This window comes from Dermacentor albipictus, chromosome 9 (assembly GCF_038994185.2).
Source record: "Dermacentor albipictus isolate Rhodes 1998 colony chromosome 9, USDA_Dalb.pri_finalv2, whole genome shotgun sequence".
Taxonomy (NCBI): domain Eukaryota; kingdom Metazoa; phylum Arthropoda; class Arachnida; order Ixodida; family Ixodidae; genus Dermacentor; species Dermacentor albipictus.
In genome coordinates, this window is record NC_091829.1 from 48004492 (window position 1) to 48134165 (window position 129674).

The 129674-nt window shown below is 48.2% G+C and overlaps 4 protein-coding genes across 6 annotated transcripts in view; 1 reads left to right on the forward strand and 3 right to left on the reverse strand.

Annotated features, from left to right (window-relative positions):
• Positions 1 to 41050, forward strand: part of LOC135916192 (probable maltase-glucoamylase 2) — a 91550-nt gene extending 50500 nt beyond the window's left edge. The window contains exons 24-32 of the mRNA XM_065449475.2: positions 21237 to 22374; positions 25889 to 26120; positions 27109 to 27271; positions 29664 to 29767; positions 30722 to 30866; positions 33421 to 33615; positions 34936 to 35067; positions 37988 to 38189; positions 40882 to 41050. Of these exons, the coding sequence (XP_065305547.2) occupies positions 21237 to 22374; positions 25889 to 26120; positions 27109 to 27271; positions 29664 to 29767; positions 30722 to 30866; positions 33421 to 33615; positions 34936 to 35067; positions 37988 to 38189; positions 40882 to 40982 (2412 nt within the window). The 3' untranslated portion in view covers positions 40983 to 41050. The remainder of the gene's footprint in view (positions 1 to 21236; positions 22375 to 25888; positions 26121 to 27108; positions 27272 to 29663; positions 29768 to 30721; positions 30867 to 33420; positions 33616 to 34935; positions 35068 to 37987; positions 38190 to 40881) is intronic.
• Positions 41051 to 52800: 11750 nt separating this feature from the next.
• Positions 52801 to 68665, reverse strand: LOC135916196 (uncharacterized). Of its 3 annotated transcripts, XM_070525660.1 has the most exons (7): positions 68209 to 68665; positions 63432 to 63911; positions 61957 to 62877; positions 61748 to 61878; positions 60161 to 60372; positions 56560 to 56912; positions 52801 to 53696 (listed from the first exon to the last, which is right to left on the reverse strand). In XM_070525660.1, the coding sequence occupies exons 1-7, from the start codon at positions 68437 to 68439 to the stop codon at positions 53394 to 53396; spliced, it is 2631 nt and encodes an 876-aa protein (XP_070381761.1). In that variant the 5' UTR covers positions 68440 to 68665; the 3' UTR covers positions 52801 to 53393. The 3 variants fall into 3 exon arrangements, with proteins under 3 accessions (XP_070381761.1, XP_065305550.2, XP_070381762.1); XM_065449478.2 differs by having other exon boundaries at positions 61748 to 62877; positions 68209 to 68664; XM_070525661.1 differs by lacking the exon at positions 68209 to 68665 and adding an exon at positions 66888 to 66980 and having other exon boundaries at positions 61748 to 62877.
• A 7730-nt stretch (positions 68666 to 76395) lies between these two features.
• On the reverse strand, positions 76396 to 109278 carry LOC135916195 (endothelin-converting enzyme 1-like). The gene is made up of 6 exons (XM_065449477.2): positions 108104 to 109278; positions 98549 to 99028; positions 96818 to 97950; positions 95861 to 96072; positions 87402 to 87754; positions 76396 to 76843 (listed from the first exon to the last, which is right to left on the reverse strand). The coding sequence occupies exons 1-6, from the start codon at positions 108371 to 108373 to the stop codon at positions 76538 to 76540; spliced, it is 2754 nt and encodes a 917-aa protein (XP_065305549.2). The 5' UTR covers positions 108374 to 109278; the 3' UTR covers positions 76396 to 76537.
• A 1713-nt stretch (positions 109279 to 110991) lies between these two features.
• LOC135916171 (uncharacterized) lies at positions 110992 to 118621 on the reverse strand. Its single transcript, XM_065449435.1, has 4 exons — positions 118614 to 118621; positions 112641 to 112890; positions 111839 to 111996; positions 110992 to 111106 (listed from the first exon to the last, which is right to left on the reverse strand). Exons 1-3 carry the CDS (start codon positions 118619 to 118621, stop codon positions 111844 to 111846), a joined length of 411 nt encoding a protein of 136 aa, XP_065305507.1. The 3' UTR covers positions 110992 to 111106; positions 111839 to 111843.
• Between the last annotated feature and the right edge of the window lie 11053 nt (positions 118622 to 129674).

The following is a 129674-nucleotide window of genomic DNA, read 5'->3' on the forward strand; positions in this document are numbered from 1 at the left end:
TAATACCTTGAACATAAGAATGCCAAGGTTGTATTTAACAAGAGCTGTTACGCTCAGAATATTTTTTGCTCGTAATAACTCATTCGTGCTGGTGTCACTTGAGGAGTTGCCTAATGTCACTTGCAGTGACATTAGGCAACTGTTATAAGCGTTGTCTCATGATACAATGTTGTATTTTGTATATTAGTGAACAACGTCGTTATAAAGCGAGATGAGAGTTGAGTCAAGACGCGTGAACGAACTTTAATATGAGCACGTATTTCGCATGCCAGTTTCTGTTTTATGTTAGAAACGTCACGATAAAATTTAAGGTGACAAAACTAAATAAATATAATGATCAATTGCTGAGGTCGAGCGACGATTGATGGAAGTGAAGTGAACGTGTTTGGGTGATTGTTGATGCAAAGTAAAAATTATAAATTTGCCGTTATGATTAATTTGGCAGCAGATTTGGTTCACACCATGTCGGCACTTTCCCAATGTCTTCGTTCAGGTTATTCCTCCTTTCACGTGCACTTAGTTTAAAGCAATGTCCGCCATTAGGTGACGCCTAGTATTTCATTCGTAGTGCAGGCAAACGTATTCTTCGCTGTAGGAGGCACTGGGAATACACGTTGACGGCAGGAATACGATCATCGACATTAGAACGCTTCGTTACGCCAGTCATTTCGTTGTAGAGAAGCTATTGCAGATGAGTTTGGCTCATAGTAGTATTTACTGGACGGGTGGGGGGGGGGGAGGAGGGGCACAGGCGGTCACTAGTTACCTCACTGTCTCAAGTGGAGCAACAAGGTAGGCCAAGTCATTCCCCCCCCCCCCCCCCAGCCATAAGATCGAAAGCGGTCACTTTCGGCTGCAAAATGGGAAATACAACAAAACAACTGAGCCAACATTTTCTTTCTATTTAGACTTGACAAGTAAGTAAGCCTTTTCTTTATTACGTATTCCCTGCTTGGGCACCGAGGATTGTCTTTCGTTTCTTGCGGCGACCCGCTGTGGCGGACAACGCGCGGGAGGCGCCATAACACGCTCGCATTTGAAGCCTCATTTGAAAACACAAAATTAAGGGCGAGGGGTGGGGTCAAGACAAACTATTATAATCAGCCACGCCCAATGATTGCGTGCCTTACGGCTTTGAAATCGTCGGATTATCAAATACCTGAGCTTTCGGATCTCTGTCGTGAGATAGTCTACAGAGCGTTGAAGTCTCAGTCTCTTACAACCACACAAAAAAAAAAAAACGAATAAAGCCACTTGCAAGTCTGACTATCGACTTTGGCTGTGTAACCTTGTCGAAAATGCGGAAGCCATTACAATACCATTACAACAGAGACTAGCATTTTTTGCAACAGCATGTGTTCCTTGTGACGCTGTTTGTATAGTTCATGTTTAGGATGTTTGTGCAAAAGAGTTACACTAGCACATCCCTTGGCAGGAGCTATAACGGCAGAGATTTCATATTTTGAACAAGCGAAGGCCATATTTTGAGTGATGCGTACCAAAAGTTACGATTGTGTTGGTTAATTTTGTGCTTAGAAAATTGCTAAATTGCTAAAAGACTCGATTTTGCCCAATCTCTTGTACATTGTGCAAGACATTTAGTTGCTTTTTCCTGATTTCCTCGTTAAATTGTGTGAGGCACGATGTTTATATTTCGTTAAATGTGGAAAACAGGTCCCGAGTGACGAGCTGTCAATGTTTCATCTGTGTACCTGCATTACAGTCTTTGCAGAAAGTTAATTATTTAAGAATTTCAGGGTGTCATACTGCCGTTTTTTGAAATGTTTGCCAGACTTCTAAAACAACTGCACGAGACACGAGCTTCAAATTCTGTAAAAATAAGCATAATTTTAAGCGTAATGCGCTGCGAAACTTTAACGCTCCGGCCCTAAATATAAACATTGCAAATAAATACTGAACCTTCATTCTATCCTTATATTCGTGTGCCATACGAAGTTCCCAGTTTGTTTTTCCGGCGCCCTCGGTGAACTAATCAAGGCACTTTGTTTATAATTGGTGAAAATTCGGGGCCCGGTACAGGCAACGTGTAGGCGTGTTTTAAATTGATGCGTTAATGCGCCTTTTACAATAACCTAAGCATGCAAATGTTCCATAGTGTTGTTACTCTGTTTTACGGGCGATGTGAGACTTCGACAGCTTACCTCGCATACTTCCAATTCCAATAGAGGTAAATATATATATATATATATATATATATATATATATATATATATATATATATATATATATATATATATATATATATATATATATATATATATATAGAAACGAAGGTGCACACTTACGAAAATTGCATCTTTAATTTAATGTTTTTAAAAACATTAAACATTAAAGATGCAATTTTCGTAAGTGTGCACCTTCGTTTCTAAATCTACCTATGCACCGGACCTACAGAACTTCTCATTGAATTATATATATGATATATACACACGTCTTACTCCTCGCCCGTGTCTCGTGTCCCTCGTAGCTAATGTCGTCCGCCATGTTATGCGTTCTCGTTACCCGTGTTATAACTTCTGCAACAAAAAATTTACTTCTCTTTCGCCGCTTAAAGCAGACAAACCACATTCACGTATTTTCTGACACCACAATCGTCTGACTGATATTATCTATTTCATAGCAAGTGATGTAACCGGTAAGTATATCCCGACTCGCACCGTTATATCCCGACTCTCACCGTTGCTCGAAAACCGCCTGAATGTCACTTGAGCCCTAGGGTCCAGACCGAGAGCACGAAAAATCTACTTTCGCTGTCTAAATTGAGTGTGCATAAATTGGCGCTATCATGTGCTTCCTGCACCGAGACTCACTTAGGCGGTGGTGAGCGATAGACATCTCTTGAAAATAACGTTTTTCGCAACCTTCTATTTATCCAGAGTTGTTACTTACCTACCCACTAGTGAAACAAGTCCTCCGTCGATATTTTACAAACTGTATCGCAGGACGCATTCCTTGACATCGTTCGAGAACTATAGTTTGGTTTCGTTCGATGCATATTCTCCTTGGTTACCCTATGGCTCATTTTCACTAGGAAGTGCTATGAACGCTACGTTCTCCACGATACGTGGTCATATGTCATTACTTTGTTTCCTCATTTCGTCATTTTAATTGTAACACGGTCCCTCGCGTGTCACCACTTCGACTGTTTTACCTCTATCTTCACCTCCATTCGCCCTCATATCTTCTCTTATTCAGTAGCGTTGTGCAGTCTCGGGATTAAAAGCAATAATAGAGTATGTTAGCTCACAGTGATATATTATAGATAACCTTAACATGTGCCGCCTCTCGCGGAACGGTAGTATACATCCAAAAAGATCGAAGTTCAATAGCATACTGCAATTGCCTACCGTGCTTGAACAGCGAATGAAATTACGGATGCAGTGAAGAATTGAACGCATCACCAATGCTAATGCTGTGGAACCATCTGCTACGCGGTAATCAAAACACTTTTCCGGCTCGGTACCGCCGCCTCAGACCTACTAGCGTCAGGAAAAGTAGCTAATCTCAATAACAAGGACAACACATTGCTGATACTTTGTCCTCAGCATGAGATGAGACTAAGTGGTGGCTGATTTTAGCATTTATTTCATGCTGCCACGATAAAAAGCAAGTAGAAATGACGAATTCAGATATAAGGGGCCTGTGTGGGTACCGCCATATTGTTGTGCAATCACGGTAATCGAAGATGGCCGCCTCTAGTGCGTCCTAGGGACTTTTAGCTTGTCCGCCATTCCGGCAAACAGCGGTGGTTTGGGCGGATTGCCGGATGGGAGGCAAACCGCCCATGCTTGCCGGAGTACCGGACGCACTAAAATTCTCTATTCCGTCTCCTAAAAAGCCCAACAGCGGAACTACCGGTTATGGGGGCGAACGGCTAGGACACTAAAGACAATACGCGCGTTTTGGACTTAGCGCTTTGTCTCTGATGTGAATATCAAAAATAAATAAGTGCACAGGTTCCAATGTATCGTAAAACATTGTAAGAAATGCGATGTGCATCGCATACGCCATGAGCACCAGTGCGCCTGCCAAAGCCGAAATCACGTGGCCCGACCCCCGCGCGGTACTGGTTTAATCCCGTTTCATGGGTCTTGTCAGTCCTGTGGCGCGGTTCTTTCATTCTATGGCGCGGTATTCTGCGGGTTCTGCGATTTACCTCAGCGTATATGTATACATTGCGTCTGACATACGTCGTTCGTTGTATGTGTCATACGGGGCGCGTAAGATCGGCGGAACCAGGGCTACGAGGCCTCTGGTGTATTGAAGAGCATCGTCGCGAGCCGTGTGTGTACTTTATGTGAAAGCCACGCTGCGGAGAGAGTTTCCCCCTAAGTGCGAGTTAGTCCGGATGGGTCTATGCTTCTACCATCCGAGGTCGAGCGTGGTTTCGGCTGGCAGTGCTTTAGGGACGTTTGCGAATCTACCAGCGTCAGTGTCGTGTTGCGAACAGGCATTGCCAGCGAAGCTAGAAAATGCTTCCGAGTGGATGCTGCCCTAGCTGCTGCGCAGTTAAGTGCAGAACAACTACACCACCTTCACTTTATAAACAAAATTGCTGATGACACTGCCCTGTTTACCTTTCACCGCATATGTGCATCCAGTGTAATGTTTCCTGGTAAAGGTTTGAGATGGGTTGCATAATTTAGTTCCCTAAAGTCATCTTCGTATTACAGGAGTAATACGCGGTGAAGCATACGGAATATATTGTGGTGAAACATAACAAAAGTGGAAGGGATCCACTTCTCAATGTATTACGAGCTCAAAAATGTGCAGAAACAGTCGACAATAATTACAAATGTAAGCGAATAGCCCGAACAAACGAGTGAGCGAGCGTTTTCCTTATTCAGTCCGACCACAAATCGTTGCCTTTGATATATACAAAGCAGCTTCTCAATAGGAGCATTATCTCGTGGTTAATTAAGCAGCTCTACGCACTTTTTATGGCTACAAAGCTTTTGATTTAATTCAAGCATAATTCATGTACAATCACTATCCTAACCACTGTAATTTTTTTTCTTCTTTTTACTGGCTGCTTTTTACCACGCGAAAGAGTACTTGTCGGCGTTGCGGTCTCTTAAAGGTGCAAGGCCGACGAAACCAGGGCTCAAATCGCCACCGCTTTGTCCAAAATAGCGCTTAAGGCTTGTCAGTACACTTATTAGGCGTCTCGGCACTTGTGCTGAGAGACGAGATGGCGGGTGTGCGCTTTTACAATTATAAAACACATACTATGTTCCGTGACAGTGGCTTTCACGCTTGATATGCTTCACCGCAGTACATTAAGTACACTTCACCGCGAAGCACATTTGTGCTGCGGCGAAGCTGACTTTAAAAAAACGAATTATGCAGCGTTTCTTAGACTCTTGCGAACTCTACATCCGATAAAAGAACCCGTTTTGATTTCTTCCATCAGTAGAAGCTTTCAAACTTCGAAATTCAATCGATGCGCAGGATCCCCTGGCGCGGGCGCTCCAAGTGTGCGATGTGACCACGATACGGCAACTCAAACGCTACCGCCAAGACCTTAAGTCAGCGCAAAGCTCTTTTTTTTGTGTCCTTCATTAGAAAGAAGCAATGCAAGGAGTCTTAGCAGTAATTACTGTGTTCGTAGCATATCAGTTTTTTTTATAATGAACCGGAACTTCCGCTATTTCGGTTTTTAGGAGACGGAATGAAGCGCCGCTACCGCCACGGTAACAACAGCTGCATGCGCTCAGGGCGTCTCGCGGTATATCCTATCACGGTATCCTATCATGGATCATGCGATCTTAAAGGTGTCTCTTGCCACAAGCAACGTGAGAGTGGCCACTCTGTCGAGTGTATAGGGATACGTAGCTGAAAAAACTGCGCAACCTTTTACACGGACGAAGGCAGAGTAGACACACACCATCGCTATTGTGTGTGTCTACTCTGCCTCCGTCCGTGGAGTAAGTTACGCTGGTTTTTCCACTGCGCGTAAGCAACACTGGAAAGTACTCAAAACTCAGTTATTCTTCATACTATGCAAACTTTATTCCGTGCAAGGTAACCGGTTCGATCTCCAGCCGCGGCGGCCGCATCTCGATAAGGGCGGAATGCAGAAACGCTCCTGTAGCGTGTAGCGTGGTTGGACGTCAAAGAATTTGTGGTGGTGAAAATAATGCGGAGTCCACCACTACGGCTTTCCACTTGGTCAAGTCGTAGTTCTGGCATGCAAAAACCTTATAACTGATTTTAAAGTCTCTATTTCATTCACGCTTACAGTGGAGGACACGTAAGTACTGCCACTGACGAGACCGCTTGTTGCGAGCATGTGTAACAAGGGTGCACAGCGCCCGATTCCGCTCAGTAGTGTTAAAAATGCGAAATTTAGTGTGTATCACACTGTCTTTTGCAATAGCACTTTCTTGTCGTTGAGCAGGATCAATCGCAAATTTATTTCTAATTGTTGAACGTTTCGTTATTATTTGAAAGAGGGTCTCGGCCTGCTTGTTCTCTTCATGAACGAGCTCTTTCTTTTCTGTTTTTGAAAAATAAAAAACTGGGGATCCACCAGTTGCCTTCACTCGAGACGCTCACGTATACGTGACGCCTGCGGCAGAAAGGATGTTCCACACTCGTGGAGCCGACGTGTGCGGAAATATTAAACTATTATAGAGGGCAGAGAATCAAATATCCTCCGCCACACACACTACTTACATAACAGGAAGCAGCCGACTGGAGAAGGCTACAAACCGGAACTTTCTATAATCTACACATAATAAGTAAAATGTACCCGACACAATACAGAAACTCCTGCCATGGTGCGGAGAAATACCAACTCTTTACCACATAACATGGGAATGTAAGCATAACTACACATTCCATAAACATAAAAACCCGAGTGCGGAGCAATGGGAGAGCCTGCTCACCAGCAGCGAGCTCACCGCCCAAAGGGCAATGGTGCAGCACGCGTGCGAAGTGGCCAGGCTCAGTGGAGCCCTTGAATAGGGGCACACCCGTGCTGAAGAGCCAGGCAGCAAGCGCAAGACGGTTCACCGCTAAACCCCTTGATAGAATCAATAAAGTTTTTCTCTCTCTCTCTCCACACTCGCCGCCAATGTTTGTGAGTGGTGACGCTGGCTAACACTGTCAGGGTTCGTTCCAGTAGGTAAGCATAAATGCACTTCAAAGTGGATAGGAAAATGGCGCCGCGGTAGCTCAATTGTAAAGGGCATGGTACTCGCAAAGCGAAGATACTGGTTCGCGGCCCACCTGCGGCCAGTTGTCTTTTCATCCACTTTCACTTCCGTTTACTAACACTTTCTTTTGTTCAATTAAGAACTGCATATAATTTCCATTATGTTGTTCTTGGTGTCATTGTTTGTTGGTTTCTTATGACTATGCTATGACTTATCATATGACTTATCATATATGATATGATATGACAGAGAGAGAGGTAGCCTAATTCTAACGCTTGAGCTAAATTAATCACTGAGGCGGCCGCTACTTCTATAAGAAATCAAATTTCTCGATTGTAATTAACATAATATGCTAGTTAACTTTCGAATACATTTAGGCACATATTTAAATTTACTAATTGTAGCTGGTCAGCTTGCAAAGCGTATCCTATTGGACCGAACACTAGGGCAAACACCAGTTTCGAGATATTAATTTTCGAAGTGCCGGAAGGAATGCACTGGCGCTCCAGTTACCTTTGCGCTTCAATGCATGAAACAGTGTATTCTTTTAAAAAAAGTAAGTGGAACAAGAGTGAATTTTGCCACAAGTTTGACGGCGCATATCTCGAAGACAGTGCCATCCTCAAAATTCGTTCCAAGTCGATATGCCCTGGGAACTCACTAGCTACAATTAGTAGATTGGAACATGTGCCGTAAATAAGTTATTGCAAAGTTATTTAGCCTAATCATGTTTACCAAATCAGGGAGGGGGGAGGGGCGATTATTCTATAAGTGTCCACTTAGTGGAGATGCAAATTTAGTCTGCTGCTGAAGTTCTGATTGGCTGGGCTGGCGTACGCGTCAGAAGTAGACAGGCGCTGCCAGCCAATCGGCACTTAGCAGCAGACGACATGGACATGCCCACTAGGTAGACACTTATCGAATACGTCCCCCCCCCTCCACTAGAATTTTGATTTCTTGTGTAGAATGGCAACCTCATCGAGTAAATTAGCCCGCCGGTTAGGACTGTGCTATCACAGCCCATTAAAAAAAAATTAGTTCAGCTAAAAGTGCCCACACACGCACACTGCTCCAAACCACCGTCAGCTGCACTTCGCTCTTCGAAGAGGCGGGAAGTTTCGAGTGATCTCCTGAAGAATACTTTGCAATGTGGTGAACGCGGTGTTTAAATCGTGCATCCGAAATTTCAACGAGGTGCGACATAATGAGAACGCATTTCTCTCGCAGTTACAACTAAATCGCCACTGAAGTTTTTTTTATTTATCTGCTTGTTCACTCGTTCAGGGATAACGTGTTCTACATCACGCTCCTCGTCACCTGCTGCCTTCTCTTGCTCGTGCTTCTGTTAATGAGCAGCCTCTACGTGGTCACCAATATACTCGGTAATGATCCATCATTGCCCACGGTGCGGAATCTTGTAAACTTGCTAGACTGCAGTTGTTTGCAGCACGTGCGACAATGATTTATAGCGAAGATTTCCTCATGGTCACTCCATAACTATGAAGAGCGTCTCTTACTGAATAGCTCAAGACATGACAGCTCATTGTCCCAGTTATCATGCACCGAGTTAAAAAAAAGAAAAGAAATATAACTAAGGACATGTTGTTTAAGTCTTGTTGAGAAAACGTCTGTAGTCTGTTTGTCGCTAACGTCCAATTCAATTAAAGTAATTGCATATGCTTTCAAATTGTTTCTCTAATTGTCAAGATGTCGATGACGCCGTTGTAGAGAGTTGTAAGACACTGCCAAACTGAGGCGTTTAAATCAAGGTGCACATCGCGTTTACATTTTTACATCGCGAAACTTTCATACACGCGGTGGCTCCAGATTTCGGTCTATAGGTATACCGGTAGTGTCCAAATCATAACTTGTCGAGACAGCTAGCTTCCTCAGAGTTGAAGCCGGTCTCGTAGGCTATGGTTCTGCATACTGCTGATGTCGGAAGCGAGAGCACTATCTGGGAAAATGTTGTGACTGTCATATTCTGTACATCAGCTGATCACCTATTGTAAAAAAAAAAAACCTATTTGGCAGTGTCTTCTTTAGCCAAATGACGTCGCTGTGCCCGACCCTGTTTCGAGAGGGTTTCGAACGAGCTGCGTGAGAATGCTCGTTTTTTGATCACGACGGCTGAACATTCCTGATTTCCTTTTTTAGCGCGCTTTCGAGTTGAGGAGTGATTACGAATACGGCGAGACTGAATGACGCACGTTACAGTCCGGCGTCCTATAACGCTGTACCTTTTTACGCGCTGTGAATGACTTATACGTCCTACCCTGGCACGCGCTTGCAGATGACGACGACGACGACGACGGCGACGATGTGGTCTACCGTACAGTAGAGTTTGCGACAGATGGCCCAGTTGCTCCAAAGACCACCGCACTGGTGAGCTTATATCGCTTGTAACAGGCGTTAGTGACCATGCCATCGGAAATTTCGGAGTGCAAAATATGCAGTTTTATAGTGCGTCTCGCGAACTCTGCGTGCGCAAGATGGAGTGTGAGATGTAACAGTACGCAAGTGCACATTGTATGAAGATGCAAATCCGTGTGCGTTAGAGGCCGTGTAAGATGCAACTACACATAACTGCACTGTTTTCAGATGCAGTTCCGTGCGTGTTTGTGTGCGTGTGTGCGTGCGTGTGATGCAACTTCAGGCCGTGGTACAGCGTGCAAATACAGATCTACGTGTGTGTGAGATGCAACTGCAGGCAACTACAGTGTTTACAGGTGCAGATCCGTGTGTGTGAGATACAATGTGACATAGAACTGCAAGCAGCTGCAGAATGCATGCATATGCTGATCCATGTGTGTATGTGTGATATGTAACTGTCTGCAACTGAAGTATGTCTATAGCTACAGATCAGTGTGTGCGTGTGAGATGCAGCGACAAGCAAGTGCACAGTGTGCAAATACAGATCCTTGTGTGTGTGAGATGCAACGGTACGCAAGCACAAAGTGTGTGCACATGCAGATCCGCATGTGTGGGATTCAATTGTAGGCAACTGCAATGTGTGCAGATTAAGATCCGCGTGTGTGGGATGCAACTGCTGGCAAATGCAGTATGTAAAGATTCAGATCCGTGTGTGTGAAATCCAACGGTACGCAAGTGCACAGTGTTTGCAGATGCAGATTCATAGGCGTAACATGTGACTCCAGGAAACCCGCAGTGTGTACAGACTGTGTACAGATTCGTGTGTGTGAGATGCGACTGCACGCAACCGCAGTGTGTGCATATTGAGGCTAGTGTGTGTGAGATTCAATGGTACGCAATTGTACTGTGCAGTTGGCCTGCGTCACCTGCCCGTGCTTACCGGCGTTCAACGGGTGAGCACGAGCAGATGACGCAGGCCAACTGCACAAATAGGCAAAATCAGTTCGAGGATGCCATCGGTGCCGCATTCCCATGCCCACTTAATAGATTGAATGCTGCTTGTCCTCTCGCACGCAGTTCGTGTCAGTTAGCGGCTATAACTCTAACAGCTTTTGTAACATCCGGCGTCCCTCAAGCATCAGTTCTGTGCCCTTTACCCGCCCTCATATACATAAATGACCTATATCCAATAAGGTTTTCTCCACCGTAATGTTGCTTGCTGATGATCGCGTAATTTACCGCGAAAGATTAACAACCACTGATAGTGCCATCCTTCAGGCAGACCTAAACAGGGTTTCTGCGTGGTGCAATACTTGGCTGATGAAACTGAATGTAACCAAATGCAAAGTAATGAGAATTTCCCGGAATGTTAGGAATTTTCCAGCTCGTAGTTATCCTCTTAATAACGCTCTGCGGTTGTCTCAAGTTTCCTCGTTCAAATACCTAGGCATCCACATTACCGAGAACCTTTCATGGCAAGTACACATAAACCACTATATCAATAGCGCAAATCAATCACTTGGCTACTTAAGGCATAATTTCTCGATTGCCCCTAGGAGTCTAAAACTCCTACTTTATAAAACATTAGTGCGTCCTAAATTGGTATATGCGTCTTCTATTTGGGATCCCCGTGTTAATTCCCTCGTCCGTTCTATCGAAGTAATCCAAAATTGTTTTGTACGCTTTATTGTATCGAACTATTACACGAACAGCTAGTGTTGCCCTAATGGAAACATATCAGTTTGCTTGACCTGTCACATCGCCGGAAAATTTTCCGTCTCTGTCTTTTCCACGAAATTTGTCATTGCAACCCTGTCATACGAGGATCACTTTTTTTACAACCCTTGTATATTTTCCAACGCATGAGCCACCGTTACAAAGTTGGTGTACCTCATCCGCAACAATTTCAACTTAAACTCATTTGTTCTCGCCACAAGCTTCGACTGGAACCACATTCCCTCCTCCGTCGCTCAGTCTCATATTTGTTACAAATGCCTTCAAAACTGCCGTCACCGGAATCATTGTACGATTGTATTATCCCGTTATATATGTTTGTCTGTTTTATCTACTCCTGTCTGTAATGTCTCGACCTTGAGAATAAATAAACAACTAAATAAATAAATAGGTAAATAAATAAATAAATAAATAAATAAATAAATATACTGCACAGTGTTTCCAGATGCAGATATAAATATCTAAGATACAAATGCAGGCTACTGCAGTCTGCGCATATTGATCCGTGTCTGTGAGACGCAACTTCAGGCAACTGCAGTGCATGCAGATTGAGATCTGTGCGTGTAAGATGCAACTTTAGACAACTGCAGTGTGTGCAGATCGAGATCCGCGTGTGAGATGCAATGGTACGGAGCTGCACAGTGTTTGCATTGCAGGTTCGTATGTGTGAGATGCAACTGTGGTATGTGCGGATGCAGATCCCTGAGTGTGAGATGAAGCGCTACGCAGTTGCCCAGTGTGCGAATAGAGATTTGTATGTATGTATGTATGTATGTATGTATGTATGTATGTATGTATGTATGTATGTATGTATGTATGTATGTATGTATGTATGTATGTATGTATGTATGTATGTATGTATGTATGTATGTATGTATGTATGTATGTATGTATGTATGTATGTATGTATGTATGTCCCCCCGTTTGGACCACGAACTCGTATGGCCGAACTTAATGTTCGGCCATACGACACCAGGACTGACCTTTTTAGACACTCGTTTTTCCCAAGAGCGATATTACTGCATGGAATTTATCAGCAGATTTGGTTGGCGGTGAACAAACGACGGCGCGCTACTCTGGCGCCATCTCGTAGCGGTCGTTGCCGCTGACACTACGCTTGCGCGGCACTACGTTTTTCTTGCGCTTTCGCCATACCCACCTTCCCTAGAACACCTTAAACATCGTAAAGTAGCGACGCTGTCCTCCGCCTTCACTCCTCCTCGTTTCTCCTCTCTTTCACACTCCCCCCTCGACCGGGGCGCCGCCTACACTGCTCGAGCGTAGCAAAGGCGCCAACATGCGCTCCTCGCCACTCCGTAGACGCTTCTCGAGCAAAAATGGCGCTGATGCACGACGCGAGGGCCTACGTGACGCAATTTGGCCAATAGCGACGCGGCGTCGGCGAGAGCGCGCGAAGAGGAGGCGCCATTCTTCAAAGCGTACCGCTACTTTACGAAGTTTAAGGGGCTTTAACCTTCCCCGCTTTCCACCTCTTGCCGCCGCTGCACCCTCCTTCCCCGCTTTGCTCCACGCGCTCTCTTCGCTCTTTTTCCAACCCCTCGTTGCGTTCCGTGTTCGCTCTTTCATCCGCTGTTATGACTTCCAACCGGTGCCACCAGTGTTACGACACCCAGCCGGTGCCACCAGTGTTACGAACTTCCAACCGGTGCCGCCAGTGTTCCGAACTTGTACCGCTGCACCACGATTACGGCTTTGTGGTCCCGTAGCGCTCGTCACCCGTTTCGTGACAGAGCGTTGGTAGCGAAGACTCCGAGCCTGGCGTCGATGAGAATAACAAAAGGGACTTTATACATTATATACAGGTTATCATACAGGACATGAACGGGTCGGCACTGGGGCCGAGTGCTCACAACAAACGCGACTGTTCTCGCACGACGACGTCCGGCGAAAACGCGTGACACATCTCACCCCAGTCGGGAGCGACACTCTCTCCCGGTGGGTTGGCGGATCCTGTTTTCGAGCGGCGTGTCGCTGCTTTTATAATCCCCGAGGACCATTGTCACTCAAACGGCCCAATACAAAGTCAGCACACGACGGTCGTCCGAGGGGTCCAACCAGCGACCGCGCTGGCCACCCGGTTCAAAGTTCGCGCGCGCGGTGACCTCCAGGCAAAGGGAGGTGCGGCGCCGGGCTGTCTGGCACACGCCGACACGTCCAAACTTGCGGCTCGCCGGGGCTTCTCCGCTTCTCCCGCAGGACCCGCTGCCTGACGGCTCAGCATCTTGACTTGTGAAGGGAGAATTAGGGCGCTCGCAGGATAGATTCTGCATCTTGCAGATTCGGAATCCGGGCTTGTGGTAATGGCACAACAGCATCCCCGCCCTCAGATAAGGCGCCGGGAAGACGAGCTGCCTCCACGTGGCTCGGATGCCAGGCGCGCACGTTCGTCAGGCTCGTCCAAGTTCACGTCCAGTGTCGGGACGCCAGGTAACTTCACGTGCCCAGGTCCGACTCGCCAGGACAGGAGCTCTGCTCACCACGTCGTCGCCAAGGCACCTTGACCAGCTCCGCTCGGGTCGTTCCTAAGACCTTGCTTCTCGCCACTGGTCCCGCTTGGTCGTTCTGCAGCTTGCAAAACCGACCGGCAAAAGGCAACACCCAACACGAACAAGTGCCCTCTGTCTCCCGTCAAACACCAGACAAGGCCATAATTCAAATCAACCTAACTAAATTGCTATCCCTCTTTTTGCTCCCGCTGCAACAAGAGGCAGGTGTACGATCTAGCACACAAGGCTCAAACAATCAGTTTTCAAATCAACAACTCAACAAAATAGAAACAATTATTAATCAGCAATAATAATTACAAATAGAATGGTCCCCTTGAAATCGCTTTGGACCGAAAACATACTTCTGAGGAAGCAAATGAGGTCATTCATTTTTCCCGGCGATATTTTCGCGGAATCCGAAGCTGCTTATATTTGCGACCCTGCTTATCCGTGTAGCGGCGGTACGATAAGCCAGATTCTTTGCCAAATGAAACCCCCTTTTTTTTCACTCCCCGTTTGACGCTCTTCCTCAGATCGGCTAGTGAACAATCTTCCTGTTGCTCGCGAATCCGAGTTTCCCTTTCAACTGCAGCCTGCTCCTGCCAGCTGGCGGAAACCGGAGCGAGTGTGGAGCCCGCGTTGCCTAATTGCGGCGTCGCGTCTATAGGCACCCTGCAATGCAGTTTGCCTGTACATGTCGCGCCACCTGGCAGCGGCGGTGAGCACCCGCGGGTAGGCCCTCACCGTCATTTCACCATTGCCCGTGGTGCGCTCAGGCCCGCCTGCAAGCCTGCTTTTCCAATTCTCCAATGGATTCCCCGCGGCCTCTTCGCAGCTCCTTCGGGAGAAGCATGAACAAAAAGAACAAGCGCAGATACTCCTGCGTTAAGGACTGTCACAACCGCGAAGGGGATGTCGGCATCAAATTGTACCGCTTCCCTTCAAAACCAAGGGAAGCAACCCGGCGGCTGAAGTGGATCGTCGCAGTTCGTGTCGGTCTTGCGACTTTCTGTTAAAAGAACGAAGACGTAAGTGCAACAACAAGAAAAAGAAATGAAAAAGAGCCAGCAGCGGCATCTATAAAAACACGCAATAAAGCGTCAGCTGCATAAAAACGCGTGAATTGATTCCGGCTGTTGTAAATCAGTTTTGATAGTTGTTTAGCTCGTCTTGCTCCAAAACAAACGCGCACTGGTTGTTAGGTGTCAAATCTAGCTTCGTAAGCGTTCCGTGCTGGAGCTTTGTATGCGCTGTGCTTCTTCCTGCGCCAAGATCAAGACGCAAATGCTGGAACCGTGCTCATTCGTGCCGATGTTTACTCGCGCTTAGAACAACTGAACTAAGGTTGGAGTGCACTGCAGAACACGTCGAATATTCGAAAATTAGCATTTCCCTCGCACACACAAGCGCATATTTGTTAAGTCTCCACGTTGTTTATTCTCAGCTGATTGCTATCTATGATGCTTCAGCGGTAATGCCTGTCTCTCACATTCGAGCCCGAACGACAACACCAGAATATGCTCGAGGCACTTTGTCAACGGAGAAGAAAGCACTTACCGGCCAATTCGCCAGAACCTCTACAATGTGAGGTGCAAGGCACGCTCCAAGTATGGAAGCGACAAATTACAGTTCAATGACGTCCACGGCCGTATATGCTCACTTAAGTGGCATAAAATAATGATTTGTTAACGCGCTTTGAGATCGACGTCGTAAGCATACTTACTTTGTTCCGATAAATACTTCGCGACCTGCGGCGGTTGCTTAGTGTCTACGGTGTTGGGCTGCTGAGCGCGAGGTCGCGGGAGTAAATCCCCGCCACGGCGGCCGAATTTCGATGGGGTCGAAATACCAAAACACCCGTGTAATTAGATTTAGGTCCACGTTAAAGAACCCCAGGTGGTCCAAATTATTCCGGAGTCTCCCGCCACGGCGTGCCTCCTAATCAGATCGTGGATTTGGCACCTAAAACACAATTTGATTTAAGCACCTCACTGTAATGCCCGTGTTGTTTACTTCTTTGACACGGTATACGTGGTTGCAGTCGTAAATTTGACGTCCTTTCTCAGGCGTCGGTGGTAAAAAATGGGCCTCGACGTTTTCGATTGCCTTAAAACCGGAATTTAAAACGTTCGAAATGCTTCAAACGAGCGCCGCAAAAGCATGCCTCCGCAGCAGCGGCCGCCTCAGTGTTTCGCGCAACTGACACGGTGGCGCTGACGGCTGAGCCGATCGCCGCGCCGCCTGACCATTGCAGGGAGCCCATATCGCTGCTAGCACTGCACGCGTCACTCCCACTCACTTCCAGGACCCGCTCGTCTAGGCCAGCGTCCGAGCTCTGCCTCTCCCGTGACTGCTCGCCACTCAAGTTACCTTGATCAGTCCGTGTGCCGCACCGCCTTTCGCTCACCGACGCTAAGTCAAGTTCCCTCGACAGCGGGCGCGCTTTGGATCGCGTGGGGGCCATGTACGCCACGTCGGCAAAGAATGATTTGCCCTGATCCCTCAGCAGCTGCTCCGAGCTATTTGAGAAGAGGTAGGAAAATTGCTCCGGGAGGGCGGCTGACACCGCGGCTTCGGTGTTAAGTTTCCCAAACTCTCCTTCAATGATAACCGTTGCGATCGGTAAACAGACACTCTCCTTCTCGGCCACTTGCCGTATCCTAACGCACTCTCCCGTAAAATCACTCGAGGAGACGAAAGACGGGTGAACAACGTCCATAGTTGCTGCAGAGTCCCGCAGTGCTCGGCACTTCTTGCCGTTTACCTTAATTTCCTGCACATAGGGCTCCAATAGACGTATGTTTTTGTGAGTTTCCTGTATCGTTGCAAAAGCAATTCTCTCTGGGCAGCTTGCAGCGATGTGCCCTTGCTTTTTGCAATTGTAGCAGGTTAACGGTTTCCGTTTTTCAAAAGAACGCGTCATTTCGTTTCGCTGTTTCGGACCATCGTCATCATTCTGAGATGCATTCTGTCCATCCCTTACAGTTTCTTTGGGAAGGGACTCGTCGTCCCGAAACTCGCGACGCGTGATTTCCTTCCGTTCGTCGGGCTTCCCGTAAAACCCATCTCTTCTATCTGCTTTTTCTATGCGCACTGCCTTGCTGTGCAAGCTGCGGCGGGTGTAATACTCTTCCGCTAACTCTGCTGCCTTGTTTAGCTTAACCTCCTTTAGCCTATCTTGCAGCCAGAGCCGGACATCCTCATCAATGCAACGGTAGAACTGCTCCAACGCGATGCATTCGACAATTTTGTCGCGGTCGTCGTAAACCTCTTCGCCCTTCAGCCATTCCACCAGGTCGGCTTTTAGACGAAACGCGAAGTCAACATTCGACTCCTTACCCTTTTTTGCATACCGGAACCTCTGCCGGAAAGCTTCGGGCGACAATTTGTACTTCCGCAGTAGCGCTTCCTTCACATCACTGTAGCTCTCAAACGCCTCTTTCGATAAGCAAGTTATTACGTCTGATGCCTCCCCAGGAAGCAAGGCTAACAGATTCTGTGCCCAGAGGGATCGCTCAATGCTATTCCGTTCGCACACGTGCTCAAATTTCACGAGGTATTTGGCCATATCCTCTCCGACGACAAAGGGTGGAAGTTGATCGCGTATTCTTGGAACATTAGAAGTGAGACTAGGCGCTGGCGAGCTATTTCGGATCTCCAACTCTTTCATTTTAAGCTCGTGCTCACGTCGCTCCCTCTCTCTCCTTTCCTCCTCGCAACGTTCCTTCTCCCTCTTTTCCTCTTCGCGACGTTCCTGTTCTCTCCTTTCCCGCTCGCAACGTTCCTTCTCCCTTTCCTCCCTTTCCCGACGTTCCTTGATATCCGCCCAGGCCTCAGCGGCTTCCTCAGCCGTTACGTCCCCAGTCCTCATGACCTCAAGGATCGCATTCTTTCTTTTGGTTGAGCCCAACTCAATGCCCAACTCCTCACAAATTTCGAGAAGTTCCTTCACCTTGTACTTCTCCATCGTTCACACTGTCCTCCTGCTGTTTACCCTTTTTGAATATACCTGCCGTACGCTACTATAACACTACTAGTAAGACATATGCAAGTATTTCACACACTGCCCTGTTTACCCCCTCAGCATCCCCTGGTTTTCAAAACACTCTTACTAGGCTTGAAACACACAAGGTTATCACAATGCAACACCAAATCCTTCCCTAAGCTACTATAACCTGTGTCAGAGAAAGTCTGGTGTTTGAGGTAAACTTCAGGCACTCACCGCGCCGAGGTAGCTGATGCCGGTCAATCCCGTAGCTGCCATCCAGTGTTATGACTTCCAACCGGTGCCACCAGTGTTACGACACCCAGCCGGTGCCACCAGTGTTACGAACTTCCAACCGGTGCCGCCAGTGTTCCGAACTTGTACCGCTGCACCACGATTACGGCTTTGTGGTCCCGTAGCGCTCGTCACCCGTTTCGTGACAGAGCGTTGGTAGCGAAGACTCCGAGCCTGGCGTCGATGAGAATAACAAAAGGGACTTTATACATTATATACAGGTTATCATACAGGACATGAACGGGTCGGCACTGGGGCCGAGTGCTCACAACAAACGCGACTGTTCTCGCACGACGACGTCCGGCGAAAACGCGTGACACATCTCACCCCAGTCGGGAGCGACACTCTCTCCCGGTGGGTTGGCGGATCCTGTTTTCGAGCGGCGTGTCGCTGCTTTTATAATCCCCGAGGACCATTGTCACTCAAACGGCCCAATACAAAGTCAGCACACGACGGTCGTCCGAGGGGTCCAACCAGCGACCGCGCTGGCCACCCGGTTCAAAGTTCGCGCGCGCGGTGACCTCCAGGCAAAGGGAGGTGCGGCGCCGGGCTGTCTGGCACACGCCGACACGTCCAAACTTGCGGCTCGCCGGGGCTTCTCCGCTTCTCCCGCAGGACCCGCTGCCTGACGGCTCAGCATCTTGACTTGTGAAGGGAGAATTAGGGCGCTCGCAGGATAGATTCTGCATCTTGCAGATTCGGAATCCGGGCTTGTGGTAATGGCACAACACCGCTGCGCTTGTTCGCTTGGTTACGCCGGGAACGCCGACGCTCAACGCAGGAACGGGCGTCTAAGAGCTGCGCTCTAAAAGAACGAGGTAGTCGTCAACAAATATAAAAACATTTTTTTTTACCTTAGGGCTGACGAGCCCTGTCATTTTTTGCGAAAAAATGCCACTTATAATAAGGGAATGCAAGAGCCAATGGAGCCATCTCTTTGAATGGAATATTTGCGTTCCCATACAATGTTGGTTAACTTGAGATGATAAAAGTTCTTAAAGCCCTTCACAGGCACACCAGACACACTTTCAAAGCGCGCACACCCGTACAAGTCAATGCACTCTTCGACCGCGATTAACAGTTGGCCACGATGAATATAGAAGTAGAGGTTTTTTACATCAATCGAAAAGCCATGAACACTTTTTTCAGCCCAGGGTACAATAAAATTCAGCACTTCTTCTGAACTTCTTACGATAAAAGGGTCGCCAATTGTCAGCCGCTTAAGATGGCCTTGTAGGAACACTGCAGTGGACTTCTGCCACGTTTCCCGCTCAGAAACAATCACTCGGAAAGGCACGACCAGTTTAGGTGTCTTTGCACTGAAAAGCACGCTCAGAACATCTTGTTTGCGGTTGGTGATACCCCTTAAAACACTAGAAAGGTTTAACTTCTTTCAGTGAGTGAGTGAGTGACGAAACTTTGTTGTGAATGCCTGCAGAACGGTTAGCCTTCCCCTGTTAGGGGAAGGCTAACCGTTCCTAGCCTTCCCCTGTTAGCCGTTGTTAGCCGTCCCGTTGTTAGCCTTCCCCTGTTAGGGGAAGGCTAACATCATCATCATCATCACCATCAGCAGCAGCAGCAGCAGCCTGCTTAAGCTTTCTGCAGGGCAAAGGCCTCTCCCACACTCCTCCAACTACCCCGGTCATGTAGAAATTGTGGGCATGTCGTCCCTGCAAATTTCTTAATCTCATCCGCCAACCTAACTTTCTGCCGGTCCCTGCTACGCTTTCCTTCTCTTGGAATCCAGTCCGTAACCCTTTATGACCATCGGTGATCTTCCCTCCTCATTACATGTCCTGCCCATGCCCGTTTGTTTTTCTTGATTTCAACTAAGGTGTCATTAACTCGCGTTTTTCCCCTCACCCATTCTGCTCTTTTCTTATCGCTTAACGTTACACCCATCATTCTTCTTTCCATAGCTCGTTGCGTCGTCCTCAATTTAAGTAGAAACCTTTTCATAAGTCTCCAGGTTTCTGCCCCGTACATGAGTACAGGTGTCAAATGGCATCAACTCCTTCAGAAATGTATGGCTGCTTCCCCTCTTCATGGACATGGCTTGACACTTGTCGCACCAGTGCGAGAAGCTGGGGGTGGGGTCGCATTTTCTTGTTTCCACAGTAAACTTGATGCCGAGACTGAGGGCGCAATTGATATCAAAAGGCACGGGGATGTCTTCAGGCGCGTGCACTGAAAGCTTCATTACTGCAGGTTTTTCTCTTCGTGACGTCAGATCGTGGCACTCGTAATTATTGAGCCGAAAAGAATTCTGTCGCTCGGTCGGCGATGCGCTGGAAATCATTTGTGCGTGCAAACTTCAGTTGCCGAAGCCTTGCTAAAAAAAACTTCGGTATGCAACCATTCGATTCGTTGTAGTAAAAAAAAACGTTATTTTCCCCCGTGTTTTGTCGATCAGATTCATGTACTATAAGTTTACCCTTCGTTAGAAAAAAGAGCATCGATTGCGAAAGCAAATTAATAGACAGGGATACGAAGTAAGGATAGATTTATCGTCCGTACGAACTTCTATAAACATTCGCTTGCTAGCTAAAATAGCTCGCATGGTGTCACGCGCGCACGGGGAAACAAACAAATTTCGCTCGGACACTCGCTGTCAAAACGCCGGCGTGAAGAAGAGCGACTAGACCTACGTGCTTCCTCACGCTTCAATGCGAACTATGTGGTTCGAGAACACAGCGCACACGAAGCTATCAGCCCTCGGCCTTCCTGGACTCTGTACCCGTCATAGATCGCTGTCAAGATAGGACCCGCACGGCCTCGCTCAGCCGCATCATACCCAGCCGCCGCCGGAGTACACCCCTTTCCTGTACCTTGCGTGCAATGGGAAGACGGCACCCTTGCTGCCCGCCTTTCTCCTCAACGCGCACGAAATCGAGCCACCATCCCCGGCTCACCTTCTCACGGTTCCACTCGCACCCACAGCATACGCTGATGTTGCGATGTTATGTCACGATGTTGTCGTACTTGCACATCATACGGAACATGACGGCGACGGCGAAAATGCGACTGGGGTGTCCGTATAATTGCTGTCGCTATAATATTCCAATCGAAAAAGGCTAAACAAATATTTTTTTTTATTTATCATTCGTCTATGTTGTCCCATAATACAGAAACCCTAAAGAATGTTTTCTTTCTGCAATGCAGATCACTGCCAGGCAGAGCGCGGCTACGGCTTCGCTTCGTGCCAATACGCCACCGACGGCTCGTACGATGCGAAAGTCTATCATTAGCGCGGTCGATTCGTTGACAACGCCCATTGTGGCGAAATCGGCCCCACAGGCAACGAATGCCCATGAGAAGACCCCTATTTACGATGGGATGACCACAGCACCAAAGCGGGCGATTACGACAACAAAAGCTACAGCGACGCTGCAGCCTCCGCCGCCAGGACATCCACCCAAAATGACGAAAGCTTCGCCGCCACGACCGCCACGCAAGATGACGAAGCCTCTGCCGCCAGGGTCTCGACCTAAGGTGACGAAAGCTCGGCCGCCAGGACCGCCACCCAAGGTGACGAAAACTCCGCCGCCAGGATCTCCACCCAAGGTGACGAAGCCTCTGCCGCCACCACTGCCACCCAAGACAACGAAGCCTGTGCCCCCACGACCGTCACCCATAACGACCAAGCCCCTGCCTCCACAACCGCCACCAGGGGTGACGATGCCTCTGCCGCCACCACTGCCACCCAAGACGACGAAGCCTGTGCCCCCACGACCGTCACCCATGACTACCAAGCCTCTACATCCACAACCGCAACCAGGGGTGACGAAGCCTCTGCCACCGCCACCACTGCCACCCAAGACGATGAAGCCTGTACCCCCACGACCGTCACCCATGACGACCAAGCCTCTACCTCCACAACCGCAACCAGGGGTGACGAAGCCTCTGCCACCGCCACCACTGCCACCCAAGACGACGAAGCCTGTACCCCCACGACCGTCACCCATGACGACCAAGCCTCTACCTCCACAACCGCAACCAGGGGTGACGAAGCCTCTGCCACCACCACCACTGCCACCCAAGACGACGAAGCATCTGCCGCCACCTCCGTCACCAAAGACGAGCAAGCCTACGCCGCCAACAGCCAAGATTACGAAGCCAGTGCCGCCACCTCCGTCACCCAAGACGACCAAGCCTCCGCCGCCACCACCGCCAACCAAGATTACGAAGCCTGTGCCGGCACCTCCGCCGCCCAAGACAACCAAGCCTCCGCCAGTGACAACGCCATCGCCGGCGTCACCAACGCCCACGACGACGCCTGGCGCAACGACCACGTCGGAGCGTAAGTCTGAAAGGTGACTATTTCAACAACATACTGTAACAATTTGCTTTTCCCATTAGATAATGCTGTCTCACACTTAAATTGAAAATCTCCATCACAAAAATTTTATATATGCAAAGGCAAGGTCTGACTCCGCCCCTTATATCTCATACATGCGACGAAGCTGAAGCCCTTGATACTTTCTCATAAACCTGCCTTTGATTTGCAAGCCACACAAGAAAGTATTTCGAAATTTAATTCCGACAATTTGGTATTCTTTTTCAAATTCTCAATATTACTCTTCTTCGGGGCCTCTGCATTGGGATATAACCACAGAAACGTATGAATGGTCACCTGCTAATTCCGTCGTGACACAAGGACAATATCTGGCTATCGACACGTTTTCCTATTAAGGAGAAAAAAACCTCTCTGTAGTTTATTAGCCTACTTCATTATTTTGGTAAAACTTCCAATTTATCTTGCGTTTTACTTTCTTCTTTGTTCAAATTTCTCTCCTGCGTTTAGCTGCAGGATTCTTGAAAAATATTCCGTAGTGTGTACGCGCGACAATGTCAGGCATCTCAGAAAGACGACACAAAAAACTGTATGAAATACACTTTGGTAGCTGTCACTGTCAAAATGCCGTGCCAGAAATTTTGGTGTGCACCAGGTGGTGAGAATCGACATACAGCTTTCAAGTGGCGTAGGTGTCGCTCACTGTTGTATTTTGAGCTTGCTGTCATGTGCAACGATTTTATGCGAAAGCGTCGAACGTCCCACTGAGCGAAAAAAACCGGCGTCTGTCGTCTGGACAAGTTAAACGGCACCTAAATTCCCATTGGCTGGGACGCGAGGTCACGAGTGCGCCTCGACGGAGCGGAGAGGGCGAAAAGGAACGCTTGCCACGCGTTAGCGCGCCAAGTGTTGCGTGAGGGGAAGGGCATCGCCACGACGCCGCGTCACAATCGCTTTCGCTATCGAAACCCGGTGTTATCCGCGCGTTTCTCGTCCGCGTAAGCTCTCGCCTGCGTTCTAACCGCACCTCTGTAAAACCAAATCAAAACATGCCAAGCGTGTCAACGCGCTCGCTACACTCTTAGGCAAAGTTACACCCTTTGGGGCGTAGTTACACCCTTCGGAGTGTCTGCCACACAACAATAATCGTCATCTGCCTTGCTTGCGTTTCCTGTCTTGAAAACGCCGCTCCCGCTACTTTCCTGTCGGGAATGCTGTGTCATGCTGATAACGCGCATGCCGTTCGTTACTGGGAAGTACTGGGCTCGCCGCGTTAAAGAAAAGAAATGCGGACAAGACAGATGACGATTATTGTTGTGTGGCAAAAGGGTGTCACTTTGTTTAAGAGTGTAGCCCGCGAGGAGTTCGTAACTCGGAGGACCGCTCAGCGACTTTCACTTGAACACTAATGCTTTCGCATTCACAACTCATAACAAGTGCTTAGGTGGCCTCGAATTTTTTTAATTAGCAGTAAGAATGTTAGCCGTGGGACAAACCAGCACCCTTAAATGTGTGGAAATTAATACTGTGCATTAAAGAAAGGACGTAAAGGGAGGAACAGGCGGAATAACACTTCCTAGCAACAGGATTTTACATCTCCTACCGGGCCTCTTTCGAGGGCTTAAAGCTGCTGGCCCGGGACACTGCTGATTTGCCGTGCCACTCGCAGTGAGCCGTCTATAGAGTGTACGAGTCAAAGGTACTCCTGACAACTCATTTTGTTCGAGTAACTTCAGATACCATCTTTGATTCCGTTAGGGAGAGTTACAGGAGCTTTAGCTAGTCTGGGAAATCCTTAGAGTTTGAGGAATAGCGGACCAAGGGAGCCATGGACTGCAGCAGCAGTCTCTGCAATGCCTGTAAAACATTTGTGTGCTGTTCTCGTCATAGGACAATCGTAATATGATAGCAAAACGACTGCAAGTTAACAATTACGTGACTACCTAAAATTATCTATTCTATTCCCGACGGTCTGAGTTCACCTTTCCGATGGAGTGCGTTCATCACGCGTGTGTGTGCCGACGCAGATTGAACGCCCTCTCTCGAGAACCGGGGAAATTTTTTAAAGACTGCGTAAATTTAGAACCAAGGATATTAGCAAGGACACAGCTCTCTTCCTGCACGGTTCGTTTCTTTCTCACCTAAATCTTTTGCGCCCCTAACATCGTCAACCATGCACCAACTAGCTGAACATCGTACTTTGATAGAACAAGAAGTAACGCTGGCAGTGTTGTCAGCAGTTCTTGCTGGCAACAAAACTGTGAATGTTACCTTTTGTGTTATTTCGAGCGTTACTTCTTGCAATAAATTTTCTCTCTCGCTGTGTGTGTGTGTGAGTGCGTGCGTGCGCGCGCGCGTATTCACAATGTATGTGCAAAACAAAGAAATATGCTCGCGCATTACTAAACCGGTGCTCGTGCCCTGCCAAACAGGTCAATACAGAGGCTCTTCAGAGTCCGCAGAAGCTGCTGAAAACGTCCATCGGCGGAACATCTTGGCACTCTAAAGCACGAAGTCGTGAAAAGCTTCCACCGCCTGATTTGGGGTTGTTTCAGCCTAACCTATTCGGATTTTGTCAGTTCGGTTTTACTGAAAAATGGTTCGAACATTAGTCGTTCAGGACAAAGTCGGCCACGATGACTTTTCTCTGGCTGATGTGTCGGAGAAGTGCAGGTAATCAGCTGAATCTATTTAACACACGAGAAATGTGTATATACAAAAAATTGTAGTACATTAAACGGTGAACACATCTAAGCATCTTCTTAAATAAAGATGTGTGCGAATAATAACGGAAGCGTTTGTGCGATGAGGCAGCTATTGGGGCAGTAAACGTGGAAGTACATGTTGGAGCATTACCAAATGATACAAATAGCATGCAGCTATGTAACAGGTTAATATAGACTAGCGCCAAACGGGGAAGTCGTTCGACATAAGAGAGGTCAAGACGCACCATCACGGGGGTTCGCACCTTCGCTGTTCATAACGACAAAGAAATGCCCAACCAACGTTAACTCTCTCTCCTTTATGTGGGAATTGTGTGGACAGCGCGTTTCCGTGCTGTTACGGTATGTGCCTCTGAAAACTAGCGCCACTAAAAGCCAGTGCTGCCGACGCTCTGAACGAGGAAAGTGCGCGCGCTAGGTCGCCTACAGTCGCAGCACGCGCTTAGATTGAAACGTGGCGTGCGTCTCTTCTTCGGGCACAACGATAACACATGCCAACACGGCGTAGAGGCAACATAAATGTTTCGTGCCCGCAAGCATTGCTAAATGAGTAGTCTATAAGGCCGATAACATCAATGCAACGAACCAGAAAACTCTTAATCCGCCTCCGTTCTGCTTTTCCACCAGTTTTGCGGTTCTGCGCATTTCTTCGAGGTATTCTGTGCAGTATCTAGGTCAATCTTCAAGGCCTAGCATATGCAACTAGTGGCGCCGCCCTTGTTTGTCTTTCGTCTATACACGCGTGTCAACACGCACTCATCTTCCTGGTCATAACTTCCGTGGCATTCGTCCGACAGGTCCGGGCATACCTCGCTACACTACCGTGTGCACGGTGAGCTACCTGCACACCGGCCTGCCCTTGCCCCTGAGCGGCGAGTGCGACATCATCTACTACGACTCGCTGCTCCTGCGCCCGGAGGACACGTTCATGGGCACGTTCACCAACGCCTACCTGAAGCCCATCTTCGACGCCGCCAAGGAGAGCAACGTCAGCCACAACACCGAATTCGGGATGTCCGTGCACGCACCGTGAGCTGTGTTGACAGCTACTTCTTGCCGTAACCGATAAACAGATTATACAGCGACGTCAGAGAGAATCGATAGGTTCAGCTGCATTAGTAAATTGCGCTCGTCCCATAAAACCTGGTTGGTTGTCCGCTCGCTGCTGCGTAAGGGAACCGGCACAAAAGATTGACAAAAATCGAGTCTCCCCGAGGAAAGTTAGTTGTCTGTTAGGATTCTATTTATATTACGAGAGCGAAGGAGAATGTCTTTGCCCATAGATTTTATTAGCGAAAATAAGGTACATACAGGTAATTACAAATGTGCGTACTATTCTACCTACACCCGTGTGCAAAAGTATACGAACAAGGGCTTGCGAGATAAAACTCATTTTCTCCTCAAACTTTGGCATTACGAATTTTCTAATGTACTCGTCAGTTTCTGTTTATGCCTGTTAACTACAAGGAAATTCTGTTTTTTGCTGACCCTGTGGTGAACTATTTTTCCACATAGTATCCACACCGGTTCAGATATTTGTCCCATCGCAGCACTGATACAGTTGGTGAGGACGCCTGTCGTTGGGCGGACAGGATATTCCGCATAGACGTTGGATAATGCGGCGGCAGTATGGGTCATCGCGTTTATGAGCCGCGAGTTGAGTGTAGCAATTGGAAAGCAGTTTGTCGATAGCCGCTGGTGGTGACAAGGTCAGTGAAGACGTAGCTTTACAATCACGTGAATTACAACGCTAGGAGGTGCTCGTAGATTATCGTAGATGCACTCTTATCTATCCGTCTGTCTCTTTTTAAGAGTAAACAGCAAATTGTTGACCTGATTCGTTCACGAGGAAATACTGCGATTGGCAGTTGGTTACGGTCCATTATAATGTTACTGGCTTGCCCAAGAAGTTGTTAGCGAAAGTGTATCACATGTGAAAAGTCGCTGAATGTTTTTGTGACTTTGGTTAATGGGTTCCCTAACCAAATATTCAATGGCTCTCTGCTGTGTTTCGCAGGGCGATCAACGACTTCTCCACCGAGGTCAAATCGGACGCCGGCATGCAGCACTACAGGGAACACTGGCAGCACAAGGTATACAACTGGGGCGTCCTCAACATCCACGAGATCATTCTGAAGAACACCCCTGACATCCTCAAGACTTCGCTCATCGTCCTCAAGGTTAGCCGTGGGGAAAGAAAAATACAGAAGCTAATCTTTCTAGGCGAACCCTCTCAAACATTGTTGACCGCGGCGGCTCCTGCTGCTGCTGCTATTTTTCGAATAGCGCTCGCACAAGGCAGCACTCGTATAACGTAGCGGTTTGCGCCTAGCCCCCACCTGTGCTAGACTTACAGCCGTCCTGAGTGGCCGGCTGTGTTCTCTACCGATTAGCACAACGAAATGACAAACAATACCTAAATATCGTCAGTGCAACAAGTATTGTCCCATCTAGGGATATAATGCATTTACCAAAGCGAAGCTTTCCAAGTCTTCTTTCACGGAGTTTGGCTCGTCTATCTGCCTTGGTTCTGCTTTTTGCCTATAGTATGATGTGCCGGTTCCGGAGCTGGCGTGGTAAGAAACTGGGTTGATCCTGGAAACGGTGTGACACAGAGCGGGCCAACCCAGAAGCAGCGTAATGCGTGGTCGTGTGGATCACGTGGGTCGCGTGGTTGGGTACGTTCGCGCGTCTCGCTGAGTTGCTGGAGTACGTAATCGCTATGACGCAAAACGCCGTTGCAGAAGAGAAAATTTTTTTAAAGCATTTCATGACCGCTTCACAAATGCTTCGTTTCACGTAGGCTTGGAAGTTTGAAGTTAGATGAGCTTACTTTTTTCTATTCCTTGTTTCCGAAATTTCGCTACACGCAGCGCCACAGGGAAAGCGCGAGCTAAACGACGCGGATTACGCGCTTATCCAGAGGCCGGATGCACGGGCTGGGGTATATGTTCGTCTATATCTTCCCTTTAAACCCTGGATACATAGAGTTTCTCACTACATTACCTAGAGGGAAATCTGGCGCTGCTGCACTGTGGTATGCACGGGAATACCGGTATATTGTGACTTCGGATTGGCATCGTTCTCGTAAAGACAGGACACCTTAAAGACGCGCTTGGCAAATACTGTTCCGTCTGTCACAATGATTCATTTTCTACTAAAACAGCACGTGAAAAGCTGTTTTAGCTTTATTATTACGCGAAAACATGTTTTGTTTAACTATGAGAATTTGTTATTTTGTGTACGACTACATGTTACGTAAAACGTGTCAGCGCGGGCCGCTAAAGTTGGACAGACGACAAGGTTCGCGCTCGCTTTGAAACAGTTGGTCGTCTGTTCTTGCTTTTCTTCGCTTGGTCATGCATTGTGGGTGAGTAAAGATGTAATATGCGTGAATGGAAACATTTTATGAAGATTTTACTTTGAGAACGTGTTATTTGCGTAGCCATATCCATGTTTTAGACGAAGCCTCTTACAACACCAGCCAACACAAGCCTTGTAGACACATGCACCGTCATTCCCATGACGGCATGGTGCCCCCTTAAGAAACTCCCATAGACGGTGGCGCCAGATTACCCTCTAAGTGTTATAGTGAGAAACTCTATGCCTGGATATTATATGTGTTCTATATGTATAGATACGGCCGATTCGTTACGCTTCTCGCAGAAGGACGTTCTCTGGTAAGACGTAAAGTAGGCCTACGTTCTTAAATACTTACTAGGTAGCTTTAGAAATGGTGCACTAGAGCGTCTTTGCATACCCAAAGCGCCACGGCCCTGCTTGCTTTTAACTTTACAGTTATTTTTCTTCTTTTGTGTACCGTCTTGCGTTGTTTCTAACGGCCAACCCGATTCCTCCGAGGATTAATGTCCGTTGCTTTTTCTTTGCCACCACCTGGATAGAACTCTCCAAAAAGAATTTCCGTCCACAAATGTAGAGACCGCGTTTGAAGGGTTACGCAGTGCGAGAAGACGAAGATGGTGACACTCGCACACAAAGGACCAGCGCTGGTCCTTTGTGTGTCGGTCTGTGTGTCTTCGTCCTTGCGCTGTCTAAAGTTCAAGCAATGCAGGGCAGCCCTTTTAAGAAAATTTTCCAATTCAAAGCACTTTATTACGACGTTTGTGCGACGAGAAGGTAGTAAACCATTGTTGAGATGTTCACGGCAGTACATATTAATGAAAGGAAGCTAGTTATCCGGCGTAACCCATACCCGCAGTGGTTGCTCAGTGGCTATGGTGTTAGGCTGCTGAGCACGAAGTCGCGGGATCGAATCCCGGCCACGGCGGCCGCATTTCGATGGGGGCGAAATGCGAAAACACCCGTGTACTTAGATTTAGGTGCACGTTAAAGAACCCCAGGGGGTCGAAATTTCCGGAGTCCTCCACTACGGCGTACCTCATAATCAGAAAGTGGTTTTGGCACGTAAAACCCCATAATTTAATTTAATAAAATCCGGCGTAACCCCAGCTTGCGGAATACGAGCCTATGGTTCCGTTGGGATTGCCATGTGGTGCTGTTCTACGCGCCGCCATCTTTGACGATTTGAATTTATCACGTGGCTACTCGCAGGAGCTGAAGGACATTGCTACGGCGGCGGGCAAGAACGCCTCTATGGTTGTGGGCCTTTTCTGCAAGGTCACCGGAGGATGCGATAAAGTGTCCGAGTACCTCAAGTAAGACTCCGCCGTTCGACCAATCAAATCAGCGGGCTGTCCTGTCACCTGAGCGTAAAAGCAGATGGACAGACAGATACGATAGGACAGGACATGAGAACACAACAAAATACAGCACGGACAGACAGACGGACGGATGGAGGGAACGGCTGATGGACAGACGAACGGATGGACATAGACACTATCACTTTAGCAATTTTTTTGCTGTGTCAATTCAACCTTTCACTTGTGCAGCGATGAAATTTGAACATTTTAAATGATTTTCTGGGATTTTTAATGGGTGTTCTTACCGCATCATTGAAAGAGTCACAGATTATTCAGTGTAGTAAGATTTTGAGATGTCAATTGCTTGTAAAGTTAGTCATAAAAATACGTACATAAGAGGAGAGACATAAAAACACAAACGCTGCCTAACTTATCAAACCTCGAATGTTTACCGACTCGTTCAACTTCTACTTCCTTAGTTGCTGATGTTGACGCCACCGAGTCAATAAACGAAAAAAGATATATTAAGGCTGATTGGCAGTCTCTGTCTGTGATAGTAGAAAGTTTACGGTGAATGATATATTTAAAGAGCTCACCTGCAATACCCTATAGGGTATGGCAGGTGAGGTGTTTATAAACACCTCTAAAGGCGAATGCTCTGAAGAGGTGTCTGTTAAAAACTACTAGGGATAAATAATCGTTATGAAATATTAGAGGCCTCGCATTATACTCAAGGCGCCGAATAATACGACGGACGTCAAGGAATACTGAAAAACATATCTACTCCCTATATGACATAGGTCAGAGTAAGGGTACAGGCGGTTAAATACGGGTACAAGCCAACACTTTATTTCGTATAGTTCGCTTGTGACACGTGGCTATAACGCTGGCATCACCTGATGCAATATCTCCCAACATTCTACGACGCGAGCAACGTAAAAGGGCATGACGTCAGATTCTGTATTCCAGGACCATATACCTCCCGGATGCCATTGTGGTCTTGGGGCACATTTCTTTCCGTGACAACAACATCACGGACTGTAGGATTTTGCCCCTTAGCTGCTTTAAGGACCCGTATGTGCGATACAAGAACCTGTCCTACATGCACTCCATGGTGAGTCTATAAGTATTCTGAAGAAGTGTTTTTGCAATTAGTATTATGATAAACACAAATGGCGATGCATCATGCAGTTTCTACGCAAGACATATTTCGTGGTTGTGTAACGCTGCAGTGCTTTATCGACCATTGCAAAGACGAAAAACAAATGTGCTCGATTTGCTGATGTCACGTGTCAAGGCACCCGGTGGGACATGTCCTTCGGTAACGACAGTAATTGCTGTTGCACTTACTGTTTATTTGTACGTTCGAAACGGAAAGTCCCGTCTGTAAGCGCAATGCCCTGTCGGTTGCCACGGCAACGATGAAGTAGTCGATTTTGGCGTATTGATAGTTACGTCTGTCGTATGGCTGACGTCTTCTAATAAAGACGACCACGTTTAGTCTGTGATGACAGAAAAACGCCGAGCTTACGGGTGGCATTGTTATCGTAATTATGACGCCGTCTGTAGTCATACTAGGCGGTGTTCTCCGTGGGTCTCTCATAGACAGTATTTTATTGCATAGAATTGCTGTCTATGCAAACTCTCTCACCCTCCCGCAGGGCCTACGGGTGGGCAGGGCAGGGCAATGCAATGCAGGGCAGGGCAGGGCAATGCAGGCAAGTGGGCAGGTGGGCTGGCAGGCAGGCCGCGAAACCATGCCTGTGCCGCCACAAGATCGTTTTAAACGTGGTCGCAGTCATGCTGCTGCTGTCACACAGACGTGCGCTCGCGAAACACTGCTCGATTCTACACAAACAGGATGGTACACATGGTAACGCTTTGCAGAACCCTAAGCAATGCCGGATAAGCTGGCACCTGCAAAATACGTCTCATGTGGGATCTGCGCAGTATTTTTTTTGTGTGTGTGAATGCCATAGCATTTGTTTGCGCATCCCTAACACATGCCGAGCGGGACATGAGTCGTGAGGTGGCTACCGCCCTCTGTCGGTGGGCGTCTGCTTTGCACTGGGTAACTGAATAGGCACAACGGTTAAAAAAAATCAAATCTTTCTGAACTGCATGAGAACCACCTTGAAATAACATGTAAAGGGACGGCCCAAAAGAAAGGAAGACGAACACAGGCTGTTCGTCTGTTATGTTTCTGTTGTGCCGTCCCTGTGCACGCTATTTCAAGGTGGTTCTCGTCTACAAATACCAACTGGCGCAACATTCAACTCTTGTAATGTATCTTTCTAAACTAAACGCAGTTATAAATTGGAATTTGATTAATACTTGAAAAAGTCCCGTTTGGGAGCATCTAAAGACATTTGAGTACTGTGATAATAACGATTCAAATTCCTAAGCAGTTTGATTCTTTCAATGAGGGCCCACGGAAATAGTGAAACTGCACATAAACCTGAGCGTTACCACCGCAGAGCTGAAACTTGCCGAAGGTCTTCCCGGATGGGTATTTTTTTAAAAATACAAATGAATTCTAATTGATAACTGCGTTTTTCTCTTTTCTTTAATGTGAATCGTTTGTTTTTTCTTCACTCTGGGCACATTGTGGCACATTAGGTATCTCGGCAGGTTCCTGTCTCGCCTCGCTTTACTAAGAAAAAAAAAATGTATGTGACCGGTGGTGGAATAGAACCTCTGCTGTGGAACACAGCTGCTTGGTACTTTAACCACTGGACCACAAGCGATCTTTTTTTTTCTTTATTGCCTTGCTTGGCACATTACGACAACAACAAAAAAACTGGCTATATTGGTAAAAATAAAGGTGACAGGCGCTCTGAGGCGAACGCAAACTATTAACTTTTTTTCATATTAATCATCATATCAAATACATGGATCCACTCAGGAAGTTCAGACTGTGCCCGGTATATCGTTCTTAAATATACGACACTCTCGATAAAGTTCTCGCGCACAGGACATACGTTGACATCTAAATAGCGAACCTGCATACGTGTCTTCCATATATTGTGGAGGCCTAAGATCATGGTAAAGTTATATTTTACGGCCCCCGAGTTTTCAACTACTAGAAATCTGATTTCATATGGGCCTAAGCGTAACTCATAATGCATGGTACGCTGGGGGATGTCCCAGAAGAATATGGGATCCCAACAGTCTATGAAGACATGTTCTGTGGTTTCTGGTTTCTTATAAAGTAAGCATTCATTGAACCAAGATATGAATAAGTCCTTCTGTTCAAACCAGGCTTTCACGGGAAGAGCAGTACTGTGTAGTTTAAAGAATGACTTTGTCAATGACTTGACTAGCAATCTTGTAAATCTCTTCAGTACATTTTGTTTGCGTTTCAAAGCGAAAATTCGGTATTCCGACGCACTCGTGGTTGCGCTTGAACACGCCAACGCTGAAACGTGGTTTGAGCACGGCCGTGCTCAATACGCAACAACGTACGAACGTAGCTTGCTCGCTGCTCTTTGATTGACATTTGATACCGGGCACGCCGTCGTACGCCGGCCTTTACCAACACATTGAGCGCCGCCGCGGAACTACCCTTAACGCCTTCGCAAATTCGAAACACATTACCCGACAGTCAGTATACGTTTCGATCCGCAGAGTGTAAAGCGTGCCTGCGCGCTCGTTTCTTGGCTCCCCAGACCGACGCCGTGAATACGGTTAGGCACCTGCAGGTGACCAAGGGCCTCGACACCATGTACGCCGTGTCGGCGACGATGGCGGGGCGTTGGTACAAGCCAAGGAAACCGGATAACAAGGTTTTATTTCCGGGAAAGTACCGCGTCGGCTTCAAGTGCAAAGTGGGGGACTACCCCCAGAAAGCGCACGTACAAGACGTAAGTCCCGTTCGCAATTCCTCGTAAACCTTTCATTGAAAACGTTTTTACTTCGGTGTTTGTGTACGTGCGTGCGTCCGTGCGTGCGTCCGTGCGTGCGTGCGTGCGTGTACGTGTGTGTGTGTGTGTGTGTCAGTCACTGCTTTCCGGCGCGGCAGTTTTGGCTTCCTGCCCTTATCCCGCTTCGGAACCGAGCCCTGATCGAGGTGCTCGCCAGGAACCGTCCACCTTTACTTGGCGGAACGGCTGTCCTCAACACATTTTCTACTTTGGGCAGTTTCTGTACCACCACGTATACCTCTGCTTCTGTTCCCACTTTAATTTGCTAGCTTTCCGACCTGATTCCCTATAGCTTATGACTATTCTACTTTAGGCTCTATAGTCGTGGCCCAAGCGCTCGCATCATTGCAGGTGTAGTCGGTCCCATGCATCTGCCCCGCCTATACCGACTCAAACCGCGTTTCTCCCAACGGGTAGGGACACGTTCGCACTACCTGCAGTGCACGTTAGGGTTCCTCTTCTCACCCATTACTAGTACTGACACCGACGTATAAAAATAACGCTATTTGCAAAAAAAAAGAACAAGAAATTATTTGGTATGCTGTATCAGGGACGAAACCGCGGCTAGGTACGTGGAACATTCTGTGCATATACTGCTGGAAGTGTATACTATATGGTGCAGAAATGACGTAGCGAAATACACGAGTGACAGTTATTCACACATTGCAAACCTTACGCAGTTAACCTGGGACACAGCTATAGTGGAGCTTCTGCGGTCTAACCTTGCAATCGTGCTCGCTCTCTATTCGTAGCGGCGCCGCCGTAATCAAATATGGCGGGCGCAAATTGGTACCCCCGTGTGTCTCGCTACCCGAGTCTCGTCACGCCATTTCTCGACCCTAAGTGCCGAACGCGGGGGGCGTCATAACCAAACAATCGTCAAATTTCTTCAACAAATCGCCCGCCTGCAAACTTACTGCTCCCCATAAGCGCAGGTTTGTAACCCGCCGTGCTTGCTTAGTGGCTATATGGTGTTGGGATGATAAGCACGAGGTCGCGGTATCGAATCCCGGTCACGGCGGCTGCATTTCTATGGGGGCGAAATGCGAAAACACCTGTCTACTTAGGTGGACGTTAAAGAACCCCGTGTGGTCCAAATTATTCCAGCGTTCCTCACTACGGCGTGCCTCGTAATCAGATTATGGTTTTGGCACGTAAAAACCCCATAGTTTTTAAGAGGCCACTATACCGATATGCTGTACTACAGCGGGTGTAGGCTCACTCTTCCTTAGTTGTCTTTCTGTCACTGTCATCTTTCAGGTTTGCGGCAACAAAAGCTTCGGATATACCGAGCACTTTCAATACACGGCATATCACGTCAGCGGATTTACCTTTGACAAGAAGGAGGGCTTTACAATGACCTTCGAGACCGAAGAATCACTGGAAAAAAAGGTAAGCCGGCCATAATGTTTTCGGTTAACCTGCAGAATCTTCGCGTGCCTACCACGAACCCACTTCTATTTCGAGTCGCACCGTAGCTTAATACGGACACATGAGAAAAAAAAAAGAAAGAAAGAAAGAAAGAAAAGGAAACAAAAAAACGAAAAAGAAAAGCAGGTTTTGCGGAATCTTTCAGAAACAAGCCAATATTCAGCGAGGTTGTTTCTTTCTAGCAGTTGCATTGAGGGGTCGCTGAAGATAAACACTGAATCAGTTTCGATTGATAAATTATTCGTGAAGAACTCTACCTTCGTTTATCTTGCGATAATGAAAGAAAAAAAATGACGATCAGAGATTCATTCGCGAATTTCGAACCGAAAACCCCGGAGCCGACGCGCCAACGTGACGTCACGGATTGCGAAGCAAATTTTCGCATTTCAGCCGTTGGGGTTCAGTAGACGTCCTTGAAAACTTCCTAAGCTCTGTTTTCGGCTCTTAAAGTACGAAGTAGTTCATTTTTTAGAAGAGTTAAGTGCTGGGCTAGTTGGTGATCTTGCATACTGAAAAGATAGCGCCCGTGGTGTCGTTGTCTTTCTTGTGTGTGTTCTTTTTTGGCGCGAAATCTTTTCAGTAGTTCGTTTTTATCGATGACAATTAAACTGGACCCGAGAAGAGGGCAGAAATTCATTACGTCACGGAGATCTAGCGCGGGAATTTCTACGTGGCGTCGCCAGCCGCCCTTTGTTCCTGCGTCTTTTGGGGCTCAACAGGCGCCTTCTCGCGACGAGAGTGGTTTCGTTGTATTGTGGAAGCGCAATTTTCCTAAAGAAGCTCAAATAATGTCTCTTGAATGTCCCCTCAAGAACTTCACTCCCATATGGTTACGCTGCACACTTTAAAGAAGGTCGACCGCGTACGACTTAGCCGTTTGAAGCATTGCACGCATATATAGCGCTTTCAGGTTTGGACCATTGCGACCGCACGATGAAAAAAGGCTACGAACTCTCGACCTCCAGTGGGAGTCGAACCGATGACCCGTGGTGTTAATTATGCGGCGTTAATTAAGGCACACTTCATTAAGATTACTTAGGGCACTCGAACCCACGACCTCTGGTGGGAGTTGCAGCCACGACCTTGCGCTGTGCGCACCTTGCGACGAACACTGTTGGTCACGTGACGTCCCGGCGCTTCTGCTGACGTGGCCGCAATGCTTTCGCATTCATCCACCTATAGGGATAAATAAGTGGGCCTTGAATCTTTAACTTCATATGCACATCAACCATACCCCCCCCCCCCCGCTCTCATCAAATTTCACAGCATAGTTGTTCCACTATAGGACGAACATTCTACGACAATCATTAAACACACATATAATGCACTGCATGGAGCACTTGCTAAATTAATCTACTGGAAATGTTGTTATGAACCGACGCACTTTGAACTTTGCCTTCGCACCACCACGTGTCTCGTAGAGTTAATTCAGGACATCGGGGAGACTTACCACGTGCCTCGTATAGCGTCTGAAAGTACGGACTAAGCAAGTATTCTTTAAATATTTTGCAACGCTCACAATTCAACCAGACCTGTTTAACATACCCCGCGAGTCGTCTCTATAGCGTGGCGCACACTTGCCCCGAGTGTCAACTCGATGTCGCATGCAGCTTGCCTAGGATATTGGGAAACATCGAGCATGACGGCCTTATAACCTGTTTAAACACTTTCGTAATAATTTTTTATTAAGTCCGTTATTATTTGGCGCTCTAAATCATTTGACGCACATGATCCGTAAAATGACCCCTATTCTTCGGAAATGTCAATTCTGCGTCACTCTCACGTTCTTTCTTTTTTTTTCCGGATACTGAGCAGACTTCTTACGCGGTTCGCAAAATGCGCTTGCAAAGCTCCGGAACTGTCGTGTATTTTTCCACAAATGCTGTAATAAACCACCAATACCAACGATATCATGCTGAATATATGCTCCCTATTTCAGCCGAAATATACATAACCTTCCTGGTTTAGTTCACCGAGCAAACTGGTAAAACCAACTACGCGAATCGCGTAACCCAGAAAAATATGGATAAAACTAGTATTTAATGGTTATTTAGAAAGCAGACATTTCAGTTACGTGTGCTTTAACCTTGGGAAACAGATTACTCAGCCAAACGTAAAATTCCTGGCACCGTCGCCACAAGTGCAGTGGGGAAACTTGTGTTTCATGTAACTCCTCCTAACTGGACGAAAACGAGGGTTTACCAATTTTTATAAGGCCTCTCATCAGGCCACGCTTCAAAACTAGCCTGCGTATTCGTCTTAAAGTTCCTCCCATTGATTCTAAATTTAAATTTCGTGAATGATTGAGTTCTCGTAGGACATCATGAAAAAAACTCCAGTCACGTTTTCGAGCGCATCTGTATTCGCTCTAACAGCCTTGCTGTAAAATAATTAATGTAGCGAATAAATTTTGAATAATTGATTCGCTGAACCACCCGCAACTGAAACCTCGACCGGGTGTACTGAGAATGATAATATGTGCTTCGCGGTAAGTTTCCCGCGCCTATGTCAGAATTTTGAAGCATCCTATACTCAGCGTAGCAAAAAATAAAATAGCAATAACGATATGCTGCGTTTTTGTCGGTTTAACGTAAATAGAGCTGCGATGTGGGCTTGTTGGTTGTTCGTCTTGGGACGAGCGAGTTGCGGAGCAGACAGGGAACAAGGATACGAGGAGGCACGCAAAGGATACACGCACGTAGCGTTTCGTGCGCGTATATCCTTTATGCGCCTCCTCGTATATCCTTGTTCCCCTACCCGCGCTACAACTCGCTCCTATGAGGCAACGTTCCCGTTGATCTGTAGCTCATATTAGCGAGTAAAGTGACGGCTGCCGAGCGTAATGTACAAGTCGTTCCGTTCTTAACGCGCCGCCTTGCAGTTCTGTCTCTCCTTCGACAACAACACGCAGCTGCTCGTAGGAATCGCCGTCTACGACGTCAACTACGATGCAGCACCCAAGGACTGCAAGCAGTTCAAGGGAGCCGCCTGGTCCCGGCTCATGTGGATCGAGAGGATGCGCAAGCTGCTCAGAGTTGCCCCCGCGTACGACTCGGGGCACTTTGTTTCGCGCTGCCTGTACGGTACGTGCACGATGCCGCTTTGATCATCACTATTATCATCGTCCGACTCACATACAACAGGGCCAAGGCCTCTCCCAGCGATCTCCCACTATCCTCGTCTTGTGCCAGCTGACACGACCTTATGCCTCCGAATTACGTACTCTATTCACGCCGCCCAGTTCCCTACCGTCCTTGTTTGCCGCTCCCTTTCTCTTGGCACCTATGTTGTAACTTTCATAGGGCACAGGCTATCTGCCCTACGCGTTCGATGTCTGTCCTCTCCAACTCCATTGATGCCTCAACCAGAATAGTGGCTACCCCAGTATTGTTCTGTAGTCCACACGGTTGGCTACCTGTCTCTTAAGGTACGACCAACATTTTTATCGCTCGTTGCGGGGCTCTTAGTATCGCCTCGACATCTTTTGCTGCAACGTCCCTCCCCCCTCTCCCAAGTTTGTTCCCCATGTATAAGTACCGGAAGAACGCAACAAAAGTACACTTTTCATTGATAGCGGTATGTTGCTTGTCATGATTCGGTAATGCCTGCCGTACACACGCCATTCAGTTTTGTTCTGGTGTAAATGTACTTCTCATGATCAGGGTCCCCTGTGGGTGATTCACATGGTTAAACGTACTTTCCTACAGATTCTAGAGACTAACTATCAATCACGAATTCTTGTTTTCTTGTGAGGATATTGAAAATTGTCTTTGTCTTCTGTTTTTAATCTTCAGGCCTGCTGTTACGCTTTGTCAGCTATGGTCCTCAATAATTTGTTGCTGCTCGTCATCACCAGCATAGCCTGTGCCTTAACATGCCATAAAGTCAAACAAGGGAAGCAAAACGCAATCGAGAACGGCAGCGGATTACGTAGCGAGGTTACTGCATTGTTTCGCGGCATACTATATTCGAGTAAATTAGGCTAGAGGTCGGATGAGCTAATTCACAGCTGGTTTAAGGTTCATTCATCAAAATACATCCTATTTACTGTTCCATACATAACGCCAAAACACTGTTCTTTTACTTTGAGTCAGTACATTTGGCCTAATGACGATTTCCAATAATCATTATATCTGATTACAGTTCAAGATAGGAATTCAAAACAGCGACCCACAAATTGCTCTTGCTGCGTTGCTGGCTACCTTCAACAATCTGATAGGCGAAGAAAGCTTCACTTTAGAAAGGTCTCCGCCACCAAAGTCCCATAATGTGCGCTATAAGCTGTCAGTATATTCCTTCAGGCGCCAATTGAAAATTTAGCCTCAGCACATTTCTTGCACATTCAGAATCGTAAAAGCACGCTGCAACAGAACTGGCCAAGAATTTTCATTTCTTGAATGTTTTTGTCACGCTTACAAAATTTAGACTCCGTGGCCTAACTCTTTAAATAGAACGTTCAGATATGAGGAACTGAACTATTTAATGTCCAGCACGCTTGGCAAACACTGGTCCTGCCTCACGAAAAAGATATGCTTTATGTGAAACTTGGTGAGATGCAATGAAATAACTGAACTCGCTGCAGAGTGACAGGCTGTCACCGACAGCAGAACACCCAGAGTTGTACCTTCCTGCTTGCCTCATTGAAACACTTCGCACGTTGCTATTCAAATGTGCAGGAAATATCCAATCAGGACTATCTCAATATGTGCACGTTACGCATGAGAGAGAGAGAAAGAAATGTTTATTATACGAAACAGTGTCCCGAGCGAGGCCCGGTATCACCCTAAGGTGGGAAGGCTCCTTAGCCCGGGAACCCTCTGGCTTCGACTGCCCTGGCGACGAGTTGTCGTCGGTCTTCCAGGTCCCCGAGGGTTAGCTTGGCCTCCCACGTTTCGAATAGGTGGTTAGCTTCTTGGGCTCGATTTTGTCCATTTCTGGTCGCATTTCGCTGACTTCCTGCCACGGGCATTCAGGAGCAAGTGTGCCAGAGTGTCGGGTACGTTGCAGAGTGACGAGAAGAATGAAACAATAATTTTCTTCGGTGATCTTGATATCGGTGCGCTATGAACGTGCCGGAACGTTTTAGCATTCTGCCTTCCCCGCCGAAGCATGCACCGCGACTCTGCAGTGGTCAGCAGTCGATCGCGCCATAGCACGCCGCTCCATTGTTGTCACGAGGTGTGGTCCCGGATGGAGTGTTGAATTAGGATTGCTGAAGGAAAGTTTGACGCTTATTCGTTCAGTCATCGTGCATTCATTAGTTGAGCGGAGAAAGACAGAGAGAGAGAAGGAAAGCCAATGAATTTAACCAAGGTCATGTTCGGTCGGCTACGCTACACTTGTGAAGAGGGGGCAAGGATGAAAGACAGTTGAGAATAATGTGGGACACGAAAAATAATGAGGCAGCCAGTGTGAACACACGCCGATGAAAGTTCCCTGACATTCATTGGAGGCCACACTGTGCAGTCGCTTTCAAGAATAGCCGTAGCGCTTTCTCCAGCTGAGGGATGGCGCTGTGGTCAACCCGGTGGAGTGGAGATATAACTTCCAGTCGATGATCGTTTGAGACTGAGAGGGTAAGAGTAATATGCCAACCCCGGTGGAGTGGAGAAGCAACCTCTAGTCGAGGATCGTTTGAGTATACTAGGATAAGAGTGATATGTAGTAAGTGTGGGGTCGTTTTTTTTACAACTTGGAAGTATGCGGCTCAGCTTGTGTGACCGCCGAGTAAGAAGCCGTGGCTCACCTGGGTTCTGATACTTTCTTTTTTTACAGATATAAAATCCAAGACGAAGATAGCTGCCTACCGGGCGCTTCCCACCCGTGCCATGTCGCCAGGGCTCCGTCAAACTTTTTATAAGTCGATTATTTCGTGACGTAACAACTGCATTCGTTTTTCTTTCTTACATTTAATCATTCAGTAAACGACACGTTAATGCCCCCACTTTTCTTCATTCATGTACTGCTGGAACTACGCGTTTGTTTACTCGACGACATTGCGACGGTGAGCCCCTAGAGACAAATATAACTCGGTGCACGCCACCTAGAGGCGGTAGCTCCGCGCCCTTAGATGCCGCGAATATGTTCAGTGTAAAATAATGTATTAAAAGAATAAGCGGAGAGGCTGTCGCTCGTAATTACGAATGACTCCCCACTTGCTGCGGACGCGTAATGTGCGGGCAACCCATGCAACGAAAGTCGTACTGTTATTGCACTCAAAGCCCACGACGAAGTGGCATCAGGCATAAAAATGCTATCCTTATAACCGGTACGTCGCTTGCTAATATCAACGAAAAGTTTTTCAAATGTACTTAGTTATGTGTGATACCATCACCACTGCTACCACGACCAGAATAATCCGGAATAATTTGGACCACCAGGGGTTCTTTAACGTGCACCTAAACCTAGGTACGCGGGTGTTTTCGCATTTCGGCCCCATCGAAATGCGGCCGCCGTGGCTCGGATTTAATCCCGCGACCTCGTGCTTAGCAGCCCGACACCGTAGCCACTAAGCAACCACGGCGGGTGTGCTGCTTGAAAAGTACCAGAAAAGAAATTTAACGTGCAGTGTGCGCAATTAACATACACAGATGTAGAAAACAGTCAGAAGCCGCAGAGGTTGTATGCGTACTATTTTTCTTCAACTGCGAGGCTTTTCTTTCAAGGAATACGTATGGATTTCCTTTGTAGCAATTTCTACGGTTGGGTGGATGCCTCATTTGCCCTTAATTAATAATCTGCTTTGAAAAACTATTCACAGCGTGAAATTTCGGCATGAATTACCAGCCTACCAAACACGCCGTCCTTTTGAAATAACCTGTTCGTTCCTTATTCCGAAATACAATTCGAAACTTGCAGAAGGTGCACTTAAGGGTTACTGCAGGGAACTTTACTTTTTCTGGCGTATCGCCTGGTTTTTGTTCCTATTCATCGTGTCACCATCGGCTGAAAATGTGGTGAATGAGGGATACGCTAAGAACAAGAAAATTGTGCCGAGCGAATATTTGTATCAAAATGGAACGAACGTGTCGGCATCTATTTGAAGCAAAACTTGTTTAAACGGTATACTACTAACGGTGATGCGTAGAACTGTTTGGTTTCATCTATGCAATGAGTAAATTCACGCAGTGTTTTTGTACAGCCTTCACCTCCCACAGCCCTCTATTTGCGCGCTGCACTGTTCAGAACCATTCCAAGATGCAAACACCAAATAAGGGGTGTGCACAGCGTGAGGCGCCATCGCAGCGGTGTCACGAGAATGGAGGCGATGTGCGATGCTTGTCGAGGGAAGATTGCTCATGACAGGTGCGTGCACAGAGATGTAGGAGAGATTTGTGATCACATCTATTCGGCATACATTTGAGGCAGTTAAAAGTGACAGACGCCGTGGTTCGGGATTTCTGCGTAGACGGTCACCGAGGGCCGTGTACCCTCTATTGTGGAGGCTACGTGCTTATGTCCGTGAGTATCTTCGGAAAGCGATATTCTCATTATGGAAAGGAATTTCTTCGGCATTGATCCACGAACCCAGGTAAAACGAGTAATAATCGCGTTTTCCATGCCCATACTTGCGTTATTAGTGGGACCAGTGTATCCTATAAAATTGCTGTGGACGGTCCTTGAAACTTTGTGCACAATATGGGCCTTCAGTCTTTTGTTCACATTTGAATTCAGTTTTCACTTGTCACGTCATTGTTTAAGAACTAATGTGAACCCCGTGATATTGTTTCATTCTGTTAACATATACTACTACTACTACTACTACTACTACTACTACTACTGCTACTGCTACTACTACTACTACTACTACTACTACTACTACTAGTACTAGTACTAGTACTACTACTACTACTACTACTACTACTACTAATGATAATAATAATAATAATAATAATGATGATGATGCCGACAAAAATGCAAAACCCAAACAGGCCAGTCTAAGCATCGGTTGGCTTGTAGGACCGTACCTATGAATATGACACACATGGCGAAAAAAATACATAAATTGATGAGACATGTAGAATAAAAAAATAAAAATGAATGAGAAAAAATGGAAAAGGACAGGATAACATTTGGTTATCATACTTAAAGGAAACTGAAGTAAATACTATGATGCAGAAATGTGTTGTAGGTTAATTTCACCATAGCTGCTTCAATAATTCTTTCAGCGTGCTTTTCGATTTTGCGTTAAAAGTTTCACCTGGTAATTTGTTAAAGATGTCCGGCACATGTGCACAGCGTCTGGCCACACCATACCTTGTGGCTGAATGAGGAACTACATTGCGGACGTGTTTTCTAAGTTCTCTTGTGGCGGCACTTTTTTGTTTGAATGCGGAATTCCAAAAAATGTTTGACGACAACTGCTTCTATAAGCGGTGATTGAAAATTCGGTAGACCAAGTTCACGGGAGATATTTGGAGGTGTTAATATTGGGAAATTGTAGGCAACATTCTTACGAATATTTTTTATAATCCTGTGTCCCCTGCATCTCCAACGATCCTAACAGAAACCGATGACTGTAATGCTGTATCTCAACACGCTGTAACCCAGTGTATGTACAATAATCTTTTTTACAGACAAGGGTGCAAAACTTTTGATATTAAACAACAGCCAAGCGAATGACCTCAGTTTAGAACAAATAAGCGATAAGTGATGTTGCCACGATAAGTTGCTATCGAAAGATATTCCGAGATATTTCACACAATCCACGTATGAAATAGGCGAACAATTACAACAAACACCGTTCGACTCATGTAAGTAGAGAGGCATGGTAATTACAGTAGTCTTGAGTTGAGGGCGAAGACGCACAAGATGTGTTTTTTGGGCATGAACAATTGTATTATTAGTGAACCAAAGCATTGAATTGTACACATAAGTTTGCAACATTTCAGTGGACGTTTTGTAAGAAAAATTTTTTTGCCAGTAAAACTCTTTTGTCAGCAAACTGGAACACAGAACATTTGGAAATTGTCAAAGGAAAGTCATTATCGAAGATGCTAAACAACAATGGCGATAAAATGTACCCTTGATGAACTCCAGCTTTCAGGCGACAGCTTAGAACTAAAAACACCCTTATCATCGGTATCGACCACTTGAAATCTGTTGCTCATGTAATTTTCGAGAATGTTGTAAAAAGGCCCACGAAATTCACCCCAAAATACAGGTTCCTTAACAAGATTTGATGAGTCAGGGTGTCAAACGCCTTCGTTACAGCTAAGAACAGCGCACGCGTGAAAACGTTCTTATCGAACGCCGAGAACAGTTCATCTGAGAATTCCTCAAGCAGTGCCACAGTACCACGCCCTGAAGCAAAACTGAATTGTCGTTCAGTCAGGATAGAAAATTTGTTAAGGCAAGAAGACATAGTGTGGGGAAGAACATTTCTAAGGCCTGAGCAATAACCGGCAATATAGGAAGTGGCCGATAGTTTTCAATATCATCTTTGTACCCTGACTTGCGTATTCGTAAGACAACTGCAGTTTTTAGGCATTCCGGAATTTCGTCACCTTCCAAAAAACCATTCAGTATATGCAGGACAATATCTGACAGCGCATTGAAATTCCTTCTAGTAGTTTGTAACGTTATTCCATCATAGCCAGCGGACTTGTTAGGACGGAAGCTAAAAATAATATCTTCCAGATCACCCCTTGAAATTATCGGAAGAAAAGATGACGCAGGTGCGGTTTGCCCTAACGACCGAGTGTTTGTAGATGGAGAGACAGCTCTTACGGACGCCCTTACAAAGTGCCTGTTGAAAGCATCAGCCACTGCTGTGGGAAGTTGCTGAAAAGCACCGAAAACAGACCGTTCACTGGAACGCACTCCCCTGAGATGATTTACCGAAGACCAAGTTTTGCCTACAATTTTTGAAGAATGCTGGAATTTATCAAAACAGTAACGGCGTTTGGCGCCACGCAGAAGAGCAACAACTGCATTTCTTGCCGACTTGTATTCTAATCGCAGTGCTTTGTTTCCCAGACAATTCTTTTGCAGCGTTTCCACAAGGTGTCTCGATACGGAATAAAAGCAAGAATTTCCATGTTCATCCAGCAGTGACCCTTTCTTATCGGCTTAGCTATCAGCCATGTGCAATGTAATTCAAATTTTTAAAGTTGAATGCAGAACATTTCATACACTTTGCCCGACGAATTTTCTTTGGTTAAGGATGCCCAGTCAAATGAAACGATAAGCTTAACAAGCTTGGATCGATTAACAATAGGGACAAGGCATTTGCGTTGCCCAAATGATGTTTCGACCGACGAAGTTCCAGACGCGTCTGGTAATACAAGACGGCATGCTACAAAGTAGTGGTCAGTCAACCTTTGTAGAATAGTACATGACCTAAATGAACAGCTAGGAGCTCTGACCGCGATGTGATCTAAAGAAGATTGCACCTGCCTGTTAACTAATTCCGCTCTAGTAGGAGCTCCAATTAAACATTCCAGACCATAAGCGGACAAGGTAGATAAATAATCAATCAATTTTCAGTGCATAAAATGTTGATATTGAAGTCTCGGATCAAGCAGAATTGGTCCACTGAACTCCACTGCCGCAGAGATTCATCAAGCTCTACAAGAAACTGTTGCCTGAGGGTGGTCGATGAATCGATAAGATATGCACAGACAAACTTCTTACCTTACAGACCTCTTACAAACTTTGACCAGCATAGATTCAGCATGTACAAAAGATGCATCAGCAGAAGAAACTTCAGTTGTAGTTTACAAAGAGAGCAATAGCTCCGTCACGGCGCCCGCTTTGTGTAACAAAATGTGCGGAAAAGCCCTGCAAAGTAAAGGTGTCAAGGCAAGTCTGGGAAACATTGATTTGTCATTACAAAAACTTTTACGAAGCCAGCTGCCAACTCAGCCAGAAATTTAAATTCGTCCCAGTATTTTGTCAATCTCTTCAAGCGCCTTTGCTTCTTTTTTCTCATCTCCATCTAATGTATTGATGGAAAATGAATTGTATTGTTGTCTTCTGTATATTGTTCTTAAACTTTTCTCTTTCATTCCCTTGGCTTAGTCATACCATAGCAGTCACATCTTGCGTTGACAGCGTTAAGTAAAGATTGAATGAGCATCAGCCAAACGTGAGTATAATGGTGGTGTTCGATTTCCAGGCATACGGTTATCGCCGAAGGTTCATCATCAGCCTATTTTATGTCCGCTGCAGGACGACGACCTCTAACAGCGATCTCCAATTACCTTTGTCCTGCGCCAACCGATTCCAACTTGCGCCTGCGAATTTCCTAATTCCATCATACCACCTAGTCTTCTGTCCTTGACTGCGCTTCTCTTCCCTTCGCATTATATCGCCCGCCCGCCCAGCTCCGTTTCTTTATCTTACTGTCAATTAGAATATCGACTATCCCCGTTTGCTCTATGATACACACCGATCTCTTCCTGTCTTTTATTGTTACGCCTGTCTTTCTTCGTTCCATCGCTCTGTGCGCGGCCCTTAACTTGTTCTCGAGCTTATTTGTCGATCTCCAACATTCTGCCCCATATTAGCAGCAGTAGAATGCACTGATTGTACACCTTTCTCTTCAATGATAGTGGTAAGCTTCCAGTAAGGATATGGCAATGTGTGCCGTGTGCACTCCATCCCATTTTTATTCTATAAATTTCCTTCCCATGATCAGGGTAGTTGACCAGGTAAATGTACTCCTTCAGACTCTAGAGGCCGACTGGCGATCTTGAACTCGTGTACCCTTGCCAGGCTATTGTTCGTTATCTTTCTCTTCTGCATTTAAGTGTTCAACCCTTCTGTTGCACTCTTTCTGCTAAGGTCCTCAACCATTTGCTGTAACTCGTTCCCAGTGTTGCTGAACAAGACAATGTCATCTGCATTCGGTTTGCCGAGATATTCGCCGTTGATCGTCGCTCCTATCAACAGCTTGAATACTTCTAAGCACGCAGTGAATCATCATCATCATCATCAGCCTGGTTACGCCCACCGCAGGGCAAAGGCCTCTCCCATACTTCTCCAACTAATTGTGGCCATGTTGACCCTGCAAACTTCTTAATCTCATCCGCCCACATAACTTTCTGCCGCCCTCTGCTACGCTTCCCTTCCCTTGGAATCCAGTCCGTTACCCTTAATGACCATCGGTTATCTTCCCTCCTCATTACATGTCCTGCCCATGCCCATTTCTTCTTCTGGATTTCAACTAAGATGTCATTAACTCTTGTTCCCTCATCCAATTTGCTCTTTTCTTATCCCTTAACGTTACACCCATCATTCTTCTTTTCATAGCTCGTTGCGTTATCCTCAATTTAAGTAGAACCGTTTTCGTAAGCCTCCAGGTTTCTGCCCCGTAGGTGAGTACTGGTAAGACACAGTTATTATACACTTTTCTCTTGAGGGATAATGGCAACCTGCTGTTCATGATCTGAGAATGCCTGCCAACCGCGCCCCAGCCCATTCTTATTCTTCGGATTGTTTCCGTTTCATGATCCGGATCCGCCGTCACTATCTGCCCTAAGTATAGATGTATTCCCTTACCACTTCCAGTGCCTCGCTACCTACTCTAAGTTGCTGTTCTCTTCCGAGACTGTTAAACATTACTTTAGTTTTCTGTAGATTAATTTTTAGACCCACTCTTCTGCTTTGCCTCTCCAGGTCAGTGAGCATGCATTGCAATTTGTCCCCTGAGTTACTAAGGAAGGCAATATCATCGGCGAATCGCAAGTTTCTAAGGTATTCTCCATTAACTTTTACCCCCAATTCTTCCCTATCCAGGCCTCTGAATACCTCCTGTAAAGACGCTGTGAATAGCATTGGAGAGATCGTATCTCCCTGCCTGACGCATTTATATATTGGGATCTTGTTGGTTTCTTTATGGAGGACTACAGTGGCTGTGGAGCCGCTATAGATTTCTTTCAGTATTTTACATGCGGCTCGTCTACACCCTGATTCCTTAATGCCTCCATGACTGCTGAGGTTTCGACAGAATCAAACGCTTCCTCGTAATCAATGAAAGCTATTTATAAGGGTTGGTTATATTCCGCACATTTCTCTATCACCTGATTGATAATGTTAATACGGTCTATTGTTAAGTAGCCTTTACGAAATCCTGCCTGGTCCTTTGCTTGACAGAAGTCTAAGGTGTTCCTGATTCTATTTGCGATTACTTAGTAAATAGTAGGTTTGTAGGCAACTGGCAGTAAGCTGATCGGTCTATAATTTTTCAAGTCTTTGGCGTCCCCTTTCTTATGGATTAGGATTATGTTAGCGTTCTTCCAAGATTCCGGTACGCTCGAGGTCATAAGGCATTGCGTATACAGGGTGGCCAGTTTCTCTAGAACAATCTGCCCACCATCCTTCAACAAATCTGCTGCTACCTGATCCTCCCCAGCTACCTTCCCCCTTTGCATAGCTCCCAAGGCTTTCTTTACTTCTTCCGGCATTACCTGTGGGATTTCAAATTCCTCTAGATTATTCTCTCTTCCATTGCTGGCGTGGGTGCCACTGGTACTGTATAAATCTCTATAGAACTCCTCACCCACTTGAACTATCTCATCCATATTAGTAATTACATTGCCGGATTTGTCTCTTAACGCATACATCTGATTCTTGCCGATTCCTAGTTTCTTCTGCACTGCTTTTAGGCTTCCTCCGTTCCTGAGAGCATGTTCAATTCTATCTATCTTATACTTCCTTATGTCAGCTGTCTTACGCTTGTTGATTAACTTCGAAAGTTCTGCCAGTTCTTTTTTAGCTGTAGGGTTAGAGGCTTTCATACATTGGCGTTTCTGATCAGATCTTTCGTCTCCTGTGATAGCTTACTGGCAACTTGTCTAACGGTGTTACCACCAACTTCTATTGCGCACTCCTTAATAATGCCCACATGATTGTCGTACACTGCTTCAAAACTAAGGTCTTCTTCCTGAGTTAAAGCCAAATACCTGTTCTGTAGCTTGATCTGTATTTCCTCTATTTTCCCTCTTACCGCTAACTCATTGATCGGCTTCTTAAGTACCAGTTTTTTTCCTTTCCCTCCTCAGGTCAGCATTGGAGAGATTGCGTCTCCTTTCCTGATCCCTATCTAGAAATATCTTCCTACTTTTGTTGTGGAGAATTAAGGTAGCTGTGGAGTCTGTATATACTTTCCAAGATATTTACGTAAGCGTCCTGTGCTTCTTGATTACGTAATGCCTCTAGGACTGCTGCTATCTCTACTGAACCAAATTCCTTTTCGTAAACTATGAAAGTCATATAGAGATTCTGATTGTACTCTGGATTTCTCGATTACCTGATTGATGACATGGATATGAGCCATTGTAGAGAGAGAGAGAAAAGCTTTTATTTTTACGCCAGCGTCCGGCGCTCAACCCTGGTCGGTCAGCTACCAGTCCTCACCCAACACGTCTCTGACGTGCTGGATAAGCACCGGCAGGAGAATGTTAGTTGCATGGGGTGGTGGAGTGAGCCAGTCCGTCCATGACCGTGGCTTGATGTTAGTGGGAATGTTAGAGAGGGCTGACTGCAGTTTGGGTTGAGTGTGAGGGCAATACCATCGGCAATGCTCTAGGGACGGATATTCCATGCAGTTCGGGCATTTCGGTGACCCAGGTAGGCCTTGAATATGACGGAAAAGAGGAGTCACTATTGAGTTTCTTTGAAGTCTTCGGAGAATAGCGCTGTTTTCTCGCGAGAGGTTAGCAGGGGGAGTAATAAAGGCGACGGCATTGGCGCGAAGTTGCTTTAAAAGTGATGTGCACTCCTTGTGCAAAGTCTTTCTGTGTTCCCTTGGGTTAAATTCGGATGGCCATAGGCACGGGAGACCCGGAAAACTGTAGAGTATCCCTTCCTGGAACCAGCCTGTTTCCTTGGTTGACCGAAGTCTAGTGTTGCCCTTATTCTATTGGAGATTATCTTGGTGAATATTTCGTATAATACTGGAAGTAAGCTAATGGGCCTATAATTTTTCAATTCTTTGTCTCCCTTTTTGTGGATTAGTATAATGTTGGCATTCTTCCAGTTTTCTGAGACCTTGGAAGCCGATAGACATTTCGTATAAAGTGCCGCCAGATTTTGAAGCATTATGTCTTCTCCATGTTTGATTAAATCGGCTCGTATTCTATATCCTGCCGCTTTCCCCTGTTTCATGTCTTGCAAGGCCTTTCGAACTTCGTCGCTAGTTATAGGAGTCTGTGTAACCTGTTCATTACTGCATCGAATGGATGCATCGTGGCTGCTCTGGGTACTGTACAGGTCAGTATAGAATTCTTCCGCTGCTTTTACTACATCTTCGAAATTGCTGATGATATTACCCTGCTTAACTTTCAATGCATACATCTTGGCTTGTCCTGCGCCTAGTTTTCTTCTCACTGATTTCACGCTACGCCCATTTTTAGTCCTTCTTCAGTCTATCTCAAGTTATTATTTCGAATATCACTTATTTTCTCCTTGTTGATCAGTTTTGACTGTTCTGCGAATTTCATCCGATCTCTTGAGTTGGACACTTTCGATCTTTGTCGTTTCTTCATTAGGTGTTTCGTCACTTCGGAGAGTTTACCTTCAGTTTGCCTAGTTGCACATCTTGATGAATTGGGAGAGAAGATAACAAAGTATCCAAGAAAAGTTGTGAAAGAATTCTCTGTGGTACGCCTCTCGCCTGTTTATATGTACCTGATGTCACCCCATGCTTGATACAAAAAGACTCGTTATCTGAAAGGAACTCCTGTATCCAGGCCACTATCTAGTCTGGAACAGCACAACTTGCTTATATTGAAATGAAGATTCCATGTTCGACACTATCATAAACTTTTGCAATACCTAAAGGTACTAATACAGGGACATCTGATAGTCTTTACGAGTCGAATGTGGCTGTCTAAATCAACGTGAGCTGACCATAAGGAACATTGATGTCTAAGTATTTTTGTCTAGCACAGTATACCCTGCGAGAAAGTAAAGTAATTGAGACGGACGTGGTTAACTAACTTTTTTAATTATTCTGATTACATTTCCCCCGCATTCTCAAGTTCCTCTTCGTTTCGCGCAGTACTAGCACATGCGTGTTAATGCGGTGGCCAGCCGATCTAGCGACACAGCAACAGCGATAACGTCGAGAATTAGTCCGCGGTGACAGCAGCCGTTCTACCTCTTAGCTTACACTCTGGGCCGGTATGGTTAAGTAACGGATTATTTTTTATATTTAGTTTCGTTGCTTACTGTGTTCGTTTCTTTTCTTCATTTTAGGTTGAAGCAACGCCTTTTATTTTGGCACATTTGACACCGCACTCATGTCCAGGAATTGTCCTGGTCACGGACGTTCGCTTTGGTCAACCCCTCTTCAAAATGAACTACCTCTTTCTCCGCAGATGCGTGAGCAACACTCCCGTCGCGCTGCAGGGTGCCCTTGGGTGGGGACTTTGCCAGCTTGAACAACCCTAAGGCTGTCCAGGAGCAACTACATGCGGTGGCTCCCGACTACCAGAGTATCACTGATATCGGGCAGTTCGGTCAAGGCGGGTCAGTGTGCAGGTCGCCAGACCAAACGTGTATATCGGACCTGCCCAGGTGTTCCTCGTTTGCATCCATCCCGGTGAGTGCGTGTATACGACATCTTGCATGCATAGAGAGTATCGCGCGGGGCGTCGACTCGAAATGAAGTCAGTTTGAGACCTTGGAGAAGCTCTCTGCGGCCGGGCGTGGTAACTGTTTAACGCTGAAATCACGTTCCGGGTACTAAGGGAGTCCCCATGGAGTCGGTGATTGCGACTTTAGCCGGTGCTTCTTGTCCATCGGAAATTAAAGCGTCGTCTTTAGAGTTCACATTCGATCCGTTGGCGTCACGTCCCCTAGAATGCCGGAATTGCTGGTCATGTGGCTATAGTGCTGGCGATTGTAAATCTGCTTCACGATGCTGCACATGTGGTGATGGTCACTAACAGTGATTGTATGGCCCAAGAAGAGAAATGTTGCCTTTGTGGTGGATCACACCCCGCAGGCTATTCAAACTGTCCAGCTTGAGTACAGGTATTAAAAATAATTCCCGGAGGAGGTGCTTTAATAGAGTTCCGGCCTGTCGGACAGTTTTTTCTAGCCAATGCATATTTTCCTTAAGGTGTTCATGACGCGAACCCTTTGTATACTCTAAATACTACTTGTAGAAGGGGTATGTTACTAGCGGGGGACATTAACTCCCATAGTAATTAATGTGATTTAAAAACAGAATCGAGTGGCACTCGCTTGTCGGGCTGGTCCTAGGACAACAATCTTACATGTGTAAATTCAGGACAACCTACTTTGCTCAGAGGGTCAGCCTGCTTCTGCCCTAGACTTGACTTTACAAGCTCGAGCCTATCCCTGACCGCCTGGCCGACTGTTGATTATGCCAAAAATAGCGACAACATGCCGTTAATTTTTTATACGTCCAGTAACCTCCCCAGTATCTAATATGCGTACTTTTATATATTACACTAAATTTTAAAATTTCTTGCGATCCTCATTGGCTTTCGTGACTGATGCAAGTCTCAAATCCAAAAAATTCAGCATTCGTTCCAAGAAGAATCTACCAGTTATATTTTTTTTTCGTGTCAGATGATCTTTTCACACTGCAAATACATTGTGGAAGATTTGTGACAGCGCTTTGTTCTTTGAAACGCTACGACAGTGTACTTTATAAAGTGCGCTGGAACTTTATGGGAGCAAAACCTGATGTAGTTCACGAAATGAATGCAAGCTGTGTACTCAGGGAATTGGTTTTATTTTCACTTTCCTTTTTTGAAGGGGGGGTGGTATAGTCTCGCAGCAAGTTTCCTTCGTGCTGTGTTTGACGTACGAATTCCCCTTCTCAGCTTAAAAGAATTTCAGGCTTTAAACACCGGACGACGCAGCACATCGTAAATTAACTTCGACGTCAGCTCTTGTACTCAGAGAGAAAAAAAAAGAAACGATAATATGAACGCGACAAATATTTTCCCTCAGCAAACATTTTGGAAGTGTGAGCAGTCATTCCCTGCGTAAGTGACTACTAATGCCAAAAATAAACCCTGACAATACACACGACCGGAAAGGATAATTCTCGTTACAATACAAACGAACGCCTTCCCGCAGTCTGAATGTCTTTCGTCCGAAAGGCTCTCGACACGAGCTGCTGCGAAACACCACAAGTCTTAATGAGAAGGCAAAAAAAAAAATTAGCACAACGTCATCTTCCTGACAGCACGATGTGTTCCGAAGATAGCATTCACACAGGAATTTTGGATTTGTCACATATATACAAAACTTGACCCATTTCGCTCAAAAGCCAAGTCGTCGTAGTCATCAGTGCCATTTGGTCACAGCAGCGTGCACTTCAGCGCCGGGTTCATGGGTGACTGGGGCGGGCAGCCGAACACGTCGGCGAACTCTTTGACGTGCTTAAAGGCGGCGTCGCACTGCGCATGCGCGAAGCCGCCGGAGCGTGTGGCGCCGCCGCTGCAGCGCATGAAACACGCGGCCACGAAGAACAGCTGGTCTCGAGAGAGGAACTCGAGGCCCTCAGCAGGACTGTCGGACGCGCCGCTGCTCGACCGGTACGCGTCCAGGCTCGTCTTTAGGGAGATGGGATCCATGTATCGAGCCCAGCTGCTTTTATCGAGCTGCATGCAGAAGCAGGATCGGATGTGAAGAGACGCATTTGTACGACAAGTCTTCCGGTGACATGTGAAGAAGACAATGACAAAGGTTACGCATATTCAACTCAAAACTTGCGGGAAGCGACGTTCTCGTGAAGCGGTCAGGGTCACATAAACTCTGCGAAACGAAATGCGATGCATACATTTGTGTCACTTCCATCTCATGCAACGTGAAAGCTCACACAATAGCTAGGTTTAAGAACCGCACAGGTAGCAACTTTATTATTGTAATACACATGCGCTAAACATTTCACGAGCTATGGTGAAATGGCAACGCCGAATCAGGCGAATGCACAGCTTGAGACGTCGACGCTGCAATGTCACGTGGACGAGGGCCGTTCATTATGTTTGTCACAGCAAGAACAGTGGTGAGAAGCTTATGGCACAGATGAGGATACGAGGAATAAAGAGGAAATATGGCGACGTTTAACTTCGTGAACGCGGGTTATGCGCAAGCGTATGGGTGCTGTTCCGGAGTTTATAAGCTATGCCATCTTGCCTGGCACACCCGCGTTGTCGCAAGTTACCTAGCATGTTCTTCGCGAGTCTTCTGGGCACGCTTAGGCCACGCCTTTTGTCGGTCTCATTCAGCTTGTGCCTAGCGCTTGCCGACGACTTCGGTGTCGGTCGACGCGCGCTCGTCCTGACGCCGCTTGCGTTGCTGCTCCGTCTTTCTTGCTAGGCACTCAGCCTCTCGACCGCCAGATCAACCCGGTACATTACACAGCGCACACCGAGTCCGTAGCAACCACGGTGGTAATAATTGCCAGAGGCGGTGAACCCAGCGCGCCTCCGCCGAACCTCCTCCTCCACGACGTTCCGCCTCCTCCCCCTTCACCGCACGCTCCTCCCCTTCTTCCACCGTGTGCTTTCCTCCTCTCCACCTTCAGGTGCCCTCCTCCTGCGGCACTCGTTTCCCTCTCCCAGTTCGGCGGCCTCCGGCTTAATCACGCCAATCGCACAGAAAGATAGTCCGCTTGCGCGTAAAAGAAAATATCCTACCTTAGCTTTTCGCCCGGCTCTTAACGCACTTACATCGACAAACACGTAAGTTTTGTAGTGGACACCGCCATCGTCCCAAAGCCTCTTTTGCGATGACGGCCTCGGAGACGTCGGAGCGCTAGGAAAACAGCGCGCGCCGCCCCTTTTCTGAGGCCATGTTGCGACATGCACAACGTCGTCCGTGTGCGCTGTCTTAGCGATAGCACAACCAAGTGCATTTGCATACCCTGAGCCCCTAGCCCAGCCTGCTTTCTTCTTTACTCCTTCCACATTCTTTTGTACGACCGGTGGTTTTCGTGCCATATCTGTGGCTGCACAAAATCTAAATCTCTCTATTCCCTGCCACGACCTCTGAAATACATGCATTGACCGGAGTTGCGATTATTCCGGAACCATACCACCATATTAAACACCCGGGATGGAACGAAAAGCGGGTCATGGCATCAGTTGGGAAGATGCAATGGGAATGGAATGAGAGCCCGGGATTGTGGGGTGAAGTTGGAATGGAATGGGCAGATATTCATGGAGCAATAAATGTGATTTTAAGAGAGTCTTCAAAGAGAGTGAATTTGCTACACACGCAAAGGCTCAAGTGTAAAATAATTATCGAGAAGTTGTTTCACACTTATTAAACTTGGAGGAACGGAATTTCTTAACAATAAGCCACTGCAGGAGTGGGAATGATCCAACTTTAAGCATGCCGAGGAGTTAGAAGGAGTGGAATTATGGGAATCTCAACTCTCCGGCATGGAGTGGATGGAATGAAAAGCCCCACTCCGCAACTCTGGCGCTGACGTCCACACCTCGGAACGGCGGCGTGTGACGAACAATCCCGCATGAATTGCGAACGACGCGTGTAACTTCCATGGCTTGCGGGTTCGGTTGCAATGCATGTTTACATTGGGGCGTGGCATCCATCCCCACATACGGCAGTGGATAAACTATTACAGCAATGGTTTTTGTGCGACTAGAAATGCCCGGAAACGTTGCCCGCGTCTATTCACGATGTCCTGAAAAATATAGATTATTCATTGCGTGTACGTTAGTAGGTACACCCGTGAGCAAAAGTATACGGACCAGGGATTGCGCAATAACGCCGATTTTTCCCCTCTGCCTGTGAATGCAATTTGAAATTGAGGACTGCAGTCCAGACTTGGCATGGCGAAATTTCCAATGTACTCGTCAATTTCAGTTTGTGCATGTTAAATACAAAGAAATTTAGTTTATGCATTTATGAGAATAATATGCGTGATGGGTGGGCAAAGTTTCAAATGCATCAGGTAATTACGGGATTTGTAGAAAATGTTAACAATTTCTACAAATCGTCATACGGCCATTCCCAGATTCCTAGAAGAACTGTACGGTGCATATTGAGCTCACATTCGGCGGTAACATGCCAGAGGTGATGAATCAAGCAGGCTTAACGTTTCAGACCCAACTACAATTGTTAAAAGTAAGTACTGAACTTCCATTTACTGCGTGCAACGGGTGGCGTATCGGGCGGCATCTTCAAGCCGAAGACGCCGCCCGAGTCCACGGACTTCGAGCCGCTACCTGAGGCCACTCCAATCAAAGATGTCGGACCATTCTTTTTAATAAAGTTTTCCTTCTTCTTCTTCTCGTGGAATCAGATTTGGATTCTGCAAGGTCGCACAGATGCGCTGTTTTCTTTTTTTTTTCGCCTCTATCTGCCGTCTCTCCGTTTGTACTATGCGGAGAGCAGCGGCGCGTGCAAGGTATGCAAATGTTACGATCACCGATTCGAGTGGTTTACACTCGTGGCAGCTTTTCGATAACCCTCGCTGAAAATTCATTCCGTACTCACCGTAGACACAGAGCTGCCTTGCATGCAGTCCAGGTACTTCTTAACGGCGGGGTCTATTTTGGACTTGGAGTAAGCATCCAGGAGCAACTCGCCGAGCCCCTGCGCAACAAGGCTACCCACTCCGGCGTAGTTGAAGACGGCCGAAGCCTTCGCGTCGAAGTAGGGGAAGCTGAACGCGTACGGTAACAGGGACAGGTCCGGTCCCTGAGGCACGCTGCCGTTTTGGAGCACGTACAGCCGGAGCTTCTCGATGGCGCTCGACACCCGACTGAGTGTCGGGTCGGACAGAACAGCCCGCGAAACGAGACGCCAGTTGTGCACCAGCGACTTGCCCATGTCTGCCTGGAGTAGGCCTTTATAGACAACGACGTCAAAGAACACAGTGTAAGCATCCCGTCGAAGAGAAACCGCGAATATCTTGCACCGCACTAATCGCTCGAAAGCTCGTCACGTCAGACAATGCCTGACAGAGGACCAAAATTTACAATTGTTTCCTTCCAGTGTATCCAGTTAGATATATATATTGATCATCTTGAAGGGGCAGCGCAAAAAGACGATAATAGAAGGCAGGAACACACAGGACACAGCGCTGTCCTGTGTGTGAACACACAGGACAGCGCTGTCCCTTCAAGATGTGCAATCAGTACCAACTCGCCCAAACACACACACACACACACATATATATATATATATATATATATATATATATATATATATATATATATATATATATATATATATATATATGATCAGCTATAAGACGGCAATACATAATGAAGCCAAGGAAAGCATCCCACCCCACCCACTGTAGGCAGGAGTGTATTTGTTTACACAGTATTCATACGAAATACAAACATTCTAAGGAGAAGGAAAAAATAATAATAAACAAAAAACATCGTCATTATAAAAACATCAACGTACAATGCAAGGAAGTGCGTAAAATAGAAATGAGAATTTTTGTGGAAAAAGTAAGAGTAAAGAAACATTTACAACAAGCATTGCAGACTTATCAAGCTTAACGCAGCGAGGATAGACAACATCCGTCTTGACGCGCAGGATTACATGCACTGAAGCAAGCATACGCACCTACTTTTACCACAAATGCAGTTTTTCCGTGGTATATGGTACGTTTATGGAAAGAAATACATCGGCTGCCAGGGTGTTGCATTCGTTGATTGCTATTGAAAAAAAAAAGGATAACTCGAGGCAGTTAGTGCCCGCAAAAATAGGGGTTATCTTGCCGGAATTCTGATTCCTCGTAGGTCTGGCTAATAGGGAATGGAGATAGGATGAGTGATCAAGTTGTAACATTTCCAAAGGCGGGAAAGCAATTTTAGACGTGCTACCTTTCTTCGGGATTCCAGGATGGCAATGTTATTTTCATTCATCAAATGAGATGGGCAGTCACAACCTGCAAAGCAATCAAATATGAAGCGGACTGCAAGTCTGTTTGTGTTTTCCAGTCTGTTAATGTTTATTTTTGTGAAAAGGTCCCAGACGACGCAAGCATATTCTAATCTCGACCTTACCAGTGTGTTGAACGTTGAGTTTCACGGATGGAGGTTAAGTGTTCCAGTGTGTGTCTTAGCAGGTCAAGTGTACGCCAAGCAGACGCACAAACATCGATGTGTTGCGACCAGTTCAAGCGATTGTTGATTGTTACATCTAAATATTGGAAAGAGTCGGTTTCAGTGACTGCTGATTCGTTAATAGTGTATTAATATGGGAGAGGATGTTTTTTGTTGTTTATGCGCATAAAAACTAATTTTTCTTCATTAGGTTTCATGTCCCAGGTATCGCACCAGTCACAAGTCGCTGTGAGACTTTTATTCGGGATTACTTCGTCATTAGCATCGTTAATCACTTTGTAATGCAAGCAGCCACCCGCGAGCAATATAATATTTACGCTGCCGTAAGTGCATGCTATTATATCATTAATGTATACTAGCAAAAGCAGCGGTAAAATGTGTAACCAAAAAGAAATGATCGGATTGTGTGGCACTTACTACTTTTTCTAACGTTAACATCATGTTAAGAGAACTGATAAGGCTTCAAAACAAACTCTCAGAACGGAGGCGCACCACGTTTAAAACACGTTTTACGCTAGCCTGGCATTTGTGTGCGTTAAATGAATAGCGAATTGCCTTTCTCTGAGGTGTTTGTACGGTGTAGTTTTATTATCTATGCGAGTAGCTACATTGTGGTAAAAGATCGGAGTGTGAAGGTGAGGGAAACATAAGTTATCGGGAATCAATACACGAAAGTCACCGCGTGCCAAGGACGCGGTGACGAAAGCGCCTCAGGAAGTGTCTTGAAGATTGGTCATTGAAGTAGAAAATGGGCCTGCGGTAATCTGGCATAAGTATCTACAATGGGAGGTAACAAATATAGATTTTGGCACTGCGTTAGACATTGCCTTACCCTGAGTAAGTGCTTCAACAGTACGAGTTGGCAAAGGGAAACCAAGCGCACACATTCGAAACCTCAGATTCTCGTGTTTACGGTATCCGACGTTCTCTGTCATTCCATTAACGTTGAGAAAGGCAGAATTGACGTTTTGAAACCAGTTGCAATAGAACATGGCCTTTACAAAGTAAAATCTTTTCGTACGATATTCACCAGCCGCTCAATGTGAAGGTCTGCAGCTACAATGCTGGTGCTTCATAAACAGCCTAGAAAATTAAATGATGTGTTCACTGGAGAATATTAGACAAAAACAAGAGTCAGGAGGAGACATACTACTAAGTATGTGACTTTTAGCTGTTTTATGCTTTTCTTTTGTAAGCGCTAGAGGTGTTTCAATTTTTTATTCCACATTTTCTCAGAACCCAAACTTTCGCGTTTCTTTCGTGCCCCAACAAGCATAAATTTATTTCTAATAAAAAAATTGCATAACTTTGCATAACTATTTGCATAACTTTGCATAACTATTTATTACGCAGTTGGTTGGGCAATGAGCCTCCATAAAACCGTACGACAGTTTTTGACATGGCTTTTGATATGATATGGCGTGGTCGTGCAGGTGTTGGCAAAACGTTTGCGCAGGGATTGGCACCAAACTCGTAATAATTCACACTCGTCCAGACTGACTGACCGAATTGCTTTGATGTTACGAACCAACAATGGGGCTCTGAGTCAGCAGTTGCCAGCACACAGGGTTCGCCGACGTGGCCGCCAGGCGTGTGAGTCAAATCCGCGACCACGAAATTAGAGCAGAATGGCTAAGCCAATGGGCCTCCGCGGCCGTTCGAGCTAAATATATGTCGCGTAGAGTGCCTAATGCCATTGCGATTGCATAGCTGTATCAAAGTGGAAAGTTGGCCGAGTTGGTATGCATTCGTAATGGTAACAGCGCGAACAAGATGGCGGCGGGGTGAAAGGACGAGCGCTCGTCCTGTGCCCTTTCAATCCATGAAAGGGCACAGGACGTGAAAGGGCACAGGACGAAAGGGCACAGGTCGCCGACCACGGAGTGAAAGGGCACAGGACGTGAAAGGGCACAGGACGAAAGGGCACAGGTCGCCGTCCTGTTCGCGCTGTTACCATTACGGATGCACAGCTGAGCTCCAGTACTGCGAGATCAAGGGAAGCGGTGACGCACTCGTTTTCAGGGCCTTGGCGCTGGCGTTGGCTCTGCCCTCATTGTGCAGGTACTTGAGCGCTGTTCTCGTGGAGAACCAGTCGCCGACGATGGTGACGCTGCGGTCGTATCGACTCCAACGGTGAAGGCGGCGTTCCAGGGCTCGGCGAACGTCCGCGACGACCGTCTCGGCCACGGGAACCGACTCCTCTGGCAGGAATTCTCTCCGGTACCTGAAGGGCAGCTTCGTCTTTGTGAGCGTGCTCAGATTCTGGACGCAGGACAGCTATGCGGCTTCCATTAGCGCTGTATCGTCTCCAAACGGGTGGAACAAAGGTAATGTAAAATCATTTTGGATGCCTGACAAACACTAATTTTGTTTTAATCTTGACTGATGTTCTTGGCTAGACGCCGACGGCAAAGAAAACCTGCTTTCTGAACACGCGTTCCAAATCTGACGGAATTCTGCGTTAATTGTTACCTGGCGAGAGCATGACACGGGTACGTAGCGTGGAATTACGCGGTGGGAACAGGCTGACACGTTCGCTGTTAATAATTGTTACTTAGGGTAGCAATAATTGCAATAGACTAACAAACTTTCAATGTAACAATGGTAATATCAAAGCACAATATGTAGAAAACAAGATGCTTCTTGTGCATTTTTTTTTGTATGTAAGTTAATCGGCTGTTGAAACCCGACGGTTTAAAGAATTGTGTCACGAACATGACGCCTGGCAGCGAATGATGTCACTGAGGTTCGTGTTTCAGTATGCGAAAAAATAAAGGAAATAAAAATTATTTCGATGGCACGCCCGACCGCGTTGCTGATTGTAATGAATCCAAGCGAGTAGATAAAATTTATTCATATTATTAAAATACCGCAGCACTAAGTATTCTTTGAATTATACAGCAATATTTCAATTTCACCATTTCAAAGATCTGGCACCTTGTTACATATGAAAGATCAAATAACTGACGTAGGAAAATCCGCATGCTCGAGCAACTTGGTGGAAGGCAGAGCGACTACCTTGGCATGCGACAGTACAGCGTTCGATACCCATACCAGAATAAACTTTCGTTCAGAAGCGAAAGCTTTAGGAAAACCGTGCAGGGTTCCTTTGCCGAAACTTGTCACGTGTGCGTTAAAATATGTTTCATGAGTTGGTATAAAAATACGCGCGACAATGCGGCCCATGCGAATTTGTTTCGTATATAGAAAGTTACGTGAAAAGTAAGCATCTGCAAGCACTACTTTTAACTAAATACATTTCAAATAGATTGGTGTTTGGTGACCATACTTTAGGGCAACATATGTCCACGTACGAAATTGTGCAGCACATTCGCCCTTAACAAACCGTAGGTCATATGTGTAGTAATCTTATCCTCGTATCGTAACAATTATGTTGCAGCAATATTAAGCTTATATCAGTATTTTCATTTCGGTTAGATAAAAATTTGTTAATTATTGACATAAGCTCACAGCAAAACTACTGGGGTCACTACAAGCAATGCTGGATAGGCGTAGAGCATACACGATGTTTTTAAACGCTTGTCACAAGTTAGCTGATACACCCGCGGTACTTCTATGAGCCACACAAATTATCTTACGCGTAAAGTGCCTGGTCTCCAACGAAGAGGAGCGTCTTGCTGAAGCAGTACGCGCCATGACTGACCCTTGCTTTTGACGCGCTGCCGTAGAAGTTGGCCTGCAACATCTGGTTCGAGAACAGTGCCGCCACCTGGACGGTGCCCCAGGAAAGGAACATGTGCATTTTATCCTCACGGTATTGATCCCACCTCGCGTTGAATTGACTCACGAAAGTGGGAGTATTGGTAATGAACACGATCTTGTCATTTTCGCCCTCCTTGACACCGTATTCACGCAAAGCGTCAATCCAAATCGCACGATAGCCCTTGGTATTCCCGTACATAAACAAGTCACTGGTTGCCGCGCCGTTTGTTGTGCTCTGGTAGTTATCTAAAGAGACAATGCCAAGCTCCACGCTGTGGGTATCCTCAAATGTCACGATGTCTTCATCCGTAACGATGTCTCCTTCGCTCTTGAAGTTATATCTCAGAACGTCGAAGTATCGTTTCCGAGCGCCAGGCGAACGCTGGTGCTCCGCAAGCTTGGAACTTAGGCTAAAGAACCATGGCGGTATTCGTAGGTAAATGAGCGTGTCGTTCTCGCGCGGCACAACCTCGAGGTCTAGAAGGCTGGGCCAGCGCAGTCTCATGGACGTGTAGAGGAGCGTCTTCACGACAGCCGGACTGCCTGCCCTGTGCGGCCAGACGATGCCCACCTCTCGCAGCGCCGCCTTCACCTTCTGCAGCTCGTCGCACTCGCCCCTTCCGACGCACGCGCAGCTCAGGTAGAAGGCGGTCGCACGCTGTATCGCGTTCTGACCCTTGGCCGGCATCGCGCTGTCCGCCGCCGAACGATAGACCCCGTCGAGTGCCGCGAGAATGGTGTCCTCGCCGACGGTCAGGTCGTGGCCGCTGCGCCAGCCGTCGCAGACGTAGCGGCTGAAGCTTTCGCACGGCTTGACCGACGAGTTGATGGAGGCGAGCAGCAGCCTGGAGTAGGCCTCGCACGCCAGCGTATCGCAGGCGCCGTGGGTCCTTCCGGAGCTCTGCAGAATCAAGATGTAGAACAGCAGAGCCACGAAGGCGACCCAGATGAAAGCGAGCACGGCGTAGGCCATCGGCTGCAAGCCACCCTCGGGCGTGTACAGGCACTGAAACAAATGGGAAACTCCGAAATGAGAAGCACGTGAGCTTGCGGCCGGGCGTTGTGGAAGCGTGAATCGTTTGGCTTTGGTGCCGTGCATACCCGTAAATTAAGAAGAATACGCGTCCTACGAAAGCAGACGTTTCTAAACTGCAGTTGCCAAGCCACGTGATGGCGGGTGCCTTTTTTAGCCTTTGTTATCTTCTCTTCGCAGTCCTTCACAATTGACAGTTAAATCATTGAACAAAAGTGCACTTGAATGCTATTTGATTGGCGGTACTTTTCACATGGTACGAGGTCGCCGTGGGTTCCATGGCAGCATTCACTCACTACACGCATTTCCGTCTTTCAGGCCTTAACGCAACAATAACACGTGGGATTACGATGGCGACGAAACGCCTTACACGTAAGAAAAGTGGCTGTACGTCGAGCCGCATCGATCACAGTTAGAACTACAAATCTCCTTCGCCTCCAAACCTTCGCGCCGAATAATGAGTCGTTGCTTGAGTGCACCGCATAGGGCTGGTATTGGCACGGTGCAGGCGAACTAACATAGCTCACCATGAGTGGATTCTCCGAAGGCCTGCCCATGTCATCGGGATTTATCACCGCGACTATCACGGGTGGTTCCGGGATCTGTGGGCCTTGTTTCGTGCCAGGAGCTGGCACGGTTGCACTCTCGGGTCTCGGGTGCTGCTCGGGTAGAACCTGCTGGCCAGCGACTGGAGTCGCGGGAGTATGCGTATCTTCCACGGTGTAGGTTGGCCGGGGTTCTTTGGACGCTACGGCGGCCCTGACGCTGGCGATCACCGCGCTGCCGGGTACCGGAGTCGGTACCGGAGTCGGTACCGCACTCCGTGTACGACTGCGACTTCTTGGTGGCGATCTTTTACCCTCGGCTTCGCGACCAGCGGTAACCATGTTCTGGTTGGCCGAAACTGCGTCTCTCTGCCGTGACCCGACCAGAGATTCCCTTCCACTTTCCGGTCGAGGCGTCGGTGCTTTGGAAAGCCGGTCTTGCGGGGTCACTGGCGTGGCCTCCTGGTCGTAGCGAAAAAATCGCCGTACACTGTTGTCAGCGCTGGAGGAAAACTGTCTCAACCCGTTTGTCACACCACCTTAAGAAGGCAACCCAATGCTCACGTACGTTGTGTGTGCACACTCAACACATTAAATACAATTTAACGAGCCTTGCATTCCCGAGTACTTGACTAACTCGTCAATGCCGTTGCGCTGATTCCGTATATGAATCAGGATTCTTATGATTTCAAATGCGCCTCGTGAATCATCACTAAATATTCTCGCCGTCTTGTTTCACAAGACACCTTTGTTTCTTTTCATTTCTAAGTACCCTACTACATATGATCCCTGCATCGCTAGAAACACGAAAGCCAGCACCGTGTGCGTCTTTTCTTCAGGTCTTCTAGACTGTCCTCTGTCTAATGTGACTTACCACCTCGCCCTAGGTTCGATCCTTGTCCTTCCCACAAGGTTGCGTCTCTTTCGTTATCCATTTGGCTTTTGCTCACCACAATCGTAACGTACCGGTTTACGCCTGGTATTTATTTATTTATTTATTTATTTTATTTATTTATTTATTTATTTATTTCGAATTTCCAAGTGTAGGGGTGTAAACGTGAGTGCGCGGAGCACGCTCTGTTTTCGAACGTACAATTCTAGCGAAGAGCGAAATCCCGGGAAAATAGGCAGTCAGATCATTTAGGCGCGCGCGTAAATCGTTAATGGCTTTTGTCGATCGTTTTTCACCGGCCAATCATTGTTCTAATGTAATCGCTCAGCGAAGAACGCGCGTTAATGTATCGGTACTCCGTCGAATGTTCTCTACGTTTCTACCAGAAGTTACGAATACCACATCACCTCTCCCTTGAAAGGAAAAATGATCTACTCGCTCTCCTCGCAACAAAAGTAAGTCACGAGTCAAAGAACACATGTTAGTACTGTAACACACATGATTAGTGATACATCTTTACACAATAGAAAATGATCTCTGGCTTCCCCATTAAAAGAAACGCACGTGAACACTGAATATGAGTTATTGCACTCCAGAACTGCAGTTCCAGTACCCGTCTTGGGGAGTAGTGTCGCACGGACGTTGAGCAGACTGTTCTGCACGGGGTGAACCCGGAGGTGGTGGTGGTGAGACAGGTGGTTGCAAAGAAGGGGTTGCAGCAGGAAAATGAGTACCAGTAGGAAGTGGAAGAAAAGCTGGAAAACCATCGTCAAAGGATGTTCCGTCTTTGAAATGACTCCTTTCATTTGTTTCCTCCTGACGTACCGAGTACTTCCCCAGTTTAGACGCGTTCCATCGCTTGCCATTTTCAAGCTGGAAAGTAGTTCGACCTACTTTGCGGTAAATCTTGAACGGACCGGTGTATTTACGATCGGACTTTCTCGAGTTGCGTACTCGGACAAGATCTCCTGGACGAAATTGAGATTTTGGGGCACGACGACGGTCCACGTACGTCTGAACACTTTCGGCGTAAGAGCCGAATTCGCATGCAATCACCTCCTTAATGGTCTGGAAGCTATACTCGGTATCCTTATCCCAGACAAACGGTTGTCCTTGCTTTAGCAGTTTCTTAAGCGGCTCTACCAATTCATCGTACTGCGGGATCAGTTTAGCGTAGTATCGCGTGACACCGAGAAATGAATGCAGCGACTTCTTGTCAGTTGGCTGCGTTGCCTTAACAACTGACTGAACTTTGTTTTCCCGCGGCGAATTACCGTTTGCAGTGCAGACTTGCTCACGGAGAACCCGAGGTTGAGGACGCAGTTTCGCGGAGACTGGTTGCACTGACGTTCGAAGATGAACGTCGTGGATGAAGTCATTTGCAAGTCCCGATTGTCCTGAGTACGGCTGGGCGAACTCCGAGGTAGCGTTATGCGGAAGAGACGGAAACTGAACTTTTGGGTCAGCTGGAACTTCTGACACTTGTTGGCATGCAGCGAAAACAAGCTGCGTACGAGCAGGGGACTGTCGATGCTTTCGGTTGCTCGAACGGCAAACTGAAGCGAAATGTTCTACTTTTCCGCGCGCACAGCAGGAAACGTGCTTGGCTGGACAGCCTGGATCGGATGCGGTGTGGTGAGGTGAACCACATCGGCAGCAATAGCCCGCGTTGTGTCGACTGGCTTCGCGGAGTTCGGGCCGCGCGCCATGTTGGCCGGCCTCCCCAGGTCGCGACTTTCCGCCATGCCGCCGAGCGCCATTTTGAAGCCGCCGGGTCGAGGGAGAAGGGTGGCGGGAACCGCCATCTTGCGCGCCCGGGTGAGGAAGGTGATGGCTGTCGACGCCATCTTGGCGTTGCGTCGAGACGCGTTGAATAGACGAGCTGTTAAAGACTTGAAGGTCTTTGTGAACTTGCTGTACGGCTCGTCCGATTTCCTGGGCCTTCTTGAGCGTGAGGGACGCTCCTTCGTACAGTAACCTTTCTCTAATTCTTGTTGATGCGACGCCTTGGAGGATTTGGTCGCGAAGGGACTCGTCGTGCCAAGCGACGAACGCACAAGCAGGCGCTAGCCTTCGTAGCCCGGTGACGAAGTCCTGGAAGGTTTCTCCGGGTAGTTGCTTCCTTTCCTGGAAGATAATACGGTGCACCAGGGGTTGGTGCTTTCTTCGTAGTGCTGGTCGAAGATGCTGAGAATGTCTTCGAACGTAGTGGCCGTCTGGTCCGTTTGCGACGCGAGGTCGTAGTAGAGACGCTGCCCCTCGAAGCCTAAGTTACTCAGTAATATGGCTTTCTTCCTCACGTCTTGTTGTGCCTCGTCTCCGGTTGCCTCGAGAAACGTGCAGAAGTACCGTTTCCCCGTGAGCCACGGTACCGCAGCAGTACCGGGTAGCGCCAGGAAAGGCGGCATGGGAGGTACGAACGCCATGGTGGGCACCGAAAACAAAGGCGGCGGAATCGTAGTTGCGGCGTCTTGCATGCCATTAGCAGGAGGAGGAGCAGAAGTAGTACGGCAAGTGCATGTAGAAAGTAAAGTGAACGGTTTTACCTCGTCGCCAGTTTGTTGTAGCTTCGACGGGGCGGCCAGACGGAAGGGTTACGGCATGAGGCCTAAACGGCCGGGGCGCTCAGCGCCGCAAGAAAAGAGCCGGACTGCTCCAGTCGGGGACCAGACAAGGAATGCATCTTTATTTCTGAGGAGGCAACTTACAGGAGGCACTTACAGCGTTTGGCGCTGAGCGGCGCCCTGATGTAAAGACCCAAAACCGAAACCAGAAGTTACGGATACCACAACCTGGTTTCCCGAGGGCTATGAAGCACTTGTTCTACGTTATGCCCGAAATTTCTATACTTGTCGGAATTCGTTGAAGAACATCGATAATCCATGACGACACCAGTCTCGTTATCGTAACGCGGTGATGTTTACGCGACCATTATAAAGGTCAAACACGACGTTACTGCTCCTTTGTCCTTTCGATTATCCTGCATTATTGATTTGTACCAAAGCCGTCCGGAGTGGAAGCAGCGTGTGCAGATTCCCGAGAACCAACCCAGCCGCTCCGATATGTACGCCTTTCTGCAGCTGATCTAAATGCTGCCATAAATTCACTGCACTAAATTTCGATAAGTTACTGCCACGCTTGCGAATGACCTCCAATGGAACGTATTTAGTAAAACAATACAGTGCCAACAGCATTTGGGAAATGGGTTTAAAAAAGAGCGCAGTTGAAATCCTTCGGCGCAATTAACCACAGCGTTTGGTCACAATGCCCACACGCCGTACCGCCTGTTTCTTCTACCTATACCTGTAGATTTTGAACTTTAAAGTGTACCTTAGAAAGCCACTTAAGAAGCAACTTTGTCTGCCAGCAAGTCACCAATCGTTCTGTCATGTCGTCAAGAAATGTCGCTGGTCGCTACATAGAAAACATTTGTCGCTAAACAGACCGAAAACCTCGCTGAATATGGAGACAAAGTTGCTAAAATTGCAACACTGTCGTCGTTCTGGTCTGAGTGTTACTTGTTTCGCTCGACATAAGTTCCAACCTCGACCAATGAAAAGTGAACTATTTAGGGCGCACATCTGGTCGTGTCTCAGTCATCACCGTCACGGCAACATGGCAATATAGCTTACACAGAAAATTTCTTCACCGCGTTCTCCTACACAAAACGGGATATCACAGCGTTCGCCAATGATCATAACTGTCATCGCCGACGTCCCGTACGCGAGGGGACAGCGGTGACTAAGTGCCCCTAACAAACGCCGGCGCCGTAAAGGTGAAGGGACGTGACGTATATGAAGACTGCGTGAATCAGGCCTAAATAAAGAGTCCAGGTAAAGCTACATGTCGCAGTGAATTCACTCTCACCTTGTATTGTTCGCCAGCTGTTTCCTTGCGAACCGTCCCGTGTGGTTCGGCAGGCCCTGAAGAGGCACGTTCTCCCGGCGGCTTTCCCCGTTCCAGGTGTCGCTGCTCGCTCGAGCGTTTCGCTGGGTTGGGCGTCGACTTTCCTGACTTCGCGGACTGCCTCCTGGACTCCGGGGTCTTGGGCGAAGCCTTGCCCTTGCTGCCCGTTTTGGTGGTGTTCGCGCTCTGCATCTCCTGCTCAGCAGTCTTGTGTGTGGGCGCAAGTTCGATGGCGCTTGACGTCTTCCGCGCGTTTATCACGGTGCCGAAGTCAGCTGCGACGAAACCTTGGGTTGCGCTGAAGCCTTTCTCGCAGATCAGTCGGGAACGTCAGATAGCTTTGCGCTGAAAACTACGATTGCTTCGATGATGGAGGGCGCTCGAGCCAGAGATTTCTTCTTCTGCACGGATCACGTGATCACGCGCTCACGTTGCGGGCTTGGTCAGAGAATAGTGGCGATGCTGATTATTTGAAAGACGGTGGCGCATGTAAAGCTTTTTGGCGTATGACTCGTTGGGGATGTGTGCAGTATCGTCCTCGTACGAATTAAATTAGATTGGCGAGGAATCGGGTGGAGTAAACAAATGCATTTGAGAGATTAACGACGATGATCCGATCGATTCTAGGGATAAATGAATGAAAGCACGTGGGTGAATATGTGTTATTGAAGAATAAGACGGGCCGCATTTTAGTTTGTTTGAACAGAGAGAGAGAGAGAGAAATTCAAGGTCATTGCGCCCTGCGATGGTGGATGGCCAGCGGAGCTGTAAACATCGTGGTAAGAAAACTTGTAAAGACTTTATTGAATCACTCATTCTCACTTAGTAACGACAGTCACAACGCCTTTGTGGTCGCTATGGTATATACTGATCGGCATGTATTTTTACATACACTGATCGGCAAACGCGTTCTTTGATAATGTCAGATCGATGCACGTACGCCGCTGGGTGGTCGGTTGGGGCCAGATCGGTGTGGAATCACAAGCGATATGTCTGCAACACGAAACGCGTAAACTGCTCCCTTTTTGGTCCCGACACATCCGCACTGAAATCGCCGATGACGACCACAGTAGTAGTGTCATCGCAACTAACGTACGGAAAGCGAGTAGCCATGAATCTTACGGTGCTGCGAGCCAGCGCATTTTTTGCTTGCTTATGGAGGTATTAGCCCCTGATGACGATAGCTTGTGTGCGCACACGCATGCAGCGGATTTCTGTCACGAAGGCTCCCCGCAACCGTCAGCGAAGGCGGTGGCGAAACGCGACACAGTTTCACCAGGATCCCAAGGATGAGGCACCGACGACAAACCATGAGACAACAAACTACTACAAGCAAAAAAGGCGAATCTTCCCGCCTCCAAACGCAAGCCTCACGCGAGCGCATGCCTCAATCCTGCGTCTAATCCAAACTAAGTCGTTCCCCAGCCCACATTGGCTGGGCATAATGACCAACGGGCAATGGAACCCAATATGTCAAAACTGCACAAATCAAACATTGGCTACCCAAAAACACATTGTTTGGGGGTGCGAGGGCTTACCCCCTCCCAGGTCGCTCCTGCCAGCTTCCTCACAATCGACGTGGGAGGAGCTGCTCAGAAGGCCGGATGAAAAACTACAAAAAGCCCTCGTTGCCTGGGCCGAAAGAGTCGCTCCTAGTGAGGGGCCATCCTAGGACTCGGGCCTGCCTAATAACTGAGCAGAATCTCAATAAAGTTGTTACGACCACCACCAGAACGCTAACTTGACCTAGTTGATAATGCATGAAGTTAGATAAGAAACATAACAGGCAGAAGGAAATCTGCGTTCATTTTCCAACGCCAGACGCTGTAGAGAGAACACGCGCAGCATTTAAGTAGTACTGCCCCTTATTCGACTGCAGAGGGAATCTTACCTTCCGGTACAACGCAAGCACAAGATTATTCCGGCGCGCGGCATGGTTAAAGTTGCTACGAATTTTATTGCCTTTCCAAAATAAGTTTACTTCGTCTTCCATTGCCTTCGAATTTTTTTTTTCATTGTCGCTCAGGAGATGCCTACGGGAGGCGCCGACAAACGTAACCTGGCTTTTCTTTTCTTTTTCATTCCAAAATAAGGCAAGTGACAGGATCATGCATTACATTGAACAATCAGGGTCAAAAATGTGGTCTTGCTGACAAACTTGAGCAAGAACGAGACAACAGTAAGCGCGAAATCTTTGCTCCACGATATTAAAAGGAAAGCGATTCTTTCTAGACAGTCTAGTTCTGCAGTGAGCTAGGCTGTCTAGAGTGCCGACTAGACAGTCCGCGCCATTCGCGTGTTTCGCACTTATTTACTCAACATAAGCCAGGTTGCCTCCTTCTGTGTGTGCTGCTCTTGCTGAAGGAGCTCTCGCACACACGTGATCCTCCCCTGTCTACTTCGGATGAGAATTCTACAGGACCACACCCAACGTGCACTTGCCAACTTCAACTTTATTCCGCCAGAGAACAATATGCAAGAGCACAGCTAACACTGACTGCACCACAGTAACGAGCAAGACAGTTGACAAAGACTCTAGGAAAAAGCAAGTTGGTGCACTGACTTCCAAACGGGCGTACAACCAGCAGCCCGTGAAAGCTGTGCGAAACGGACGTTCAATACAACATCATTACAGCACGAACGTAATAAATTCCGCGTGAACTCGTAAACATTTTCATGGACATGAACTGAGAGCCCTGCACTGACAGCTGACACGGACCGCGTCGACTGCAGGAAACGGGCGTCTCTCAGAACAGCGTAAGACAAGCGTGATAGGCTGAACTTCGACCCAAGAACGCTTCCGTGGACGTCGCCATGACTGGCTCAGCTGACCCGTACTTGAAAGCACAGTTACTAAAACAGAGTACACCTGTTTAACCACACACATGCGAAATTCTCGCAAAAGCACAGCGTATCCGCGAATTTGTTAACTAGGCAAACCGTCGATCGAACGTCGCTGAAGCGCGGTTCCCTTTATGGCAACCTCTAATTTACATATTATATACAATTCAGACGGCGCGATCCGCGGGCGGCGTAGGGTCTGGTGACGAAGCTCTGTCCCACTTGCGATACCTGGAGAAAAACGACCGTTATTACCATTTTGAGTGAGAAGTAACGGGAGAATCGGAGAGGCACTGTAAATCTCTCTAAACAGCGTCCTCAATGTTTGCGATAATATATTTGAATGTTCAGTTTTGTTCATTCGAAAGATTCATATCCACAGCTCGTCCCGTTAGCTCCTGAGGCCATCTCAAATCTGACGAAATGAGCGTCACGTCACGTTACGTATACGTCATTTAAAACTATAGAAGAGAAATGCTTACAACAGCAAAATATCACTGTGGTTTCGCACTGCGCATGTGTGCTTCATCTACTGGTGGACAAGGCATTATAGAAGTGTAATGGTATGCGTATACGTGCATGCATTTGCAGAATGTACTCTGTGTCACGCATGCGTGTAGACTTGCCACAGCGCGAATTTCACCGACAGGTAAGCGGCGCCATTTCGACGAAATAGCAATTAATACGCTATTAATGGTGGTAGTTGGACCTAGACAGTGTTGTTACAGCATTCACAGTGCATCCCCCACCCCCCTTGCAGATAGTGATCAAATCGTGATATTGCGATGCTGCGAAAATTGTGAGAAGATCCAAGTCTGCCAGGAATATCGCCTTTCTTTACAGTAAAGGAGCGCAGTTTAAACGTAAAAGAAAAAGTATTGAAAATGTGCATATTTACGCCACCACATATAGAGCGCGACTGCCGAGAACCCGGTGAGTGCGTGTATAGGACATCTTGCATGCATAGAGAGTATCGTGCGTGGCGTCGACTCGAAACTAAGTCGATTTGAGACCTTGGAGAAGCTCTCTGTGGCCGGGCGTGGTAGCTGTTTACCGCTGAAATCACGTTCCGGATACTAAGGGAGTCCCCATGGAGTCGGTGATTGCGACTTTCGCCGGTGCTTGTTGTCCATCGGAAATTAAAGCGTCGCCTTTAGTGTTCACATTCGATCCGTTGGCGTCACGTCCCCTAGAATGCCGGAATTGCTGGTCATGTGGCTATAGTGCTGGCGATTGTAAATCTGCTTCACGATGCTGCACATGTGGTGAGGGTCACTAACAGTGATTGTATGGCCCGAGATGATCCTTTGTGGTGCCTGCGGGGTGTGATAGCCTGCGGGGTGTGATCCTTTGTGGTGGATCACACCCCGCAGGCTATTCAAACTGTCCAGCTTGAGTACAGGTATTAGAAATAATTGCCAGAGGGAGGTGCTTTATTAGAGTTCCGGCCTGTCGGACAGTTTTTTCTGGCCAATCCATATTTTACTTCAGGTGTTCATGACGCGAACCCTTTGTATACTCTAATTACTACTTGTAGAAGGGATATGTTACTAGCGGGGGACATTAACTCCCATAGCAATTAATGTGATTTAAAAACACAATCGAGTGGCACTCGCTTGTCGGGCTGGTCCTAGGACAACAATCTTACATGTGTAAATTCAGGACACCCTATTTTGGTCAGAGGGTCAGCCTGCTTCTGCCCTAGACTCGACTTTACAAGCTCAAGCCTATCCTTGACCGCCTGGTCGACTGTTGATTATGCCACAAATAACGACAACATGCCGTTTATTTTTTTATACGTCCAGTAACCTGCTCAGTATCTAATATGGGTACTTTTATATCTTACAGTAAATTTTAAAATTTCTTGCGATCCTCATTGGCTTTCCTGACTGATGCAAGTCTCAAATCGAAAACATTCAGCATTCGTTCTTTTTTAACCTATTAGAGCCCAAGATTGGATTGTAAAACTTTATTTGTCCAACAGATGTAGGGAAGGCATTAAGCCTTCCCACCTAGACGACGGCCAGGAGTCCTTGGACCCTAGCGGCGGTTTCGGCCAGTTGGACGGTCTTCAGTTGAATCTCCGGATCGGAGCTGAGTAATAAGGTCTCCCATTGTTCTAAATATTTTAGTCTTCCCTTAGACGGAGCCTGTGGGCATTCCCACAGAATGTGATTAAGATTAGCCCTGGCTTTACATAGCTTACACTGGCTGGAGTACTGACCCGGGTAGTAGAGGCTGCACGACACCGGGCTTGGAAACAAGTTGGTTTGCAGGCGACACCAAGTGGAGGCCTGGCTCTTGTTTAAGGATGTATCAGCCGGAGGATATTTAACCCGCCCTAGTCTGTAGTGTTGTGTGATCTCTCTGTAACGCACTAAGCGGTCCCGCCCCGTGAAGCCCAAGAAAAATCTCCCAGATACGTTTTTTTTCGTGTCAGACGATCTTTTCACACTGAAAATACATTGTGAAAGTTTTGTGAGAGCGCTTTGTTCCTTGAAACGCTACGACAGTGTACTTTATAAAGTGCGCTGGGCCTTTATGGGAGCAAAACCTGATGTAGTTCACGAAATGGATGTATGTTATATCCTGGAGCTTCCAAACACAAACAAAAAAGGCTCTGCAGCGTAGTCAAACGAAATTTTGGGCGGGCCCGCATAACCGTCTGGTGGTAGCAAAATCAGCATCTTAGTGGGAAATATTGTTTGTTGTGGAGGTGTTTTTACTTATCAAGTGTGTAGAGAGAGAGAGAGAAAACTTTATTTGGTCTATTGAGGGCTTAGCGTTCGGTCTTCGTCTTCATCGTTGCAGACGCTTGACCTTCTTAGCAGGGTTGGGCCCCTAGTCCAGGGCTCCACTGAGCCGCGCTGCTTCGCTTGCGTGCTGCACCATTGCCCTTTGGGCGGCGAGCTCGCAGCTGGTGAGCCGCCTCTCCCACTGCTCCGCACTCGGGGTTTTGTGTTGGTGGAATGTGTAGTTACGTTTACACTCCCAGGTTATATGGTAAAGCGTGGGGGTTGCCCCGCACCATGGGCAAGTGTGCCTAAATTGTATAGGATACATCTTGCTTAGTATATGTAAGTTAGAGAAGGTTCCCGTTTGCAGCCTCCGCCAACTAGCTGCTTCTTGCTGTGTTCAGGCTTTGCGTGGCGGGGAGTATCTAATACTCTTGCCTCTGTGGTAGTTCAGTATCTCTGAATAGCCGATCTCCACGGTGAAGTGCTGTCCCAGGGCGTGTGGCCGCTCGACTCGGTACGTGATCTCGCGAGCCAAGCTGTCTGCCCTTCTATCCCCGTGTGTGCCGGAATCCAGATTAGTTTATGGGTTGTGGTGTGTCTGAGGTGTTCTGCCTTGCGGAGGATAGCTAAGGCAGCCCTGCAGATTCTACCCTTTGTGTAGTTCCTGCATGTCTCTTTTGAATCCGTTAAAATGACCATTGATTTGTCTTTTCGATAGCCCTCAGCCGCTGTCAGCGCAACAGCGACCTCCTCCGCTTCCACTATTCTGGCGCTACGTGTAGTTGCGCAGGTGATTAGCTTGCCTGCGTTGTCAACCACTACCGAAGCTGCCTTAATGTAATTTGTATGTTTATGCCATGTACACAGTGTTGCATCCGTGAAAACTGAGTTTTTTAGTTTGGCTAAATGCCTTTGCACATAATCTGCCCGCGCCTGTCTTCTGGCCGCGTGGAGATTTGGATCCGTGTTTTTCGGAATGGGATTGACCTGCAGGGTCTTACGGATCTCGTCGGGTATATCGGCGGATCGATCGAGATGCCTCCTTGGGTCGCGACCTAACCTTGTCAGAAGCGCTCTTCCCGTAGCCGTGTCTCTGAGTCGGTGAAACTGTGCTCCAAGCTGTGCTTCTGCCAGCTCGGTGAAGGTGTTGCAAATTCCTATAGCTCTAGCAGCTTGTCGTTCAGTGTGTTTCTTGGTAGGTGGAGTGCCGTCTTGTAGGCCTTCTGCAGGATTGTCTCTGCTTGTTCCGTTTCGCTCTTGATCTTCATCAAGTAATAAATAAGGGCTTTGCTGTTGCTTTCAGAGGCGCGCGCAACGCAAACATATTACTGACGCAGATCTACATGCGATGATTGGCGATGTATACAGGCATTCAAAACTGAAGCATTTAACATTACGTTCAGTGGTAATTGAAACATTCAAGAGACTGGTGACATCTCCTCCAATGACAGTCGGTTCTTGCCTTACAATCCTGTTGGACGATTTCTAGGTGTCATTTTCGTCAGAATTTTCCGTCGTTTCAAGATGCGATGTCTACGCGTGGTTCACCAATCTAGGTTGCCTTGCTTTTACTGCATAACCCACCTCGAATGGCATAGGAATATACATAGTGTTGTTTTGTGTTCCCTCCCACTCATTTTCCAATTTGTAATAAATTATGGATGAATCATCTTTTTGAATAATCCTCATAAGATATCGAAATCGTTTCTATTTATCTAAATTTACTCTAACACTGTTCGCTACCTTCTTGTCTGAGAAGACAAGAGCATCGTCATCTTTGTCGGCAGCAAGAAAGAAACCAGGAGGAATAATAGCATTGTTGGTGTTATTCTAAACACATTTCTTTCCTGCAACAGTCTCTGAAGTTCTTGTCACCAGCCGAAACAAAAATATTTTCACGAAATACAGGTAAACAAACCATCGTGCCTGCTTCGAGATCAGGCACACCCCTCTAGCATACACGTAGGCCCAGCGTAGAAGTCCACCCGGATTCATTTTCTTGCGAAGGTATACATATGTACCTTATATGGAATGTCATGAGTTCATCGTTTACACACTTCTTTCCTAAACTTTGCCCAGTAACTTCAGCTTCGAGAAGCGCATGCTATGCTATGCTCTGCCATGCTATGCAGTCGTTGCGCAACTCTAGCCTTGGTGCCAACGGTATAGCCTCGCAGCAACTTTCCGCTATGCTGTGTTTGACGTACAAATTTCCCTTCTCAGCTGAAAATGAGTGTCAGGCTTTAAACACCGGAGGCAGCAGCACATTGTTAATTTACTTAACTTCGGCGTCAGCTCTTGTACTCGGAGAAAAAAAAAGGACACGATAGTAGAAACGCGACAAATATTTTCCCACAGCAAACATTTTGGAAGTATGAGCACTCATTCCCTGCGTAAGTGACTAATAATGTCGAAAATATACCCTGCCAATATACGTGACCGGAAACGATAATTCTCGTTACAATACAAACGAATGCCTTCCCGCAGTCTGAATGTCCTTCGTCCGAAGGGCTGTCGACACGAGCTGCTGCGAAACACCACAAGTCTTAATGAGAAGGCAAAAAAAAAATGTAGCACAACGTTCTCTTCCTGACAGCGCGAAGTGTACCGAAGATAGCGTTCATACAGGAATCTTAGATTTGTCACAAGTATACAAAACTTGACCCATTTCGCTCAAAAGCCAAGTCGTCGTAGTCTTCAGTGCCATTCGGTCACAGCAGCGTGCACCTCTGCGCCGGGTTCATGGGCGACTTGGGCGGGCAGCCGAACACGTCGGCGAACTCTTTGACGTGCTTAAAGGTGGCGTCGCACTGCGCATGCGCGAAGCCGCCGGAGCGTGAGGCGCCGCCGCTGCAGCGCATGAAACACGCCGCCACGAAGAACAGCTGATCGCGAGAGAGGAACTCCAGGCCCTCGGCAGGACTGTCGTCGGACGCGCCGCTGCTCGACCGGTACGCGTCCAGGCTCGTCTTTAGGGAGATGGGATCCATGTATCGAGCCCAGCTGCTTTTATCGAGCTGCATGCAGAAGCAGGATTGGCTAGTGAAGAGACGCATTTTTACGACAAGTCTTCCGGTGACATGTGAAGAACAGAATGACAAACATTACACATATTCAACTCAAAACTTGCGTGAAGCGACGTTCTCGTGAAGTGGTCACATAAACTCCGCGAAACGAAATGCGATGCATACCGTTGTGTCATTTCCATCTCATGCAACGTGAAAGCTCACAGAATATCATGCTTTTCGCACCGTATAGGGAGCAACTTTATTATTGTAATAAACATGCACTAAACATTTCGCGAGCAATGGTGAAATGGCAACGCCAAATCAGGCGAATGCACAGCTTGAGACGTCGACGCTGCAATGTCACGTGGACGAGGGCCGTTTGTTATGTTTGTCACGGCAAGAACAATGGTGAGAAGCTTATGGCACAGATGAGAATACGAAACATGTGTGAGTACTTTTGCGGCTATCCAGTGGCACCAGAATAAAGAGCAAATATGGCGACGTTTCACTTCGTGAACGCGGGTTATGCGCAAGCGTATGGGTGTTGTTCCGGAGTTTATAAGCTATGCCATCTTGCCTGGCACACCCGCGTTGTCGCAAGCTACCTAGCATGTTCTTCGCGAGTTTCCTCGGCACGCTTAACCCACGCTTTTTGTCGGTCTCATTCAGCTTGTGCCTAGCGCTTGCCGACGACTTCGGTGTCGGTGGACGCGCGCTCGGCCTGCCGCCGCTTGCGTTGTTGCTCTGTCCTTCTTGCTAGACACTCAGTCTCTCGACCGCCAGATCAACCCGGTACATCCACAGCGCGCACAGAGCCCTTAGTGACCACGGTGGTAATAATTGCTAGAGACGGTGAACCCAGCGCGCCTCCGCCGAACCTCCTCCTCCACGACCGTCCGCCTCCTCCTCCTTCACCGCACGCTCCTCCCTTTCTTCCTCCGTGCGCGTTCCTCCTCTCCACCTTCTGGTGCCCTCCCAACTAGAGGGTGTTGGCCCTCCTCCTTCAGCCCTCGCTTCCCTCTCCCAGTTCGGCGGCCTCCGGCTTAATCACGCAAATCGCACAGACAGCATGTTCCGCTTTCGGGAAGATGCAATGGGAATGGAATGAGAGCCCGGGATTCTGGGGTGAAGTTGGAATGGAATGGGCAGATATTCATGGAGCACTAAATGTGATTTTAAGTGAGGCTTCAAAGAGGGTGAATTTGCGGATTATAATAAAGTAGACTTGGGGTGCTATGCAGGATGCGTCGAGTTTCTCGTTCACCCGAGTTTTGCCCGAGTTTGCTCGACGGCAGTCAGTGAACGGAGATAGCGCGGAACGGGCCGAAGGTGCAGGGAAAAAAATATGTAGACAAGAAGTCGCGTATGACAACATGAGCGCACCCTGCGCGGCACGCTGCTTCCACGTTTCAAGCGCAAAGGCTGCACAACGAAACGCGCCAGCGCCGCGTATTGTTATCAACGGATTATCGCAACTTAGCGATACCGTGACTGCCCCGCTGTCTGTCAGCACACTTGCCGTGAGCCGTTTGCCACGCCTTTCCCGGGCGCGTCAAGGGCGTGCCTCATCTTTCGGGCGCTATCTATCTATCCTCAATCGAATGCGAACGGGGTACATGCGGCGCATTCTTGCACCTACACTTTCACTCAAACGAATACGTTAAAATACGACAAATAAAATAACGCACATTTTTATTTCTTTAGGTATCTGTTTTTCGTTTTCAATGCTAGAAATTTGTGATGACAAACGGAGATCGAGCAAATTATTAAATTTTGCACTTCTTGCCGTGAGTGGCGACAGGGAGGCGAAAGCTTAGAAGCGGTACATTGAAGCGGGTCGCACGCACGAGGGCGTTCATACGGTGATAAGTCGCCTAGGGGCGCTGCAGTGCTATTCTCAATAAAGTCGGTCATGATCCATGGAGGGTCATGGCCACTCTTTCTCTATTAGGGGAATAAAAACGCAGCGCAGCGGTACGGCTGTTCATCGCAGGCGCTTCACTAGGCTTTAAGGCCCCCGCTTTACCGACTAAAAACGACACAACAGCTGTCGCTGTAAAATGGCGGTATGTTATTTTAGAGTGCGTAGTGACGCAGTTCAGTGAAAATGTACCAGTTTATCTTTGTGCGCGAAGCCTCTGCGATACATTGCGAAACGTGCGTGCTTCCCCAGCGACAGAATTCATCGCTTGTCATCGCTTGCCCAGTGAAGGCGCCTCTGAGCGCATGTACGCAGTATATGAGTGTGTTGTGCAGTCGAAGGTGCTTGCGGATTACCTCTGCTGGAGCCAGCAGCGATCGCAGATGGATATCGTAACGACACCGCAGCACTCGCATTTTGGCAGGTGAGGGCTCTTGTGTGCATTTATGAAATCAGATTTCGAACGGAGAGAGGTGTTGGAACTGTTGAGTGCGCAGTGCTTGTGATGAAGAAATGCCATTGCACTGGGCCTAGAAGAGCGAGCGATTCTCGGACGCTGATCGTGTTCACGACGTTGTGGCTCCGTTTCATCACCGATGACAGAGCAGCCATCTGAAACGACTGCTGCAATAAGCACTCCTCAGCATCGTCGTCCCCCTCGACGCCTTGCGAGCACCTACAGTGACGCGCCGATAATTATTTACTGTGCGCTACGCGCCGCAATGCAGGCAGTAAAACCGTGTTGTGCGGCCATCTCAGCCCGAGAGGATGTATGCCAGCGACAGTCAACGCTTTGTTTTCGGTAGTGGTGCTCAGTACATCACCGACGACAGTGCGTTGTGCGTCATTTATGTCGGCGGTCAAGATTGTTGATGCCTCTCAGCTCGACACCGCGTCGCTGTTGCCGGAAGATAAGTTGGGCGTGGCCCAACTGTAGTGGGTGCGCGCGCAATAGTTACATGCCTCGCGCGGGGCGTGACCTCTGGTTTTGATTGATAGGCGAACTCGTGCTAAACTCGTACATCGCGAAACCCCCTCCGAGTTCAACTCGGGAACATGGCGGCGGCAGCAGTAGCCTGTTTCATTGCATCCAGCGGCAGCAAGCGTCAGTATGACCGTCCGGACCCGTTCACCTGCATGACCGACGGGGAGTTTCAGCGTCATTTTCGCCTGTCGAAGACATCAGTGTGCTGGCTGTGTGACGAGCTAGGCGAAGACTCTCGTCTGCGGAGACAGCGTGGCGGGCTTCATTCGCTCACCGTCGTAGAGCAAGTCATCTGTGCCCTCCGTTTCTACGGGACTGGGAGTTTTCAGGGAAGCGTCGGCGCCGAGCGTTACATCGGACGCCATCAAACTACTGTTAGCCACTGTGTCAGAGATGTGTATGACGCGCTTATCGATGCGGCAGTGCGTAAGTGGTGGCTAGCTTTCCAGAATACTGCGGCGGAGCGGGCATATATAAAAGAATGCTTCCCACTTCGTGGGAACATTACGTACGTAGTCGGGTGTGTCGACGGAACGTACGTAGGAATTAAGGCGCCTTCAATGTCAGCGTTACTGTGATTAACAGACTTTTTCTCTGGTTGATCACTTTTTGTCGATTGTTCTACTTATCTGTCAGGGTGCCTTCCAAATGGCTCACTTTCTTGGGAAAGGGGTTAAGTATAAATAGATAAATGGATATCACTAATTGTGTGAAGTAACCTATAAATCCTAATCTCATAAACAACTTGGGGTTCTTCATTGGTGAAGTTACTAAGTATGCACAATGCTGAATTTTGGTCATGCGTAATCTATCGGCCGCACTATGAAACAGCGAGGCATTGCACAATTTGTTGCAGCGCGAGATGTGGATGTTGCGCCAAGCCGGTTGTGCCTATGCATTTGTGGCGAAATGAAAATGCATTGAGAATCTTAGTGTGTTGGCTTGCATGAAGAAAATACTTCAGATTGTTTGCTCTGTTCACTGTCGATGCATGTGCCAGAGGTTCAGTGCATCTTCTTTTTTTTTGGGGGGGGGCGGCGTTATTCTGGATGGATAAATTGTATATTTTCGTCTCATAATGGGGCTCTAATTCTTAAGCATTAGAACAATGCACATCCGATACTCTGCAGAACTCTCTGTACGTGAAGATGTCATGAACCACCAAGGCATTATTACATATCGGAAGAAATGTGGTGCAGATGCCAATGAAAAGTGGGTCTTTAACCTACCATGATAAAAATAAAACTTGCAGAGCAAGTAGACCATTTGTACAGGTTTAGAGCAACGATTACACAAAACGTGATATGCCCAAACGAGTAAACACTTGCCGCATTGCCAAAGTAGGCTGAGCGACATGCAGCATATATTGGCATTGAACATGTCTCGTGACTGTTATTTTTATTGTAAGCCCTCTCTGTCACTTCTTTCCCTCCAGCACTCCCTTTACTGAAACGTGGCACTGTCTTTCCATTGGTGTCATGATGATAATGGTAACGGCAGCAGCAAGGCTGGTTAATGCTTGCCTCTTTGATTCCTGTGAGTTTAGTGGTAAAGAATATGGCACGTTCATACATACAGCTGTGCTGCAAAATTTAACATTTGTGATTTTTCGGAGAACTAATTTGTGTTGGGAAATTTCAAAGATGTGCACCATTGTTGCCTAATAACTAGAGCATTGGTGAGGTTGAAGACGGTGTATTGGTATAGAAGCTTGAAGTTTAATTGCACAACAATTCGATGGGACACAAAGAGAAATACACACAGCAGAATGCTTTGCTGTGTGTGTTACACTTCTTTGTGTGCCGTTGAATTGTTGTGCGATCCAACTTAAAATAAAGCATTGGGCTTCTTTGGTGCAGGACCGAGGAAGTGTGAGCTATTCGACAACATGCCAGTGCCTTGCCACACACTTATGGAAGTCGGAAGGTTTGCAAACAAAGCTTTGCTTTCAAATCCAACTGCTCATGTAATACAAGCGCTGATTGAAAGAACCATCACACAAAAATAATGGTGAAATCAATGGCCTGTGAAAAGTGTAATTTGTATATAGACACTGTTGACATAATAGGTGCCATACCGGCCTCAAAATTGTACTGGACAGAGCAGTTTGTTTCCTATGTGAAGCTCGACCTCCCATTACATGCTGTGCAAATAACCAAGCTCAGTTTGTTTTGACGTGCTACACAGCATTCAGTGTAATCTGTTTTTGATTCTAAAGAAGTGCCAAACACCACCTCTTTTTCAAGGACGTCATGGGAATATTTGGCGAGACCTTTTTCAGCCCCTCATAATGGAAGTGTGGTCAGCCAGCTTTGCTTGGATGCCTTTATAGATTTCTGCTCCTGATCATTGTGTGCTATCAAATTGCAGAAGTCTATGCAACTGGTGCAAGGCATTACGTGTTTCTATAGTCGGATACAACTTTAGGAGGCTGCGGAATCTGCACTTTAAGGCAGGTGAACACAAGCCTGCACCAATGGGCACGCACTCGAGACTGATATCGTGCCGCCAGACAGACTAATATTGCTCATTGGAGAGGGACTATTTCTTTAGACGTGTAGGCAATCGGCTGCTGCGCTTTGGTCATCTGGGTGGGGCCTCTCCTGTCTTCTGAAGTTTTATCCGACTGTAAAGGATGCTGCTTTTCATACAACACAAAAGGACAAAGTGTACAATTATTTGGCCTATGAAATGGGTACATCAGAAGTGTGCTATGCAAGGGCTTAAGATGTGCGAAATATGGTACATGCAATTATAAGACAATGTTAAAGAATATGTGGTATCGAACATGCATGTAATGGCACATTTGAATCGGGGAGTGTTGCAGTCATATGCACAGTCTATAGGTGATAGCATTATTAAGCTCCTGCTGTTTCCTTTCTTCATTGTGAATTACACACACCGTTCATCTTGTGGCTAATGAACACGCACAGTATTCTTGCACATAGAAAGAACAAACAGCATGATGACGTGTATGCTGCATTAGTGTATTTTTTATTTACATGGTCCAAGAGTGGCACAGGTTGTCTTACGTTTTTGCCTATTTTGAAAGGACACAAAGTGCATGTTATAAGTCTCCTAATATGCACAGCACAATGTTTACTGCAATAATTTTATTCATGTTCTTGAATAATAAACAAAATATTAAACTGAAAGCTCCTTTATAAGGTGCCTTCTGTGGGCTCGACAGGACAGCAGTGAGGGCACCGATACTACTGTTGCGGAGCAGCCCTCTGGACCTTTGCCACACTCTCAAGAGCACGTGCCTGGCGCTCGCCTACTGCCACCAGGCGGTTGAGTGGCTCCAGCAGCAGAATGTTTTGCTGCAAAAAAGTGTATTGGAATGAATCAGCCACATACAAACCATTATTTACAAAGAAAAATGCTCGTTGCACTATTAGTACTAAGTGCCCTTTAATGTGGAAGCCTCTAGTGTAGTATGCTTAGTAAAACAATGCGTTGGGACAACATTGCTTTATTTTTCAAAACTGGGGTTTTCTTTTTCAGAGCCAATTGTCATGTTGATTAGTGTGCCAGCAGCTGAGGTAGCCCTGCACCTTCACGAGTCTCTACTGTCAGCACTACAAACCTATTTTTGTTCGCTGCAAAACAAATGCCTCACCCTACAATCCCGTCTTATACGAGCTGATTGCATCCTATGCCTACAAACATCATATTCTTGTCCCATTACGCAATTTTCTACCATCCTTGGCTGTAGTTCTCTCTCCTTGATATTCATTCTGTAATGCTTATGTAATCACCTGATATGAATTGGCAACAAGTGATCGAATACGTGCATGGCCTGCCTGCCGATTCCTTTCTTTTTTAATCTCAACTAGCATATCAGTTGCCACGGTTTACTACGCCACTGTCTTTCTGCCTTAATGCTATCTGCAACAATTTTTGTTACTTCGCTTTCTACACAGTCCTTGACATCTCAAGTTTCTTTGTTAACCTCCAGGTTTATGTCCCATATTGCATAACCGGTGGAGTGCAATGATTCTAGACTTTTTTCAAGGATAGCGGTAACGTGGCGATCACGATTCGGTAATGCCTTCCATGTGCTGTTCAACCCATGAAATTTTTGTATAAGTTTCCTCCTTTATATCAGTACTTGCTATTGATATTTCACTTGGATAAAAATACTTTTCCATAAATTTTCTAGCTTAATGTCACTCATGAATTTCTGTTGCCTCACCAAGTTAGTGAAGGTTACCTTCATCTATTCCATTGTTTCGCGGGCCCACTTGCACGTAAAAGCACGAACACTCATTGGTTCTCACTGCCTTCTTTAAACTGCTGGACATTCAGTTCGTTACTACGAAAGTGACTTAATCCGTGCACTCTTATTATGCTAAATATGAAACAGTAGAAATATACTTATCTGCAGTTTGTCGAAGTCTCCTTCACTGTGTTGGTAGCGAGATCCATCGTCGGTACCACCTCGTCGCATCGTAGCTATATAGGATGTCTACCTTTTGCCCACACTATGTAATGTTCGTGACGCTCGCAGTCACGCAGAGTGGAGGAACTCAGCGCACTCGCAGAAGCAGCACCGGACAAGTTGTTTCTTCAGCACTTCGCCGTGAACAGTAGGTGCGCGTTGCGATCTGTAAAATCGCCGAAGCTATTGGCAGTCTTACCGGGTGCACGGGAAGATTGCCCACGGAGGAACAGAACTATCCAAGAAATAGTGGCCTTCGTCGAGCCTGATCACTACGTCGCGCACTGCAAGCTCGTTGTACGGGTTTGTTTACACTGGGCCTCTCTGATGCTTAGCCGCCATGCTTGCCCGGTGAATGGATGTGATGACGCCACTACAGCGCTCCCTCGTGGTATAATGCGAAGCGTACTAAATTACAAATTAGTCTAAGACGCATTCAGTTCACATCTCGTAAGCTTCAAAATGCTTCTAAACCACGTTAAAGTAACTAATAATATTGTACTAAATGCATTTGTTTTACAACTTGCTTCTGCATGTAATGCACTCGGTGGAACGACAAACAAGTGAAAGAAGGCACGACCATGCACCGACGGTATGATCACGTGAGCCCCAGTTTGTCGACCGCCCAGAAGGCAACGCCCAAGGAATGATAGCCAGCCAGAGTGAATCTAGAGAAACCAATGAAACTGGAGGCTTGTCGAAAGATAAACTGTGTCTCGGTACCATTCGTGCTTTCATCTTGGGGTGTCGCCAGAGCTCGTGAAGATCCCGAGTTTCGCCAAACTCGACGCATCCTGCATAGCACCCTTGGTCAATTTTATTAAATTTCTCAATACTTATTCAAAACCGTATCTCCCTGTATCTACCAATAGGTGACCACCTCAGTCACGATAAAGATATGCGACACAGTATTCTGCATTTCCGAAGACCCAGAAGCCTTTCTGCGTTACAATGTTGAAGTGATTTTAAAGACAGCATCGTTTAGTGCTGGGGAATTAATGTAGCAAGAGCAAGCGATTGGACACTGTATAGGACTGAGAGGGCGAGATAACAGGTGGTCAGCGAGGTGCGCTAGAAAATATGGTGGCCGTTAATATGCTAGTGAAGTTTAAACAAATAGTAGCGTCTTTAGGGAAAATATGTGAATGTGTTTCGCTTTTATTTTAGCCATATAAGCGACAGAATAATCTGGCTGGAGGCACGACACGCACAACGATGTAATATTATTTTGTACTTTGCTTTACTCGAATAGATACTGTTGCATAAGTAGTACTGATTTTTGGATATGGCGGATGCTTTCTATTTAGAAGGCAAACCTTGCTTGCATCGCCGCGTGCGATGTTGTCATGAACCGCCAAGCGTGTGAGCAGCTAAACTGACGCTAACTTCATCGGTCACGAGTGGGTACAGTAGGCTAATAGTATTTGCCGGATCGCTGCACCTTGCTGTCTAAAATTATTTGGCTAAAGAAAACATTAGGCTTAATCCTAAATGTAAGAAAAACTGTGTAAACACCATGAAACGAAAGTGATTATGAAGGCGTCAGTCACTATGGAGCTTTTCTTATTTTTTTTATTTAATTGAAGAAGCCTAGAAAGTGACTGTGCCTTTGCTTTTTTTTTTTGCTCTTTATTCACTTGTTCTCAGGTGGGAGGAACTTCGAAAAAAAGCCACCATGCACGTGAGAAGCTGCTGGTCCATTTTTCCGAAACTGGCATGTTTTGTAGATATGCGTGTATTATGGTCGCAAGAACTGAACGCATTTTGCAATAACGCCACTTATTCGATACTTCCACCTGCGCACCGAACACATGTATCTATTGTCAATAACAGTAGATATTTGAGATTACAGGAAACAACGCACTGCGAAGGTAAAATGCAATGAGCGCGTTTGCTTCTTTTGCGGAGAAATAGTACGGATCATTATTTGAAACGTTGTTAAGGCACCAAAGTATGCTTTTCACTTACTACACACGCAAAGGCTCAAGTGTTAAGTAACTATAGAGAAATTGTTTCACACTTATTAAACTTGGAGGAACGGAATTTATTAACTATAAGCCAGTGCAGGAGTGGGAATGATCCAATATTAAGCATGCCGAGGCGTTAGATGGAGTGGAATTATGAGAATCTCAACACTCCGGAATGGAGTGGATGGAATGAAAAGCCCCACTCCGCAACTCTGGCGCTGACGTCCACACCTCGGAACGGCGGCGTGTGACGAACAATCCCGCATGAATTGCGAACGACGCGTGTAACTTCCATGGCTTGCGGGTTCGGTTGCAATGCATGTTTACATTGGGGCGTGGCATCCATCCCCACATACGGCAGTGGATAAACTATTACAGCAATGGTTTTTGTGCGACTAGAAATGCCCGGAAACGTTGCCCGCGTCTATTCACGATGTCCTGAAAAACATAGATTATTCATTGCGTGTACGTTAGTAGGTACACCCGTGAGCAAAAGTATACGGACCAGGGATTGCGCGATAACGCGGATTTTTCCCCTCTGCCTGTGAATGCAATTTGAAATTGAGGACTGCATTCCAGACTTGGCATTGCGAATTTTCCAATGTACTCGTCAATTTCAGTTTGTGCATGTTAAATACAAAGAAATTTAGTTTATGCATTTATGAGTATAATATGCGTGATGGGCGGGCAAAGTTTCAAATGCACCAGGTAATTACGGGATTTGTAGAATATGTTAACAATTTCTACAAATCGTCATACGGCCATTCCCAGATTCCTAGAAGAACTATACGGTTCATTGAGCTCAGTTTCGGCGGAAATATGCTTCAGGTGATGAGTCAAGCAGGCTTAACGTTTCAGACCCAACTACAATTGTGCCAAGTAATTTCTGAACTTACATTTACTGCGTGCAACGGCTGGCGTATCGGGCGGCATCTTCAAGCCGATGACGCCGCCCGAGTCCACGGACTTCGAGCCGCTACCTGAGGCCACCCCAATCAAAGATGCCGGACCATTCTTTTTAATAAAGTTTTCCTTCTTCTTCTTCTCGTGGAATCAGATTGTGATTCTGCAAGGTCGCACAGATGCGCTGTTTTCTTTTTTTTTCGCCTCTATCTGCCGTCTCTCCGTTTGTACTATGCGGAGAGCAGCGGCGCGTGCAAGGTATGCAAATGTTACTATCACCGATTCGAGTGGTTTCCACTCGTGGCAGCTGTTCGATAACCCTCGCTGAAAGTTCATTCCCTGCTCACCGAAGACACAGAGCTGCCTTGCATGCACTCCAGGTACTTCTTGACGGCGGGGTCTATTTCGGACTTGGAGTAAGCATCCAGGAACAGCTCCCCGAGCCCCTGCGCAACAAGGCTGCCCACTCCGGCGTAGTTGAAGACGGCCGAGGCCTTGGCGTCGAAGTAGGGGAAGCTGAACGCGTACGGCAACAGGGACAGGTCGGGTCCGTGCGGCACGCTGCCGTTTTGGAGCACGTATAGCCGGAGCTTCTCGATGGCACTCGACACCCGACTGAATGTCGGGTCGGACAGAGCAGCCCGCGGAACCAGACGCCAGTTGTCCACCAGCGACTTGCCCATGTCTGCCTGGAGTCGGCCTTTAGGGACAACGACGTCAAAGAACACAGTGTAAACATCCCGTCGAAGAGAAACCGCGAATATCTTGCACCGCACTAATCGCTCAAAAGCTCATCATGTCAGACAATGCCTGACAGAGTGCCAAAATTTACAATTGTTTCCCTCCAGTGTACCCAGTTACATACTTATACCAGAATACCGCAGGCATTTACCTCATCAATTACCAATTTCCGAAACACTTCCTGATATGCTATATATATATTGCTACGGAACAATATGTGCGATCATGAAAAGGCGAGCAGTGCGAAGACGACGACGACGATGAGAAGCTAGCGCGGGTTGTTGCCTCTTGGCCAAGCGCTGCGTATTTTATTGTGAATATACTTGTACATAGCTTTTCGTCTGCGTCTTCCTACGTAACATATCTGGTGGAAGTGGACGTTCCCTGTACCTCGTCACGGAGCTGCGCAGTGGACGGTACGTCGAGCCTTCCTTCATAGCTCCAGGCGACGACAACCGGACTCCCCCGGCTCCGACACCGGCTGCCACTTCGACGACCTACATCGCTCTCCCCGCTCCCTCTGATCCTGGCGTATTCTCGGGCAAAGATGGGGACGACGTCGATGACTGGATCAGCCTGTATGAACATGTCAGCCGCAATAACCGGTGGGACCCTACTATTATGCTCGCCAACGTAGTCTTTTACCTCGGTGGCACACCTAGAGTTTGGTATCGCACGCACGAAGATGAGCTCACCAGTTGGGATACACTTAAGACACAGCTTCGGGACTTGTTCAGCAACCCCTACGGTCACCAACTTGCCGCGCAGAAGGCGCTTTCCGGCCGTGTGCAGACGTCAACAGAGCCCTATGTCACGTACATTCAGGACGTCGTGGCTCTGTGCCGCAAAGTTGACACCCACATGACTGAGTCCGACAAGGTTGCCCACATCCTCAAAGGCATTGCCGATGACGCCTTCAACTTGCTCGTTTGCAACAACGTCGTGACGGTGGATGCTGTTATAAAGGAGTGCCGCCGCCTGGAACTCGCTAAAAGCCGACGCATTGACCAGCAGTTTGCCCGTCTGCCCAGCACCCCAGGGACATCTTCCTGTGCCGACACTCCTCGTCCCAACAACACTGTCGATGTTGCCAGGATCGTCCGGCGTGAGATCGAGGCCGCCTATCCGGCTGTTTTGGAGTCCAGTCCCACCAACACATCTGCAGTCACGGTATCGCTGATCCAGGCAGTTGTCCGCCAAGAGTTCAAAAACATAGGTCTTCACACCATCTGCTCGGCCCATCGTCCTGATACCCGCCCGCCTTCTTCGATTCCGCCCCGTCCCGCACCTTCTTACCCACCACGTTTCCGCAACCCATCTGAATGGCGGACTGCTGACGACAAGCCCATTTGTTTCCTCTGCCATCGAACCAGGCACATTTCTCGGCACTGTCGCAGTCGCTGGAGTTTCCAGACCCGGTCTACTTATACCGCCTACTCTCGCCCCCCAGGTGGCCCTCCTCGTCCCTATGTCGCACGCTCCGATAGCGCAGCCGCTGATTCTCCTGCACCGAACCGTTCCTATTCTCGTTCGCCTTCGCCCCAACAACGACAATCTCGCTCTCCCCAGCCCCGTCGCCCCTATTCGCCGACTCCCTTCGGACGCCGCTCCCAGCCGGGAAACTAGACGATGCAGCGCCTCGAGGTGACGCTGCATTGCTCCCTACGCCGGCAAATCCTCTGCTGACGTTGCCCACTCATCTGAACCTTCTTTACGTTCAAGTTGACGGTGTTTTTATGTCTGCACTCATAGACACTGGGGCACATTTGTCCGTAATGAGCGCTGACCTTCGTAACCGGCTCAAGAAAATTATCACGCCCGCCACCACGCCTGTTGTCCGTGTCGCCGATGGCGGAACAGCCCCCGTAATTGGTATGTGTACAGCCCGCGTCTCCTTCGCCGATCGCTCAACAATCGTGCTATTCACAGTCATCGCCCACTGTCCCCATGACATCATCCTCAGCTTAGACTTCCTCTCCGCACATTCTGCTCTCATCAATTGTTCCGCCAGTACTCTCCGCCTTGACCTGCCTGTTCTGGATCATGCTGAACCACACCCCAGTCGCCTCAGTTCCGTCGACTTCGTTCGCTTGCCACCTTCGGCATCGACCTACGTTGACCTAGTGTCTTCCCCACCAGTCCCCGACGGTCACTACATCGCGGCTCCTATGCAAGACGTTCTCCTTCAACACGGGATCACAGTACCTCATGCAGTTTTATCTATTACAGCGAATTGCGTCTGCTTGCCAGTGGTCAACTTTGGCTTGACGACACAAGTGCTGCCACGCGGGATGTCTCTGGCCCAACTTTTCTCATTCGCGGATCACTCAGTAGCATCCATTGCAGTAGACGACAGTTCATCCGATGCTCCTCTACCATCGCAGTCGGCAAATTGTACCATCGCTGACTTACAGAAAATGATTGCGCCCGACTTGCCGTCCGAGCACGCTCATGAACTGTACCGCGTTCTGTTTTCTTACCACGATATTTTCGACTTTAACGATCGTCCTTTAGCCCAAAATACAGCTGTCAAACATCGCATTAATACCGGGGATGCCCCTCCTTTTCATCGGCGCCCGTATCGAGTGTCACCAGCTGAGCGTCAAGTTATTCACGCAGAAGTTCGCAATATGCTTGCCAAGAACATTATTGAACCATCATATAGTCCATGGGCGTCACTTGTTGTACTGGTCAAAAAGAAGGGTGGCTTATGGCGCTTTTGCGTGGACTATCAGCACCTTAACAGGGTTACCAAAAAGGACGTGTATTCCCTACCTCGGATTGATGATGCCCTTGACTGCCTCCACGGTGCTCGCCATTTCTCCTCTATTGACCTTCGCTCCGGCTACTGGCAGATTGCCGTGGACGAACTCTACCGCGAGAAGACTGCTTTTGTAACACCCGACGGTCTTTATCAATTCAAAGTGATGCCGTTCGGTCTATGTAACGCCCCTGCCACTTTTGAACGCAGGATGGACTACCTTCTTCACGGTTTCAAATGGTCCACGTGCCTGTGCTACTTGGATGACGTTATCATATTCTCCCCAACGTTCGCTACGCACCTCGAGCGCCTCTCAGCAGTCCTGGACGTTTATCGTCGAGCCGGTTTACAACTCAATGCATCGAAGTGTCAATTCGGCCGTCGCCAGGTTACCGTCCTTGGACATCTCGTTGACGCGAACGGAGTGCAACTGGACCCAGGCAAGATCCATGCTGTTGCGCACTTCCCTGTTCCGAAGTGTGTCAAGGATGTGCGCAGCTTCATCAGCCTTTGTTCGTACTTCCGCCGTTTCGTGAGAAATTTCGCCGCTATAGCACGACCACTAACTGAGCTTTTGAAAAAAGACGCCCCTTTCCAGTGGGGCGATAACGAGGCCTCTGCATTCTGACATCTAATCCACATTCTCACAACGCCTCCCGTTCTGGCCCATTTCGATCCTTCTGCGCCTACCGAAGTCCGTACTGATGCCAGCGGTCACGGAACTGGCGCAGTACTGGCACAACGCCAGTATGGCCACGACCGTGTTATCGCTTACGCCAGCAGGCTCCTCTCACACGCGGAGCGCAACTATTCCATCACTGAGCGTAAGTGTCTGGCCCTAGTTTGGGCAGTTGCGAGAGAGAGAGAGCAAATGATAAAGGAAAGGTAGGGAGGTTAACCAGGACTGAGCCCGCTTGGCTACCCTACACTGGGGAAAGGGCAGTTGCGAAATTCCGCCCATACTTATATGGCCGACCCTTTTCCGTTGTCACAGACCATCACGCGTTTTGCTGGTTATGCTCACTGAAAGATCCTACAGGAAGACTTGGTCGCTGGGCCTTACGCCTCCAAGAATATTCGTATACTGCCACCTATAAATCTGGCCTTCTACACAAGGACGCTGACTGCCTGTCTCGCTACCCGGTCGATGAGCCTGACGACGCGGACAGTAGCAGCGCCAATGGCATTTTCTCTGTGTCTGCCTTCGCTAACATCGCCGATGAGCAGTACCGAGACCTATCGCTGCGAGCACTTATTGAGCGTCTGAGCTCAACACCTACCGACCCATCCGTTCACCGATATGTCCTCCAGGGCGGCATTCTTTATCGAAGGAACTTCCTTCCTGACGGCTCTGATCTTCTTCTTGTCGTGCCAAAACAGCTACGACAGACTGTGCTCTTTGAGATGCATGACGCACCCACTGCAGGACATCTTGGGGTAACCCGCACGTACGACCGCGTCCGCTGCCGCTTTTATTGGCCTGCTCTCGCTCGCTCCGTTCGACGCTATGCTGCTGCCTGTGATCGCTGCCAGCGTCGGAAAACACCTCAGGTGCTACCTGCCAGTCATTTCCAGCCGATCACCGTCCCTGTAGAACCGTTCTTTCGTGTTGGATTAGACCTGCTCGGTCCCTTTCCCATGTCATCCTCTGGGAACAAATGGGTAGCCGTCGCGACTGATTACGCCACCCGATACGCTATCACTCGGGCTCTCCCTACCAGTCGCGCCACTAACGTCGCGGACTTTCTCTTGCGTGACATTATCTTGCTTCATGGCGCACCGCGACAGCTGCTTACTGACCGTGGTCGAAACTTCCTCTCGAAAGTTATCGCTGACGTTGGTGCGTTCCTGCTCCATTCAACACAAACTGACTACCTCATACCATCCTCAAACCAATGGCCTGACAGAGCGGTTAAACCGTACTCTTGCCGATATGCTGTCCAAGTACGTTTCCAAAGACCACCACGACTGGGACATTGCCCTTCCTTACGTACCATTTGCGTACAATTCTTCCCGGCACGACACCGCCGGATTTTCTCCATTTTATCTACTGTACGGTCGCGAACGTACCTTGCCCCTAGACGTACGGCACTTCCTCCTGCTGCGATCTCAACAAGCGAGTATGCGCGCGACGCCATCGCCCTCGCCGACCATGCACGCCAGCTTGCCCGTGCTCGATTGACGACCTCACAAGCCACTCAGCAGTGTCATTACAACGACCGCCATCGTGACGTACAGTTTTCGCCTGGTGCGCTCGTGCTCCTGTGGTCGCCCTCCCTCCACGTCGGACTTTCAGAGAAGCTCCTTTCGCGATACACAGGGCCCTACCGCGTGCTGCGCCAGGTGACGCCTGTGACTTACGAAATTGCTCCTGTGGGTTGAACCTCGTCCCCTCTTCTGGCATCAAGTGATGTCGTGCATGTCAGTAGGCTCAAGGCCTAATACACTGCTTCCGAGTCCGATCTTTAGTCGCTCCGGGACGGCGCGTTTGCAGCCGGGGGTAGTGTGCTGCGGAACAATATGTGCGATCACGAAAAGGCGAGCAGTGCGAAGATGACGACGACGATAAGGAGCTAGCGCGGGCTGTTGCCTATTGACCAAGCGCAGCGTATTCTATTGCAAATATACTTGTACATAGCTTTTCGTCTGCGTCTTCCTACGTAACAATATATATATATATATATATATATATATATATATATATATATATATATATATATATATATATATATATATATATATATAACTGTTCCTCTCGGATTGATGTATGTAAGAACGACCGGGTACCCGGTCTGGTGTCTTCCCTACCACGGCCGAACTGCCATTTTTTTGTAAACCCTGACGAAGATCGGTCCACCGATCGAAACTGTCGAAATTAAATACTTGTTCTGTTTACCTTGTAGCACCACTCAAGTTCTTTACGTTTGAAAGGTAGCCTGAAGAAACCCTCTTTGCCTACTATATATATATATATATATATATATATATATATATATATATATATATATATATATATATATATATATATATATATATATATATATATATATATATATATGTTGCACGTAGAGTTTCACGGATGGAGGTGAGTGTTCCAGCGTGTGTCTTAGCAGGTCAAGTTTGCGCCAAGCAGACGCAGAAACATCGATGTGTTGCGACCAGTTCAAGCGATTGTTGACTGTTACATTTAAATATTCAAACGAGTCGGTTTCAGTGACTGCTGATTGGTTAATAGTGTATTAATATGGCAGCCGATGTTTTTTGTTGTTTATGCGCTTAAAAACTGTTTTCTCTTCATTAGGTTTCATGTCCCAGCTATCGCACCAGTCAGAAATCGCTGTAAGACTTTTATTCGGGATTACTTCGTCATCAGCATCGTTAATCACTTTGTAATGCAAGCAGCCACCCGCGAGCAATTTAATATTTACGCTGTCGTAAGTGAATGCTATTATATCATTAATGTATACTAGCAAAAGCAGCGGTAAAATGTGTAACAAAAAAAATGATCGGATTGTGTGGCATTTACTACTTTTTCTGACGTTAACATCATGTTAAGAGAACTGATAAGGCTTCAAAACAAACTCTCAGAACGGAGGCGCACCACATTTAAAACACGTTTTACACTAGCCTGGCGTTTGTGTGGGTTAAATGAATAGCTAATTGCCTTTCTCTGAGGTGTTTGTACGGTGTAGTTTTCTCATCTATGCGAGTAGCTACATTGTGGTAAAAGATCGGAGGGTGAAGGTGAGGGAAACATAAGTTATCGGGAATCAATACACGAAAGTCACCGTGCGCCAAGGACGCGGTGACGAAAGCGCCTCAGGAAGTGTTTTGAAGATTGGTCATTGATGCAGAAAATGGGCCTGCGGTATTCTGGCATAAGTATCTACAATGGAAGGTAACAAATATAGATTTTGGCACTGCGTTAGACGTTGCCTTACCCTGAGTAAGTGCTTCGATAGTACGAGTTGGCAAAGGGAAACCAAGGGCACACATTCGAAACCTCAGATTCTCGTGTTTACGGTATCCGACGTTCTCTGTCATTCCATTAACGTTGAGAAAGGCAGAATTGACGTTTTGAAACCAGTTGCAATAGAACATGGCCTTTACAAAGCAAAATCTTTCCGTACGATAAACCAGCCGCTCAATCTGAAGGTCTGCTGCTACAGTGCTGGTGCTTCATAACAACCTAGAAATTTAAATTATGTGTCAGATGGACAAGATTAGACAAAAACAAGAATCAGGAGGAGACATGCTACTAATTTGGTGACTTTTAGTTGTTTTATTTGTTTCATTTGTGAGCGCTAGAGGTATTTCAATTCTGTGTTGCATATTTTCTCAGAACCCAAATTTTCGCGTTTCTTTCGTGCCCCAACAAGCATACCTATATTTCTAATAAAAAAATGGCTGTGGCTTAGCTAAGGTTAAGCCCAGGATGCGAATCATACTAGCCTTTATTTAATTCTTGAACCACTGTTTAGCCTGGTGAACTGCTGTTGCTTGGCTATATTTGGTTCGGCTAGACGAAGAAACAGCTCATGCAGGCGAGCGCACGAGCTGAGACCCGGCTATGTAGCTAGGCGGCCGCAAGCGAGCGCACAAGTTGAGCCTCCGCTTTTGCAGCTGTTATAACGTCATATGGTAGCTACGCGGCCGCGCGCGGCGCAGCAAGGAAGAGTGTGGTTGTGCGGCTAGTATGCTTCGCATAAAAATCAATTATACTTTGCATAACTATTTATTACGCAGTTGGTTGGGCAATGAGCCTCCATAAAACCATACGACAGTTTTTGACATGGCTTTTTATACGATATGGCGTGGTCGTGCAGGGGTTGGCACCAAACTCGTAATTATTCACACTCGTCCAGACTGACTGACCTAATTGCTTTGATGTTACGAACCAACAATGGGGCTCTGAGTCAGCAGTTGCCAGCACACAGGGTTCGCCGACGTGGCCGCCAGGCGTGTGAATCAAATCCGCGACCACGAAATTAGAGCAGAATGGCTAAGCCAATGGGCCTCCGCGGCCTTTCGAGCTAAGTATATGTCGCGTAGAGTGCATAATGCCATTGCGATTGCATAGCTGCATTAAAGTGGAAAGTTGGGCAAGTTGGTATGCATTCGGAATGGTAACAGCGCGAACAAGATGGCGGCGGGGTGAAAGGACGAGCGCTCGTCCTGTGCCCTTTCAATCCGTGAAAGGGCACAGGACGAAAGGGCACAGGTCGCCGTCCTGTTCGCGCTGTTACCATTACGGATGCACAGCTGAGCTGCAGTATTGCGAGATCAAGGGAAGCGGTGACGCACTCGTTTGCAGGGCCTCGGCGCTGGCGTTGGCTCTGCGCTCATTGTGCAGGTACTTGAGCGCTGTTCTCGTGGAGAGCCAGTCGCCGACGATGGTGACGCTGCGGTCGTATCGACTCCAACGGCCAACGCGGCGTTCCAGGGCTCGGCGAACGTCCGCGACGACCGTCTCGGCCACGGGAACCGACTCCTCTGGCAGGAATTCTCTCCGGTACCTGAAGGGCAGCTTCGTCTTTGTGAGCGTGCTCAGATTCTGGACGCAGGACAGCTATACGGCTTCCTTCACCGCTGGATCATCTCCAAACGGGTGGAGCAAAGCTAATGTAAAATCATGTTAGATGCCTAAGAAACGCAAATTTTGTTTTAATCTTGACTGATGTTCTTGGCTAGACGCCGACGGCAAAGAAAACCTGCTTTCTGAAGACGCGTTCCAAATCTGACGGAATTCTGCGTTAATTTGCCACGTGTAGCTTAATGTATGTTTCATGAGTTGGTATAAAACTACGCGTGACAATGCGGCCAATGCGAATTTGTTTCGTTTATAGAAAGTTACGTGAAAAGTAACCATCTGCAAGGACTACTTATAACTAAATACATTTCAAATAGATTGGTGTTTCACATTACCATCTATGACCAAACTTTAGGGCAACATATGTCCACGTATGAAATTGTGCAGCTCATTTGCCCTTAACAAACCGTAGGTGATATGTGGAGTAATCTTACCATAGTATCGTAACAATTATGTTGCAGCAATATTTAGCCTATATCAGTATTTTCATTTCGGTTAGATAAAAATTTAATAATTATTGACATAAGCTCACAGCAAAAGTATTTGGGGTCACTAAAGAAAACACCAAGGAATGCTGGATAGGCGTAGCGCATACATGATGTTTTTAAACGTTTGTCACAAGTTAGCTGAGACACCCGCGGTACTTCTATGAGCCACACAAATTATCTTACGCGTAAAGTGCCTCGTCGCCAACGAAGAGGAGCGTCTTGCTGAAGCAGTACGCGCCATGACTGACCCTTGCTTTTGACGCGCTGCCGTAGAAGTTGGCCTGCAACATCTGGTTCGAGAACAGTGCCGCCACCTGGACGGTGCCCCAGGACAGGAACATGTGCATTTTATCCTCATGGTATTGATCCCACCTCGCGTGGAAACGAGTCACGAAAGTGGGAGTATTGGTAATGAACACGATCTCATCATTTTCGCCCACCTCGACGCCGTATTCACGCAAAGCGTCAATCCAAATCGCATGAGAGCCCTTGGTCGTCCAGTACATGTACAAGTCACTGGTTGTCCCGCCGTCTCTTGTGCTCTGGTAGCTACCTAAAGCGCGCACAATGCCAAGTTCCACGCTGTGGGTATCCTCAAATGTCACGATGTCTTCATCCGTAACGATGTCTCCTTCGCTCTTGAAGTTATATCTCAGAACGTCGAAGTATCGCTTCCGAGCGCCAGGCGAACGCTGGTGCTCCGCGAGCTTGGAACTTAGGCTAAAGAACCATGGCGATATTCGTAGGTAAATGTGAGTGTCCCTCTCGCGCGGCACAACCTCGAGGTCGAGGAGGCTGGGCCAGCGCAGTCTCATCGACGTGTAGAGCAGCGTCTTCACGACAGCCGGACTGCCTGCCCTGTGCGGCCAGACGATGCCCGCCTCTCGCAGCGCCGCCTTCACCTTCTGCAGCTCGTCGCACTCGCCCCTGCCGACGCACGCGCAGCTCAGGTAGAAGGCGGTCGCGCGCTGCGTCGCATTCTGACCGTTGGCCGGCATCTCGCTGCCCGCCGCCGAACGATAGACCCCGTCGAGTGCCGCGAGAATGGTGTCCTCGCCGACGGTCAAGTCGTGGCCGCTGCGCCAGCCGTCGCAGACGTAGCGGCTGAAGCTTTCGCACGGCTTGACCGACGAGTTGGTGGAGGCGAGCAGCAGCCTGGAGTAGGACTCGCACGCCAGTGTATCGCAGGCGCCGTGGGCCCTTTCGGAGCTCTGCCGAATCAACAAGTAGAACAGCAGAGCCACGAAGGCGAGCCAGATGAAGGCGAACACGGCGTAGGCCATCGGCTGCAAGCCACCCTCGGGCGTGTACAGGCTCTGAAACAAATGGGAAACTCCGAAATGAGAAGCACGTGAGCTTGCGGGCGGGCGTTGTGGAAGCGTGAATCGTTTGGCTTTGGCGCCGTGCATACCCGTAAATTACGAAGAATACGTGTCCTACGAAAGCAGTCGTTTCTAAAATGCAGTTGCCAAGCCACGTTCTTGCCAAGCCAAGGCACCCGCCATCGTTATTGTCAGTAAGACAATAACGATGGCGGGTGCCTTCGTTAGCCTTCGTTATCTTCTCTTCGCAGTCCTTCACAATTGACAGTTAAATCATTGAACAAAAGTGCACTTGATTGCTATTTGACTGGCGGTACTTTTCACATGGTGCGAGGTCGTCATGGGTTCCAAGGCAGCATTCACTCACTACACGCATTTCTGTCTTTCTGGCTTAACGCAACAATAACACGTGGGATACGATGGAGACGAATCGCCTTACACGTAACAAAAGTGGCTGTACGTCGAGCCGCATCGATCACAGAACTCCAAATCTCCTTCGCCTCCGAATCTTCACGCCGAATAATGAGTCGTTGCTCGAGTGCACCGCATAGGGCTGATAGTAGCATGGTGCGGGCGAACTAACATAGCTCACCATGAGTGGATTCTCCCAAGGCCTGCCCGCTTCATGGGGGTCTTTCACCGGGACTATCACGGGTGGTTCCGAGATCTGTGGGCCTTGTTTCGTGCCAGGAGCTGGCACGGCTGCACTCTCGGGTCTCGGGTGCTGCTCGGGTAGAACCTGCTGGCCAGCGACTGGAGTCGCGGGAGTATGCGTATCTTCCACGCTGTAGGTTGGCCGGGGTTCTTTGGACGCTACGGCGGCGCTGACGCTGGCGATCACCGCGCTGCCGGGTACCGGAGTCGGTACCGGAGTCGGTACCGCACTCCGTGTACGACTGCGACTTCTTAGTGGCGATCTTTTACCCTTGCCTTCGCGACCAGCGGTAACCATGTTCTGGTTGGCCGGAACTGCGTTTCTCTGCCGTGACCCGACCGGAGATTCCGTTCCACTTTCCGGTCGAGGTGTCGGTGCTTTGGAAAGCCGGTCTTGCGGGGTCACTGGCGTGGTCTCCTGGTCGTAGCAAAAAACGCCGTACACTGTTGTCAGCGCTGGAGGAAAACTGTCTCAACCCGTTTGTCACACGACGACCTTAAGAAGGCAACCCAGTGCTCACGTACGTTGTGTGTGCACACTCAACACATTCAATACAATTTAGCGAGCCTTGCATTCCCGAGTGCTTGACTAACTCGTCAATGCCGTTGCACTGATTCCGTATATAAATCAGAATTCTCAAGATTTCAAATGCTCCTCGTGAATTGCCACTAAATATTCCCGCCGTCTTGTTTCATAAGACACCTTTGTTTCTTTTCATTTCTAAGTACGCTACTACATATGACGTACAATTCTAGCGAAGAGCGCAATCCCGGGAAAATAGGCAGTAAGATCATTTAGGCGCGCGTGTAAATCGTTAATGGCTTTTGTCGATCTTTTTTCACCGGCCAATCATTGTTATAATGTAATCGCTCAGCGAAGGATGCGCGTTAATGTATCGGTGCTCCCTCGAATGTTCTCTACGTTTCTATATAGTGAGGAATAGCCCTGTCTCACCAGATCGCGTGCGTTCCTGAACGCATTTGCGAGCACAATCGATTACGCTGGAACCGACGAGCAGCGTTGCCACTTTTTTTTTTTTTGAGTGTGTCACCAAACTTAGACGAAGAAGTCATTAAAGTTTCGCGAGATCTTGCTGTAAAGCCACGGTCGCTTGAACCGTATAGCGTGAATTTTCAATATTGTATAGGCGCTTTGGAACAATTCATTATATGGGCGAAGATGACGTAACGCATCAACCTAATCATTTCATTTTCATCTATAGTATCCGTGTAGATGATTAGGAAGTGACGTCGAACTTAAAAGAAGGGTGTAGCAGAGGACCTTTACTTCACTAATTGAAATGAAATTGTTGGGTTCTGTGTGCCAAACCCGCAATATTACTATGAGGTACGCCGTAGCGCGGGATTCCGAATTAATTTTGTCCTTTTGGGGTCTTTTAACGCGTACCAAAGGCACGGTACACGGGCTATTTTGCATTTCGCCCCCATCGAAAGGCGGCCACCGCGCCCAGATTTGACATCGCGCCCTCGACCTTGGCAGCGTAACGGCATATTGTCGCTAAGCCACCGGGGCGGCCTTACTATAGTTACAGACATACGAACGGTTACAAGTGAAATTATGCTTTTGCTACCGCCTTGTAAGGTTGCAAATACCCCTAGCATGGTTTAAGAAAAAATCACAGGTAACCTGGTTTTCCGAGGGCTATGAAGCACTTGTTCTACGTTGTGCCAGAAATTTTTATTCTTGTCGGAATTCGTTGAAGAACATGATTGGGTGAGCCAACAAACGCGAGTAAATGATATCTTACTTGAAATCAAGAAAAAGAAATGGGCATGGGCAGGACACGTAATGAGGAGAGAAGATAACCGATGGTCATTAAGAGTTACGGAATGGATTCCAAGGGAAGGGAAGCGTAGCAGAGGGCGGCAGAAAGTTAGGTGGGCGGAGTAGATTAAGAAGTTTGCAGGGACAACATGGCCACAATTAGTACATGACCGGGGTAGTTGGTGAAGTATGGGAGAGGCCTTTGCCCTGCAGTGGGCATAACCAGGCTGATGATGATGATGATGATGTTGAAGAACATCGATAATCCACGACGACACCCGTATCGTTATCGTACCGCGGTGATGTTTACGCGACCGTTATAAAGGTCAAACACTACGTTACTGCTCCTTTGTGCTCCCGATTATCCTGCATTATTGGTTTGTAGGAGTGGAAGCAGCGCGTGCAGATTCCCGAGAACCAACCCAGTCGCTCCGATATGTACGCCTTTCTGCAGCTGATCTAATTGCTGCCATAAAATTCACTGCAGTAAATTTCGATAAGTTACTGCCACGTTTGCGAATGACCTCCAATGATACGTATTTACTAAAACAATACAGTGCCAACAGCATTTGGGCAATGGGTTTAATAAAGAGCGCAGTTGAAATCCATCGGCGCAATTAACCACAGCGTTTGGTCACAAAGCCCACACGCCCTACCACCTATTTCTTCTACCTATACCTGCAGATTTTGAACTTTAAAGTGTACTTTAGAAAGCCACTTAAGAAGCAACTTTCTGTGCAAGCAAGTCACCAATCGTTCTGTCATATCGTCAAGAAATGTCGCTGGTCGCTATATAGAAAACATTTGTCGACCGAGATGGAGACGTCCATTGTTCGGGACCCGGCGAATTCCGGCGTTAGCCAGATGTGTGTTGAATTTCAAGGGGAAGAAATTTCTACCGAGGAATTCAACGACGATGCAGACTGGTCGCATGTAGGCCGGCGTATAAAGAACTTGGCCAGCCAGGGGACTGCCGCTCGCCAGTCAAGACCTACGACGAAGAACTTTGCCAGGAACGTGAACGCTTCGGTGACGAGGACAGCAAGGATGCCGGACGCTCTACCGAGGGAGGAGACCAAGGTGATAGTGCGGCCTCGGGGAGGCCTTAACATCGCGAGAACTCAGACCGCCACCGTGGCATCAGCCATCATGACGGCGGTGAACGTATCAAGGGAGGACGGAGCAGCGGACACCTTCTGCCCCAACTTGCAACAAAACATCATGGTGGTGAGTATCCCCGACGATATACGTGCTTCACGCTACGCCGAGATAAAATCGATCTGCATTGATGGCAAGGAACACGTGGTTGGCGCATATCAAACCGAGCCATATGGCACCGTTAAAGGCATTATTAGAGGTATCCCGATAGAGGACTCCACGGCCGCAATCGACCGGAACATTGTAAACTCGAAAAATCCCTTGGCACTTGGCGCTGCTAAGAATGGCGAGCTACAAGGCAAAATTGCCACCAAATTACGACAAGGGGGCAAGATGCGCATTCCGCACCCTCTCCGTCACTGCAGCTAGGAGGCGTTCGCTGTTAAGAATGGCGAGCTGCAGGGCAGGATCGCCACTGAATTACGACAAGGGGGCAAGACGCGCATTCCGCACCCTCTCCGTCACTGCAGCTAGGAGGCGTTCGAAGAAGCGGCCTTTGTGCTGAAAACCGCCGCCTTCCTCCAGCCCCATCGACATTGTGACGGGACGAGTTCGGTGTGTGAACAATGGTTTCGGAGTTCCCCAACGTGGACCTGATATGACACGCGTGGACAAGCTGCCGTGGGGAAGCCGTATTTTGGTGCTTCTCATGCTCGTCCAGACGCAGGACAACGAGCTACCCTCGATGGGCGCCGATACTTCCCGGAACGGCACCCCTCCAACGCCGGCGTCGGGCATCAGAACGCGGTTGCCTTTGTGTACGTAAACTGATCTGTGGAGCAGCGGCGAGTTGGTGATGAGTAAACGAACAGTCGCCGCCTCGTATGGCCGGCGGACCGAGTGTATAAAAACTGTTGTTGTGCGAATGCTGGATACACTTCTCTTGAGCAGTCATGTTAGACTGAGTCACTTCTCTCATGCAGTCATGTTGGACTGATACTCTTTTTCTCAAGCAGTCATGTTAGACTGATTTAATTTCTGTAATTAAACCCATTTTCCTCGTTCTCGATGAAAAGCAGTTATTCACTTCATCAACAACCTCAGCATAAATAAGTTGGACGACGGCATGGGCCAGCTACTTTCGAATTCATGCCGTACTCCAATCTTGGCAAAGGACCACGAGCGATGGGATTGAGCCCCCAATCCTGACAGCGCGAAGAGGATTGGTCTCGACCACAGTCATCGTGGCTTTCAAGAGCCTGAAGGTCCCGAATTACGTGTGCTATGGTCCCGTTCTCACCAAGTGCAGCCTATATCGAAAACAATTCGATGTATGTAAGCAGTGCGGAAAGGTGGGCCACCGCCGCGACGTTTGTCCAAACCCTCACGTGAGGGCTTGCTTTGCCTGCGGGTCCGTTGACCCCAAGGAAGACCATAGTTGTACCCCCACTTGCCGATATTGCGGAGGACCACATCTGACCGGTGACAAGGTCTGCAAGAATTGGTTCAAGGTCCCATACGTAGTTACAAGGAGACAATGGGAGCGCAAGATGGCCGAATAACAAGCGCAGCAGCAACAACGAGCATCGCTCAGAGCTGAGGGATTTCCATCGCTGATGTCAGCAACCGCAACACCTGCCGGCCCAGCTGGTCGCCGAGCGTCACGTTCCGCCTCGAAGCGCAGGGCCAGCGAGAGTAGACAGCGTAGCCTTAGCGGTAAGCGATCGCAGTCACGTGACCGCGTGAGCTGGGCCGATGCAGCAAGGCACGCTGCCAAGAAAGCACAGGGGGGTGCCACCACCACCACCACCTCCAATACCGCAGCGACCACCGCAACGACCAAGACCATTAGCACCAGCAAGACCGTCGATGGCAACAACAGCAGCAAGACGAGGGAAGACGAGGCGATGAGGATGTTGAAGGAAGCCAACGAGGCACTCAGGCGCAAAAACAACGAGCTCGAGACCAAAGTCAGTAGGCAAGAGGCCACTATTAGCAAGATGACAAACGAGATCATGGAAATCAAGAAGCTTCTGACTACCCGTTCCACCAATAACGAAACGCCCCAAGCGGTATCATGTGAACCAACACCCAGCATCAGCAGCGCTGTACCATCAACATCCGCTGAGAAGGAACCGGCACCCAAGAGACGAGCGATCGAGAACCTGAAGGAGCACAAGCTCAACGACCGGGTGGACAACCTGAAAGACAAGGTCGACCAAATCGAGGAACACCTTGACGGGCTCGAAGATTATATTAAGACAACGTTCACCACGATGATTAACGACAGGTTCGCCGTCATCGAGCGGACGTGTCAGCAGTTAACGAATGAAATGCAGCAGATAACGCGCAGTACAATCAGCAACAATCATGGCCGCTCCAGCAACAACAACTACAGCAGTGAAGGGTCTCGTGACCTGGCACTGGAACTGTAATGGTTTCGCTAGCAAGAAGGCAGTCTTGCAGCAACACATAACACAAGTAGCAAGCAAGCCTGATATAATCATGATACAAGAGGCTCGCACTGATACAGTGTCGCTACCCGGTTATCGGGTATACGCCAAGTCTCCAAAGGTCAGCGGCGGTAGAGGGATATGCACATTGGTTCGCAAGGGACTCACCCTCATTGAGCACGAGTTGCACAATAGTAAAATTGAGTACACTCTCATCGAGGTCGTTACGGGCAAGAAACAAAAGAACAGTACCTTTCTGCTTAACGTCTACAGTAGCCCTTCACACTGGAAGCAAAAATTTAAGACGCTCCTTCACAGAGCCAGCACCGTGGCGGGGACTCACAGGCTCGTCGCCTGTGGGGACTTCAACGCGGCACACCCGGCATGGGGATATAACAAGCAATTGGCCAAGGGGCGAGACCTGTTCCATGACACATTAGACCTGGGCTTCACCCTCGTCACAGACCCGACTGATCCTACAAGGATTGGGAACTCTGTGTCCAGGGATACGACGCCGGACCTCACGTTCGTGAAGAACGACGAGAAGGGGAATATCTCCTGGCGCAACACGGGGTCAGAGCTCGGCGGCGACCACTACATCGTAGAGGTCATCATACCGGAAGAGGTCAAGGCCTCGGAGGACACCAGAAAACATAATTTTACGGATTGGGATGCCTTCCGTAGCCTGTTACCAACGGAGATGGAGGAAATCGAGAACATAGAAGAATGGTCAGCCCACATCGCGGGGAAGGTCAAGGAGGCGACCAAAATCATAGAAACGGATGAGCAGGTCGACAAGGTTGACAGCCGCCTCGCGCACTTATTCGAAGCAAAGCAATCTATCCTAAACAGGTGGAAGAAACAACGACTAAATCGGCGCCTAAGGAAGAAGGTGGCGGAGCTGAATCGCGCCATCGAAGTTCATTGTCTGCTGCTCTGCACGCAACAATGGAACGAAATCTGCAATGCTGTGGACGGGCAGATGCATTGCGGCAAAACCTGGAACTTGATGCGGCATCTGCTCGACGAGACTAAAACAGTCCCACCAACGCAACCGCCTCGCAAAGATCATTCACAGAGCAGTCAAGGAAAACGGGGAAATTGAAGTAATCAGACGCATAAACAGCAAGTACCTTCCGGTTACACCCACGGAAAGGCATCCTGAGTACGGCGGTCAAGCCAACGAGAAGCTTGACCGCGACATCAGCGTCGAGGAGGTGCGAGCGGCCCTGCACGAACTAAACAGCAAGTCGGCGGCCGGCCCGGATCACATCTCGAACAGAGCTCTCAAGAACCTCAGCGATGTGGCCATCGAAAACCTCACCGGTTACTACAACAAGTGCTGGAGTGCGGGGTCATTGCCCCAGCAGTGGAAGGCTGCCAAGACCATACTCATCCCCAAACCAGGCAAGCCGCCGAACACAGACAACCTCCGGCCCATCTCGCTCACGTCCTGCGTGGGCAAGGTGTTGGAGCACGTCCTCATGTGTAGGTGGCAGGATTACCTGGAGGAGTCGGGCCTATACCCCACCACGATCATCGGGTTTCGGCGTTCCCTCGGCACCCAAGACGCGATGATTCTGTTGAAGAAAGATATAATTGACGATGATACCTTAATGAAAGACAACAAGGCCATTCTGGGGCTGGACCTGCAGAGCGCCTTCGACAATTTGAAGCACTCTGCAATCCTAGCCCAGGTGTCCAGACTCAACATGGGCGCAAGAACGTACAATTATATCAAGGACTTTCTGACGGGGCGGACTACCGAGCTCTGCGCCGGCGATCTACGGCTCCAAGAGAAGTGGCTCGGCAGTGTCGGGACCCCCCAAGGGTCGGTCATCTCGCCGTTGTTATTCAACCTCGTTATGATCGGGGTGGCCAAGCGACTCTATCGCGTCGAGGGCGTCTGGCACACCATCTACGCCGATGACATCACGCTGTGGGTTCCGGGAGGCAGCGATGGTCACATTGAGAGCACGCTGCAAGAAGCCGTCAACGCGATTGAAGACCAGCTGAACGGTTCCGGTTTGATCTGATCACCGAGCAAGTCAGAACTGCTGGTATTACCACCGAAATACGTCAGACGTAAGAAGAGCGAAGCGAGGGATTACGAGGCCATCAAGATCGTGACGAGGAACGGCCACGTGATCCCGGAGGTCGACAAAATCCGGGTGCTCGGCATGATCATAGACAAGCGACGGGGCAACGGCGAGACTATTTCCCGCCTTACAGCCAAGATTACCAACGCAATACGTCTCATCAGACGGGTTGCCAACCGCTAGGCCGGGATGAAGGAGGAAAGCTTGATTCGGCTTGTGCACTCCTTCGTAATCAGCCACGTCACCTACGTTGCAGCGTTCCACAACTGGATGCAATGTGAAAGGAATAAAATCAACGCCCTGATACGCCGAGCTTACAAGGCGGCGCTTGGACTATTCGAGTGTAAGCCGGCAGGCGCATACTTCAATACTTGGGCTTCACGCCCGGAGCGAAAGCGGCGAGTAGCGACGTTTCTGTCCCGGACGGAACCCGGCGCCGGATTCGGGTGGACCTCATCCCGAGAAACATGAACCCGGAGTATAACAAGGAGAGAAGAGCGGCGAGGGCCAAGGCCCTCATCGACTTTCACGCCAAAGACGAGCACGCAAGGTTCGTGGATGCGGCAGAATACCAGGGAGACTACGCGGCGTTCGTAGCTACCGTCATCGAGGCGTCGTCCGGCGCGACGAGGGCAGCGGCGAGCTTACGGGTCCGCGAGGCGTGTCAGGCGAAGGAGGTGGACATTGCCCTGGCCATTGCCGACCCCGGGTGTCAGACGGTGTTGTGCGATTCCCGAAGTGCAGTGCGGAATTATGCAAAGGGCAAAGTGTGTGGTGAGGCTGTGCGCGTTCTGTGCTCGGCTGACCTGCAACGACAGAATCGGTATGTTAGAATCAAGTGGTTCCCGGCGCACGCGGGCAACGATGCGTCCGAGAAGCACGATAACCACAACGAGACGGCACACGCAGTGGCGCGAGCGCTAACCAACCGCTCCGCTGCAACCGACCGTCCAACGTGGTGTAGTGCCAAGGACCGCATGACAACGTTCAACGAACTTGCACAGTTCCACCGCCTGTCTCGAAGGACTTTCCCACCCCCGCACCCGGTGCTGAGCCGAGCGGAGGCAGTGCTGTTCAGACAATTGCAAACTGGTTCTTTACCCACCCCAGTATTAATGACTCATCTATACCCTAAATTATATGTGAGTGATGTGTGCCGCGTGTGCCAGCGGGAGAGGGCCACCCTGACGCACATCCTATGGGATTGCACCAAGTTCCCCGATGAGGCTTCGACAAGTACAACGATTCCTCCGCGACTCGCGGCTGCGGCGGAATGCTACGACCACGAAAGCCAAACCTGGGCCATCCAGCAGGTCTCGGCGGCTCTTGAAAGACAAAGGCCGAGCGAAACCGACGGAACGTTGCCCCTCAGGGCGACCGACCGCGGGAGTAACACGCGCTGAGAGTTGAGTAGAGACCACCCGCTGAGAAGACGGCAGGGCCCGCGTCACGGCGCCATTTAGTCATGGTGTCGTTCTGCAGGCAACTACATGAAGTTGTCTCTCTCTCTCTCTGTCGCTAAACAAACCGAAAACGTCGCTGAATGTGGAGACAAAGTGCTAAAATTTCAACACTGTCGTCGCTCTGGTCTGAGTACATGTTACTTGTTTCGCTCGACATAAGTTCCAACCTCGACCAATGAAAAGTGAACTTCTTAGGGCGCACATCTGGTCCTGTCTCAGTCACAGTGGCGTAGCTAGGTCGTCTGGCAGCTGGGCCCCCCCCCCTGCTGGCCCCGTGCACCCGGGGCCCACGGCTACTCCCCCCCACCCCTTTTGCTACGCCACTTCTCAGTCATCACCGTCACGGCAACATGGCAATATAGCTTACACAGAACATTTCTTCACCGGGTTCTCCTATACAAAACGGAATATCACAGCGTTCGCCAATGATCATAACTGTCATCGCCGACGTCCCATACGCGAAGGGACAGCGGTGACTAAGTGCCCCTAACAAACGCCGGCGCCGTAAAGGTGAAGGGACGGGACGTATGAGACCTACGTGAATCAGGCCTAAATAAGGAGTCCAGCTACATGTCGCAGTGAATTCACTCTCACCTTGTGTTGTTCGCCAGCAGTTTCCTTGCGAACGGTGCCGTGTGGCTCGGCAGGCCCTGAAGAGGCACGTTCCCCCAGCGGCTTTCCCCGTTCCAGGTATCGCTGCTCGCTCGAGTGTTTCGATCGGTTGGGCGTCGACATTCCTGACTTCGGGGACGCCTTCCTGGACTCCGGGGTCTTGGGCGAAGCCTTGCCCTTGCTGCCCGTTTTGGTGGTGTTCGCTCTCTGCGGCTCCTGCTTAGGAGTCTTGTCTGTGGGCCTAGGTTCCATGGCGCTTGACGTCTTCCGCGCCTTTATCACAGTGCCGAAGTCAGTTCCGACGAAACCTTGGGTTGCACTGAAGCTTTTGTCGCAGATCAGTCGGCAACATCAGATAGCTTTGCGCTGAAAACTACGATGGCTTCGATGATGAAGGGCGCTCGAGCCAGAGATTTCTTCTTCTGCGCGGATCACGTGATCACGCGCTCACGTTGCGGGCTTGCTCAGAGAATAGTGGCGATGTTGATGATTTGAAAGATAGCGGCGCGTGTGAACCTTTTTGGCGAATGCCCCGTTGTGGATGTGTGCAGTATCGTTCTCATATGAACTAAGGGAGATTGGCGAGTAAGCGGGTAGAGTAAAAAAATGCATTTGAGGGATTAACGACGATGGTGCGATCGATTCTAGGGATAAATGAATGAAAGCAAGTGGGTGAATATTTGTTATTGAAGAGTAAGGCGGGCCGCATTTTAGTTTGTTTGAACAGAGAGAGAGAGAGAACAATTCAAGGTCATTGCGCCCTGCGATGGTGGATGGCCAGCGGAGCTGTAAACATCGTGGTAAGAAAACTTGTAAAGACTTTATTGAATCACTCATTCTCACTTAGTAACGGCAGTCATAACAGCTTTGTGGTCGCTATGGTATATACTGATCGGCATATATTTACTCGCAACTGCAAACACATTTTCTGGTAATGTCAGATCGATGCACGTACGCCGTTGGGTGGTCGGTTGGGGCCAGATCGGTGTGGCATCACAAGCGATACGCCTGCAATAGGAAACGCCCCCTTTCTGGTCCCGACACATCCACACTGAAATCGCCGATGACAACCGCAGGGGTCGTGTCATCGCAACTAACCTACGCAAAGCGAGTAGCCATGAACCCTACGGCGTTGCGAGCCAGTGCATTTTTTGTTTGCTTACGGGGGTATTAGCCACTGATGATGATAGTTTTTGTGTGCGCACACGCATGCAGCGGATTTCTGTCACGAAGGTTCCCCGCAACCGTCAGCGAAGGTGCTAGCGACACGTAACACACGTTTCACCAGAATGCTTACTTGACTTAGTTGACAATGCATGGCGAAGTTAAGTAAGAAAGAGAACAGGCAAAAGGAAAACTGCGTACACTTTCTAACGCCAAACACTGTAGCAAAAATACAGGCAGCATTTAAGGAGTACTGTCACGTATTCGACTGCAGAAGGAATCTTACCTTCTGGTACAACGCAAGAACAAGATTATTCCGGTGCTACGGCATAGTTAAAGTTTCTACGAATCTCATTCTTTTCCGGAATTCCTACATTGCCTTGTCTTGTCTTGTGTCCCAGACAGTGGCGCGTACCCACTATGGGGGATTGACCAAGAAGTAGGCGGTTTTCCGTACGGTTAGAAGTATAGAGAAGCTAGATTTGAATAGTGGAGCGTGGTACGATAGAACTAATTTTGACTTGCAATAAAGATATTGTTAAGAAATTTGATACAATAATTTAACGTAAAGAAATGAAATAGTAGAAGCGATGGATAATTGTAAAAAATCAGCTAGGTACTCTTTTCGTCTCTCTAATAAAATTGTAAACTGCAAGAAAAGCATCCCTGTGGCTGGATCCCAATGAAGTCGCCCCAAAAGCAAGAATGCTTGTCGAGGTTAGCGATAGGCCAAGTTTGGTAAATGAGTATTACATTGCCTTCGAATTCATTTTTTTTACCGCTCAGGAGATGCCTACGGGAGGCACCGACAAAGGTAACTTGGCTTTTTTTCCTTTTCATTAAAATATAATTCGAGTCACAGTGTCATGCGTTACAGTGAATCATCAGCGTCAAAAATGCGGAAATCTTGCTGAAAAACTCAGCAAGAACGAGTCAGCAATAAGCGCAAAATCTTTTATCCGAGATTTTAAAAGAAAAGAAAGACTCTCGAGACAGCCTAGTTTTGAAGTGAGATATAGACTGTTTGAAGCGTTGGCTAGACAGTCCGCGCCATTCGCGTGTTTCGTACAAGAATCAACTGAACATAAGCCAGGTTGCCAAGGTTTTTTTTTTTTCTATGTTACTCTTGTTGAACGAGTTCTCGCACACACGTAATCTTCCCCTGTCTACAGGACCATACCCAACGTACACTTGCCAACTTCAACGACTTTATTCCGCCAGAGAACAATACAAGAGCACAGCTAACACTGACTGCGCCACAGTAACGAGCAAGACAGTTGACGAAGACTCGGAAAAATCTGGCTGGTGCACTGCCTTTCAAACGGACGTACAATCAGCAGCCCGTGTCAGCTGTGTGAAACGGACGTTCAATACGTCATCAAAGCGCGAACGTAATAAATTCCACGTCAACTCGTAAACAATTTCATGGACATGAACTGAGAGCCCTGCACTGACAGCTGACACGGACCACGTCGACTGCAGGAAACGGGCGTCTCTCAGAACAGCGTAAGACAAGCTTGATAGGCTGAACTTCGACCCAAGAACACTTCCGTGGACGTCGCCATGACTGGTTCAACTGACCCGTACCTAAAAGCACAGTTACTAAAACAGAGTACACCTGTTTAACCACACACGTGCAAAATTCTCGCAAAAGTATAACGTATCCGCGAATTTGTTAAGTAGGCAAACAATCGATCGAACGTCGCTGATGCGCGGTTCCCTTTATGGCAACCTCTAATTTACATATTATATACAATTCAGACGGCTCGGTCCGCGGGCGGCGTAGGGCCTGGTGACGAAGCTCTGTCCCACTTGGGATACCTGGAGAAAAACGACCGTTATTACCATTTTGAGTGAGAAGAAAATGGGAGAACCGGAGAGGCACTGTAAATCTCTCTAAACAACATCCTTAATGTTTGCGATAATATATCTGAATGTTCAGTTTTGTTCATTCGAAAGATTCATATCCACAGCTCGTCCCGTTAGCTTATGAGGCCATCTCAAATCTGACGAAATGAGCGTCACGTCACGTTACGTATACGTCATTTAAAACTATAGAAGAGAAATGCTTACAACAGCAAAATATCACTGTGGTTTCGCACTGTGCACGTGTGCTTCATCTACAGGTGGACAAGACAGTATAGAAGTGTAATGGTATGCGTATACGTGTATGCATTTGCAGAATGTACGCTGTGGCACGCATGCGTGTAGACTTGCCACAACGCGAATTTCACCGATAGGTAAGCGGCGTCATTTCGACGAAATAGGAATTAATGCGCTATAAATGGTGGTAGTTGGCCCTAGATAGTGTTGTTACAGCATTCACAGTGCATTCCCCCCCCCCCCCCCCTGAAGACCGTGATCAAATCGTGATATTGCGATGCTGCGAAAATTGTGAGAAGATCCAAGTCTGGCAGGGCTATCGCCTTTCTTTACAGTAAAGAAACGCAGTTTAAACGTAAAAGAAAAAAAGTATTAAAAATGTGCATATTTACGCCACCACATTTAGAGCGCGACTACCGAGATCTCACAGCCCGGACGTGCACCACTCACCGGGCTCAGTCGAGCAGCTTGATGAGCAGCAGGATGATCTTGAGCCTGCTCATGGGCGCGTACTGGCCATCCACGTTGAATTCCGTGGCGTGGTTCGCCAGCGCCGGCACGGAGGGGAAGTCGCGCTCGAACGCCTCCAGCTCGCCGAGCACCTCGTCCTGGTTGCGCGGGAACACCACGGCGATGGCGTGGTGTTCGAAATGTAAAAAAAATTTCGCGATAGAAGCGAAATGAAAAAAAAAATATCGCCCCCAGCTCATCGTACTTTCCACCGTTTATGAGTCGTAAAATGGCAGCGAGCTAGCCGGTAATGTTAGCGAGCAGCTACTCTGCAGAAATTATGAGTACCCGCCGTGGTTGCTCAGTGGCTATGGTGTTAGGCTGCTGAGCACGAGATTGCGGGATCGAATCCCGGCCACGGCGGCTGCATTTCGATGGGGGTGAAATGCGAAAAGACCCGTGTACTTAGATTTAGGTGCACGTTAAAGAGCCCCAGGTGGTCGAAATTTCCGGAACCCTCCACTACGGCGTGCCTCATAATCAGAAAGTGGTTTTGGCACGTAAAACCCCACATAAGTGAAGAAATTATGAGTGAAGTCCCTGCCCTCTAGTATACCTACCCCATTAGTGATGTGAGCTCTCAGTCATACCCACTACATGCGATCTTGACCCTTTGCGCGTAACTGGGTGTGACCGTCATTTGCTCATTGTTGATGAACATCTAAGGCACGTCCTTCGACCTGACTGAATTTTCGACGGAACCATTTCCTTGGAGCGCACCATTCGTCCCGATCGCCGATACCTGCACGGTCCTGCCGGTGGCCTCCTCCGTGAAGTACGAGGTGACCGCGTTGCCCTCGATGTTGGCCGCGGTCGCGTGCAGCGCCTGGAACACGAGCACGCCCGGGAGCACGTTGCGAAACAACGCACCTCGCTCGCCGCCCGACGCGAGGCGCGCACGGCGAGGCCATGGGCGCAGCGGTGCCACTGCGGTGGACGGGCCGGGTAGGTCTGCAGCAAGGCCCAGTGGCGGCGCGCACTGCGCGTCCAGGCTAAAACCCCTTAAGCTTCGTAAAGTAGCGACACTCTCCTCCTCCGCCTTCACTCCTCCTCGTTTCTCCTCTCTTTCACGCTCCCTCCTCGACCGTGGCGCCACCTACACTGCTCGAGCGTAGCGACGGCGCCAACATGCGCTCCTCGCCACTCCGTAGACACTTCTCGAGCAAAAATGGCGCTGAATCAAGGCGCGAGGGCCCACGTGATGTTATTACGCCAATAGCGACATGGTGGCGGCCTCAGCCAGAGCGCGCGAGGAGGAGGCGGCATTCTTCAAAGCGTGGCACTACTTTACGAAGTTTAAGGGGCTTTAGTCCAGGCTAAAATCCCTTGATAATTTGAAAGTAGCGACACTCTTTGAACTCTGCTGCCACCGCGCGACCTCCTCGTCTCCTCCTCTCCCCTTGTGCGTTCCCCCGCGGCAACCAGTTTTGCCCCCGTTATTCTGCACGACGATTGGTCTCCCTGCCGTTGCCCTTGGAAGCGCGCGGATCTTGAGTTTTGCTTGTGCTTTTCTTTTTCGTTCGCGTCATTTTCCTCCTGTGCACGGCTGTCTCGGCGCTTCAGCTTGGCGTACCGAACGTTGTATGCTGTGTTTCTGGTCTATGTGCTAGCGCTATGCCGGGCTGTTGCGCATATTACTGCAGCAAGAAGCCTGAAGATGGTTATGCCGTTTTTATGATAACACAATGAAAGCGTGACGGCTTGCGTAGGAAGCAGTGGCTGCATGACATTGGCCGAAAGAACTTTGTTCCGACAAAGAACAGCGTTGTTTGCGAGCTGAGGAGTCTTTCTTATAGCTCGTAGTAAAACATCCCGTAATGCTGTATTTTCTTTTTCATTCTTCCGGCCTGCTCACCAGTGTTTTTGTTGCGGTTGTCCTCAGTATGCTTAATATTCTGGGGCGGCTCCATCACTTCGCACGTCGCTAACTGTTGTTATTTAGTCGGAAGCGCAGTATTATTGATGCTGTTTTGCGCGCTGAAAATATTAGTGGCAAGTATACTCGTAGTATTGCAGGTGATGAGCGTTAACTAGTCAAAATTGAGCTTTTTTAAAGTTTTAAGGCGAACGCCTTTAGATCTTTATGTTTCAAGATCGAGTTGTAAACTGGAAGTATCACGTGACCCAAGGAAGGCCAGAGGGGACCCAAAGCCTGTCGACCCCTGTATAAGAGAATGATTACCGAAGTTAATTAATGAATCATTAGTGGTTGACGTAAGGTGGATTAGAGAGGATTAAGGTTGATTAGAGTACATTAAAGAAGATTAAGGTGGATTAGAGTGCATTACGAAAGATTAGGATGCATGAATAAAGATTAAGGTGCGTGGAAGAGGATTAAGGCGGATTATAGTGGATTACAGTGAAGTGTTGATGAAAGGGTATTAAGAACGATTGGGATGCATGAACAAGGATTAAGGTGGATAAAGGAATATTAAGGTCGATTTATGTGCATTAAGGCGAATTGGGGTTGATAAAGGAGAATTAAGACCGATTTGGATGGACTAGTGTAGATTAATGTGGATTAGGGACCATGGAGCTGGATTAGGTATGATAGAGGCTGATTAGGATGTATTAAGGTAGATTGGGACCATTAAGCAGGATTTAGTGGGAATAAAGTGTGTGAATAAGGATTAAGGTGGATGAAGGAGGATTAAGGCGGATTTTGATGGATTAGGGTTGATAAAGGATGATTAAGACCGCATAGGGTAGGCTAAGTTGTATTAGGGGCGATGTAGGTTGTATTAAGGTGGATTGGGAGTATTAAGGTGGATGAAGGAGCATTAAGGTGGATTAGGGTGGACTAAGGTGAGTTGGGATTCATTGAGTATTAAGACCGATTAGTCTACCATAATCCTCCTAATGCACATTCGTCGACCTCAATCTACCTTCATTCGCTTTAATCCACGAAAGTCCTCCTTAATGCACCCTAAGCCACCTTCATTGACGTTAATCTACTCTAACCCTCCTGAATGCACTTTAATCCCCCTTAATCAACCGTAATGCTTCCTCATTAAATTTAATCCACCTTAGTACACCATAATCCTCTTTAATGCACCTTAATTCCTCTTAATCTACCCTTATTCTTCTTCATGCACTTTAATCCACCATAATCCACTCGAATCGTCCTCAATGCATATCACCTTCATGCACCCTAATTAACCTCATCAACCTTAATCCGACCTAGTCCTCCTTTATGCACCTTAATCCATCTTCATTCACCCTAATGCACCTTCATTGACTTTAATCCACATTAATCATCCTTAATGCACGCGAATTCATCTTAATACAATCACTAATCAATCATTACTTTCCTAATCATTAATCATCTCTTATACGCGGCTACACATGCTTTGGTTCGCATCCCGCCTTCCTTCGGTCACGTGATATTTTGTGTAGCTCACAATGGGACCTTGACACAGAGGTCTAAGGCTTTCGCTTAAAGGGAAGCTGAAGCGGTTTTCAATTTCCATGAATTGCTGGGATTGGGAAGAACAGACCTAATAATTTACGGTTCCGAAATTTTTTTCTTCGTTTTGTTAATATAAGGGGCGGAAATCGCTTTCTAAATCACCCCCGCGGACACGCCCCCATCGCTTCCCGGAGCGCCGGGTGAGGAGGTTACCAGAGAAGAGAACCGGCGAGAGTGACGTCACTGGCGGGGACCGAGCTGCCGGACCGGCGTGCTGGCATGCGCTGGCATGCCTCTTTCCGTCCTGCGCTTTACTGAACGACGCTACGAGAGATTTGCCGCCGCCGCCGCTCACGTTTGTTTTGCGATTTTCGTAAACTGTTCTTTCCTTCTGTGCTGCGTGAGTGGCTACAGCCAAGGGCGCCCAACATGCCCTCGTTCTGTGCAGCAATCGGCTGCGCGAACACACGCGGGCGAGACGATGTGGTGTTTCACAGGTTCCCGAAGGACAAGAAGCTTGCAGCGCAGTGCGGTGAGGAGAGATAAGTTCGTGCCGACGAAATCAACTGTGCTGTGCTCGGACCATTTCCGCGATAGCCGGATACCCTTACGACAAATGCGGAAACGCGTTGTTGCTAGCGTTGCTATACTCCGTTTCATACATCAGGTGCAACGCTGTGGAGGCCTGAGATGCTTCTTGCAGTGGCTGCGTTCGCACTTAGAAAAAGTTCGGTGTTTCTTGACCCGATTTTTGAGAAAACTTTTCATATATAAGCTCAGTTCTGAATGAAAAAAAAAAGAATTTACCCATAGAAACAATCCGTGTACTTATACGGCTGCTAACACGTTCTTTTAAATCAATTTTCTTTTCGGCATTCTTTAATTGCAGCCCGTCGCGGCAGCTTCACGTGCATGCTCGCGCGAGCAAATGCCGCTGGCACGCTGCGAACCATAGACGGAAACGCGCGCAGTAATAAATTTTGGTAACCGGACTTCGTGCGTAGCTTCCACAGCGTTGCACCTGAGGTATAAATTGGAGTATAGGCTTGCCTAGTGACATTCGACGTACGGTCGCAGTTATCATGTTTACCATACGGCGGTGCTAAAACTGCCTAATATCTTTATGTCAACACTAGCATGGAGCGCGCATACCGATTCTTGATCGAGCCACAATCGCAAAGTCGTCGAACCATATTCTGAATATTGCACATATAATCCCCCTGACCATCTCGATCTGGATGTGTATGATAAGCAACTTCCATGACTGTACCTCGCAGCACTGTATGTGCGCGCTTTGAAACGCGGCACTTATGTTCGCGATCGTGTATCAACGCTCAGAAAACCACGGGACTTCAGACAAGCAGCGGCAAGGTGCTTGACATCGCGGAATTGTACCCGTGTTTACAATCTAATGAGAAGTTAGTGCTTCGGCATTCTTCCAGCAGCAAGTTCCCAGTGACACTTTAGCGCATTTTTTCTCCCGTCATTGGAACGTGCAGCTACATGAAAAAAAAAGCATACGTAACAGCTAAGATTTCCAGCGCGCGAGAAGGTGTACACATCGCTCTCGCTTGTGGCACACTCAACATCGTCGTTGCCGCCATCGTTTTCCGTATCGGCTGTCGGTTCGAACATGTACGGCGAAAATACAAGCTGTCCGAGACAGCGAGAACGTTCCATAATGCTTACAACTCAGCTATGCAGCCAGAACAGAACAGCGTGCTACGCTCTCAAACGGCGGCGCCGACCGGCGACTGCCGCCACTGACATCACAGCTGCTCCGACCAATCACGGGCAACAGCGGCGTTCGCGCGATACCCTGAGGCGCTGGTGCGCGTTTTCATGAAAAAACAGCCGCTTGCGCTTGTTTCCGCCCTTTTTGAACGAGATATTCGTGTTCAGGGGACTCAAAACTGTAAAATGCCGCAGAGAACTCATTTTTTTCGAAAAGTGTTGCAGCTTCCCTTTAATAAGCCACACAGAAAGGGATGTCTCACAAGCAATACTAGATCAGACGCACGAAGTAAAGCATCTGATCATGTGGCAGAAAAATTGTCTGGTGTATAGAACTCGCCTCAAGGCTCCTTTTAAATCAGTATACCCCGTTCATACGGCTTTAAGAAAAAACCAACCTTCTCATAAACGTTGCCTCCAGCATTATCGATGCTGGTCTAAGTATTTATCAAAATTTTCAACCCCACTGGGGCGCGCAACAGGCCCAAAATAACACACCTCCATAGAATCCTGCGGCCCGTCCGGGGAGCCCAGGAGGAATAGCACGCCGTGCGCAGCCGGCGGGCGAGGAAAATCGAGGAGGAAAGCGCCGTGAAGAGGAGAGTGTCGCTACTTTCAAATTATCAAGGGGCTTTAGTCCAGGCCACGGGGTCGCCACCACTCGCGGTTAGAGCCAGGTGTCGAAGACGATGGCTTGGAACAGTATTGAAGCATTTCGCTATTTGGCCAACCTACTTACTAGTCCTTTTGTAAAATTCCTCGCTAGTCTCTTGCAGAGACGACTGCAAAGTCGTCTTGTAAAGTATTTCAAGACGGCTCGTCCTTTCAGACGCACCCTGTTCAAGTGGCTGAAGTCGGACGTGTTGTCTACTTTGCCGTACAAATGAACCTTTCGTCCAAAAAAGATAACGCTTGTCAACTGAACCCTATATATTTCTTTTTTTTAAGCCTCCTGATGCCGGCCTTTTGGTTTCTTTTGACTGACCTGATGGCAAATAAAATCATAACAACATCAGCTGAAGGAGTGCATAAGAAACTACTAACATTGGCCATCATCTGAACTTTCCAGAGAAGTTGCGGCATTCGGCGGGCTCAGCGATTCATCGCATGCGTGGTCGCAGGGATGGAGCGTGTTCGAATCACCACTGGCTGCTCAAGTTCACGTATCGTGCGCCGACACTCGCCTTACGTGTCGTGCGACTGTGGATCCTATCCGTGCATCACAGTGCCAGTCCTGGAGTGTGAATGAACGTGCCTCGCAAGTTGTCATGTTCTCCTCGAAATTCTCGTAAATATTAATAGCCGCGTTGCTGCAGATACTATTGCCGACAAGCAGAAAGGCGCACATCTTCACGGGTTGAGATATCACAAAGTGATGTAGCGAGGACTGGAAGCCTTGTTGCATTTCTGTTTAGTAAATACGCAATTCAAGCAGCTCATGAATGAGCCCCATTATCGTTGTAAATCCCATTATACTTGCTTTGCTTCCTGTATTCTGCATCACGAATAAAGGACATCATTAGTAGCCAAATACAGCGCAAGCCCTTTCACGTATCCTTTTCAGTACCTTACCTGTACATACTGTCGAGTCAACTAGTTCTGCCGTGATTTTACCTGTTAGTCTTTGAGCAGATGCATAGATAAATCAAATGCTCGGCAGTGGTATATCAGGAATGCTAGGTTTTCTTTGGTCAAGTGACGTCAAAATTCGGGATATGGACTGAGGTGTGACACGCCCTCCCCCACATTAGGCAGACCTTGTTGTAACGAGAGTGAGTAACGACACGCACACCAAGGCGAGTGCTGAACAAAGACTGGCTTTATTGCAACGCACGCCGACGACTCGAGAACGCGCAACAGCCTCTTGGGAGCTCAGGGTTGCCGGCTGGGCAATGGGCTCCCGCTAGGCTGGGCTACGTTACACCTCCCTCACTCCCACGTGAGGGCCCAGGTTCTTGCTCGAAGTTCTCATCGTAAGTTAGACGCACTCGCGGGTTCCTTGCCCGCACAATGCGGCGCATGGGAGTTGCTGCGTCGTGCAGGCCAGAGGCTGGTGGACGTTCTGGGGTGCCTGCAGGGCTTGTTTCTTGGCCGCTTCCATTAGCTTTCTGAGGATGGTGGGGGCTGCCCGCCGTGTCACTAGGCGAGTGGAACGGCTCTGCCGCCCGCAGGATGTGCTGCCGATTTCGACGCAGTAGGCTCCCGTCTTCGGTTTCCATCAAATATGATCGTGGTGTGACCTGCCGCGTTACTTTGGCTCTGTTAGTCCAACCCTGATCTTCTAAAAGGCGGGCCGTGTCTCCTGTCCTGAGTGGCGGTAGTTCCGGCCTTGGCCGGTGCCTTTGTGTCTGTTTCTTCGCCTCGGTTGCCTGAGGGGTGGAGAAGTCTGGAAGACGGCCTCGAAGTTGTCTTCCCATCAGCAGCTGCGCAGGGCTCCTTCCATCCTCTAGTGGCGATGACCTGTAGTTTAGAAGTCCAAGCCACAGAGGCTCATTAGCATGCTTTGTTTTCTTCAGGAGTCTTTTGAACACTTGCACTCCTTTCCCGGCTAGCCCATTTGCCCTTGGAAACCTCGGGCTCGAAACCACGTGTCGAAAGTCGCATAGCTTGGCAAACTCTAGGAACTCCCTCGAGGAGAACTGCGGTCCCCCATCCGTGCACACTTCTAAAGGTATCCCATGCCTGGCAAACCACATTTCCAGTTTCTGGATGACTTGGTGGCTCGTTGTTTGAGTCAGCTGTTCTACTTCTGGGTAGTTTGAGTGAGCGTCATAGCCCACTAAGTAGTGCACTCCCGCATACTCACACAGGTCCAACCCTATTCTTGACCACGGCAACAAAGGGACAGGCTTCATTAGCACTGGCTCTGATGGCTGCCGATACGCGTAGCGACAGCAGGTCTCACATTTTGACGTTTTTTCCTCAATGTCCTTTTGCATAGCCGGCCAATACATTAGGGTTCTAGCTCTCGCCTTTGCCTTGTTCACCCCGAGGTGCCCCTCGTGCACGCGGTCCAGCATTTCTTTCCGTAGCTTCTTAGGTATTATTACTTTAGCGCCTCTCATAAGGATACCATTCACAACCGACAACTCTGCTGCCACCGGCGATAACTGCCCCTGAATGGCCTCATGATTCTCGAGAACGGTCATCACTCGCCTGAGGTCTTCATCTTCAGCCGTCGCTGCCTGCAGCCTCTTTACCATGGCGTCACTGACGAGGGTTGAAAGTACGTTCACAGCATGTATGGCTACATCTTCGTATTCCTCTGCCCGAGTTGAATCTGGTGGGATCCGCAGACGCGACAGCGCATCCGCCAGTAGGAGCTGCTTTCCAGGCACGAACTGCAGGGTGAAGTCGAACTGCATCAGACGCAAGAAAAAACGCTGAACACGAGGGGGCATTTCATTCAGTCCCATTTTCGCAATAGCTAGAAGGGGCTGATGGTCTGTTTCTATGGTGACATGAGACCCCACGATGAATTCTCTGAAGCGTTCGCAGCCGAATGTTATTCCCAGTGCCTCCTTCTCAATTTGAGAATACCGGGTTTCTGCTTGCGTTAAAACACGCGAGGCGTGCGCCACCGGTCTCCAACCCCCCTCATGTAGCTGGAGGAGAGCAGCACCCAAGGCAAAGTTGGACGCATCGGTTGACACTTTAGTGGGCCTCTGAGTGTCGAAAATGGCCAACAAGGGGGCAGAGGATAGCATGCCGCACAAGTTTTTCCATTCCTTGTCATGCGCCTCTGTCCACTCGAATTCACTGTCCTTCCTCACGAGGGAGCGTAGCATGTGTGTTTTTTCAGACAGACAAGGCAAAAACTTTCCGAAATAGTTGACTGCGCCTAGGAGTCTTTGCACCTCCTGTTTGCACGTGGGTGAGGGCATGCTGGCTACGCATCGCACCACATCCGGATCGGGCCGTATTCCTTCTTTAGAGAGGACATCACCTAGGAACTTGATCTTGTCAGCGGCCACTACACACTTCTCCGGGTTAAGGGTAAAGCCTGCAGTCTCAATTGCTCTGAGCGCCGCCTTCAGTCGGGCGTCGTGCTCCTCCCTGGTTGCTCCCCGTACCAAGATGTCATCTATGTAGACTCGCACCCCTGAGAGGTTGTCCAGGGCATCACTCATGGCTTTCTGAAAAACCTCCGGCGCTGAACTCAGCCCAAATGGAAGCCTCAGGAACCGGTACCTGCCAAACGGTGTGCTAAACGTGCAAATGCAGGACGTATAGACATCTAGAGGTATCTGGTAGAAGCCTCTATTAGCGTCCAGTTTGCTAAAATACCTGGCTCCGGCCAGCTCTGCCTCAATATCCTCTCTTCGGGGCAGCTCATAGTGCTCCCTTCGGATACCCTCATTCACACGCCGCGGGTCCATGCACACTCTTAATCTCCCATTTTTCTTAGTTACGATGACAAGCGGGCTTACCCAATCAGTTGGGTCCTGCATCCGAGTTATAATGCCCTCCGCCTCCATGCGGTCCAACTCCTGGCGCAGGGGCTCCTTCAGTGCGTGTGGCACCCTCCTCGATGGTAGCGCTATAGGTCGCGCATCGTCTTTCAGGCTGATCCTGTATTTCCGCCTCGTACATCCTAGGCCACGGAATAGAGCGGGAAACTCTTCAATAATCCGCTGCTTGTCCATTCCTTCCTCTTCTGACACTGACCGGACTCGTGCTATAAAGCCGAATTTCTCACATGCCTCAAGGCCGAGTAATGCCTGTTTGCCCTTCTTCACCACATAGAAAACCAGCTGTTCGCATTTATCGCCCACTTGAAGAGGCAGCACCGTTGTACCAACATGCTGTATAGCATTGCCTCCATAGCCTGAAAGAACAGTCGGGCTGGGGCGCAACGGTGGCTTTCGCTTGAGTCTCCGCTATAAAGATAACGGCAACAAATTCGCCTGGGCTCCCGTGTCGACCTTCATGTGCACTGTATCTGTGTCAACTTTAACAGGGACGATCCAATCGTTCGAGCTGGCGACGCCGGCTATATGCACGTCTAATATTTCAAAATCATCTTCAGACTTTTTGTTATATCGTGCATATTAAATCAGTATACGACAGGAATGGAGACATTACTCATCCTCTGCATTTATTCTATCTTCTTTTTCCTCTCCCTTGGGCGGCTCCAAGCGCGCGCCTTCTCATGGCGCTGCGGTAGGCAGCGACGCCTTGTATAACATATCCCCTCGTGAAAAAAAAAACGGTCCGTTACTTCCTGATGTAGTCGTGCAGCTTCTTTGGTGTCTTCTTGTTGCGGGCGCTTCTCCTCACGCGTTCTTCGCATCTTGGCAAATTAGCTGAAGCTTGTTGCGTGTGCCCTGCAGCACGTGGTTCAGGAATCAGGGGTGCATTATCTGCGCGTGATGTGCCAGGTTGTGACGGATGGCTTACAGCCGCACTAGTTGAGTGATCGGATGCCGGTGACCAGTTCATGACAGCCGTGGTACCTAATTTCATTTTGCTGATAGCTTCAGGGTGAACGGCCGCTAATTTGGAAGCATTCCACACCCGCCCATCTTCCAAGAGGTAGGAGGCGGGTCCGCGCTTTCCAATAATTTTCTTGGGCGCAGAAAACTGTGCAGATAACTTCCCCTGGACTGCAGGTAGTTTAACCCGCACGTAGTCACCAACGGCGAAGTTTGGTTCCTTGGCACCGCGTTTTTGATCGGTGTAGCGCTTCGACGTCATTTGCTTGTTCTTGATGCGTTCTCTCAACAGCTGTAGTGCCTTTGAAGGGTCATTGGTGAAACATTTGTCAGGGAATCCCACAATGTCAAGTCTGGTGCGAGGTTGGCGTCCGTGAAGAAGAATAGCGGGTGCAGCACCAGTAGTCGCATGAGGCGTACAGCGGTATATTTGTAGGTAATCAAACATCGCTGTTCTTATCTCACGACGTTCTAACAGGGCTAATTGAATATAGGACTTTAATACCCTGTTAAATCTTTCCACTAAACCGTTAGCTTGCGGGTAATACACTGAAGAGTTGTAATGGGTGATTCCGCGCTCTGTGAGAAAATCTTGAAAATTCGCTGAAGAAAATTGTGGTCCATGATCGGATACGATCCCACGTGGATATCCTTCTCTCGCGAAAAGTTCAAGTAGGAATTTGGTCACTGTAGACGTGGTCGCATCGCGTACGAAAGTCACCTCTGGCCACTTGCTGTAGTAATCAATAAGCGTAATGGCAAATCGACAGTCCGTTGGAGCTTGCGTGAAAGGTCCCACAATGTCGATAGCAGCTTTGTCCCAGGCTCTCTCAGGAAGAGTGACGGGTTGCATTGGGGCTGCAGAAGTATGTGCTGATTTGTCACATGACTGGCAGGCTACACATGTGCGTACAAGTTCTTCAATGTGATTATCCATGCACGGCCACCAATATGACTCCCTAAGACGAGCTTTGGTACGACTAATTCCTGGGTGTGACTCATGCGCCAGATCCATAAGACGGCGGGTCAAAGCTGAAGGCACGACAATCCTGTCACCCCGGCAAAGAATGTCGCTAACAACAGAGAGTTCAGATCGCACGTGAAAGTAAGGTAGCAGCTCTTTTGACAAGGATTTCTTGTCAGGCCAAGAAGTAGTGTTAAACTGCTTAACTTGAGAGATAGCCTGATCGGCGGCACTTGCTTCTCGAAGCTCCTGCATGGTAACTACTGGGGACAAGAGACATATAAATTCTTCTTCGGGTGCATCATGGATGAAACTCTGTACGGGCAGCCGGGAGAGTGCGTCAGCCACGACGTTTTCGCTACCCTTCCTGTATTCCATGATGTAGTTGTAGCACAGCAACCGGGATGACCAGCGCGCAATCCTTAAAGGACGGTGACCTGTGCCTTTCGTTGAGAGGAGCGTCACCAAAGCAGCGTGGTCTGTCCGCAAGATGAAAGGTCGGCCCCACAGGTAAACGTGCCAGTGCTCGCAGGCCCAGACGCAGGCAAGGGCCTCACGTTCACCGACGGAGTACTTCCGTTCATGCGGTTGAAGAGTGCGTGAGGCGAACGCGACAGTCTGCAGTGATGTTCCGTTATCCTGCTGCAGTACAGCACCTAATCCATATCCCGAAGCATCAGTTGTAACGTACACGGGTAATTGAGGATCAAAAAGGTGAAGAACTTCACAAGATGTTATCAACGTTTTCAGCTGCTCCAAGCCGGTTTGGGCTGCCGCAGTCCAAGCGAAAGGCGCGTTTCCGCGAAGCAAAGCACGCATTGGCTCCACAACATCAGAAAAATGCGGGATGAACTTCGAGTAGAAGCCTGCGAGTCCCAGCAGCGAGCGAAGTTCATTAATATTTGTAGGTGATGGTGCCTTGGTTATCGCCTCGATAGATGACATCAGTGGGAATAACCCTTTGGCGCTGACAACATGGCCTAGGAAAGTCAACTCTGTGACGTCGAAAACACATTTATAGTTGAGCCTGAGGCCAGCGTCAGAGAGCCGTTTCAAAACAGTGCACAAATTGACCAAGTGATCCTCTCTGGAGCGTCCGTACACGATTATGTCGTCAATGTAAAACAAGACACCTTTGCATCCTTGGAGGATCATATGCATCATCTTCTGAAACGCTGACGGTGCCGATGCCAGTCCAAAACACACCCTCTTAAAGCGAAATAGTCCGTCGTGGGTTATAAACGTCGTAAGATCACGACTCGCTGGACTTAGTGGTAACTGATGGTATGCAGAAGCTAAATCTAGCTTGGAGAATCGCTGTGCACCAGCCAAGCTGTTCAAAAGTTCCTCAGTTTGTGGCAGGGGAAAACTGTCCACTACTATAGATTTGTTTGGCTCTCGTAGGTCTACGCACATGCGAATCGAGCCATCCTTTTTTCTGGCTACGACAATTGGCGAGACCCACTCTGAAGAATCGACGCGCTCAATGATGTCCTGGGCTTCTAATTTTTGTACTTCTGCCGAGACTTGCTCACGAATGACGAGTGGGAGTCGTCTCAGTTTGCTGGCCACTGGTTGAACAGATGCGCGAACTCGGACCTTGTGAGTGAAACCTCTGACAGTTCCTAGCTGCTTTTCAAACAAGTGCTCGAACTCGGAACGTAACTCAGGAGGGAGCACAGGAGTTTCTTGCGTCGTTAGCAGACACCTGAGAGGTGACCCTTGAATCTTCATATCCAGAGCCGCGATGCCATCTAAACCAAGAATGGTTGTTCCTCCCGACACAACGTACAGAAGGACAGAAGTGCATCGGCCATGAAATGAAACTGGAGCAATGAAACATCCTTTTATAGGAATTGCTGACTTAGAATAATCGAGGAGCTGGACGGACGTTGATGTCAGGGGAAATACAGTATCGAAATGGCGTCGGTAAAGCTCTTCGGCTAGGATTGAAACTGATGATCCAGTGTCAATCAGGAACGACACGGAAATTCCTTCAATTTCCAAAACTGCATAAATTCCCTTCTTACGACTCCAGATGTGACAAACACTTATGTGATCGTCCGTGTCAGCTGTATCTGCGTCGCCTTCCGTGACATGCTGAATTTTCTTTTCAGACTTTCGGGAAGACTTGCACAACTTTTCCAGATGGCCAGTCTTTCCACATCTGCAACACTTAAGTGTCTTAGCTTTGCAGTGAGGGCTATTCGCCAGATGGTCCAAAGAACCACAACGATAACATTCTTGCTCTTTCAGAGCTCGACGACTTTCAGTAGGCGTCGTATAGCATGTGCACGTGCCACAGTGCTTTTCTCTCATATTTGAAGTGTTTGTGTTTTTAACGTGATGCACTTGTGCTTCATGTCGTGCAAGTTCTCTCGCTTCTCTAGTCGCCTGATCATGCTGTCTCGCAATGGTGAGGGCCCGGGAAAGCGTAAGAGACTCTTCCAGTAAAAGACGTTCACGCAAGTATTCGCTAGTAGTTTTTTCTATAAGCTGGTCGCGCATCATGTCGTCCGCCAAGTCACCGAAGTTGCACGCTGCTACGAGACCTCGTAGCGCGGTGACGTAATCGAGCGCAGTCTCACCTGGGGCTTGTGCACGTCGACGGAAACGGTGACGCGCTGCGGTGACATTGACAGAGCTCTTGTAGTGACTTTCAAGTGTCGCAACAGCGCAGTCGAACTCATCTGGGGCAGGAGTCGTCAACGGCCCTCCGGTGGCGCTCGAAGCCAAAAAGCGCGGGTCGTCCTCCGACGTGAGGGTCTGGAAGATGCGTTGGCCTTCCAAGCCCAAGCAGTTGAGCAGAATCGCCTTCCGACGCACGGCAGGTAGGTCGGAGGCGCCCGACGCCACCATGTAGTTCCTGAACGCTTGAATCCATTGCTCCCATGGGATGACTGGGTCTCCAGGTGATGACAGGAACGGGGGTGGCGGTTGTAGCCCCGAAATACTCATCGTAGAGGATGATATGCAGCAATCGACGGCACAGATGAAGGGCAAGCCGGTAGCACATGGGTTGTTAAATCCTCGTCGCCAATTATGTTATATCGTGCATATTAAATCAGTACGACAGGAATGGAGACATTACTCATCCTCTGCATTTATTCTCTCTTCTTTTTCCTCTCCCTTGGGCGGCTCCAAGCGCGCGCCTTCTCATGGCGCTGCGGTAGGCAGCGACGCCTTATATAACACTTTTCTTCAGGGCACTCAACTTCTTGAACGCTTCTCTTCGCTCTGCAGCACGCCGCGAAGTGGTTCAGTTTTTGGCACACCACGCACCTCTTTCCCCATGCCGGACATTTTCGCGGCGGGTGACAGCTGCCGCAGAAGTTGCACCGCCGCAAAGTCTTGCTCCGAGCCGGCCCGTCTAACTTTCCTTCCACTGCGCCGATCACCTGTGCCGTCTCTGCCTGCTCCCATAATCGCGCCTGGCTCGTGGCAGCCTCCGCCGCTTTGCAGAAATCAATGGCCTTCTCGAGTGTCAAGTCCTTCTCGCGCAGCAGCCTGTTGCGCAACTTTTTGTCCCGAGTTCCACAGACTAACTGATCACGCACCATGGAGTTTTTGAGATCGCCAAAGTTACACGACTGCGCCTTGAGCTGCACGTCCCGCAAGAACTGCTCAAATGGCTCACCTTCATTCTGGAGTCGCATGCGAAAGACGTATCGCTCAAATGTTTCATTCTGTTGTGGTGCGCAGTACTCTTCGAACTTGCGCACTAGCACATCGTAGTCCTCCGCTTGGGCAGACGTAAGTCGAAAAGTGTTGAAGACATCAATGGCCTCCTGACCGGCCACATGTAAAAAAATGGCAGCCTTCTCCGCGCTGGTACGTCCCTTTCCCGTGGCTACGAAATATAGCTCGATGCGTTGCCTGAACTTCTTCCAATTGGCCGCCGCGTTCTCAGCGAGCACCAGCGGAGCAGGAGGCGGTAGGGCTTCCATGCGCAGGCTTGAAATTCGAGCTTGCTATGCAACGGTCGCTTGCGCGGGAACGGCTATCCCACTTCTGACACCATGTAACGAGAGTGAGTAACGACACGCACACCAAGGCGAGTGCTGAACAAAGACTGGCTTTATTGCAACGCACGCCGACGACTCGAGAACGCGCAACAGCCTCTTGGGAGCTCAGGGTTGCCGGCTGGGCAATGGGCTCCCGCTAGGCTGGGCTACGTTACACTTGTGACCGCTTCAAGACTTTTGGATAGCTTCAGGCGACCGGCGGGACTGTGCCTCATTTTCTCGATTCTAACGAGCACTTGACTCTACCGTGCCCTTAATTGTAACGCAAACATTGACCCAACTAAACATATTTTAACGTCGACTTCACCTTTAAACTTAATCTTGACCTAACGACAAGATTTGTATTGTAGAAGAGACAGCAACCATTTTTTTTTTATAATTTGATATAAGTTTTACTGCATTACAGCCACAGCGGGCAAGAGATCGGTCATCGTCGCCGTGGGACGCCTCCTTGTCATTATCCCGTAGCTTCTCATGTTCGGTTCCTTCCGTGGCATTTTAAATAGTGCATTTCGACTTTCCGGTGATGGTAGCCGAACGAGCTTACAAACCAGGCACAAGCGATGTCGCAGCTACCGCGCCCCCTCCTGGCTGCAGTATACGCGTGGATTGGATTGCGGCTGTTTCGAACGACAATGCCAATAGCTGGCCACTATCACAGTCTTGTTCCGTACCCCATTTAAACGCACTGGCCATGTTTATAGGAAAAGAAGTGCGCGATAGAATCGAGTAGATACGGTACTGGTCACCTTCTACCACAGTACCATCATCCACTGGGCTGCGGGTATTTGAGGGAGATCAGGCTCAGTTATCTTGGGGCCCACATAGGGCATAGCGGTAATTACCATGACTACTCACCCGGGGATGGTTCTATCCGGTTGTTGCCACGGCTGGTCATCGGCCTCTTCGGAGGTGGTGGCTGGCGCCTTCCACCTCCGAATATACTTTCCAAGATATTTACGTAAGCGTCCTGTGCTACTTGATTACGTGATGCCTCTAGAACTGCTGCTAGCTCTACTGAGTCAAATTCCTTTTCGTAATCTATGAAAGTCATATATAGAGACTGATTGTACTCTGAATTTCTCGATTACCTGATTGATGGTATGGATGTCAGCCATTGTAGAGTATCCCTTCCTGGAACCAGCCTGTTTCCTTGGTTGTCTGAAGTCTAGTGTTGCCCTTATTCTATTGGAGATTATCTTAGTGAATATTTCATATAATACTGGAAGGAAATGGGCCTATAATTTTTCAATTCTTTGTCTCCCTTTTTGTGGATTAGTATAATGTTGGCATTCTTCCAGTTCTGTGAGACGTTGGAAGCCGATAGACATTTCGTATGAAGTGCCGCCAGTTTTTCAAGCGTTATGTCTTCTCCACGTTTGATTAAATCGACTGGTATTCTATATCCTGCCGCTTCCCCCGTTTCATGTCTTGGAAGGCCTTTCCGACTTCGTCGCTAGTTATAGGAGTCTGTGTAACCTGTTGATTGCTGCATCGAATGTATGTATCGTGGCTGCTCTGGGTACTGTGCAGGTCAGTATAGAATTCTTCCGCTGCTTTTACTACATCTTCCCCATTGCTGATGATATTACCCTGCTTATATTTCAATGCATACATCTTGGCTTGTCTTACGCCTAGTTTTCTTCTCATTGATATCACGCTACGCCCATTTTTTTATTGCTTCTTCAGTCTATTTCAAGTTATAATTTCGAATATCACTTATTTTCTCCTTGTTGATCAGTTTTGACTGTTCTGCGAATTTCATCCGATCTCTTGAGTTGGACACTTTCGATCTTTGTCGTTTCTTCATTAGGTGTTTCGTTACTTCGGAGAGTTTACCTACAGGCTGCCTACTGCACAGCATCAGCCTAGTTGCACACCCTGATGAATTGGGAGAGAAGATAACAAAGTATTCAACAAAAGTGGTGAAAGAATTCCCTGTGGTACGCTTCTCGTCTGTTTATATGTACCTGATGTAACCCCATGCTTGAAACAAAAAGATTCGTTATCCGAAAGGAACTCCTGTATTCAGGCCACTATCCAGTCTGGAACAGCATAGCTTGCTAATTTATAAATATTCCATGTTCGACACTACCATAAACTTTTGCAATACCTAAAGTTACCAATGCTGGGACATCTGATAGTCCTTACGAGTCGAATGTGGCTGTCTAAATCAACGTGAGCTGACCATATGGAACATTAATGTCTA

Excerpts from the sequence above, each read along its gene's own strand:
- LOC135916196 (XM_065449478.2), bottom strand. The coding sequence starts at position 68,439 with ATGCAGAGCGCGAACACCACCAAAACGGGCAGCAAGGGCAAGGCTTCG. Across the intron at positions 62,878-63,431 it reads CTTCGGAGAATCCACTCATG|TGCCTGTACACGCCCGAGGG; the intron begins GTGAGCTATGTT and ends CATTTGTTTCAG. Across the intron at positions 56,913-60,160 it reads CGCCAAGGCCCTGAAAACGA|GCCTACTCCAGGCAGACATG; the intron begins GTGCGTCACCGC and ends TTGTCTATAAAG.
- LOC135916195 (XM_065449477.2), bottom strand. The coding sequence starts at position 108,373 with ATGGAACCTAGGCCCACAGACAAGACTCCTAAGCAGGAGCCGCAGAGA. Across the intron at positions 96,073-96,817 it reads GGCGACGAGGCACTTTACGC|GTACCGGAGAGAATTCCTGC; the intron begins GTAAGATAATTT and ends GCTGCCCTTCAG. Across the intron at positions 76,844-87,401 it reads AAGGCAGCTCTGTGTCTTCG|CTCGATAAAAGCAGCTGGGC; the intron begins GTGAGCAGGGAA and ends TTCTGCATGCAG.
- LOC135916171 (XM_065449435.1), bottom strand. Across the intron at positions 111,997-112,640 it reads CCACCGGCAGGACCGTGCAG|GACGAGGTGCTCGGCGAGCT; the intron begins GTATCGGCGATC and ends CCGCGCAACCAG.